Here is a 144,179-nt window from a genome sequence, read left to right on the forward strand (position 1 = left end):
TTGTGTGTAGATGGCTACCTCAACACAGCTGCTTGAATCTGATTTTGCTAATTGATAACACTCCATCCTTGTGCTTGGAGTTTTCCAGTTGTTAAAAAGACTGTTTACCTGTCATATGAGAAGTGTTCATTCTAGGTCCGGCGTGGGACAGGGTGCCGCACCGTACAAAGGGCACTCTCACGTGCGGCAGAGAAGGGAGCTTGGCAATAAGAAAAGGGTGTGTCTCATCTCTTGGGGGCATGCCCAGCATTTGCAGACATGCTGGGTTGCCCCCAAGCTCTTATCACACTGAATAGAATCTATGCACCGCAATTTTCCAACCCTGTGGGCCACGGATGGGGGCGGCACCCGGCAGGTTGGTTTAGCGGGGCAATGACATGGCACCACTATAAGGGCAGGGTGTATTCTGCCCATTTGAAATCGGGCAGGTGTGGTGCCCCGCTAAAACAGTCTAGCGGATCACTATATGAGCACTTTCACGGTTTGCCTAAAGTCTGGAATATAGAAATATTAGCGTCCGTGTAACGTTCATGATAAAAAGATATTATCCATAATACGTTTCAGTATTTACTGAAACTAGCTTTACATAAATTAAAATGGTGCGTTTAATAACCATATGGCATTTGACATTAATAGAGCATCGGTTACTTTTGCGCACAAAAAATATCCATAGCATTATGTGAAAAATACTTGCATTGCTTTATTTTTTCTACATTTTTATATTTGCATTCAAAAAGCAAATGTCCTATTTACAAGAAACTTGTACGGTTTATTCTACAACTATAATACAATAATTCAGAAATGACATTAATTTTAGTGAAAGTATCTTAAAATAAAAAGACACTAATATACAAGATTTGAAAAAATGAAAAATGTTGATTTACATGAAGATTTTTAATATACTGCTGACAATCTGTGCAATGTTCACTGCAAAAGTCCAATTATAAAATGACAAATTTAAATAGTAAAAAAAAATACAGGATTGTGGAAGCAATACAATTTAACCATGGTTAGTACCACCATATACAGGTTGTGGAAAATGATTGCATTGACAAATGAATGAACAGTAACATTTATGTACATGAGGTAAAATACCTTGGGCTTTTTAACCAGAGTCTTTAAAACGGGTCCCACGTTACAAGTGTTTTGAAAATCAATGACTTTGAGAGGTTATATTAATTTAAAACATGTGATATGGTACAAAAGGAAGTAATTTCAAAATGTATTAAAAGGAATGCTTTTAATGGCATCGCACATACAGTACTTGTATATTTTTTTCAGCACGGTATTTCTTTGTAGTATTAAAGTTGCCAGTGTGCATACAATCAGTTTTGTTTTTGCCAACCTGAATAGTTTATGTAACAGAAGATATTTTTATAAAAGCTGGGTTTAAAAATGATTTTCTATATTGTTGAATGTAGAATGTATTATGAAGATTTTAAAAGGGTAAAAGCCATAGATAAAAAGTTATAAAATATAAATTTTCTAGCTATTAAAATACTGATGCAAAAATAATATTGTTAAGGGGTATTTAAGTACTGTAAACCTTAAAATGTGGCTGTGAATTGGTCCTTGAGAAACAGCAAGTAGGTAAGTCAGTAGAATAATGCTGGTTCCTTATAGGTATACAATACGCAAACTGTCTATGGGACTAAAAAAAATTATTACTTCCTATGTAGAAGGGTTTTCAAATAGCCTGGAAACATAAAAACCTATAAAACATTTAAAAGTGTACACAACATGCAGCATTGTTAGCTATCAAACATTACTACATGATGTTTGCCATTCACTATAATATATCACAGTGTCCAAAATGAAGTGTTTACAAGTAAACTGCACATTGCCAAATGCATTAATGACTACTACCATAGATGGAAAGGAAGCTTTGCAAGCTCCAGAGAACATTAGGAATCACAGATTTTAAAATACAGGAATTTTTTTTTTTTTTTTTTAATTTTGCATGTGCAAATGTAGGGGGTATAGTAAAAAAAAAAAATACACAAAACAGAATAAAAAAAAATAAAAATAAAAAAACAAATTGATCCTATAACATTTACATCATAACAAAATGACATTCTTTAAAAATGTTAGTTATCAGAAATGCATAATATTATTCAAAATCATTTTGAGTTAAAAACAATATTTTTTTTTTTTTTTAAATAGACTGAACGATCAATCCATGTTATAAAGTAATACTGTTTAGGCAAAATAATGGAGGAACAATTATACTACTTTTAACTAATATAAAATGAATGTTAAAGAAATTAAAATTACAATTATGAATGACTGGACATTAAATAAACAGATGAAATGCTGCAAAACTAAAAAGAAAACAAAGGCAGTTGCTAGCGAGCTATAAAATAACTCCACACAAAAATTGCATTTTATATACACAATACAAAACAATTTGGCTCTCTAGATATTTTAGGATATCAAATATTGAAACAGATTTACATTTTTTCAATTACTTCAACATTTTAAGTTTCTGTATATACCAATTTGAAAGAATTTTGTTTGCATATCTGCTTTTTTTGGTCTTTCGGGTTAGAACATGCATTAACAATATCAATATGTACTTTTACAAGTGTAGCAAAACAATGAAATCAAACATATCCAAATTGTAATAACATTTTGATATATAAAACACATGGTTTGCATAATTTAAAGACCATTTTAAAAGTTTCATATGCCCTACATACAAATTCCTCTGTGAACAACAATTTCTGGATCTAGATAGGAAAAGGCTCTTTACAAATCACTGTGCACTAAAAGAGTATTAAAGGTAAGTATGTGCGAGTGTGTACATCACATTCCTATAAGAAAATACCCAGTGACATGCTCATTAACATCTATATTGCCATAGTGTGTTTTATTATGCCAAAGAGTGGGCACCAGTTTGCAACCTCTATAATCAGTATGCCGCTGCTAATTAAGTAAAGAACAAATAATTTTACATACTAGCAAATATAAAGCCTGAAGCTTTCTTTTTGCTGGCATGTTTGGTTACACAGCTCTTACATGGAGACTAAAGGAGAAACATTAAATTGCCTGTTTATAGGTGGGTGAACAGCATCTTTCAAAATTTGGACCATACCATTCCTCAAACTATCAAAACGTAACAGAAGGCAATATTACATTATTCATAACACAAAAAAGCTCTAGATTAAACAGATGTATGTCTAAGCATCAGTCATGCTTCACATCTCTTGGATGCGGGGTGGTCCTGGTCGGCTGCCTGAACAGTGATTGCCAGTTAGTCAAAAGCTACAGACACATCGGGCTGAATTTACGAAGCAGCGGCTTCAGTAAGATGCTGCTTCCCAGCGGGTTGCAGGTACATATTTAAAACCCAGATTTTTACATATTTTACACTGACCCAGATTGACTCAATGCAATGGAAATGGCAAAAAAGTTTCGCCTATGAATAGATGTCGAATAAAAGTGCAGAATTTGGGGTGCAAACATCCGGAAACCACCCAGCACCCTTGGGACAGTCCCCGAAAGGTAAACTGTGCCAAAAAAAAGTTTACAAAATATTTTAGATCACCCCATTCAGGGGCAGAAAGTACAAAGTTGGGGGACAAACTTAAACTAGTGATACAGAGTCCAGGGGGGTCCCCAAGTATGCCCCAGGTGTTTAAGTTTGCAGGTGCTTGCGGCAGGTGGAAGTTTTTTGAAAACTTCACCTTAGCAACTTTACAATATGCAAGCACCCAATTTCGTGTACCCAAAATTTGCTGGGACTACTTATTTTCTGCAAAAAACCCCCTGCTAAATGCTATTCTTCATCACTTCTGCAAAGACGCTAATTAGCAGCTATTGAGAGCATTTAAGTACCCCAAATACCTTCTGCAGGCCTATTCGGGGGGGGGGGATTCTATAGTGATCCCCAATGTCAGTGGCTCTTTTGGTGGGTGTCTGGCTGATTTACCCAAATCTGACAGGACTTTTCGCCAAGTCCGATTTTGCCGGGTCCCGTTTTCGCCGATTTCCAATTGATACGGGGATAAACGGGGACGCGCATGATACTTTTCACATGGAAAACCAGCGATGTCGGCGAAAAGTATAGGACTTTTGGCATCTAATTGAATATGGCTCTTAGTGTGAATCCCAAGAAAATGTACTAAAACCTCCCCCCAACCCCCTTCCCCTTTTCTTTTATACAACAAACCATTTTGTTTTAGTAACCAATATAAATTTATGTGCATATAATAGAAATTGTTGCATAAAATATTAAGTACTGTTAAAACGAAATTGTATACACATATACATACACTGTGCGTGGCACTTACCGGTAAAATAATTACTTTGAAGGCATGTAGTGTAGTACTGTATAAAATGGATTTGCATAAGTAATATCTCCAAAACAGCATCAGGTATTTTTAAGTAATATTCAAAGGCTGTCTGATAAACGGAGTAAAATAAAAAAAATTGTAAAATGTACATAGGAGAGTAAAAACACAGATGTTTTTAAACGTTCAGCAGTTTGTGTGGTGGATATAGGGGCAAGCTGGGAGACTAATTTAAAACAAGGAAAAACCAGCATATGTTCATTTGTACCATTCTTTGACACATTTAAATTGTCCTGGAAAGATGACCACAACATACAGTTTAAATAGAGAGTTTTCCCACTGTATGTATGTCATGGGCCTCAAGTCCATCCTATGACGTTTCAGAAAGGCAGCAATGCAAGACCATTCCCTCAACGAGGTAGAGTAAGTTTTCTTCCAACCAGGCAAACCAGTAAAGAAACAAAAGGATATGTTTCAGTTCAGGACAAGTTACATTTTTATTCCTTCTTGTTGGCTAAGTTGCGAAAGTGTTTTCTTGATGCGCAAAGCAGTGAGCCGTGCTGCCCCATTTGCATACCAACATTCCCGCATTATTTTGGCCATCACACGCAATGCCTGGTAAGGAACACAAAAATTGCACTTAAACCAGAACTCAAATAATATCAAATATAACATTTAAACAAAAATTAATGCTCATAGCCAAAAAAAACCCCCAGAAAATTCAGTGTATTATGTGCAATAATTAGAGAATACAAATAGCCTAAAATTAGGATACTGACATAGTAGTTTCCACACTGACAGTATAGCAAAATAAAAAACAGTGGCAATTATCTACAAATGTAACACAAGAACTAAAAAGCATATGCTAGAAAGGAAAAAAAATATAATGGTCTACTGAATTATATATACTTAGTTCACTCATTGCTACATTTTACTTTGGACTTCTAATTAGTAGTCTTCTAAACAGGTATTTAAAAATAGATAAATGTACTGAAAAAGGCATTAAAATATTTAATTATTTTAAAATGGCCATATATGAAAAACTTTACTACAACGGTTACAATATGTACTTGTGCCCAAGAACCAGCTACTGAGCTAAGGTTGCTTGATAAGCTGAAGTGGTTGGGATATCCAAACTAGAGATTAGTGAAAAAGTATGAGTTGTCTGGCTCACAGCTCAGCTATCTGCAGGCAGCAGCCGCCTAGCGTCTAATAACGCAGCGCAACATTACCAGTCACAGATATTGTGTCAGCCGCCTAGCGTCTAATAACGCAGCGCAACATTACCAGTCACAGATATTGTGTCAGCCGCCTAGCGTCTAATAACGCAGCACAACATTACCAGTCACAGATATTGTGTCAAGGCTGAGAGGAACAGCCACTTCAAAACTTCACAGTGAAGTGGTGCCTGCTTACCATGCCACATGAAAACACATAAGAGTGGACAGATAGCTCACTGCATACCAAGTTCTTTAAAAAAAACAAAACCTATTTATATATATATCCAGGTAAATGAACTGGCACTTGTGGTCCAAATTCTATGGTAATGTGCCCGGATGCCCTCCTAATGACTGGGCATGTGTAGCTTGTAGTCACTCAGTAAAATGACTCAGGCGGCATTAGGAGGGAAATTATTGACTTTATGCTCAGGGGTGTGAAGCAAACTCCTTGGGACTGAGTGATACTGAAACATCAACATACACCATGGGACTTTATTACCCATCTACATTTCTTTGTTAAGTCTGTAATTGGCTGCTGTCCTCCTTGTATTCCCATGAGAAGAGGCTGCACTGGTTTGCTTTATCCACCCCCAAAAAAGAATAAAAAGGTTCTAATAATTATAATTATGAGCCATAACATTTGTTTAACTCCTTTCTCAAGGAGAGGGGTGGCCCAGGATCAAAGTTAGTCAGTGGCCCAATATTCTTAAGGGTGGCCCTGACAATAACTCACTTGGAAAATCATTGCTGTAAAAGAGGATAGAGCCAGAGGTATAAAAATAAATGGTGGGAGTTGGCACTTATCGAGAGAGCACCTTATATAGTGTGTGAATTTCATGAATTTTTGCATGACTGCGTGACACTCATCTCCCCCTGTAGAGAGAGAGACACACACACAGACACACACACAGTTAAGTCTAATTTCATCTGGTTCTAATTTATACAGCCCACTCTTTCTAGGACATCTCTGTGTCAGACTGGACTTAGAGGCTGCGTGGCTGCCTGATGTGTCAATGTTTCAGATGTTTGCGTTGCTATACCAATTATATACAGTATGTGATGTTACAAAGCATTGTACAGTATAAACTATTTTCTGCATAATACATGAGAAAAGTAAAGTTTTAGTGTTATTAGCCAATTTGTATACTCCGAAAAAGTATAAAAATATGTTCAGACTAAAATGTCACAGAAAAATATTAAATTGTTCTTCAGATGCCACTGCTAAAGTCAGTTAAGGCTTTTCAAATTAACACTTACTTCACAACTTTGCCATCTGTTGGGAATGTTTGGTCTTAGTTTCTGCTCACAAACCACTTTCCTCATCTCCTCTACTGATGGGTCAGAGGGTACAAGGTCATAATAAGGTAACTGATAATCTTCATGAATTCCTGTTCAAACATAGCAAATATAAAATGGTGAAAAAAAAACCCACACATTTTTAGGCATACAGTTTGTTAACGGTCCTGCTGTTACATGATCCTCTTTCAAAATGGATCACAACTATGTTTAGTTATTGCTCTTTCATGTTCAATAAATGAATCAGTTTAAGCTCTCAAATAATAATAATAATAATAAATTACAGTTGGCTGCTCATTTTCACAGTATTCAATTAATTGTTTTTAATAGTAGCAATTCTGAGTTGAATGAAAATAATCTCCTATTGGCCAGGCAAACAGGAAGCAGTTAAACAGTTGTATTAAGTAGTTATGGAGAGTAGGGCTATCGACTAACCACATTTAAACTAGTGCTATTGACAGAATTCTATTTTGGATGTTTTATGTTCCCTCATAGAACCACTGGTAAGCCATGTCTTGTGGAACCTTTAGTCAGTAACATGATATGCAACAGAGGCAATCTTTGAATTTTATTTCAGAAGAAAATTATATGCAGTATGCTTTACTCTAGGACCCTATCATATGGTCAAGGACCAGCTGGGATAAATGGATAAGATGCTAATCAGCTATTAGCTCAGCCAGTAATAGCCCCCTACTAGTGTGATAAGTGGAAATGATGAGAATAGCCAATAAGCAGGGGTCTGATACATGTGAGTTTTTCAGATAGACAACGGGTAAAATGTAGAGGGTAGTCAACCAAGCCAGTGTTGGCACATTGGGAGGCAAAGGATAAGCCATGAAGATTTTGCACAAAAAAGAATCAAACATAGCCAAGGCCATGATGTCAGGAAATCATTTTAGCCACAGAATAATGAAGAAGAATAGGTCAAGAAACAAGCCAGGTCACACATAGTGAGTCCAATAATCATGACTCCTATCTAGCTCCAATATTCTCTGGTGACTTCGTGTAGCCAGAGTGGAGTATAAATAAGCAGCATGAGATAAATAGCCCAAACCCTCTGTGACAGCAAAACTCAGGAAGGCCTGCACCCCCTTTCGGAGTGCAAAGGAAATGGTAACAGAAATCAGAACCAGCATGAGGCACTCTTCAATTGAGGATGACTACCTCAATTGAGGATTTGGTAAGCAACAAGGCCTAGAATGGTGTTTTGAGACATTAAACACACCTTTAAAAAGGTGTCCACTCTATGTCTGTGGATGATAAGCAGAGGAAAATTTCAGTTTAACGTTAAATGACAAAATATTGAAACAAACTCTACTCAACAGTCAGATATAATCTCCTGTGAGCAGCCATGCAGACAAAAGATTTGATGAGCAAGTTTTGGAGCAGACCTTTCAGCAGTACAAAGTGAGCATTTTTCAAAAATTAATCTACCACCCAAATGGTGATATAGTCGTTACGTGGTGACAGATCAGAATAAAATATATGCTGGAGAGGAAAAAGAGGACCAAGAGCTGCTTAATGAGATTTCGGCTTAGCATATACTGCACAAGAGGAGATCTTGACATCTTTTCGTAGAGTTGACCACCAGCAGTGAAGAGATAACAGTTCCTCAGAGGAACTATTGAACACTGTGGAGAAGGAAGAATCTTGCCAATAGTGGCAAGTACAACCATTTATTCAAAAGATCAAGACCGTGTGTTAAAAAAATATATATTTTTTTTTACTTACCGGACAATAGAGAAGATTGAATCACACGAAGAACAGAGACCATCTGAGTGGTTTTGGATTTAGGCACTTAACTTTTAGAATATAAAAAATGTTCTTGTGACCTATGTAGACCATTATGGGTGTTTGGCTACTTTCAGTAAGTATCTCCACTCCATTAATTCTTTGTCTCAAACGGCACACATTTTTTTCTGCATAATGGCTGTGTTCTTAGGCAAAACAGTACAGCATCCTGAGACCATTCACGTGTGGAGTTGAACAGAGCCATGAATACAGAATGGTACGAAAACATCCTCCAAGAGCAACTTCTCCCAACCATCCAAGAACAGTATGGTGATGAAAAATGCCTTTTCCAGCATGATGGGGCGGTATACAATCGGGAAACCGGCTGCCGGAATCCCGGCAGCCGGCTTCCCGACTGCATTATCCCGCCGTGGGATAAATGACCGGCGTCTATATCTAGACACCGCTCATTTCCCCGACGCCGGTAGACCGGCATCCCGATCGAGCGGATGCCGGGCGTCATGAACGGACAGCCACGGCGGGGGTGGGGGTTTAGGTGTAAGGCACCTGGGGGGCGGGGGGACTTAGGGGTAGGCACCGCCCCGGGAGGGTTAGGCTAGGGGGAGGGAGGGTTGGCAACCTCGGGGGGGAGGTTAGGGTTAGGCACCCCTAAGGAGGGTTAGGGGGGTTAGGTTAGTAGATACTTACCTTACCACGATCGGGATTTCCAGAGCTGTCGGGCTCTGCTGTTTTGTCGGGCTGCCGCTGCCGGGATTCGAACTCCCGGCCATGCGGCAGCCGGGATATCATACCGATTCCGATGGAGCACCTTGCCATAAGGCAAAAGTGATAACTAAGTGGCTCGGGGAACAAAACAGAAATTTTGAGTCCATGGCCAGGAAACTCCCCAGACCTTAATCCCATTGAGTATTGGTGGTCAATCCTCAAGAGGCTGGTGGATAACCAAAAACCCACAAATTCTGACAAACTCCAAGCATTGATTAGGCAAGAATGGGCAGCCATCAGTCAGTAAGTGGCCCAGACTTTGATTGACAACATGCCATGGCAAATTGCAGAGGTCTTGAAAAGGAACAGTCAACACTGCAAATATTGGACTATTTGCATACACTTAATGTAATTGTCAATAAAAGCCTTTGACACTTATGAAATGCTTGTAATTTTAGTTCAGTATACCATAGTAACATCTAACAAAAAGGTCTAAAAACAATAATGCAGCAAACTTTGTGAAAACCAATACTTGTATCCTTCTCAAAACCAGGGCCGTAGCTAGGGTGGTGCGGCCGGTGCGCAGATGCTCCGGGGGCGGAACCGGCCGCCTCCACAATGTCTATTTGCCGGATGGCCGCCGGTTCTTTCACATGTGACTGGCCGGCTGGACTGTGGGCCGAATTATTGTATGTGGCCCCGCCCCCAGTCGCATGTCATTCACTGCACCATTAGTGTATTACAAGTACTGGCAGCCCACCAGCCCAGCGCTTGTCAGTAGTGCCCAGCGTGGAGGTCTGTTCAGCTCTGAGCTCCTGAACTGATGCGAGAACAGTCTCCTCATGCGAGTTCAGGAGCTCAGAACTGACAACCACGCTGCAGGCCACTAGTGCTGACACAGTTCCTCACCACACCGCTGCGCAGTGCTCCCAGTCTCAGATGGCCGTCTCTACTCTGTTCTCCTCCTACTGAACGCACAGCCGCGCAGAGACTGTTAGCTCACTCACAGCAGAATACCGGCAACAGTAAGTAACCCCCCTCTCTCCTGGTCTCCAGTCTTTTAGAGAAGCAGGAGGTAGAGGAGGAGCGGAAAAGGGGCGGGGGGGGGGGATAATTGTGACATTTAGGAATGAATAGTTATAAACAAATGCCCCCCTGTGGTTCCTTCCAGCCCTGGAATATGAACCTTTTACCTCTGCACCCTGTAAGTACACCATCTGTGAAGTGTAACTGACCCCCCCTGCAACTGAAACCCCCACACCCTGCAATTATCCCTACTGCACACTGTATCCACACACCTGCAACTGCCACCTCTGCATTCTGTAATTACCCTCATGCAAGTGACACCCCTGCAACCTGTAAATTCACCCCACTACACGCTGTACCTCCCACACTTACACTGTGTAACTGTCACCTATGCAAGTAACACCACTGCACACCCATGCAACTGTACCCTTGCATGTTATAAGTGCACCCGGCTGCAACTGCACCCCCACATCCTGTAACTGCCCTCCCTGCACCATGTAATGGCATTACTGTGTGGCTTAATGTGTAAGGGGTACTGTGCGGCATAATGTGTAAGGAGCATTACTATGTGGCGTAATTTGTTAGGGGGACTCCTGGTTGGTGTAATGTGAATTGGGGGTACTATTGTGTGGTCACAACACTTGCCTGTGAGACCACTCCCCTTTTTTTGTCTCTCCCTATTTAAAGTAGGGGGGGGGGGGGGGCACCAATGTGCTTACTGGCTCAGGGCACCAAAATGTCTAGCTACGGCTCTGCTCAAAACTTTTGGCCATGGCTGTAGTATACGGTAAATGTGAGAGATACTATCAGCTAGTAACAATGGATGCAGAGTCAAGTGGAGTTGGTACACTGGGAGGTAATGGATGAGCCACAAGGATAACCCACAAATAGGTATCAAAAAGTCAAGGTTAAGCTGTCAGGTGATCAGTTCAGTGACAGAATAATGCAGAAAAATAGGTCAGAAGGATAGAAAACAAGCCAGGTAGTATGCAGGAGTCACAATAATGCAAGAGCTAGGTAGCCCAATACTCTGGCAAATTCCTGTAGCCAATGTGAAGTTTAAATGAACAGCCCACCCCTTGACAGCAGCGATCAGATGACTATAGACAAATTCCAAAAGTGCTGACCCTTTCCTTCCTATTACAGAGGTAAGGTGACGTAACTCAAATCGGTGTGGGTAATGCTTCGAGGAAAGGACTGTCTTATGCAGAATTGGCAGGCATGAGGATTGCTCAGAGTATGCAGTTTCATGATACATACACTTAGAAGGGGCTGTACATGTTCATAGTAATGCATACAAAGTCATTCCGAGTCATTGTCTTCATCCTTTGGTTAAGCCCTTTTACCTTGATGATTGTAGAATGTTCCAAAATAACAATGTCCCCAGTGGCAGGGCAGACAAGAAAATGATGTAACCAATATGGACATGAACAATACTGTATTCTTACAGTAACCAAACTAAACACTAAAGTGATATTTCAAAAGCAGCAACATAGGCAGTATATTAGATCATCAACTGATGGAAATGTTTGTGGAAGAGTAGTGCTACATCCCGCCAACGGAGGTCCATGTCATGAGCTCAAGCAAAATGTATTGCCCAACACACCTACTAAGTAAGCATGATGTATCTTTCATCTGATGCACTAAGTTTCCTTTGCTGACCGCTGCGTCTACAGTCTTCAACATTGCCTGTTTCTTGGTGTCCTCAATGCTGAGAAATACAGGCAAGTACTTATCCATCATGCAATACCATCAGGGAGGTGTCCGATTGGCTCCAAATTTATTCTGCAGCAAGACAACGACGCCAAATATACATCTACTGTCATTCAGAACCATCTTCAGCGTAAAGAAGAACAAGGAGTCCTGGTAGTGATGATATGGCTCCCACAGAGCCCTGATCTCAACATAGAGTCTGTCTGGGATTACATGAAGAGAAAGAAGGAGTTGAACAAGCCTACATCCATAGTGGATCTGAGGTTAGTTCTCCAAGATGTTTGAAACAACCTCCCTGCAGAGTTTCTTCAAAAACTGTGTGCAAGTGTACCTAGAAGAATTGATGCTGTTTTGAAGGCAAAGGGTGGCCACAAAAAAAATATTGATTTGATTTAGATTTTTCCTCTGTTCATTCACTTTGCATTTATGTTAATTGATGAAAATAAACTAATAAACACTTCTATTTTCGAAAGCATTATAGTTTAGAGACTGGCCAGAGGAGAAGACTTTGACAGTTGTTTAACATATGATTGCAATATTTCGGAAAACAAATCTTTACTGAATTTAAGTGAAATACAGTTTGGAGTGCAATTAGGCAAGTGCAGCGCATGTACTAATCACATGATCACTGGTCATAGAAACAGTCTACAGGAAGCAGGAGTGGTCTCATTCATCACTTTGAATAAAAAGTTCCCTGCATGCTTTAAATGTGTGCCCCTGCACTAAGGGTCCAGAGATGGAACTTAAATATTTGTTCTAGTTTATGGATTTATCCAGTATTGACTAAAGCAAAGTACATAGTCACAAAAGCGAAAACACCCACCTGAAAAATAAATGGTAAAATAATAATAAAAAAAAAACACAAGCATAACTGCTAAAACTTGAACAATCATGCATATGGAACTTGCATGACTACGAAACGTAGAAATTGCGGAAACCCCCCCCAAAAAAACTACAATTCAAACATATAGTCATTCCATATCTAAACTTTTAATGTAATTATGTGGACTGAAAATTGGTGCACGTTGGTGCTTTTGTGTACTTTGTTCTAGTTTATGGATTTATCCAGTATTGACCAAAGCAAATATTTAAAGTTCCATCTCTGGACCCTTAGTGCATGGGCACTCATTTAAAGCATGCAGGGAACTTTTTATTCTAGCAATCTAAATTGTAAACATGAGACAAAAAAAACAAAAACCCAGATGAACATTGCTGGTAAGAAAATCATGTGTAATCAATCAGGTTCTACCTGTGGGCTTTATTCAGAGTTGAACTTAAAAGGAAATTGCAAAATACATCTGATCTATTCAGGATAGGATGCAAGTTACCCACTGAAATTCCCCCCTCTTCAGATATCTGTGCTAGAAGCGCCAAAGTAAGACTGAAGGTATGGCTTCAGTGAGAGTACCCAATGCATACAAATTATATAAAATGCCCGTATAGTGCAGGTAAGAATATATCCAAGTGCCTGTACTATCTGAAGTAATAAGCAAACACGCAAATAATTTTTAAACACCACCACTCAGAAGTATATGGACTATCTTCACCTTCCCCAAGAGAATTGAAGCAGTTTGTGTAAAATTAATATTTATTGCATTGTAAATCGACATTTAAAACACAGTTGCTGTAGTTTCTTTGCATATGCAGTGTGTTTTAGTCACTTCTATCCAATCAGATGCAACTCTGTCATCATCAGCTTGTCACTTGCACCTGGGTTTCAGTGTCAGCAAGTCTGGTCCCGCCGGGCAGATGTGAACACATCTTTTTGGAACACATTTTAGGGCCGTATTCAATTAGTTTTGCACCCACAATACTTTTTCGCATGCCGGACTTTTCGCCCACATCGCGTGTTTTGCATGCGGAAAAGTATCGGGCACGCTCCAGCTATTCGTCGTATTCAATTAGAAAGGACGCGTAAACGGCACCAGGCCAAACTGAAACAGGCGAAAAGTCCTGTGAAAAATGGGGAACTCAGCCTGAAACCGCCCAAAAGAAGCACTAACATTGGGGACCACTATAGATGCCCCCCGATTAGCCCTAATGAAGTTATTTGGGCTACTTAAGTTGTGACAATTGCTGCCAATTAGCGCATTTACACAAGTGGTGAATAATATCATTTAGCAGTTTTTTTTGCAGAAAATAAGTAGTGCCAGCAAATTTGGGGTACATGAAAATGGGTGCTAGCATATATTTTAAAGTTGCTACAGTGAAGTTTTAAAAAAACATAAAAAAATCCACCTGCCACAAGCACCTGCAAACTTAAAAACACCTGGGGCATCCTTGGTCTATTTCAGTAGTTTTTACGTTTGTCCCCCAACTTTGGTATTTTTCACCCCCAAAATGGGGTGTTCAGTATTTTTTAAACTTTTTTTTTAACACAGTTTACCTTTGGGAGACTGTCCCAAGGGTACTGGGTGGTTTCCGGACGTTTACACTTTTTTTCGACACCTATTCATAGGCAAAACTTTTTCGCAGGGTCCAGTGCATTGACTTTTCGCACCGGCGAAAAAAGTCTTTGGAATTGAATACATGGAAAAGTTTTCGCATGGCGAAATTATGTCACCGGCGATACTTTTCCGCAGAAACTGACTTTTCGCACCTAACTGAATATGGCACTTAGTCATAATTTGTGTCATCCGCACACAGCATGCTCTTATTGTCTTTTCACCAAACGTGTGTCCTCACTTGTCTTTGCTGCAGTCACTCCAAAATTGAGTGTTGGAAAAAATGCGCAATCAGCTAAAAAACCAATGCGACTAAAATAATAATAAAAAAATGGAGGTGCAAGTAGCGGGAAAAAAAGCCACAACTTTATTTTGTGTTCAACTCTGAATAAGGCCCTGTATTCATAGTATAAGGAATTGGCTCAACTACAACTCAAAGACTGAGATGCCATAGTACTTTCCTCTTCAGACATTAATAAGAGCATCATATTTAAAAGGTTTCACTACAAAATACAAGACCTTTTACCTCAGTAGTATTAATGAACTGCAGAGAACAAATTGACAAAAATGCTTTCACTGCTGCTACACATTGTAACATTTACAGCAAATACATATTTTGTTATGTCCTTCCCCAATTTAACATCTGATATTCAACACATGCGCTTTTAAAGGCACCCATACAACTACAGCCGGTTCATGCGATGAGATCGGAAATGCCAACCTACCGGTCGAAAATGCCGATCAGCGGCCATCGATGTTCCGCGATCAGTCTGTGGATTGGTGAAAAAATACCTTAAGTTTCGATTAGCAAATCGCAATCATATTTTGATCGTGATCAGCAAATCAGTGAAATCCAACATGTTCGATTTCACCAATCCTGAGATGACGGGTTGCATGATCAAAACATTGCACTGATTTGTCGCTGGTGTATGGACCTATTAGATTGAGATGGTAAGAATACATCTGCATTTCAAAAATTAGATGAATAACTTCGAGGTAAGAGGGGACATTTAGTTTTGGAGTGAATAGTGTAAATGGGTCTCTCTGGTGTTCTGGCACAACAGGGGTCTTTGCAATGACAAATATAAAACAGCATTCTAGTATTTTCTAAAGATAAGTCTAAGGTTATATAAAGCTAACTTGGTCAGAATTTTAAAAAAGAAACAAAAATAATGTTGTTGCACTTTCATCAACTTAAAGTAACTTAATATTTGAGCATAGAAAAAAAAAAATCTGTCCTCTGGATTTTCACAGAAAGAAATCAACTTGTGTATTATTTCTAAGTAACTTCTGAGAAGAGGAATGAGTTAACTTTAGATCAATTCTGGCTATGCAGGAAAGTTTCCAAATGCCTGTTAAAGAGTCACTAATTGGCGCACTATGGAGATACCGGTGAATCCGGAAAGTATTCACAACTCTTAACTTTTTCTAAAATTTTGAGAACAAAAATTAATTTATTCCATTTTGGAATAAGGCTGTAACATAAAATGTGGAAAAACTGAAGAGTTGTGAATACTTTCCAGATGCACTGTATGCTCATACTCCATTATCTAAGAGAGGATAAGGTGTTTTTTTTGTTTTTTTTTAAACAATTACCTTATTTGTGATTATTACATCAACTACCAATTATTTTAAAGCAGTTTCCGGTAACAAAGCAAACTTCTGATTGGTGTTACTTTTCTGCTATTTTGAACTGTTTTATGGGACATTCTTTAGCTCTGCACCAGACTAAAACGTAAAGTGATACATAATATATTTACATGAATCAGTATACATATAAATAAAAATAAATGGGCCAAGGGAGATAAGGAGGAAATAAATCCCTGAAATTGTTATAGAGTTGATGGTGCTGCCATAGTCTCTTGTGTTGGGCGCTTTTAAATATAGATATGATAAATGTTTTTGGTTTTAAAACACAAAGCATATTCTTTAGTATGCAAACATTCGTTGTAAAATATATTGATTTTTTTTTGTGAAATTAGCTTCTGAAAAAATTGTCTAAGAAAAATTAAATAAAATAAAATCAAAATTCTTAAACTTACCACCAATTGAACAACGTCGCGCTATTTCCCAAAAGACTAATCCCATTGCATAGATATCTGCTCGCTTAAAAGACTCAAAATGCTTCATATTTATGGAATCATCAAGGACCTCTGGAGCCATGTATCTATAATGCAAAATACAATACGTTGACAAAATCCAAAAAGATAAGTGTAAAAATAGACAATCAAAAATCACCGTAATACTCACCGTAAAAATTTTTCTTTGGAGTCTATCTGGGGGATGGCTTACTGTACATCTGGGTTATGCATAGTGAAGGGTAGAGTCGGACACTAGTTGAAAACTGGTTCCCACGCCCTATATAACCCCTCCCCTTCCACCGTATGCTCAGTCTAATGTTTAATAAAAGCTGGAGGAGTCCCACGGAAAGAACAGGGGAAAAAAAAAAAAAAAAAAAAGAGACCACGGGTATCTAGTATGAAAACTAAATAATGGAGGTTCCTTGGCATCCCACAGACTGACTCCAAGGAATAGGTTTTACGGTGAGTAAAATCGTATTTCCTTTTTCATCCATCTGGGGGATGCCTTACATCTGGGATATACCAAAGCAAGCCAATTAAGGAAAGGGGGGTGGGGGGGGGGGTGAGCGTGAAGACAGTTTCCACCCAACACTGGCATCCCTTGCGCCAAATGTGTGGAAGCAGTAAAGTTTTGTGAAAGTGTGTACTGATGAAAAAGGTAGCCGCTTTGCAGAGCTGCTCAACCGAGGCACAATGCCGTAAAGCCAAAGTGGCTCCGACAGCACGAGTCGAGTATGCCCGAATTGAGTCCGGAACTGTCACATTCGAGGACAAATATGCCTGCCTAATGGCAGAAGTAACCCATCTAGCGGTGGACCCTTTTGAGGCATGCCAGCCTCTTTTTGGTGCATCAATAAACACCAACAGGGAATCAGTACGCCTCAAAGACGCGGTCCAGGTGAACGAGTAACGCTCGTACAACATCCAACAGTGCTAAGGAAGAAGCTTCACTAGTCACTGAATTCTGTCAAAAAGCCGTAATGGATAATGTGGAAAGCAGATCCACCTTTGGCAGAAAGGAAGGTTTAGTGTGTAACACTACCCTATCCTCATGAAAAATAATAAGCGGAGATTTACAGGACAGAACCACTAATTCAGATACCCTTCTGGCCTGTGCCGCGGCCAGAAGGGTAACAACCTTCAGATTGAGATCATCACAATTCTACAGATTCCAAAGGCTCGAATGGCACCCTTTGGAGTGCCTCCAAAACTAAATTCAAGTCCCAAGGAAGAACCGGTGGGACAAAAAGGAGGCTGTATGCGAAGAACCCCCTGCAATAAGGTCTGAACTTCTGGAATGGTGGCCATTTTCCTTTGAACAGGGTCAATAAGGCCGAAATTTACAAGAGACAAGTCGCTCGGAACCTTTCAGGTTTGGACTTGTGTTGTTCACACCAGGAAATCTATATCTTGCATATCTGATGATAAATCTGGGAGGCAAATGGTTTACGAGCCTGTATCATTGTTTTCACCACAGATTCTGAAAACCCTTTGGCTCTCAAAACATTGGATTCAAGAACCATGCCGCCAAAGCCAAGCGAGGCAAATTGGGGTGACAGCATGTACCCTGAAGCAACAGATCTGGACGTAGAGGCAGATATGGAACGTCTGCCACCATGGTCCAAAGAGTTGCGTACCAATGATGGCACGGCCTGCCTGGAGCCACCAGAATGACTGCCTGTGCCACCAGTCGAATCCGCTGAATTAGCCTTGGTAAGATTACCAGAGGAGGAAAGATGTAACCCAGCTGGAACACCCAAGGTGCTATCATGGCATCCACCAGAGATGGTAGTATCAAATAATAGGGTATCATAATATTCTTGAAAGTGATGTACTTCGCCATAGACCTGGGCCCAATCAGGTATCACCGACTGTTCAGCCGAACAACCCTGTAATGAATCCCCGTGAGTAAACCAGCACAGAGTGAACCTGGGTCCGTCCGTACCTTTTGGTAATTTTTTCTCACATTTTGTTCAAGTATAAACAGTTACTGATACCTGTTTTTTGGAACCCTTGTCTGGCTTATCCATACTAAAAAAGAAAGAAAATACTACTCAAAACTGATAGCCACCTAAATATCCATAGAAAAAAAGTGTAGCACTCAATGAATAGAAAGAAGAGCGGTTCAATCAAGACTCTTATTCACCCATATGTTAATATCTGACTCCACCCACCACTATACATAACCGAGATGTAATGCATCCCCCAGATGGATACAACCAGGGTCTTAGGTGCTGATCAATAAAAAGATGCACATATGTGTATTAAAATTAAATTCTCATTAAAGTATACAGCAACAAAAAAAAAAAAAAAAAAAATTATATTTGTGTATAATAAATATATATACATACATATATACACATATATATTTACACATACATACACACACACACACACACACACACACACACACGTGTACCCACATAAAAATAGCTACAGAACAAACCAAAAACGTATAGAGGAAATTTTGTGGTAATTATCTCAACAGTCTGATATGTGAACTCACCACAAAAAACAAGTTTCTATTACAAAAAAAATGAAATTATAATATACACACACACTTTTTATTTTTAAACGTATGCAAACATAAAAATACATGCACACTGCAGCCGATTGAGGTTTAGATCTATATATTGAAAAAAACACTTCTGTTAAAAAGTACTAGCTTTTATTAGCTGAAAAGTCGCAAAGTGATCATTTCTGAATCCCAGGATAATTTCAATCAGATAATTCACTTGTCCCCGAGACAATTACCAATATAATTACAAACAAGAAATATAGTAAGAACTTACCTTTGTTATCTCTGTTTCTACGAAGTCCATAGGGTGGACGTTGGGGTATAGGTTTGGAACCAAATCCGGGCACCACGCAGTTAAAGCTTTCAGTTCCCAGGATGCACTGGGTCCACTCTCCCTATAACCCTGCTGCCAAGCCAGAAGCACCTCAGTTTGTAAGTAGCCAAAGGACGGAGGAGGAAAGATAGAAAGAGAGAAGACTGGAACACTCAAGAACCATATTCACAGAGGAGACGGGAAACCGGTGACCAGTAACACAGCCCATATGAAGCCAGGAGTGTCAGGGCGGGCACCCTGTGGATCATATGGACTTCGTAGAAACAGAGATAACAAAGGTAAGTTCTTACTATATCTCTTGTTTTCTACTTCAGGGTCCACAGGGTTGACCTTGGGACTGTCCCAAAGCAGTCCTTATAAGGGTGGGGACGCTCCTGTGCTGAGAGGAGAATCCGTCGCCCAAAGGAAGCATCCTGAGAGGCAAAGGAAACCAATGCATAGAACCTTAGAAAGGTCTGGACAGAAGACCACGTGGCCACCTTGCAAGGCAGAACAGCCGAGGAGCCACAGCGAGCCGCCCACAGCCTGAGTAGCTTAAGCATCAACAGAAAGGCCGTCCTATGTGTAGGCCCCTGAGATAGGCATATGAAGCCATCCAGCCAATATCAGTTTAATGGATGGCCGTCCTTTCCTGTGAAATCTAGAAATCCATAGACCACAAATAAGGAGTTTGATTTCCTTTAGGAACTTGAACGGACCACTTAAATCCTGAGAGGCCGGACCACAGTCAGTCAATGAGGCCACCCCAGCCGATAGGACTGGAGACTGAAATGTCGGTACAATGAGTTCCTGAATAATATGGACCTGAAAAACCACTTTAGGAAGAAACATCCAGAAGAGGGAGCCCCATGAGAACGCTCCTAATTCCGACACTCTCCTGGCAGATGCAAATGCCATAAGAAAGAGAGTCTAAGCCATAAACCACGTAAGGGCTATCAAAACTAGTGGTTCACATGAAGGCCCCAGGAGGGCACATAGAACCACTGCTAAATCCCAAGGAGCCCCTAGGGGGGATAAAGGGAGATAGAATCCAGAAAACACTCTTAAAGGAGGAACTGGATACCAGAGAGTGGAGCAATTCCACATCCGAACCATCCCGACAGTGCAGAGACCCGCACTTTCAGGGAGGCCAGGCGGAGGGCTAGACCCAAGCCAGCTGGATGGAATGCCAGAATGTCTGGAAATCCTACACATCTGAGGATCATAGCTACAGGTACGATACCAAAAGAATTATGTATGCCACATTCTAAGGTAAATACCAGCAAAAGCTGGCCTACACGCTCTAAACATCCCGATGATGACAGAGCAAGAGAAGCCTTAGAACCACGAGACAACCGGTCCGGATATTGAGGCAGCAGGAACGGAGTGTCGATGGAGAGACTCCGAAAATTTAAGTACCAGTGACGTCTGGGTCAATCTGGAGCTACCAGCAGGACAGTACTTCTGTCTTGATTGAACTTACGAAGAACTTGAGGAAGAAGGGAGACCGTAGGAAACAGAGTCCAGTGAAGTGGTCCTTCAAATTTGTGTACCTAACACCGGCAGTGTGTGATAGAGTCAGGAGGCCATGAGGACCACCTCTGGGATGCCCCATCTGCTCACTAGGAGTTGAAACATCTCTTGGAGAAAAGACCAGTCCCCGGGATGCACGTCGAGACGACTGAGGAGGTCCGCTTCCCAATGAAGAACTCTCGGAATGAACACTGCAGAGATGGCCGGGAGGAGACCCTTGGTCTGTGTTAGAATGTGTGACACTTCCATCATTGCTGCCCAACTACGAGTGTCTCCTAGATGTAAGCCACTGTCGGACTGAACCTTTACAGGTTTACCGTGAAGCATGTGTTAGGTCAGAGCGAGGGCCCAAGACAACTTGAAGTTCCAATAAGTTGAATCGACAGGTGTCCAACTGCCCCGAAAGGAGTGCGGACCGGTCACTGCGCCCCAGAGACTGGCGTCCGTAGTAAGGATTACCCTACATGAGATGGCCATAGCCACCCAGATAGAGACAGACGCACCTCCGGAGAGAGCATCATCGTCTGAACAGTGATCTTATAGAGAAACCCATTCCATCTGGAGAGGATCAGTTCTTGCAAAGGCCTGGAATGGAACTGAGCATATTCCACCCTTCCGGAGGTAGACACGCTGGATTCCAGAACCCGCATTACAGAGAGTGTAATGACACTTGTCGATTGTGCAGAGATCCGCGCACTCGTAGTTGAAGAGTGGAGATCTTGTCTGACGTCAGAAGGATTCTCCGGTCTGAGAATCCAGCAGAGCACCAAGATGAATCATACCCTGTGAGGGATTCAGGGAGGACTTTTTCCCAGTTGATTAACTATTCATGCTTGTGAAGGAAAGCAATGGTTAACTGGAAATGTCCTTAAAGTATCTTGGTGATCCTGCTAAGAGCAGGAGGTCGTCCGGATACAGGAGCAGTCAGATACCCTGAACAGGTGGGCTGTCACAAAAGCCATAAATCTGGTAAACCCTGGTGGGGCTGTGGACAGTCCAAAGGGCAGAGCCCGAAAATCGGAAGTGTTGCTGTGGCACAGCAAACCTGAGCGAATGCTGATGAGAGGGCTCTATAGGTACCTATAAGTACGCATCCTGAATATTCAGCGATACCATAAAGACCCCAGGTTCCATAGCTCGGATGATGGAGCGTAGTAGGGGTTCCCTCCTGAACCTAGGCACCTTTAGGAATTGGTTCAGGGATTAGAGATAGAGGCAAGGCCATTGATGACCATTCGGCCTCTGCCCCAGAAAGAAAGTAGAATAACCATTCCCTCGCTGAGGTAGCCGGGCTTGCATAATTATCCCTGCTTATCGAAAGGACTGTATAGCTTTCTGGATTTGTAAGGCCTTGTTTGGGTCTGAAGAAGGGCCTGCATAGTAAAACATGTGGGAAGGCCATCTGAGCAATGATAGGGCATACCCATGAGAGACTTCAACTCTTACCCAAGCATCCGTGGTGACTTGACAACAGCACTGGGGGAACTGAAAAAGTTGGTATCTCACTCTGGGATCCCCCAGATGAAGACCTGTCCCGTCAGGCTGAAGGTTTATCCTTAGGTTTAGAAGCAGGACGTCTGGATGTCCAGGTCTGCACGGAACTGGGTATGAAGGCCCTCGTGGAGGCCGACAGCCTAGAAAAGGACTAACCTTTAGGCTGTCCCTGAGGACAAAAAGACTTAACAGATTTAGTCCGAGGCCTTGTAGTGGGAGTTGCTGAAGGCGGAAATTTAGCAGTTAGTGATACTTCCAACGTTGCTACAATCTTATCAAGGTCAGAACCAAACAAGATCTCCCAAATATAGGGAATGGCGGTGGATACAGTCGCAGCTGAAACCCTGAAGGTTATGAGACTGGCATCCAATGTAGTTACTCCAACATATGAAACTGCATTTTTTATGTGAGCAACAAAAAGACATCTGATCCCCAGAAGTTTCTGAGGGAAACAGCTCTACAAATGCATCAGTCCAGGACTCCATAACATTAGCCAACCATGCGAAAGCCATGGTTGGACGGGCAACAGCCCCTGAAAGCGAGTCTATTGATTTCAGGCAAAGTTACCACCTACAGATCCGCAGAATCCGTCCGGGCAGGAACGGGAGGCGTAGTAGCGCTCAAAATCAGACGAGTAACATGAAAATCCACCCCAGGAGGTGATTCCTATTACTTGTAATGACCCTCCTCATGGAATGGGAAACATGAGGCCAAACGCTTTTGTGACGCCTTTTCTGGTGATAGCCAGACTCCCGCCACGTGATCCACCCGCTGGTCAGAGAAGGGGAATACAGCCGAAGACAACTTAATGCCGAAACTGAGGGTGATTTGATTTAGGTGCAGGTTCGACATCCTCTATAACTTGGATGGACTTGACCGCCAGCACCAAAGCAGGGATAATACTACTTGATTTAGGAGTCCGATACATCATCCAGTTCACCCTTGGTGGACGATCTATGTTAGACAGCAGTGCAGACTGGGAAGTAACCACAGGGCGTTTATTACACCATTTTGTGATTCGTAGAAACGACATCCACCCAGGGTGGCTGTTGTGATAATCCCTACAAGGGAAATGACAGACTGTAGTGGTACCTGAGGGAATTGCCTGTACTGTGAAAAACCCTAGTAGGGAGCGAATGTAAAGGGGTAAACCGCAAGAAACTACGAGATATCCTGAGATGAAAGGGCAGCATATTGAAGTAACCCCAAGTAAGTTACAACAATGTGGGCCACCAGGTGATCCACAATGGAGGCCAGGATCTTGAGAAACAAACCGCCCAAGGGGGTCCTGTAAGGCGCCCAGCACCTGACGGCACCGTATACATAACCCTTTCTCAGTCAAATCCCCCGTACACATACCTGCAGTCCATAGCAAAAATGGGTGTAGTGTCGTGCTCTATTTTCTGGTCAGAGCTATCTGACTAACCATCCTTGTGGAAATATCAAGCAGTGTTATACTGGTCCTGACTGATGCTAGGATTAGCTGCAGGGACCCATTATCAGCGGAAGCAACACACAGTTCCATCTAAAATATGGCATGGCAACGTGCAGCATGCAACAGTATGTGACAAACCTCACAAATATTGACAAGTATATATATGTGAGATCTCAGAACCACCCTAAGTACACCTGTATTAGGGCAGATTGTAAAGAAAAGGGATATATACACACTGACAGGTGAGAGAAAAAGCAGTCAGCACTAGCATAAGTCACACACAATGCAAAAATATATATAAATAAACATTACATATAATATACTGCAAATGGCACTACATTCAACTGCCTTGATTCAGTGTCTGGGAAGGCTATAGCGCTGTGTACACATACCCAAACCGTGAGGTACGCAGGGGGACTGGACCAACTGCTGTCTTCTGTGCTGCACCACAGAAATAAAATGGCCGCCTGGAGACCTCAGAGGAAGCGCGGCCCACGGAGGAGGCAGCTCAGGGACGCCAGACTATAGAACTGAAAGGCGCGCTGAGCTGAGGGAAGGAGCCGCTGAACACAGAAGGCTGCCTCCCCTGGCCGGCTATTAACCCCCAGGACGCCGGCTCCCGCTGCCGATCATTAAGTCCATGGTGGTCTAGTGGACACGCAGGGTATGGAGGGGGGGCCCGCCGCCACTGCCAGCACCTCCGGTCTGTCCACAGACCGGAGGCATTGGACAGCAAGCGGTGATCCGCGAACTTACCTGTTCCCCATCGATCCGGCAGCAGTCCTGGGCGCCCGCAGAGTTCAGCTAGTACAGACTCTGGGGTCCCGCCGAGATCCCCAGACCTGTACTGGCGTCTCGGCGTCGGTGGGGTGGAGGAGCGGCAGCTTGGACGTCCTATGGACAGTCCGACGCTGAAGCTCTGAAGAGTTCAAAATGAGATTAAAAAATCTTCAACTCATAAAATAAAACTTAGTGGCCCGATGAAGTCACTAGCAGGCCCGCGGTGACTTGGAACACCACAAGCCCCTCTCTCCTTAAAGGCAGCAGCATGTTGCTGCTCTGAAACCCCTCCAGTGGCCCAGAAGAAACCACTGGGGACTGAAAGCATGGTGGTGTTATGCAACCGGTGGAGGTGTGAGACAATCCAGCTCTCAGTACACTGGGCTGTGAGTAATAACAAGGCCTGCCAATCAGCTCAAAAGCAGTGTGCCGGGAAGCAGTAACGAAAATAAGGCCTTTAAAGTTTGTAACAAGTTTTACCTTCTATTTTGCCTGTTGCCCTCTCAGATGTGTGTCTGGCATGGAGAGACACACAGGGACTCTCTCAGGGGCAGTCTTTAGAGTGGGATACAGGTTCACACAGACCTCTAATCTAACTCCCACTCTGTTAGTGCTGGTCGCCTGTCTCTAGGAACTAAGCACCCAAATAAAAACCTCAAAATAAAGAAAGAAAACCTAACTAAAAGCTAGGACCTAGCCAGTGTCTTACTCTAAAAGGCACTAACAAAAAAGTTTACGGTGGAAGAGGAGGGGTTATATAGGGGGTGAGAGCCAGTTTTCATCTAGATAGTGTACGACTCCACCCTTCACTATGCATAACACAGATGTAAGACATCCCCGAGATGGATGGAAAAGGAAAGGTGTCAAACTTTCATAATCTAGAATTGTAGCATTCTGAAGCTCCTTATCATCAACCCATACATCTATATCAGGGTTGGGGAACCTTTTTTCTGTCGAGGGACATTTTAATATAGAGAACATTTGTAGGCCTGGTGCAGGTCACGCCCTCTCCATGTGATACCACACGGGGCAGGGCAACAATCGCCGATGATTATAGCAATGCCCAGAGCATCCTCAGGATGCTCCGGAAAGCTGTAAAGGCAGCTGTGTGACGGTCTGAAGCATCCTAAGGACGCTTATTCCGTGCTCAAGTCTGCCTGAGGGGGGGGAGGAGGAAAGAGTGAGATAGAGAGACTCTCTTGCAATTTAAATAAAATAAAAATATGGTAGATAAGAAGTGCAAAAGTAAAAACAAAAAATGGCCTCAGCACAGGAGATAGCCTTCAACAGCGAAGCGGTTAAAGCAGTGCACTAGCCATACGTATACTATGCTTTAGTGAAAGTGAATGCTATTTGTTAAGATTTTTTCCCCCAATGTCTAATAAGTCAACTGAAATATTCACTGAAAATAATTTTTATTTGAACAATTGTTCAATTAGGACATTTTTTTTATTATTAACCCATTTTAAGAATTACCTTTTTGTCCCGACTCTGTGATTTGGTGCAATATCAATTGTATCTGTAGCTGAATCATGTCTTACAGCTAGACCCAGGTCAGCAATGCAGCAAGTTCCATTTTTCTTGACCAGTATATTTTTTGATTTAAGGTCTCTATGTGCAATGGCTGGTTTCCCTGTTAGAAAACAAACATACTATGATCAGTAAAAGCAGTTCTATTACTGAAGATACTAACTTTCAAAAATGTGGGCATTTCTTCACTCAAGTATTTGCATAAAAGTAGCAAGTTATATCATCGTTACTTATATACCAGTTTTTAAAATTACAACCTTAAGCAATTCTAAAAATATTTTTTGTTATTCTAGGATTCATACAGTGACTGTGATAGCTCTCCCCATACAGCAGATTTGGTGCTACCTGGCCCCAATAGCAGGTCCAGGTAAAACTAGATCAAGTACTTTTAGAGGAAGGAGAGAGCCAACTTAGGCCTCCATTACACTCCTATTGGAGACTCACTATACAGAAACCATTATATGAAGTTACAAGGTTCGCAACCGTAAATAAGGTGTGTCCGGTTTAGAGTTCCCAATCACAATGTCCATAGGTCCCCCATTAGAAAATAGCTCCCCAAACACTCGCTTAGTAGTATAAAAAAAGTTTTATAAACAACCCAATTTTTGCCCCCCCCTCCTCCTACCCAATGACCATTGTAATATTTCCTTAAATAATTATTTTACCCCCTCCAGCCTCCGATTTTCTTTATATTACACCTCCCCCACCCCCAATGATGATAGAGCCCTCACTGCTTCTAAACAATGTGAGCCTGATCCAGACTTTGCCTTCTTTAGCAACTGTTTAAGCATTGGAGCCTGCATATGCAACTCTGATCAACTTTGGGCGATTTGGAGTCAGCAGAATAGTGTCTGTAACTGGTCAACATAGGATAAGCATGCAGTATGTATGTAAATTGAATTGGGAGTTATTCAGAGGTAAATGTATGCAGAGATCAGTCTGCAGAAAGAATAGGGCTTGCCTGCACGGACAGTGATGACTGCTACTTTCAACATATGAAGAGGGGGGGGGGGGGGTCAGTGCGGATGCATATGTGCAGCCAACTCTGAGTGCAGACAGATATTCATCTTTATTTTAGGCACGCAATATGGCCGCAGATGAGGCTGAAATGCCAGCAACTCTAAATTAGACTTTCTTATTCAGGAAAATGCAGTATACAAAGACTGTGTTGATCCGAAAATCAATCTTACTTTTAGAAAAAAAAAAACCTGGGGAAGGCTTTGGGTTCCTAAAGGATTCATAGAAATACATCTACTGATGAAAAGGAAAGGAAATATTTAGTAGACTGTACTATCAGCACATCTATATCTACACTTTGTGGGGGGGGAGGATTTAACAAAATTTGCAAAAATCTCAAAAAAAAAAAAACCTTTCTACACGGTGTCATTGTGTGTACAATGTTGAGAACAAAAATTAATTTATTCCATTTTGGAATAAGGCTGTAACATAACAAAATGTGGAATAAGTGAAGCGTTGTGAATTCTTTCCGGATGCACTGTATCTCTGGTACACAATACATGGGCACACAGCGTGTACCCCACATTAGCAATATACTTTTTAAACTTGCAAAAACATACCTTGTGTCCCAACTATTTCCATGTGGAGATGAGCCAGGCCACTTGCTGTAGATAGTGATAGCTTCAGCATTCCCTCCACAGTCACTGTATATCTATTTAGGTAATCAAATAGTGAACCATGCTCATGATAATCTGACACCAACCAAAGTTGAGTCCATGTGCCATTATCTGTAAAAAAAAATGTTTTTTTAAAAGTATACACTAAAACATAGATGAAAAAAGTTAATCTAAAAGTAAAACCCTCCATAAATGTATAAAGGAAAAAAGTTTAAAAACAGATGAGAACAAAAACATCCTCTCACATTTATCCAAATAACTTTATAATTAAATAATTTTGCAAATTTGCACTCAAAAGAAAGCAATTATTTGGTTAACCTACTAGTAATTGAAGAGGTGAGTGTAGTAATTGAAGAGGTGAGTGAATGAAGACGTTATGTAATAATTCTCTAATCCTTTAAAACATTTTTTTTTTTTTTTTTTTAATGTGTTATGACCTAGGGCAGGAGTAGCCATCCCTGGTCCTCGAGAGCTACCAACAGTGCTTGTTTTCCAGGTCTCCTCACAATCACAAGTGAAATAATTAGCCACACCTGTGGATCTTTTCAAATATGTTAGTGAGTAATGGATACACCTGTGCACCAGCTAGGTGGTCTGGAAAACGTGAACTGTTAGTAGCTCTGGAGGACCGAACTTGGCTACACCTGACCTAGGGATTATAGTAAATGTTATTTTAATGTTAACATATTTACGGATAGATTGTGTGGGTAAAAGTGCTATGTCAAATGTATCTAACTGTAAATAATAATATATATGGTAAGAACTTACCTTTGTTATCTCTATTTGGGTCACCGCTAGCTGTGACCCCAGATACCTACCAGAATCCCCGGATCGGTACCGGCGGGGTGTAGGAGAGACAGCATGGACGTCAGTACTGACAGTCCAAGCTGTACACTCAGATGTGCAGCCACAGCTACATTTAGAAAACTTCAGGGGCCATAAAAGCCCCCCTCTGTAGAAGGTGCTCCGACTCCGAGCCAGCCACCAATGAAACTGATTTGCCTTGGCTCGGGGGCAGGGTATAGGAGGGGGACCACAGTGCATCCTGGAAGGCTGGAAAACGTTAACTCTGTGGTGCCTGTGACTGACGTCATCACCTATACCCCAAGGTATCCTGTGGATACCCTATGGAACCTGCAGTAGAGATCTCAGTTTCTTCTAAAAAATAACACCACCTTTCAAGTGTTCTACTTGAACAGAAATTGTTGCACTCAAGTAGACGTGAAAGATTTCCAATATTAGGAAATACTGCTTTTTGTTATACTTTGTAATGCAGGACGTATCAGCTCCAACATTTCTACACCTGGAATCCACAAGGTAGTAGATCTTGGCTCAGTCTATAAATAAATAGACCTGGAAATGCAGGCAATGTGTATGAGGTCAATGTTGTTACACCTTAGATATTTAGATGGATTAATATCCACAGGATAACAGATCCGCACACATTGTGCTAACCTTATAGCTCGAGTAAGTTTAAATGTGCTCATGGCCTGTCGAGAAATACTGCCTGCTTTTGCCGGCTTTTTTCATAAAATATATATTATATATAAACACAATATATATATATTTTTTTTAAGCCAATCTCCGCCATTGGTCCGACTTCTATTGTGTCCAGACAAACACAGATCAGGTGCGAGTTAAACTATGCAGCACCAATGTTCCAAACGCATTACAGGTATTATCATAATTAGTCTGGGGTTTTAGAACACTAGCGCTGCAGTGAGCCCACTTAAATCTCGGGAGCTGCTGGGCACACGAGTTGTCCAGACTCGTATGGAAAATCATATATAAACAAATGGGGTTTTGTGTCCAGCGCTAACCAATACTAAAGGTGTTTGTTAGTATTGTAAATGAAGTGATGAATACAGGTGTTAAATCTCAATCAATTGTTGTTTATTGGTAACGGCAAATATGTAGATAAAATGTTCTTGAATTATCATTTACAACTGTAGTGGGCAGCAACTTTGCAACCACGTGCTCTACAGCAGCAATGGAATACTTAAGCTCATTATATCACAAGCCGGCTACATCTGGTGACTGTTATAGCTTGAAACAGCACCCACTGGCTATTTCTATCATCACCCGCTTTATAGCAGTAACAGAATTCCAGGAGCCTAGACATAATATAAGCTTCCATTTGTCCCATTTATGAACACAGCTTGATTATTCCTATTTGGAGTCAATTTACGAGGCTGGTTTGCTATACTGATTGGTCACTTATACGACTGACTTGTTAGAAGTTGAGTGACATTGATAATTAAACTTAGGTTTTTTATTTTTAGCTAATGTACACCATAGAAACTTGTAGTTATCCGATACATATTATATTGCACTTCTATATGTACAGTTACATGAGTGACTTATGGTGCGTACACACGGTACGATTAAAATGGACGAAATGAACGATAACTATATAGATCATATTATTAATATCGTCCATTTTTCGGTGGCCAACGACCTGCGATGAGCGGGCACGCATGGATGATAGCTATATCGACCATCGCCCGTGCATGCAGGCCAACCTGGTTGATATCGACCAGGTACTATAGGGACCCTTGGCCATCGTTGGTGGGTACATGGTGTGCTGGATGATCGATATCGATCATCCAGCACACCCTGGAGATCGCACGTTATTGTTGTCGATCGTCCAGTGTTTCCGCACCTTTAGATAGAGTTTTCTAGCTAATTAGCTATTTGTTACCATTTTTATCATATTTGTGCAGCCATAACAGTGGGTTAGTACTCCAGCTCCCTATTGACAGACAGAAAGTTTTTTCTACAGGGACTTCCCACTTGGTGTATATAAGCTAGCTCCTCCTGTTCCCGTGTCTTGAGTGTCTCTTCATCACCTTCTCTGTAGAAAAAACACAATCACGGGAGGGCGATCTAAAGGCTGCCATGGATCCTTCGAAGGGTATGCAGTCGGGAAACCGGCTGCCTTAATACCGACAGCCGACTTCCCGGCTGCTTTATCCCGGAGTGGGATAAATGACCGGCGTCTATATCTAGACGCCTGTTATTTACCCGACGCCGGGAGACCGGCGCCCAGCATCCAGATTGAAGGGATGCTGGGCGCCGTGAGCGGACAGCCGCGTGGGGAGGGTTAGGGCACCTGGGGGGACTTGGGGTTAGGCACCCCCCCGGGAGGGTTAGGCACTTGGCGGGGAGGTTAGGGTTAGGGTGTTAGGTTAGTCTATACTTACCTTAGGGACGATCGGGATTTCCAGCGCTGTCGGGCTTCCGCTGCTGGGCTCGGCTGATCTGTCGGGCTGCCACTGCCGGGAATCGAACTGCCGGCCATGCGGCAGCCAAGATTCCATACAGATTCCCTTCGAAGGAACAGAATTATCGGTAAGTTATAATTCGGAGTTTTCTTCTTCAGTGTCCATGGCAGCCATAACAGTGGGATGTACCCAAGCTTATATATATAGGGTGGGCCAGATACATAAACATATATAAAAATATAGTCAAGACTCCAATCTGATGCAAATCTATTTATTCAAGGCCCCTTGAAGTACTTGACCTCCAAAGTGAGGGTCCGCAATTTGTACAGCATAATGTCTTGAAAATGTAAGTATAGAGGACCAAGTTGCTGCTTTGCAAATGTCCACTGCTGATGCCTGAGCCTTTTCTGCCCATGACATCGCCCTAGTAGTGTGTGCCTTTATGATTTCTGGAACTCTGCTCCCTTCCTTTTTATATATGACAATCACTTCGCTGATCCCTCTGGAAATAGTTTGCTCGGTTTCGCACTCAGGGCCTGAATCAGAGCCGCTCGCAAAAAGCAAGCGCTCGATCTGAATCAGGGCGTGTGCTGTTTTTTTTTTTTTTGCGCCCTCTTGGTCGCTCGCCCACAGCTTATGCGAGCGGCCATGATGATGGTCGCGATGGTCAAGACCATCGCGACCATCGGGCTCGCGACGAGACCCTTGCGGTAGGGTCTCGTTGCCGCAAGCCCCAGTGGACTTCCTGCACTATTAGAGCAAGAAGTCCACCTACTGACATCGCTAGTGAAGTCAGTAGGGCGCCCACAAACGGCAGGCGTTCGCATGGGAACGCCTCCGTTTATGAAGCCACCCCCCCGCCACGCCTACAAAATGGGACGAGCTGTCGAACAACATCGACAGCCGCCCCTTTTGTAGTGAGTCCCGGAGCGAGTGCTTTTTGCGCTCGCTCCAGGGCGCTCGCGTGCGCACTGGGCCACCATTGACGCGCTTGCGAGCAGGTCTGAATCAGGCCCTCAGCCTCTCCTGACTCCAAAAGGAATAACCAAAAGATGCTTAGGGTTCGATCCATTTAGGTGCGAATTGCAAGTAGCGAGTTTGTTTCTTTAAACTTGCACAATTCGCCGCGAAGTGCGCTCCCGAGAAGTCTACAATGCAATTAAAAATGCCCATTTGCATTACTCGCAGCGGAGGCGTGTGAATTGACTGCCAAATGAGATTTGGAGAAATGCATGAAAATGTCGGGAGACCATCCTGGACCCCCAAAATGGATTAATTTCGTTAGCAGGACTGTATAGACGGCTGTTTGTGGTCATTAGGGAGTTACTGCAGGTTTTGAAATGTCAAATGGCTGATTTGTGGGTTTTTTTTTTTTAAATGCAAGAAAAGTTATATAAAACAAACTTTTTTCATTTAATCTCAAACGAATTACCGTATATACTCGAGTATAAGTCGACCCGAATATAAGCCGAGGTACCTGATTTTACCACAAAAAACTGGGAAAACTTATTGACTCGAGTATAAGCCTAGGGTGGGAAATGCAGCAGCTACTGGTAGTAATCCCCCCTCTGGTACTGTCCCCAGTAGTAATCCCCCTGGTAGTGCCCCCAGTAGTAATACCCCCCCTGGTAGTGCCCCCAGTAGCAATATCCCCCCCTGGTAGTGCCCCCAGTATTAATCCCCCTCCTGGTAGTGCCCCCAGTATTAATCCCCCTCCTGGTAGTGCCCCCAGTATTAATCCCCCCCCTGGTAGTGCCCCCAGTATTAATCCCCCCTGGTAGTGCCCCCAATATTAATCCCCCCCCTGGTAGCGCCCCCAGTAGTAATATCCCCCCCTGGTAGTGCCCCCAGTAGCAACATCCCCCCTGGTAGTGCCCCCAGTATTCCCCCCCTCCCTGGTAGTGCCCCCAGTAGCAACATCCCCCCCCTGGTAGTTCCCCCATTATTAATCCCCCCCGTCTGGTAGTGCCCCTAGTAGCGATATCCCCCCATGGTAGTACCCCCCGGTAGTAGCCCCCCCAGTAGAAAGAAATGTAAAAAAAAAAAACACTTACCTGTAACCCCGCTCCTGGTCCCGACGCTGCTACAGGCTCCTCCGCCGCTTTGCATAATGGGAGAGACGTCGTCATGACGACGTCTCTCCCATTACCCACTGCGGGAGCCGGAAGATGGCTCCCGCAGTGGGAGCAGCAGTAGCCGCTGAGAGTCTGACAGACTCTCAGCGGCTGCTGATTACACCAAACACATAGCTGCCGGCTCCGGCGGCTGTGTGTTTAGCAGTGTGTAGTGCTGACCGAACTCCGTCCGGTCAGCGCTACACACGCGGCGCAGACTGTGTCACAGTGACACAGTCTGCACCGCGGCCCGCATGGTACGCTACTCAGCAGCGTACCATGCGGGCATGACTCGAGTATAAGCCGAGGAGGTGCTTTTTCAGCACAAAAAATGTGCTGAAAAACTCGGCTTATACTCGAGTATATACGGTAAATGAAAAATGCAAAAAAAAAAAACAAGGAAAAAGGGTGATTTTGGGGTACTTTGAGGGCACCTTGAAAAATAAAAAATAAACAAATGATTAAAAGCATTATTTTTCAACTAAAAAATTACTAATTAAATTTGGGTTGCCTAAACTAAAGGCAAAGTTGATTTTGGGGTAATTTGAGGAATTTTTTTTTTTACCCTAAAAAAATGCAGTTATTGGCCTAAATTAGCCAAATAGGAACTTCCAATTGCCTAATTAGTCATTAGGGGGGGGGGGGGGTAGTGTCCAAGGGGTTCAGCACAGTGTCCCCACATTATAACCTTAAATTAAGGATTTTCCTCTCCATCGCTCACCCTCAGGGAGGTGCGAGTGGAAAGTTGCGAATTCAGTCAGTGCGAGTTGCTGATTGGATTACAAAATGAATTCGCTGTGCGAATTCAAAGTGAAGATTGCAACTTGCACCTAATAGGATTGACCCCTTAGTTTTCCTAATATCCTTCACTCTTTTCAAGTATACAGTAAGAGCTCTCACTAAATCCAATTTATGAAGGTTCCCTTCTTCCTCGTTTTCTGGAAGAGGAAAAAAAGATTTAGGTAAAACAATTTCCTGTTTCAAATGAAAGCGGAAACCACTTTAGGAAGACATGCAGGATTAGTTCTCAACACCACTCTTTCAGGAAAAATGTTAAGAAAATGTTCTTCTACCCATAAGGTCTGTAGTTCAACAACTCTTCTAGCAGATGTAATTGCAATTAGAAAAAACAAATTTTCCATGTCACATATTTCAAAGCCACCTCTTCTTATGGTTCAAACGGAGCCGCCATCATGGCGTTTAGTAGAAGATTTAAATCCCAAGGTGCTACCAAAGATCTTATCTGTGGTCGAATCTTCTTTATGGCTTGACAAAACCTCTTAATTAAGGTTTCCCGTGACAATTTTCTGTCCATTAGTACACTTAGAGCAGAAAGCTGCACTTTAATATTTGCCACTTCCAGACTTTTCATAAAACAGTCACACAAGAATTGTAAGACCTGTGGAATCTCTACGTTCAAAGGGTCAGTTATTGCCCCTCTCCAGACCAAAAAATGTCTTCCATATTTTATAATATACTTCTGAGGAAACTTTTTCCCTGCTTGTAAAAGAATTTTAATAACTTGATCTGAAAATCCCTTCTGTTTTAATAATGACCACTCAATCTCCATGCCGTTAATTGAGCTCTGTTATTTCTAGATGAAAACAGATCCCTGACTTAGAATATCCTTTCTGACTGAAATTATCCACAGCTCCTATACTGACATCCTCATGGCTGTTGGAAACCGGACTCTTCTAGGCCAATATTATAATACTGCTACTATCTCCACTTGCTCTTATTTTCTTCAGAACTCGAGGTATCAAGAAAAAAAATATGGAAAAAATATATCCTAGGTGAAAGTTCCACTTTATCGATAGTGCGTCTGCTGCTTGAGTCCCCTTCATCTGATATCTGGAGAAAAACCGAGTAAGTTTTGCATTGAGATTTGTTGCCATTAAGTCTATTATTTTGGGCACCCCAAATCTCTTCATTATTTCTTGAAAGGTTTCCATATTCAACTCCTACTCTCCTGCTATAATCTCATTGCGACTCGGAAAATCAGCTGTCACATTTTCCACCCCTGGGACATGGATTGCTGAAAGAACTGAAGATACCTCTGTGTCTTCCATAAGACTTTTGCTTTTGGTACCACCCTGCTGATTCGAGTAAACTACTACTGTCATATTGTCTGACAGAACATTCAAATTAGATCCTCTGATCTTTGAAAAATAATCGCATTGCAAACTGCCTTCATTTCTCTTAGATTTGATGATAGTAGCCTCTCCTGTGGAGACCACTGTCCCTGTGCAATAGATGTAGTAGATGTGCTCCCCAGCTTGTTGAGCTTGCATCTGTAGTTAGTCTTTGGTACTGTGGCTGTGCTAACTATGTTGATCTTTCCTCTCTCTCCAAAGACCTCCACCACATTAGGGACTTCCTTGTGTGCTGTTCCAGCGTTACGTAATAATTTAGAAGTAATCCTCTGCGGGTAGACTTTGGTATATTCCTCAGAATCTCTCTCATTCGCCATCTTGCTCATGGTACGATTCCTATGGTGGAAGACATTCCTAGAAGAGAGACCGCTGTACGTAATTGTATTCTTCTGCATTTTAGTACAAACGCAAACAGTCTTTAAATCTTTTCATATCTGTCTTCTGAGAGTCTAACCTCGTATCGAGCAGTATTTATCTGTACCCCTAGGAACTGTAGTTGCTGAACTGGTACCGATTTGCTCCTCTTCCAATTCACTACTCGGCCACTTAATTACATGGTTTTCAAAATTTTTGTCTTGACTGTCCGTTATTTCCGGTATTGTTCTTCCTGAAATCAGGTGGTCATCGAAATATGGCCAAATTGACAGGCCCTGTCTTCGTAGATAGGCTATTAGTACTGATAAAATCTTTGTGAAAGTTCTTGGGGATGATGCCAGACCGAATGATAGACGTGAATTGGAAATGCCTGTTTAGGATACAAAATCTTAAATAGCTCTGATGCTACTGCCAGATTGGAATGTGGAAGTAAGCGTCTCTCAGGTCTAAAAAAATTAGAAAATCTACTATTTGTCCCAACAGTATTGTTTTTAAAGTCTCCATCCGAAATCTTTTAAAGAAACTTGTTTCAATCTCTTAAATCTAATATCGTCCTGAACTATCACGATGGTTTCTTTACTAGAAACATTTGAGAATAAAAGCCCTTCCCTCTTTCCATCAGAGGTACTGGTTTTATGGCCTGTAAACTGATTAACTTCTTAATACTTTCTTTTAGGATCTTTAGTTCCGAGGTTGGATTTCTTGAGATCAGAAATCTGTCCCGTCTGGGAAATTCCTGGAATTCTATCATCTAACCCTTGGAGACTATTTGTAAAAGCTATTTGTCCAGGGTAATCTTTTTTCATATTTCTGCAAATTTTAACAGTCTGCCTCCTACTGGTAATCTGGGAAGGGACTGTGTATAGTCCTGGTCTTCATCCATAAAGGTCTACCCTGGTTTTGACGAAATGAGTGTCTTGTCACGCCTGTAGAATACCTTCTATTTTACAGTCTCCCTGGTCTGTAACTTTGCACCTCCCTAAACTGGTGCTATTCGGATGTTGGGAGGGGGAAGGCTCATGTTCCATATCTGCGCTTACAGCAACTGCTTGGCAGTAACACACGCACAAACACACACTCAAGATGCTTCTCTGGTGTACGGCGCCATCTTACTAGCCCTCTGACCTCAGTAATGGGCGGGCGCATGCGCGGTCAGAGCCGCAATGCCTCTTGGATGATCATGTCATCAGCCTCCGCCGCGTAACACGAGGCTGCTGGAGACTCACAAAGCATTTTGTTTTATCGAGACCCAGCACCTCAGCCACCTGTCCCACATCCCGGAGGCGCCACCCCGCCACAGACTGCGACCACCGGCGCATAGCTGGGCATTAAAAAAAAAAAGTAAGTCCTCTGAAGATAATTAAACTTACCTACTCTGTCTTAGGACAGGAATAAAAGACACAGGGGAACAGGAGGAGCTAGCTTATATACACCAAGTAGAAGGTCCCTGTAGAAAAAACTTCCTGTCTGTCAATAGGGAGCTGGAGGACTAACCCACTGTTATGGCTGCCATGGAGACTGAAGAAGAAATATTAAATTACCTTAATGTGGGGAGGTCAGAAGTGCATTTAAGGGGCCTGTGAGGAGGCTAAAATGTTTGGTTACACTACGGTTTTTACAATTATTTCTCTCGAAATTGATACACTGAAGCAGTACCCCAGTTGTTTTTTTTTTCCTTTTAAATGATGGGTCTCTGGGACCTACATAATTTTGATCTCCGTGTGATCACCGCTTTATCATCATTAAAGAAGGCTCCAACATATTATGCAGTGCTGTATATTGAGGAGAACATGATAATTATATTTTAAGTGATTATAAATCAAAAGGTAAAAAAGTATTTGCGCAAATTAGATTAAAATCTAAAAAGGAACATTAACGTTATAGGGGGAAGGGAGATTAACGTATGGTTAGCATAAGGCAGGAGCATTACCAGCTACCAATATAATAGCATTTCTGTGCACCTATCGAAGGTGTAGTGTGTTTAGAATGAGAATACAGTGGAAAGTGGAGACAAGAAAGATCAAGCAATCACTTAAGAAATATCAAGACAGCCAGCTGTTAGCAAACATGACTGTCACAATTATTTTCAATCTCCTCCTGCTTCTTGTTCTGGAAAAGGAGACTTATGTCTTTTACCTGTTAAGTCTCTTTCTTCAACTCCACAGGGGGCACAGGGACAACTTTGGGTATAGCCTGGAGAGGAGATACTGGGCACCAAACAGTTAATGAAATTTACCCACAAGCCCACTCTCCTCTCCACCCCCAGACACTGGGACCTCAGTTTAGTTTGAGCCGCAGTGAGTACAGAATGCCCGAAGGCGGCTTCCGAGGACGCAAAAGTGTAAAATCTCATAAAAATATGAGCAGCAGACCATGGTCAGGCTTACGAAACCTCTCAGTCAGTTTGACATACAGAGAGCCCTCACCGCAACGAAGCCACAGGGTGAGATGGATACGTAAACTGAAATGCAGGAACCGCAAATTCCTAATTAAAATGAAACCGGGACAATACCTTGTGAAGGTAGCCTAGGCGAGTCCTTAAGAAAGCCCTGACAGAATTTAACACAAGAAATGCAGAGCTGGACGAGAGATCGCTCAATCTGAGACCCTCTGAGCAGACGCGATGGCCAAGAGAAAGATTTCCATATAAGCCAACGCAAAACGACCGTCTGCAATGGTTCAAAGGGAGACGACTGGAGAGCCCTGAGAACAAAGGAACTATCCCAGGGAGCCACTGGATAAACAAACGGTGGCTGCACAGAAAGCACTCCATGGAAAAAAGTTCTCACTTAAGGAAGCAGAGCTATTTGTCTGTGAAAAAGGATAGACAAAGCCGAAAACCTGGACCTTTAAGGACGAAAGCCAAAGGCCCACGTCCAAACCGGTCTGTAGAAAGAAAAGGATCTGGGAAAGACGAAAAGACCTGGGATTAAAACCTCTGGTCAAACACCATGTACACCAAATCCTGTTATAAACATGTGCAGAAGGCGGGCTTTCTGGCCTGCAGCATGATCCGAACAACTCATCTAGATAATCTTTTGGCTCTTAGGATGGATGCCTCAAGAGCTACCCCCTCAAAGGGAGCCTGGCCAGGTCCAGATGTAGACATTGGCTCTGGGACAGCAGACCCGGCCACAGCGGAAGCAGTAGAGGAGCATCTACAGACAGGCTCGGGAGATCTGCATACCAGACGCGACAAGACCAATCCGGAGCACCAGGATCAGAGTGCCTTCTTCCAGCTTGAATTTGCGAAGGACCCGAGGAATCATGGAGCTGGAAGGGAAGACCTAAATCAGTGGAAAAGAAACTGCCAGTGCATCTACCAGAAAAGCTCCCGGATCCCTGGCGCTAGAGTAATATCTCATAAGCTGGTGACTGTAGTGAGATGCCATCATTTCGATGTCTGGTAGGCCCCAGCGACTAACAGCTGAAAGACGTCCGGTGCAACGTCCACTCTACGGCATACGTCCTGATGACTTAGAAAGTCTGCTTCCCAATATAGAATTCCCGGGGTGAAGACAGCGGACAGTGCTGGAAGACGTTGCTCCGCCCAGAGAAGAATTGTGCCTACCCCTAACCGCCCTGGTGATTTATGTAGGCCACCGCAGTTACATTGTCTGACTATCTTCCCCGAAGGAGGTGCTGTGCTTGATATAGATCCCTGTACACAGCCCGAAGCTCCAGAATGTTTATGGAAAGCTGGCTTTCCTAATACGTCCAACGGCCCTGAAAGCTGGGCTGACAAGTTACAGCCCCCACCTCCTGAAGGCCTGCATCGATGGTGAGAAGGACCCAGTCCTCGATCCAGAAGGGGCGGCCCTTGTCCAGATGAGAACACTGAAGCCACCTCAGTAGGGACTGATGAACTTCCTGGGGGAGAATTAAAGTCTGAGCCTTGAGATTCGGACGAGACTTGATCCAACGCCTTAGAATGAGCCCCCTGGAGAGGCTGGGAGTTAAACTGTCCATACTCCACCATGTCGAAAGTCGAAACTAACGGCTTCAAAATTTGCATGCATAAGTGAATGGACACTCTTCGCAGACTGAGAAAGTTGCGAATTGTGGTTTGTAATGACAAGATCCTGTCTGGAGGAAGGTAGACTCTGAGTTCTGGAATCCAACAAAGCTCCCAGGTGGCGCATCTCCTGGGATGGAGATAGCATCGACTTCTTCCAGCTGATTATCCACCCGTGTGAAATAAGAAGCTGTATCGTCAGATGGATATGATCCCTAAGCACCTCTGGAAATAGCGTTAATAGAAGCAAGTCGTTAAGGTATGGTAAAATCCTGACGCATGAAGGGCCGTAGACAGACCAAAGGGTAGTTGGTTTGTACCACAAACCTGAGTGGTAACGTTGGTTATTGGCTTGTATAGGGATATGCAAATAAGCATCCTGTAAATCCAAAGACGCCATAAAGTCCCCCGGTTCGAAAGCGAAGATGGACTGAAGGGACTCCATGGAGAAATTAGGAATGCGGAGAAACTTGTTTAGATGTTTCAAATTGAGAATGGGCCAAAAGGAGCTGTCCGGCTTCTGAACCAGAAAGTTGGTGTAAAAGCCTAACTCTCTCTGGGACGGGGGAACAGGAATTAAGACCCCTGAGGCCATGAGAGAGCGCGAAATGACACATCTAGAGCTTCTGTCTTTTCTAGTTCAGCAGTAAGACTGGTGGAAAAAAACCTGGAAGGTGGACGTTCTCAAAAAGTAAGGGCGTAGCCTCGAGACACGGCGTCCTTGACCCAAGCATCTATTGTGGTCAACATCCATACTACCTCCCCATCATGCTGCAGGCTTGTCCGCTGGACCAGACCTGCTTACCTCTGGGCTAGGACGTTTTGGAGACAGAACCCTGTGTTCTTGAAAACAGCTGACCTCTGCGGATGAAAGGAACAAGATACTGAGGTCCTGTGTCTCCTGGAGGCTGCCAACGTAGTCACAATTTTGTCCAGTACTGGACCAAATAGGATGTCACCCGAATAAGGAAGAGCTTCCAGAGCCTTCTTAGATTCTGTATCCGCTTTCCAAGTGCACAGCCTTCTAGCAGCAACTGTAGAAGCAGAAACCTTAGAGGTTAAAAGTCCTGAATCTACAGCTGCTTCAGATAGGAAACTGCTTCCCTGACGTGTGCAACCATAACCACCTATGCGGGCCCGAGGTAAGATAGTCCTCTAAGGAGTCTGCCCAGCAGCTTACAGCTTTAGCTATCTAAGCAGATGCCAGGGCTGGACGAGCCGTGGATCCTACATTCATATAAATGGTCTTCCAGAAATTCTCCAACTTCCTATTGGTAGTATCTTTAAGAAATGCTGTATTTGGTATAGGTAGGAGGAATTACCTAATAAAGCGGGTAATATGGGCACCCATCGGGGGGAGGAGACTCCCATTTAGCCCTATCAGCTGCAGGGAGAGGGTAAAAGGTAGCAATTCGCTTGGAAACTTGAAAGTGTCTAGTAGGGTGTGTCCATGCTTCCACCAGGAGATCTTCTAGCTGCACAGAAGACGGAAATTCCGTTACTGACTTTCTTTGTCTTTTAAAAACAGGTGCCTTAGATCAATGAGGTTGTTCCTGTTCCTCCACTAACATAAAAGATTTAACTGCTCTAATAAGAGCTTCTACATCTACAGGTGACAGTTTTCTCTGTCACACCGGAAGTCTCCACGTTCGAAGCGCTAGCCTCACCATCCGAGGAATTTCTGAATCCGAACTGTCAAGTAATGGAGTGGGACTTGCATGTGGAGCAGGCCTACGCCTAGGAGCCCTATCTTTATCAAGCATCTGCTGAAAAGAGGTGGACACCTGAGCTAACCCTTGGACAGACTGAGCAAAAGTTTGCTCTGCCGTGGGAAGCTGTACAGCGACAGGTGGCATAGGTACTGACATATGGTCTACAAATTGTGCCATTACCTGCGTCATACGAGACGCCCAAGCTGGTTCTCGTCTAGAAGCCATAGGCGAAGTCACCTGCTGCAGGCCCCCAAAGCAATTGACACACAGGCCATCATACTCCGGATCCTGAGGAGAAATGACAGACACGGTTTACACGTGCACATTGCTGTAGCACCCGCCTCCTTAGTAGCTTTATTTCTGGACATTATGTAGTCGCAGAAGAAAAAAAAAATCTGAGGACCACCTAAATTTGCCCAGCTCCTGCTGGCACCAACTCAAACTGAGGTCCCAGTGGCTGGGGGTGGGCTATAGAGGAGAGGAGAGTGGGCTTGTGGGTTAATTTCATTAACTGTTTGGTGCCAAGTCTCTCTTCTCCAGGTTATATCCAGAGTTGTCCCTGTGCCCCATAGTGGAGGAATAAGTAACAGAATTTGCTCTTCTGCTACTTACATACTACTTGCTTGGGGTATATGTTTCCAGTACTGTTCTTGGGCATCAAGCTCACTGCTGAACACTTCGCCAGGATACCATATTCCTTGAAATTGCAATGACAGCTGCTGTCACCATGGAAAATACCATATGAACAGAGGCGGCAACAGTAATGATAGCTGAACTTTTTGGACGGAATTGAATTCTGAGCGATGTGCCATCGGACATCACCTCGATGCCTAGTTGTGCACAGAACTTTTAATACTAGGAAATCTTCACTAATTGTCCTGTGTGCCTAAATCGGGTGTGGAAAAAAAAATTAAGAGGTTGTGGTCATGGGCTGCCTTCGTCCAACCACTGCAGCAACTCATATCACACCTCACTTCGAATTGAATATCCACCTTTGTGACCAGTAGTTTAAAGGAGATATGAATAGATTTCAAACAATGTCTTTAGAGTGACGACAATCCTCGTACCACCTTGTAAATTTCCCAACGTTGTCAAAAACTTACAATAGTTTTATATTTGTATGCATAGGATTATGTGGGAGACTGGGAACAGGGTGATGAAAAATGCAGCCAATTCGTATATTACCTCCTTTTTGCCTAGACTTGTAAGAGTTATAAATATTGCTGGTTTCCAATGATCTCTGCCAGCTTCCACTTTTTTACTCAAAATATTAAAAAAAAAACAACTTTAAACTACATCATAGGTCTCAACATTTTACACATGCAAAATAGGGGCACATTAAGTTCCGTCCCTGCATCGTCACCTTCTCCTTCGTGCAAAACCCTACCCCTTTGAAGATGATGAACCAGGACAATTGTGAGTTTATATATGTACGGCAAGTCGCTCGACAGTCAGTCGAGACTATACACTTTGGGGAAATTACTGAGAGATGTTGTGGACCATGTGGTATGCGTGCAAAGCCCCAGAAGCCAGCCTTATTTAGCATGGCTATATAAGGGTGGTCTCAAACACTTTCGCTATTCCCCTAAGGAAGTCAGGCTTAGAAGCAACAGAGGAAACGCATTGGGGTATTTCTCTGGCCCCACATCCTTCTCTGGATAGTTCAATAAATGGGACCAGTTTTTCAGATAAGCTGTATAACAAAAAAAAAAAATGTATGGGCGCCACACTTGTGTATGTGTTGTATATAAAACACTACGAGATAAGCTTTGTCTCTCTCCAATATAAAATGTATGGAGTAAATAATAAAGAATTTGTCTCTCTGTCCCCTGCTGTCTCTCACCTTCGTTTCACTTTCTCTCCCCACCCCATTTACACCTCCACCACATCCACCTCCCACTGGAACCACTGGCTATCAGCGCTCTCAGTCAGGTCCAGGCTGCATAAGGAACGTAGGCAGGTTGTGTGTTCCCTCTGGTCATCTTCCCACTCCAGGGCAATAAAGGACACCTCGACAGCGATACGGCTCCGCCACGACAGCAAGCACCAGGACCTGGCATGGTCTATGTGGCTTATATCAGACTTTTTATAATTAGTAAAGGCTCTCAGAAGGGGTGCGCACAATGCATACCTCCAATCCAAATGTCACTGTGCATGGTACAGAAAACAGTTCATTCGATTATTTTCTCTAAACAAGCACGCTCACAGGTCTTTAGTCAAAAGTGATGTTTAATGCTCAAGAGTGGTAAGCTGTGTCTACCAATAATTTAAATCAATAAGTGACCTCCTTCAATGCATACGTGAATGTGCTCTGCTAAGAGCAAGGAAAAAGGGTGCCAAAACAAGATTTCAAAAATCTATAGTCTACAAGGTACCTTTTAATGCGTTGCAGCTTTAAATCTACAGGCTAAAAATTGCTGGAATTGTGCAGGTTTCCTACACCTTACAGGCTATTACATTTGGGCTTGGTTTAAATTGATAAATTCATATGCGAGCACTAACACAACCTGAACACACACAAAACAAAATAGGAGCATACGGCTGTTAAACATTTACAAACCTTTATTGTCTGCAGCAATAAAGCCAAGGATGTTTTCATGGCGCAGCATCACAGTTTGGTAGATTTCTGCCTCACGGAACCATGAACGTTCTTCTCTTGAAGAGAAAATCTTCACTGCCACTTCTTCCCCTCTCCACTTCCCACGCCACACTTCACCAAAGCGACCTTTGCCAATGCTTTCTTGCAAAACTATAGTCCTAGCAATCGTTCTTTGCACAAGTAAAGGTAGACCTTGGATGGAGAAGGAGAATGAAAAATAAAATAATCAATGACTAAATAACGATTTCTCAATCGTCTTCCTAAGGAATCGCTTTTGTAATAAGACTTATTGGTGCTGGACTTTTAAAAATGAATCACATAGGCAACTTGTCCACCCAAAGTTTAAATTATCACTTTGTGAATCTTATTTGATTTCATGTTAACAAAGATATCTGAAGTACTTGTAGCCCCATAGTTTTGCCTTTTACTCTGTATGTTTATTTATTTAAGTTATTTACCCGCTCTTTCATTTATTTATCCCCTGTGCCATGCTTGTACTTTTTGTCAAACACTTAGCAGATAAAGCCCATGTGCTTCCTATTGTGATAGTGATTGCATAGCTCAGTTATAAACTGAATAAATACATTTCATAAAATTGCTAAATATTAAGCAGCCTCTCACCTTCACACAGTAAAGACAGTCATACTGTGGACTAAACCAATAATCAAAATGCAATTATCAAAATTAATTTGGGTCCAGTGACATCACTGAGGCATGAAGCACAAGGTAACAGATTTCTAATGAATAGACTACAATCTCATGTATAACAGGTGAGATAGCATGAAGGATGCCTCCATTGTGCTCCACTTTATTCTAAAAAAAACATTGGCATATATGAAAACAAGCACAAGGTTAATAGCAGAAAAGAGTTCCCAATATGAATTATTATGTATTTGCAAAGTAATTTGACATCAAAGCCTGAAAACTAGACAACCTGAAAAAAATCAGTCATTTTTTCCCCTTTGTGGTCAGGGTACTGGGGAAGAAGTGTGGGGAGGCATGAACCACCTAATCTCTACCCGAGCTCTGATCTCCACAAAAATGACCAACTAGACGGGTTTGAGAAAGAAGATTTACGGTACCATTAACTTAGAGCTGGGGGACAATTGTGAAAACAATTGTGGTGTTGGCAATAGTACCCCAACATTAAGTCATTTTTCAGGTGGAGCTAACCTGTAGAAAAGTTGATATATGGCCCCAAATGGCTAAATATGATTATGTTCTTTTCACTTGATAATAATGAACTTAAAGAAAATAGTAAGTCAAAAGACACAAATAATCCCCATTTTGCTAGAGTATGTAGTAGAGCGTAGAGATGGATTACCTGAGCCAGATCCTGAGGTGGTCATATCGTATATTAAATCTTTCAGGGTTGTTCCCTCTGATATAAAGGGTCGATCCAATGAAGGATCTTCCTCATTAGGAACACGATGATGAATAACTGTGCGGTTGTGACATATGTACATAATTAGCATCAGTAGGATACAGATAAAACAAACAGGGCCAGCAATAATTGCTGCCAATTCCACTGGGGTAAAAATGGCAACAGGCTTTGGCGATGGAACTGTATGAAAGAATAGGAAAAAAAAAACATTTTAAAATGCATAACAGTCTGTAACATTGGATATTTCAATCAACAAAAACTTGCATGTGCATTTTAGTATTCAAGACAAGCTTATACAAAACTTCTTACATGTTTGATAACCACCTAAGCTTAACACACTACAGTTTACGCCCATATTCCTATATGTTCCAGTTATTACTAAATTGATTTTATTGATCTTACCGAGAGCAGGCAGACTATGTTTATTGCAGAAATCCACATCACAGCAGTGAGGTATATGCAAACCATTATTAGAGGGAGTACACATGAATGGTCTGTCTGCAGGGATAAGATCTTTTTTTTCAGCGCACATGCGGTTATAGACTTCTTTAACACCATTGTATTGTAAGGTTACCAAGCACAACCCATCAGTAACACAAGTCTGGTTGTCTTGTACACACAGGTCGCAGAAACATTTTAATGCTGGAAGTAAACAGAAGAGAACATAAGTACACAATAAATTAGAATACCACATTAACAGAAGAGAAAAAGAAAAAAAAAAAAAAAACCACATTCAGGCAATAGGTCTATTGTACCCATGAGAAAAGATAAAATAAATGACACATGGAGAAATAATAATGGTGTAGACCAGGGCTCGACAAATTTTTGTAAAATCTAGGAGCCATTTTCAAAGTTTAGGAGTCAGACCATCGTCCATTACCAAAATTATGAAAGCTTGTATAGACCACAACACATGCCCTTTCAGTGCCCTTCAACCTAGTATTAAGCCCCCTGTAATAGTGCCCCCAGTAGTAAGCTCCTTGTAACAGTGCCCCCAGCAGTAAGCTCCTTGTAAAAGTGCCCCCAGTAGTAAGCTCCCTGTAATAGTGCCCCCAGCAGTAAGCCCCCTCTAATAGTGCCCCCAGTAGTAAGCCCCCTGTAATAGTGCCCTCAGTAGTAAGCCCCTTGAAATAATGCCCTCAGTAGTAAGCCCCTTGAAATAATGCCCTCAGTAGTAAGCCCCTTGAAATAATGCCCCCAGTAGTAAGCACCCTGCAATAGTGCCCCCTGTAGTAAGCCCCCTGTATTAGTGCCCCTCAGTAGTAAGCTCCTTGTAATAGTGCCCACAGTACTAAGCCCCCCTCTAATAGTACCCCCAGTAGTAAGCCCCCTGCAATAGTACCCCCAGTACTAAGCCCAGTCCAATAGTGCCCCCAGTACTAAGCCCCCTCTTAAGTGTGCCGCGCGCGCACAAAAAAAACAAAAACAAAACAAAAAAAAAAAACACACAGAATACTTACCTTAGGCCAGGATCCTGCGTCTGCTGCTGTCTGCCGCTCTTCGGAACTATGGGAGAGACGTCATGACGTCTCTCCCATAGTGTCCGTGGTGGGAGCCAGACGCTAGAGCTCAGGAGTGAGTTCTGGCTCCCGCCGCTCCTCGTTACTATGGGAGAGACATCATGACGTCTCTCCCATAGTGCCCATGGGGAAGCCCGACGCCGGAGCTCAGGAGTGAGCTCCGGCTGCAGCTGTGGGGAGTCGGGTGCCCGCTGGTAAAATTTCAGCGGGAACCCGACAAAAGGAGCTTCTCTGCGGTGGCGGCTTGGAAATCCCGGGCTCCAGGACTAAAATCTTAGTCGCCATGGCGACCGGGATTTGTCGAGCCCTGGTGTAGACAGCTCTATTACATTTAGAAGATTTAAATGTCTTAGTAGGGGTGCTACGGCAGACCCTGCTAAATGCATGCACAGCTCAAAAAGGAAGGAAGGTAGGAGAAAGTAAAGTCCTCTGCTGCATTGCACTAACTACTATAACAATTTAAAACATAAACTTGTATTAGTGTATTAGTGTATTTAAAACAACTATGAAACCCAAATAAAAAATATGCAAGTTTAAAAGCTAGAATGTGTGCATATCATTCAGTGTAGGCACTACAGGGGATGAGGAATGACTGTACGATTACAATGTTGTATTCGTACTGACGTTCCTCTATCACCTTACGCGGCATTAGATTGAAACAGCCATTTCTGCATTACAGAACCCTCAACAAGTTATCGGTGTCTGTCAGTAATTATTGTTCTGCCATGTTCATTAATAATTCTCAACTCATTTACTCTCCCCAAGGGGGCTGGGTAAATATCTAATATGACCCCTTTTTTGCAGGATGTAGTTATAAGACCGACGGCCGCCGGTCTCAATCCCGACACAGGAATCCCGGCAAGGGATTTAACATAGGTGTTGAAATACCGACGCCAATGTTAATCCCGATGCCGGAACACCAAGAGGACACCGGACCGATCGTCCTCAGCCGGGGGGTAAGCATACACTTAGCCAGGGATTGAGGTTAGGGACCCCCTCCGGGAGTGTTAGGTTTAGGCACCCCTGGGGGGGAAGTTAGGGTTAGGCATACTATACTTACCTGTGCTATCGGGACTTTGAACCATCGGGCTGCCGGCGTTGGGATTTGAACCGCAGGGCTGTAGTCTGGCGGTCATTCATACAGATTCCTTTTTTTGCTTTGAGGTATCTATTCGGCAAAGGGGATTCCGGCGCTGATATTGTAAGACCTATGGAGATGCTCACTGGCACAAATTCTTAATCTTGCACATTTTCTAGTTTTTGCACTCGCATAATTTTTATTTGGAGTTTCGTAGATGTTTTAAATACACTAATAAAGTTATGTTTTAAATTGTTATAGCAGTTGTTAAGTAGCGGGGTTGAGGGGAGGGTTAGGTTTAGGCACTAGGGGAGGGAGGGTTAGGACAAGGGTTATGCCTGCTGACAGGTGTCTGTATCCTAATCCTGCCGGAATGCCAGCATTGGGATTTTGACCACCAGGATCCCAAACGCCAGCATCCCGTAACCAACCCATCTATTCAATGGTAAATCCCATGCTAGATGGAAATATTTGATAAGAGCCAAATATAAATCCATAAATGGGGCTGTTTGAACCTGTGAAACACAATATATACAAAGTACAGGCAGTGATGTCTGCTGCAAGTCTGAGCCCACATGCTTATAATGATCGGGTTTTGAATTACAGTGTTTAATACTTATTTGTGAAATGATTCCTGTATTATCTCCTTTTACTCATGTGCCAGATCGTAGAACTCACATATAATAATGTGGCTGTACAAACAGAACTCCTTCTGGCTAGACAAACTCACCAGCTGTATATCAAAGAGGAATACGACCAAGCAATTCTTCAGCTCTATCCATATTCCCATCACATGCATAGATAGAGACAGCTAACGGCACCACACCACTTACAGATGTGCTCTTATTGATTACAATGGGTGATGCAAAAAAAGTGTTATATGACAAAGAAATGTTCATGAAAACTCAGCTGTTTTCACCAGACATCTTATGAATTTGCCTTCTGCAAAATATTTAGATATTTTGCCAATAGCTCTGACAAGTGAATGGTATTGAAATACTGGCGGCTGTTTAGCCACCGATTCAAATACAGACAGCGGATGCCAGACAGGATGAAGGCCCCGACTGGGGCAGGCAAGTACCCTAACGCCTAACCATAACTTCCCCCCAGTGGTGCCTAACCCTAACTGCCTCTTACCGCTCCCTAAACCTAACCCTCCCGGCCTTGCAGCCGCCAGTCTCATAACTACATCCCCTGAGAAGACAGTCAGTTTATAGAACTGCTTCATTTTCTTTATGTACCTAGCTAGACACACTTCTCTGCAAATCAAGCGCTAAGTTAATGTTTGCTTATTTTACCTTTGTAATGATCATATTTGGGGCAGCAGAATTCTTAGTGGCATCCTTTATTATAGTCTTTTAGACACTAATAGTATGGCCACAAATTCAACAAATAAAATTACTTCCTAAGTCCCACTTGTCTTGGAAACCTTCTTCGATGGACCTTTTTTAATTTATACCGAGGACTTAGAAAGTGACATGGTGCTGAAATAAATTAATTCTTTCACACCAAACATTTTGTAAAAAGCTCAAAGTGACAATGACAGTGAATAATCTGCAAAGTGCAAACGAGACTGAAGAGAGCATTGATTTGACTGCACTTCGGCAACTCCTAGGAGTCTTTTCACGAAGTAGACAAAAGCCCTATTTTACTGAAAACAGTGCTTTTCGCTGCTTTGACTTATTGATGAAGCAGGTTACCGTGGAGAAGTTCATAACTTCTCCAGCGGCAGCCCTGCTCCGTGACTGGATCAATAGTATGGGGAGAGCGATTCACAGAAAGCGGTTTTCCGTTTTGCTTCGCATAATCCATTCGCCATCTCAGGATGGCGAATGGATACTTGTTAGGGGAGAAGAGCAGTGAAGACGCTGTCTCTATGCCTTCTCCCATGTCTCTCCACCCCCTTCACGGACAGCAGACAATCAGAGGAGGCCAGGGCAAATTCATATGCCGGGTCTCTTCCGAATTATGACTGCCTACTGCCCGATCTGTCCCCGCTATAGCCCAGCCGCCGCCACTATATTATATAGTAAAGTCACCAGGTGACATCCTCCTAACTGCCCAGCGCTCCAGTACAACAATAGTTAGGTGACCATGCCGGGTCACCTCCATCGTGACTGTCTGCTGCTCCTGCCTCCCCCCCTACACCTGCCATCGCTAAGGTGACCCGGCATATACCAGGTTACCTCCTACTTATTGCCCAAGTGCCCCTGCGCTCTGTCCCTAACCCCCCGCCGATGCCACAGATATTACCTCCCTGCTCACTCAGATTCACGTGTTTGTGGGATAACACCTGATCCTCTTTCACTGTGTTGTAAATCATGGTGAGTCAAGTGTCATAATATATTGAGATCCTGAGTCGCACAAATCTCTCTTCACGATCACAAACAAACAAGTTATTGCATATAGCACATACAGAGAAGTGACTTTATGCATTTTTACGCATGGCCATTCTATTCTGAGACAGAGGCAACTTGAAACAAAGTAAGGAAAAGGGAATATCCTAAGCACTAGTCCAGAACACAAAAAATATGAAAAGAAGATAGGCGTAAACCAAATCGTATAAGAATACAAGAATTAGTTATGACAGAAAATCTCTCTTTTTGGGTGCGCCCTTGAGAGTAGTATGAAATGTGAAATCAAGAAGAGAAGAACTACTCTCTTTTTGGGGCACTCAACCTACCTATATAGTTTAAAAACTTAGCGTTTATTGTTATGCTAGTAAAAGGTAATTATAATCCAAAACAAATATAAAAACAAAAACAACATGCAGGATAAAGACACACCTTTAATATTGCCAAGAAAATTCAGTTAATTGGCAAAGTGGTATCTGACTCCAGTAACCCACGTTGGAATGTATCCAAACAGTGGTTTCAAAATGATAGTAGATCAAGATATGGTAGTCATGATGCTACTGGTCAGATAAATGGCGAAAGTTTGATATATATAGGTAAATTCCTTAAATAGACAGTACAGTTCGGCAGCCGATTAATTGAAAATAATGATTAAAGAGAATAGTTTATATAATACAACTCCAAAGTATCACAGGTATTATTCTACACATATATATCAGCATTAATATTGGAAAAGTCCACCTTAATTCAGCAACTGTTATTTTGTTGCATCTGACACTCAATAATAAAGCAAAGGAATAATAAAAATCCCAAAATGTCACAGGTATTATTTCAAGCGTATATGTCAGAAATGCAGTGTTGGAACGGCCACATTAGTCCAGCAGTTGTTATTTGGTTGCATCTGACACTGTGTAAACAGTAATATGGTAAATTTGAGTTTCCATAGATAATTCCAAGAAAACAGTCTCTCTACTATCGTATGGCAGGAATGGCTGCTGCAGGGTGTCTTACTAATGCATTGAACGTCCGGTGAGCGGATCCCCCCCTATACATAGAGACAGCATTGACAGGTCATAGGCATCTGCTGTTTATACAGAGACTAGGTAGACTGAATCTGGTGATGCATCAGTGCAGACCCACTCACCTGTGCCTGAAAAATGAGAGTGCCTTAGCAGATATAGATAGACTGTATAGTATAAGATTAGTGTGTAAGGAGGGTAATCTCCAGGGTGCTGCTTCTCACAGTGTGTGTGATGTCACAGTGGACTGTGAGTGAGCGGTCCTGGCAGTTCCCCGCTACACAGAATAAGTGTAGTAGAAGGGAATCCGTGTGGAGAGCCGTCCTCACTGTGCCCTGATGACTAAGCAGCACAGGGACAGAGGGAGGGAGTGCAGCACACTCTTCCCTGAATACCTGTATTGGAGCTGTGGTGCTGCTTAGGTGGTCCGCCAAGTGGGATTCCCCTCGTGCCCTAGGGATTTCCCTGAGGTGCCCAGACGCGCGTTTCGCCAGGAGGCTTCTTCTGCATGTTGTGGCTGCTGGTGTAAAGTCAATGGGTGGCACTGGATTCCGCTTGCACACACACAAACCCCTACAGTAGTTAACACATACTCACATTAGGTTAACGTAGCAAAACAGGCTTCTGTGGCCGCCTACACCTACAGCCACTTTGTGTGCAACTCAGAACCAGCCTCCCTATAATTAGCCAGTAAACACAGGGTCTGTAATAGTAACATTAGGTCCACATGGTGCATGGCATAAAACAAAATCCTTTTAGATCTTTAAAACATTTATTAGTGCTAAAAAAGGTGAGGCTGTACATGGTGTCATGAGCCGCATTTTAGCATGACTGCTCAATTATTTTCTCCACAAGTCTGAAGTGTTGATCCAGATGTCACAAAATAAGGAAACAAAGCAAATTTGATATTTAGGCAAAGTTGGACATGACATAAAAAAAATATTTAATAAAGCAAATCAATTATATTGCTTACAATCTTGTGACTTATGATTGTCTGAGCGGCATGTGTGTTGGGGGGAGTGGGGGAGAGAATAAGGCTTCCCCTTTTTTTTTGGAGAAGTCTGTCTGGTTCTGGATTATAAAATAACTTTAAAGAGGAAATCATCAAGAAGAGAAAAAGGCATATATTTTCAAAGAGTGCCATAGATAAACATAAGCTGCAACTACACCAATTTACACACATATATGTGTGGGGGGCGAAGGCTAGCTCGACTGGTCTGATACGTGACAGAAGACTACTGTAACATAAATTGCTGGTCATGATAGAAAGGTGTCAGAACACACAAAACATCCTTCCTGTCCACTGGCAAAAACGCCTACAATGATTGGTTGCAGACCAAGTAGACATGGCAATGGTATTCCCTGATATAATGTGCCTTGCCACACTGCAAAAATAGTTCAGGAAAGGTTTGAGGAGTATGACAAAAAGGAGTTCAAAGGTGTTGACTTGACCTTCAAATTCCCCAGATCTCATTCCGATGAAGTATCTGTGGGATGTGCTGTAAAAACAAATTTGAGTCATGGAGGTCTTATCTCTCAAATTACAGGACTAAAAGGATCTTCTGCTAACGTCTTGGTGCCAGATACCACTGGACACCTTCAGAAGTCTTGTGGATTCCATGCCTCGACGGGTCAGAGCTGCTTTGGCGACATGAGGGTGACAGCTGGTTTCAATGTTATGGCTGATGGGTGTATACGCTTTTCTGCAGCAGTTAAAGTTAAAATTGTGCTGCGTGTGGCGAGGTTAGCCATTTCTGAGTAAGGTCTGACCTGTTGTAATTGTGCGCGAGGAGCCGATGTTACTTGATGTTCCCGATGTATACGCAGGACTGCAAGGTATTAAGGATGTGAGATAGCAGTAGTGGGTGGTTATATGCAGCAGACCTGCGTGCGTAATCGCAGCTGCAATCACTATAATGATCCGTAATGAGTCAGGCCCTTGGTTCTCACTGTGCTGAAACTGGTTTGGAAGCTTCCCTGCAGCATGCTGAATGCGTGAAAAAAATATTGTAAAGCTTAGGCTGGGTACACACTGGTGCGATGTCGGGCCGATATGCCATTACGTGACGACATATTGCCCACATCGCTCAGTGTGTACGCATCTTAGTGTGCACAAACCTAGTGATACCGCTAGCAACCAGTGCATCTGTACCCGGCAATATCAAGGGTTATTTTTGCAATGTGAAAGGGGTATGATTGAAAGAGAAGCCAATTAATGGGAAGTCCCATGGTAGATAGGGACCAATGGTCCAAGAATAGCAAGATATTCCCAGAGGCAGAATTCCTTAATAGGGTCTTTAACATATCAATTTAATATAAAACATTCTGAAGAAGAGCTGAAAAGAAAAATCCCCCTCAACAGCTTTTCAACAGTTCATATTCAGGATGGTGGTACAGCAAAACAACAAAATACTGATAACTTAACTGGCTCCTCCCACAATTAATGTGTGGATTCACAACTGATTGTTGTTTGTTTGTATGCCCCAATAAAGTCTGTTGATCAGGGTGATCTGTAAATTTCAAACCCCTCAGAGCTTTCGAAAATAACAAATAATGCACACAAAAATCTAACCTATACAACAGGCTTGGGAAACCTGTGGTCCAACATTCATCTTCCTCTAACTTTAAGCTGGGTACACACTGCACGATCTGGTGTACGACTGCCCGATATGTCTTACCCCGCCACATCCAGAACCATGGTGTCGGCGTCAGATCTTCAGTTATGTCTGCACTGCAGGCAGATATAAAGATGCGACGAACGACGTGCAGGAGTGCGTAATCATCCTATCTGCTGTGCTTAACAGCAGATGGGACGATTCAATGAACAGATCAGAGTAGTTACAAGTAGCATGCAATGATACATCGAGCAATCATATGCCGCATCATGCAGTGTGTACGGCACGCGCATTGTATCGTTACAGCGCTCGCAGCATTGCAGGGTCGCATCGACGTGAGGTGTGTACCCAAGATTTAATTTCCACCCTGGTGTGCTGATGTGGAGCCAACTCATTGTTCCTGTCTTCTGCTTGCTGGACCTGGATTCACTGCTCTATGCAGTTCCACTCTTTTGGCTGTACGCTCGTGCCTGATGACATGTGGATAGTATGGTGCACAACAACTTCATTAAAAATGGTATTGCTTTTTGCTATTACTTTTTCCTTTAATATATTACTGGTTTGTATACCAGTAATACCGGAATATAAAAATGGGCTGGGAATAGGAAGTCCTTCAGTCCCTCTGAATGAAATAAGAGTGTGTATGTTCTCAGCAGTTTCTTATAGTGCATTACCAGCTCTTAAGTATATTAATTATGCATTTTGCATTAAACGGCTTTAACAATTTGGATGGGTTATGTAACTAGTGCCAACAGCTCCCTGCATACAGACATGTACTGGAAACAGTAGATAGTTATTTTTATTTAGTCCTATCAATATTACTGTAACCACAACAATGCAGGCACAATTTACTTCTGTAGATCACCATAGGCAGGAGGAGGACAGAAAAGCATGAATTGGAGAGCAAACAATTAAAATTATATCTGTATGAAATCTGTGTTTATCCACATAACTATTTTACTGTGAGCGTCAAAATTAATGAACTCGCATTACAACAGGATATAGCACTACAAACTAGACCAAATCAACCGCTAAAACTAGGGGGGGTATTCAATTAACCGCAAGATTCCCCCTGCGACTAATTACTGACAAATCTCCGCAGCCCGGGGAAAGGCGATTCAATGAAATAGCCTTTCCCGCACCGAAATATCGGTATTCAGGCGCAGAAACCCACTGATTTCACGTAAACTGCGGAATCAATGGGTTTCTTTCTCCGCACGCTAACCCAATTTTCTGTGTTTTCCACTGACTTTTCCTCGCACTTCCATGAGCTGCAAGGTTTAGTCCAACTGCAGTGTAATCCCTGGTAATTGAATTGCTCCGGCACGGGAATTAGCCAATACCCTCCTAGGAGAGTGGGGTTCAAAATTATTTCTTATAATAAAGAAATATTTCCAATAATTGTGTTATGCACTCCTACAAATAAATTTTACTCAGTGCAGGAAAACATTTATCTCTTCTATTCTCAGCCAGTATAGATTAAAGGGACATCTGCCACAGCATGCATACACAACACTAATAGAAAGACAAAACACAAAGGAATAGCTGGAAGGCAAATTCCTGGAAAGGTAAGCCTGCCTATTAACATGCAGGATCACCCAGCTAAGCATTAAAGATGCATTAACAGGTGGGGAGAAACGATCACACTACACCTTACAGGACAGCCTTTTTCTTTTGGCATATTTTTTTCTGTGACATATGTGGACGCATGAGAAGCTGGCACACAGTTTCCCCTGCACTCACTATATATTAAAATGTCAAGCAAAATAGATTTCTGGATTGAAGGAGCCACAGTTACCAGAATTCCACCAAGAATCAGAAAGCCAATGAAAATAAATTAATAAGTGGAAATGCTGTTGTAACCAGTATGAAAGTAAAAAAAAAATTACATAGAAACTAGGGATGTGCAGGCTCGGATAGGTTCGAGTTTGCACGTGGAGTTCGGATTTTTCCCTCCAAAAAAAACGGAACTCAGAAAGAGGCAAAACGTCATCTTACATGGACGATCATCATCATTCCTGGACAAAAGTCCAGGAATGATGATGTTCGTCCATGTAAGATGACGTTTTGCCTCTTTCTGAGTTCCGTTTTTTTGTAGGGAAAAATCCGAACTCCACGTACAAACTCGAACCTATCCGAGCCTGCACATCCCTAATAGAAACCCATCTGTATATCAAGCATCACTCTTTAACCTGCAGTAATTTGTGCACTACTTAATCCCACAACACACATGCAAATCTGTGTCCAGTCCTCTCCGACATTTAATTTGGTGCCAATAGCATTCTGGTGGTCAATTCCAGGCAAAGTTGGGGTTCAGAAGGAAATGTCCCGATTTATGCAGAGCTCCAAAAGAATGTATACAGCATTTACAGATCCTACTATTTAGCAAAATCAAATCATACTCTGTTTTGTGTTGTATTGGTGGAAGAGTGCTATATAGAGACATTATTGAGCTTGACAACAGTAATGTAAAATGAGAGTTATGGTAAGAACTTACCTTTGTTAACTCTCTTTCTTCGAAGTCCATAGGGTCCACCGGGAGACCTTGGGGAGTAGGTGATGGAACTGAACCCGAGCACCACGCAGTTAAAAGCTTTCAGCTCCCAGGATGCACTGGTCCACTCTCCCTATACCCCGTCCCCGAGCCAGTGGCACCTCAGTTGGTAATAAGACAAAGGCCGGAGGAGGAAAAGAGAGAAGGAAGACTGATACACTCAAGAATCAGACTCACAGAGAAGGAGACAGGAAACCAGTGACCAGCAAGATAGCCTATCTGAAGCCAGTTGCGTCAGGGCGGATGCCCTGTGGACTTCGAAGAAAGTTAACAAAAGGTAAGTTCTTACCATAATTCTCATTTGCTTCTTCAGGGTCCACAGGGAGACCTTGGGGATGTCCCAAAGCAGTCCTTATGGGTGGGGATGCTCCTGCGCTGAGAGGAGAATTCGGCACCCAAAGGAAGCATCCTGAGAGGTGAAGGAATCAAAGACATAGAACCTTAGAAAGGTCTGAACAGAAGACCACGTGGCCGCCTTACAAAGCTGAACAGCCGAGGTGCCACAGCGAGTTGCCCACAAGGGACAAACAGATCGAGTAGAATGAGTATTAACAGAAGCCAGAACAGGCAGGCCAGCCTGTGTGTAAGCCTCCGAGTCATACAAAGCCATCTAGCCAATGCTTGCTTATTGGCTGACCAACCTTTCTTGTGAAATTCAGAGCGCACAAATAAGGAGTCTGATTTCCAAAGGGAACGGGTACGGTCTACATAAATCCTGTGAGCGCGGACCACATCCAAGGAGGCCTCACCTGCCGAGAGGTCTGGTGATTGAAAGGCCAGTACTATAATTTCTTCAATTTCCTAGAAACAACTTTAGGAAGGAACTCAGGGCAAGTGCGAAGCACAGCCCTGTCCTGGTGAAATATATCAGGAAGGGGGGCTCGGAGCGACAGGAGAGCGCCCACAATTCTGACACTCTCCTGGCAGATGCAATCTGCTGTTAACCACTTAAGTTATATCAAAACTAGTGGTTAAAATGGAGGACCCAAAAACTACTGCCAAACCCCAAGTAGCCACTGGGGGGGGACGGGACAAAGGGAGGTTGAATCCAGAGGAAGGTGTGGATATCCGGAAGTGGAGCAATTCTACGTTGGAACCATATGGATAGTGCAGAGGTATGCACCTTCAGCAAGACCAGGTGGAGTCAGAGGTCCAATCCAGCTGAAGGAATGCCAGGACTCTGGAGATCCGAAACACCTGGGGTGGTCATAATTCTTGGGACACCACTGGAAATATGTATGTCACACACTGTGGTAGATCCTAGCAGAAGCTGGCTTATGCACTCTAAGCATCGTGTTGATGACAGAGCTAGAGAATCCTTTGGACCTTATGAGGGATGTCTCAAGAGTCACGCCGTCAAAGACAGACGATCCAGGTCCGGGTAAAAGACAAGGACACGAGACAACAGGTCCAGACGTTGAGGTAGCAGGACTGGAGTGCCGATGGAGAGACTCCAAAGATCTGAGTACCAATGACGTCTGGGCCAAGCTGGAGCCACCAGGACAGTACCTCAATCTTGTTTGAACTTCCGAAGAACTCGAGGAAGAAGGGAGACTAGAGGAAACAGGTACGCAAACTGGAAGGCCCACTTCACTGGACACAGCTTCCACCAAGGTTGCCTCGGGATCTCTTGTTCTGGACCCGTACACTGGCAATTTGTGATTGTGTCGGGAGGTCATGGAGGTCCACTTTTGGGAGGCTTCATTTGTCCACTAGGAGTTGAAACACCTCTAGGTGAAGAGACCATTCCCCTGGATGCACGTCGTGACGGCTGAGGAAGTCCGCTTCCCAATTGAGAACTCCCGAAATGAACACTGCCGAAATGGCCAGGAGGTGACACTGCCCGACTTAGATTAGCTCCTTGATGGTTGATGAACCTGCATGGGTTTTCCGTGAAGTACTGTAGGTGTTTGGCCAGCTTGAGGGCCCTGTACACAGCCCGAAGTTCCAATATGTTGATCGGAAGGGTTGCTTTGACTGCTGTCCCTGAAAAGAGTGCGGACCGAGCACTGTGCCCCTGTCCCGAAGACTGGCGTCCATCGTTAGGAGTACCCAGGCGACCCTTGGTTAGAAGAGATGTCAGTAGCCACCAAGACAGAGACAGACGCACCTCCAGAGAGAGCACTATTGTCTGAGCTTTGATACGGTGGGGCAATCCATTCCATCTGGAGAGGACCAGCCCCTGCAGAGGACTGGAATGAAATTGGGTATAATCCACCATGTCGAAGGTGGACACCATGGATCCCAGAACCTGCATCGCCGAGTGTATTGACACCCGGCGACTGTGGAGGCATCTGCGTACTCGTAGTTGTAATGTGGAGATATTGTCTGAAGTCAGAAAGATTCTCTGCTGATAAGAATCCAGTAGGGCCCCTAGATGAATCATCCTCTGTAAGGGATTCAGGGAGGACTTTTCCAATTGATTAACCACCCATGCGCCTGTAGAAAGGCAATTGTTAGTTGAAGGAGGTGGTGGTGAAGCACTTCTGGAAAACCCACCAACAGGAAGAGGTCGTCTAGGTATGGTATCCCCTGATTCCACAGATGTGTCACCATGATAGCCATAACTTTTGTAAACACCCTTGGGGCTGTGGACAGGCCAAAGGGTAGCGCCCGGAACTGGAAGTGTTGCTGTAGTATAGCAAACCGGAGAGAACGCTGGTGAGAAGGCGTTATAGGGACATGTAGGTATGCGTTCTGAATATCCAGTAATACCATAAAATCCCCAGGTTCCATAGCCAGTATGATGGAGTGTAGGGTTTCCATCCTGAACCTGGGCACCCTGAGGAATTTGTTCAGGGATTTGAGGTTGAGGATAGGCCGGTGAGACCCATTCGGCTTCTGCACCAGAAAGAGTTTAACAACAACTAGTCCCTCGCTGGGACAGTGGGACTAGCACAATTGCCCCTGCTTGCAGCAAGGACTGTATGGCTTTCTGGATCTGTAAAACCTTGTTCTTGCCCAAAGAAGGGCCTGTGCAGAAAAACTGGTGAGGTAGTCTTCGAAGGAATTGGAGGGCGTACCCATGAGAGGCCACTTCTCTTACCCAAGCGTCCTTGGTGGTTTGACACCAGCATTGGGTGAACGGAAGAAGTCGGCCTCCCACTATGGGATCCCCAAGAGGGAGGCCCGCCCAGTCAGGCTGAGGGTTTATCCACTGGTTCGGAAGCAGGGAGTCTTGTAGTCCAGGCCTGTTTATTAGGCTTGGCAGTCTTCTTTGCGGCTGACTGTCTAGGAAAGGACTGCCCTTTGGGTTTTCCTTGAGGACAAAAGGACCGAAGGCAGAAACGCAGATATTGATGCTGCCAATGTGTCAACAATCTTGTCCAGGTCTGGACCAAACAAGATCTCCCCATTGTATGGTAAGGTTTCAAGGACTTTCTTAGAATCAGCATCCGCCCTCCAAGAGCGCAGCCACAGGGAACGGCGAGCAAACACTGACGTGGCCGAGAACCTGGAAGTCAGTAGACTGGCATCCAGAGCAGCCTCAAAAATACATGCAGCCGCATCCCTAATGTGGCCAACCAATGACACCTGATTCTCAGGAGCTTCCGTGGGGAAGGAGTCCTCAAGCGTATCGGCCCAGCTCTCAATAGCTTTAGCTACCCATAAGATAGCCATGGATGGGCAGGCAATAACTCCTGAAAGGGAGTATAAACGATTTCAGTCAAGTTTCCACCTTCCTATCTGTAGGATCCTTTAAAGAAGAAATGGAAGGCATAGGTAGTGTAGCACTTTTTATCAAACGTGCAACATGAGAATCCACTGCAGGGGGCGATTCCCATTTTTTACATTGAGCCTCAGGAAATGGATAACATGAGGCTAAACGCTTTTGAGGCTGATACCTCTTACCAGGCGAGTGCCAGGCAGCAGCCAGGTGTTCTACCAGCTGGTCTGATAGAGGGAATACTGCCGAAGTCACCTTTACCCGTTTAAACTGGTGTTTGGATTGAAGGTCAGGCTTGTCATCCTCTGTTACCAATACGAATCTGACCGCACGCACCAAGGCAGGAATATTAATATTTGACCTAGGCTCTGTATCATGTAGAGTGGAATCAGGGTTAGATGCATCTGCAATCTCCCTGTCATCAGATGACATCTCAGACTATGAGAGTTGTGTGGACTGGGATGACAGCACAGGCCGCTTAGCGGGCTTCATGGGTTTCTCATCCTGCAACATGGTCTAAAGGGCAGTAGAGGAAGCTGCCAGGCTCTGCACTGAAGTAGAGAAAACATCTACCCATGGTGGGTGCATTGGTAGTTCCTGTAAGGGAATGAGCCTGCTGTAGTATAGTAGGAGCCTGCATAAACTGTGGTAGTCCCTGTAAGGAATGATGGTCTGCTGAGGTAACCCCATATGGGGAAAACCAGCTGGTACCACTAGGCGGCCCGTAATGGAGGCCAGGACCTGAGAAAAGGCCTGTACCGTTGTAAGGGGGTTTGAAGTGCAGGGAGGATTATAACACCTCACACAACCCTTCCCGAACCAAATCCTCCTCACTTAAACTTGCAGCACATAACCTGCAAGATAGCAGAATGGGTGCAGCATTGTGCCCGTTACCCTTGTTAGACATGTCTGACACACAAAACACTTTCCTGTGTCTTTTTTTATTCATTTATAATTTCTTAAATATAGCGTCACGTCACTTCCGGTAAATGGAGGACACACTGCATACAGTAATCGGTGCCCTCATTGCCCTATTTCCTTTATGGTATTAGTGTCACGTAATTTCCGGTAATCGGAATACGTGTCACAGTGGGTTCACAGCGCATTCTTCATTGGTGCCCTCACTGCCCTACTTCCTTTATGGCATTAGCGTCACGTCACTTCCGGTAATCGGAAGACGTGTCAGTGTTTTTATAGCGCACTCCTTTATTGGCGCACTTTTGTTGCCACACATCCGGTAATCGGGAGACATGTTTTCATAGCGCACTCTTTTATCGGCGCACATTTGTTGCCACACATCCGGGTGGATAAAATATGCCTGTCCGGGGTTGTCCCTCATTGAGACGGATATTCCCAGTAATGCGTCACTTCCGGCAAGCCGGATGACACACGATATTTTTGATTGGTAGTAGTGATCCACATAATGTTATTGGTTGGCACCTTCATATGTGTTGGCAGCCATTTATCGGTTGATTATGGCTTATTACAGCTTAATTTATTCACCAGCTGTACTTTAGTTTATGGCGATTCTGTTCATGGTTGTATGCTTGGTGGCCATTTTTGGTGAGCCTGATTTTTTTGTCAATAAATGAATTTCAATGGGTTTAAGTAATTTAAATGTATATATTTAAATTGGATTGTGTTTTTATAATAATATCAAATGTTATCAATTTTATTTACAAAGAAATGGATTGTGCAAATGTACATTAATGTATAATTATAATGTGTAAATTCAGCCATTTTCTTGAAGTCACAGAGATATATGTGACCATAAATGGAGTCTTTCTTATTGTGAGAAAATGTAATACATTGGACTGCTCTAGTGAACTCTTAGCCCTATTTAAAGCATCACAAATGGATCAGGAACCTATCCCTGAGGAAGTTTGTCTGCAAACAAAACGCGTTGGCGGTTCCTGGTTACATTCATTCAAGCCCACACCTTGGAGGCAGCATCACGGAGATCATCTGAATTTGGTACCATTCAGTGGGATCGCGTTGGACTCCTGGCTTTGGGTGAACCATGCTTGATTGATATGTTATAAACCAAGTTTTTATCTTTTACGTGTCAATAATTATATGTCGTGAATTATAAAGTTTTGATATACTACCCTATGATCTTCTTCTGGTTTTTGTTTTTGATGCTGGGCAAAGTTCTGGATATCCTATGAAAACTGTGTCCTGACTCATCATTTCATTGATTGGATTAGTGATAAGCGTAAATATACAAAATTAAATGTACGCACATTATTTACTGTTGAAAATATTCAGTGTTTAAACATACTACACTATTAGCGCCCTCTCGTTTTGTGTGTGTGTGTGATTATATATATATATATACACACACATACATACACACACATATATTCCATAGACAAAAAACCTTACGGTTTCACATGTCCCATTAAGGCTGCTTAGAAATGATCTGAAAATTCACAAACTGCTTAGACCTCAGTTGCATAGACTGCATGTGTGTATTCCAATGAGCACACAATTCTGTGAATTAGCAGCTCCACCATTTTGTGAGTGACAGCAATCTCATTCTGTGAGTGCGCTGAATCTGCAGTTAACCACAGGGTGTGATGGCATACCATATCTGTATTGCGCAAGGAACACGTCCATTAAGCAGTCAGCCTTAATCATCTTAATTTCATTGCTTATTGAAGTTTGAGTGGCAAAAAATCAATAGGTTTTGTGAATTTTCAGATAATTTCTAAGCAGCCTTAATGGCTTTTTTGTCTATGGAATTTCATAGCTTTTTTTTAAAATGTATTAACTGTCAGGGTTTGGATGAGCACACAGGGCCACCTGCAGGGGAGAAGGGCAACAAAAAACGCAGGTGGAAGAGCGGACAGCACACAGGAGATTGGTTTGGGAGGTGCAGAGTGCGAGACGGCTGTAGGTTTGTGGGGTAGTGGCAGCAGCGGTGGTGCAGAGCAGTGGCAGCGGTGCAGTGCAAAGGGGGCATCAGTGGGAGACATAGGGCTCACTGGTAGTGCGTATGCACCTGAGAAAATCAAATCAATAAGTCACAGATGCACGAATGCATCAGTGAGATCCATCTACGCATCTGTTAAAAATTTAATGAGTAAAAAAAAAAAAAAAAAAAAAAGCGTAGCCCCGCCCCCTAGAGGACAACCAACAACAGGCTTTGGAGCCCCAGAACTGGTTGTGCTAAATACAGGGTACAAACGACCAGCACCAGGCTTTTCAGAACCAGTCCTGGTTGCCAAAACACGGGGGACAATGATGTAGGGGTCCCCCGTATTCAGTGCAACCAGCACAGGGCTCTGAGCCGGTCCTGGTTCTGGAAATACAGGGGGAAAAAATGCATAGGGCCCCCCTGTATTTCCCAGAACCAGCACCGGACTCCTAGCTGGGGGGTGATGCCACAGCCAGGGGAGCCCTTTCACCGGGCCCCCCAGCCGCAGCATCACACCTGACCGCTAGTCAGCCCACGCCGGGGATCCCTGGGGAGTTGGGGACCCCCTCAATAAAGGGGTCCCCCTCCTCAGGACACCCCAGGCTGATAGCCCAGGGCTATCCACAGCACCCCAGGGCGGTGGGTGCTGGGTTGATTATGTAAAGTGTGGTGCATTTGAAAATATAAATATTGGCTTTTGCTGTGAAACTACAGTTCCCAGCAAGCCTCCCCCGCATGCTGGTACTTGGAGAACCACAAGTAGCAGCAAGCGGGCAATTATGGGCGTGCTGGTAGCTGTAGTTCCACAATAAAAGCAATATTAAAAAGACACACAACACACCGTAGAAAAGTAAATTTTATTAAAACATACATGCACACACACATGTACTCACACATGCATACACTATCTCACATACTCACCTATGTATCCCTTAAGCCAATCTGTCCTCTTCTCCAGTAGATAATCCAAAAGGTGTACCTGTAATAACAATTCCATACTCACCTCCTCCTATGCGTAGATCTGTCCTCTTCGTTCCAAAGTAGGCAAATCCTGGGTCTTGGCAAAAAATAAAAAATTAATTACCCGGTCCCACGTACATTAGTAGTCACCTCTAAGGACACTACTACCCGAATGACAGCTCCGCTGCGGGATTTTTTTTTTACACTCAGGGGTATGGGGATACAGGGTGTCACACACACACACACACACACAGGGGTAGGGGGGTACAGGGCGTCACACACACACACACACACACACACACACACACAGGGGTCGGGGGGTACAGGGCGTCACACACACACACACACACACACACAGGGGTCGGGGGGTACAGGGCGTCACACAGGGGTAGGGGGGTACAGGGCGTCACACAGGGGTAGGGGGGTACAGGGTGTCACACAGGGGTAGGGGGGTACAGGGTGTCACACAGGGGTAGGGGGGTACAGGGTGTCACACAGGGGTAGGGGGGTACAGGGTGTCACACAGGGGTAGGGGGGTACAGGGTGTCACACAGGGGTAGGGGGGTACAGGGTGTCACACAGGGGTAGGGGGGTACAGGGTGTCACACAGGGGTAGGGGGGTACAGGGTGTCACACAGGGGTAGGGGGGTACAGGGTGTCACACAGGGGTAGGGGGGTACAGGGTGTCACACAGGGGTAGGGGGGTACAGGGTGTCACACAGGGGTAGGGGGGTACAGGGTGTCACACAGGGGTAGGGGGGTACAGGGTGTCACACAGGGGTAGGGGGGTACAGGGTGTCACACAGGGGTAGGGGGGTACAGGGTGTCACACAGGGGTAGGGGGGTACAGGGTGTCACACAGGGGTAGGGGGGTACAGGGTGTCACACAGGGGTAGGGGGGTACAGGGTGTCACACAGGGGTAGGGGGGTACAGGGTGTCACACAGGGGTAGGGGGGTACAGGGTGTCACACAGGGGTAGGGGGGTACAGGGTGTCACACAGGGGTAGGGGGGTACAGGGTGTCACACAGGGGTAGGGGGGTACAGGGTGTCACACAGGGGTAGGGGGGTACAGGGTGTCACACACGGGTAGGGGGGTACAGGGTGTCACACACACACAGGGGTAGGGGGGTACAGGGTGTCACACACACACAGGGGTAGGGGGGTACAGGGTGTCACACACACACAGGGGTAGGGGGGTACAGGGTGTCACACACACACAGGGGTAGGGGGGTACAGGGTGTCACACACACACAGGGGTAGGGGGGTACAGGGTGTCACACACACACAGGGGTAGGGGGGTACAGGGTGTCACACACACACAGGGGTAGGGGGGTACAGGGTGTCACACACACACAGGGGTAGGGGGGTACAGGGTGTCACACACACACACAGGGGTAGGGGGGTACAGGGTGTCACACACACACAGGGGTAGGGGGGTACAGGGTGTCACACACACACAGGGGTAGGGGGGTACAGGGTGTCACACACACACAGGGGTAGGGGGGTACAGGGTGTCACACACACACAGGGGTAGGGGGGTACAGGGTGTCACACACACACAGGGGTAGGGGGGTACAGGGTGTCACACACACACAGGGGTAGGGGGGTACAGGGTGTCACACACACACAGGGGTAGGGGGGTACAGGGTGTCACACACACACAGGGGTAGGGGGGTACAGGGTGTCACACACACACAGGGGTAGGGGGGTACAGGGTGTCACACACACAGGGGTAGGGGGGTACAGGGTGTCACACACACACAGGGGTAGGGGGGTACAGGGTGTCACACACACACAGGGGTAGGGGGGTACAGGGTGTCACACACACACAGGGGTAGGGGGGTACAGGGTGTCACACACACACAGGGGTAGGGGGGTACAGGTTGTCACACACACACAGGGGTAGGGGGGTACAGGGTGTCACACACACACAGGGGTAGGGGGGTACAGGGTGTCACACACACACAGGGGTAGGGGGGTACAGGGTGTCACACACACACAGGGGTAGGGGGGTACAGGGTGTCACACACACACAGGGGTAGGGGGGTACAGGGTGTCACACACACACAGGGGTAGGGGGGTACAGGGTGTCACACACACACAGGGGTAGGGGGGTACAGGGTGTCACACACACACAGGGGTAGGGGGGTACAGGGTGCCACACACACACACAGGGGTAGGGGGGTACAGGGTGCCACACACACACACAGGGGTAGGGGGGTACAGGGCTTCCTGAGCACTCACCACTCTGTACTCCGATCCACCTTGGGGTTTGCTGCAGGGTGTCGGTGAGCCAGGTAGAGGCCAAAGGGGAGGCCGGCTGCATGGGGCATCCAGGCCGGACATACTGTGTATTTATACATATATACTGTGTGTGTGTATACACACACACTAACACTTGCATACATCATACACACCCTAGCACAAACATACTGTACACAGTATACATAGATTCACACACTCACTTTCTGATGTAGCTGATGCTGCAGATTGCTGATGGGGGCGGGCACCTCGCACAGTTAGGCCCCGCCCCCTCGCAGATTTTTGCCGTGATTTGCGGGGATCTGAGAGGAGGCAGGACTGTTCACAGTTGCCCCATCTGCTCCAGCCAGGGGTATATCAGGCCGCAGGGGGTTTACTGTTACTGAGAGGGCTCCTGCTTGCAGGCTGCTTCATCTTCCCTTTGCCGGGGAACTTAGCGCTCTATGACTCCGCCCACAATGGGCGGTTCAAAACATGAAACATAGCCAGTGAAGCTGCATGACGCTGACTGACAGCCAGGACCAGCCTTTCTATGTTCTAAACACAATAGGAGTGACCGCAAACCACTGTGTGACTGGTCCCCCACCGCTGGGTGTTGTGCATACATCCATGTGCCAGCCGCGCTGTGCCCCCCCCGCCCCCCTCTAACAGCCCCCTCCTTCCAGCCAGCCCTGCTTCAGGAGTTGGACCTGGCTCATCTGTATACTGTGTGCATGGCTCCTCCCACCGCTGATGTCAAAGATAACTGAAATTGCTGCTGCACACTGCCCTGCCACCTACTGAGCATGCGCAACAAGTTGAAAAGTCCTATCTGTATAATGGGGCATTCTTGAGGTAATAATTTAAATACTGTAACTTTCTAATTTACCTGAATCCCAAAAGCACCTACCCTGGCACAATAGCTACCTAATAAAACAAACCCCAAGTCTAAATCCCACCCCTACCCTGAGTTTTGCCTTCCCACAAATTCCCCATAGGCTACAGCAGAATTGGGTTCCTAATTCACAATGTCAGAAAAAAGTGAGACAGTTGGAGCTATATGGTGCATACACACGGTCAGATTTTTCCTTCAGATATGAACGATAATGATTTAAAAATCGATCAGTCGTTCATATCTGAAGGAAAATCTGACATATCTGACATACCTGAACGATGGACGATCAACGATGCGCGTTCCCGTTTGTCAGATAACGATATCTGACATCTGATGTGTTTGCAGTCAGACTTGGATGATTCCATTCATTTTAATGCAGTCAAAAATCGTTCAATCGTTCATCTGACAAATCTGACCGTGTGTATGCTCCATTAGATTATTCCCTCATTTTTTATGTTTTTGCCCGGAAATTTGGCACTGCACCCAGTGACAGTTCTACCCGGCCATGCCAAATTTCAGATCCGTACCTCCTATAGCTTTTGAGGTGTAGCCCCTTGAACACCCTGCCCCCCCCCCCCCCTCCGGAATTCTCTATGGAGAAATCCGTTTTTTTTAGATGCAGGCTTAATATAAGGGCACGACTGTGCCTTTATAATGTGTATATAACACAACACTGGTCCTGCCTGATGCTTGAATAAGCTGCAGCAGACCACTGTCTGAGTATGCAGCACCCTGGTTCCTGTCCGACACTTGGGTGAGCTACTATGTCTAAATATGCACAGTGCAGCGCAGAACAGTATGCGACAGACCTCACAAATATTACCTTTTATATATGTGAGGTAAAAGAACCACCCTAACAACACCTGTATTAGGGCAGAATTAGAGGAAAGGTATAGGTATATTGTGACAGTTAGGAAAAAAGACACAGACAGGCAGAGCTAGCACAAGTCACAAACAATGCAGAATTCACACTGCAAATTGGCACTACAATCAATTACACAGACTCAATGTCTGGTAGGCTATAGTGCTACCCAAGGGAGAGGTATGTAGGGGGTAGAGGGTATGTAGGGGGACCGGGCCACGCGCTGTCCTGAGAGAGCTGCGACTGCACCACTGAAGAAAATGGCCGTCCGACACCTCAGAGGGAGTGTGGTTGGAGGAGGAGAGCAGCTCAGAGAAGCCAGACCTCAGTGGAAAGGCGCCCAGAGCTATGGGGAGGATCCGCTAAAACGGGGTAGTTGCCTCCCCTGGCTGGTTGTTAACCCCCGGGACACTGGTTCCCGCACCTATTGTCCCTGGTGGTCTAGTGGATCGCGGTGGCTAGAGCCTGCGTCCACACCCAGCGACCTCTGGTCTGTTCCCTGAGACCGGAGGTATTGATTGCCCTAACGCGCGGGTCACTGCAAGCGGTGACCCGCTCTACCTGTCCCCTTATGTCCGGCTGCAGTCTGCGTCCTCCGCTGGGGCCTTGGCTAGCGCTGACCCCTGGAATGCCCACCGAGAACCCCAGCTCAGTACTGCAGTCGCGTGACGGAGCAGCAGCACAAGACAGGCTGCTGCTGCGCACTCTTAGTTGAAGAAAAATGACTAAAAGAAATCATAAAAATAAAAAGCTTAAGGGCTGCCTAAGCAATCCCTGCGTAATGGTGACCCGACTCCAGCCGGGCACCAACGAAACTGAGGTGCCTCTGACTCGGGGGCATAGGGGTATAGGGAGAGTGGACCAGTGCGTCCTACAAGCTGAAAGCTTTTAACTGCATGGTCCCCGGATTCAATCCATCATCTACACCCCAAGGTCTCCCTGTGGAGCCTATGGACACTGAAGAAAGTGTTTTTGCACTACTCTGTTCAAAGCTAATGACAATCAAGATGGGAGTCAGTCACAGACAAAGGATTCAGTTTGGCCAGTATACTGATTACTGAAGAGAACAGGAGAGGTATATGCTTTAACCAATTTACCAAAGACTATTATGTAGGGGATGGTTTCCAAAAGAAATGCAAATCTGTTGCATAAACATCTACTCTTTACAGTTTAACCATTAGAACAAAATGTCCCTATATTTTAGATGCAAAATCCTTACCTATACATATTTTACTGCTCGGTCTCCATGGCTTTAAATTTTCACTGTCCTCAAAAAGCTAGCTATAAAAAAAAATAGCTGATATGCTGTGAGAACAGGTATCAACTATTCATCATAGTATAGACATAGGGTAGTGGTTCCAGTTTCAGAAACATATTCAAATATACTGTATATTAATTGAAGATAATTTTTATTTAGCGCTTTGGACACTGGTCCAAAATTCTGCAGTCAGAAATTCAAACACTAATGGTGGGTACACACTGGGCGATATTACTGAGCAACTGCACGATTACGACATCATAATCGTGCAATCGCTCAGTAATCATGCACTTTTATGTCGGAAACGACCAGCGATGCGCACTCCCGCTGGTCGTTTCCGACATTGTCCATCGCCTGAACATGCAGCACAATCTGACAATAACGACAGATTGGCATGTTCAGGAATGATGGACAGTGCCTGCACTGAACAACTGATCGTTCAGTGCAGACACTACAGGGGATCAGGAACGATGGTACGATTACGATGTAACCGTACTGTCTTTCCTGATCACCTAGGGTGTACGCACCTTAATAAAGCGGTTAAAGTGGCTGTGACAGTCTATTAGTATTGCTTCTATTTCAACTTTGATTGATCAGACACTGTACTTTTAAAATAAAAAGCACTCGTGACACCAGACATAACATAAGCACATGCATTTTATAACTTTGATTTGTTATTTTAATGACAACAACAACAGATCACTCTACACCTTACAGAACCACTAACCTTTTTCTCTCCTGAACAAGCCACTTCCCTATACAATACCACCCTTCTGCTCGAAAAAGGTGTGCAAAGTCAATAGTTTGGGTGCCTAAACTAGGACTTTAGATGCCTAAACCAAACGTTTAGCCGGATTTAGCCATTTTGAGCATCTAAACCTGGAGCTCCTGGGTGCGTTAAACACTAATGGGCGTCTGTCGGAGAAACAATTGAATTGCTCCGATAGACACCCATTAGTTAAGACGCTGAAAAAAAACAATTGAATTCCCCCTTTGAGTGTCATAGGGCACGATTCTATTCTATGCGATGTGAATAGCGCCGGGAGATAGCTCCCTGAGCTATTCAATTGTGCGCGGGGATTAGTCGGAGAATGCCCGTTCTCGCGACTAAACACCATGTTTAAGGCGCGATAACGGGCATTCCCTGACCTAACTTCCCAGCGCGATGCTGTTTTCCCGGCGCTAAGGGCAGAAAACAGCCTCGCGCCGGCACTTTTGTCGGATTTCTGCTCTCATCCCCGGGGGGATGCGAGAAGAAATCCTAGTCGGACTTGGCAGCGCGGTGTATTGAATAGCTCTGGGAGCTCATTCCCGACACTATTCACATCGCATAGAATAGAATCGTGCCCATAATCGCTAATAGACCATATATTTGTCCTGCATTGTATTGTACTGTGTTTTTTTTTAAAACACAATACTGCAGTTTTTTGTCTAAACATGTTTAACGGTCCAATTTGAAAACCCTGAGCAGAGAGAAATGAGAAATTCAAGAAACTGGTAATTTGACACAAAAGAAAGCAGACAGATTATCAGAAAAGCACTGTAGTGTCAGTTAGATATTCATTCTGGATGAGATGCATGAAGTACGGTCAGAAAGATTCTCTCTAGCATACACCTTAGGCAGCGTTAAAGCAACTTTAGTGGAAATACAACATAATATTGTTAATGCTTTTCAGGCTAAATGAAGCCTAATTAATAGTTGATTAGGTCATTCACTGAACTTTTTCTGAAGTGACACTGGAAACTCAAGTGCAGTATGAAAAACTATAGCAGCTACACACACAATTCTTTTTAAATTGACATGCAATACAATGATGTGCTACAAGAATCTAATATAGAGGATGCATCCGAAACAAAAGTTAACCATGGGACCAAAAGAGTAAATGTACAAGACAAGATCTAGGGGTCAATCCTATTAGGTGAGAATTGCTATTTTCAGTCCGAATTCGCATAGCAAATTCATTTTTCAACTCGCACTGAATCTGTCAAGACTGAAATTGGCAACTCTCCATTTACACCCCCGAGGGTAAGAGATAGAAAGGAAAATCTTTATTTTAAAAGGTTAAAATGTCAGGACACTGTGCTGAACCCCTTGCCCCCCCCCCCCCCTCCTAATGACTAGGCATTTGGAAGTTTCCAATTAGCTGAATTAGTCCAATAATTATATGGTTTTTTCTCGTTCGTTTAGGCACCCCAAATTTAATTACAATAATTTTTTAGTTGAAAAATAATTCTTTATAATTTTTATAGAAAATTTCAAGGTGCCCTCAAAGTACCCCCAAATCACCCTTGTTCCTACTTTGCATTTTTCATTTAATTCGTTTGAGATTAAAAGAAAAAAAAAAAAAAGTTTATCATTATCTTGCATTTATAAAAATAAACAAAAACACAAATCGGCCATTTGACACCATTTAAAAGCCTACAGTACCTTCCTAATGTCCACAAACAGCCTTCTACAGGTGGAGTCTCCCATATGCAAAATGCTTGGGACCAAGGGTATTTTGGATATCGGAATATTCCGTATTTTGGAATATGTGCATACCATAATGAAATATTTTGGGAATGGGACCCAGATATAACACAGAATGCATTTATGTTTCATATACACCTTATACACACAGCCTGAATGTAATCTTATACAATATTTTAAATAATTTTGTGCATCAAAAAAAGTGTGTGTACATTGAACCATCAGAAAGCAAAGGTTTCACTATCTCAGTCATGCTAAAAATATTCCGTATTTCGGAATATTTGGATATGGGAGACTCAACCTGTATACGGTCCTGCTAATGAAATTATCAATTTTTGGGGGTCCAGGATGAGCTCCCCACATGCATTTCTCACAAATCTCATTTGGCAGTCAATTCGCACCCCTCCGCTGCGAGTAGTGCGAATAGGCATTTTTAATTGGAATGGAGAATTCTCGGGAGCGTGCTTTGCTGCAAAATGTGCGAGTTTCAAGAAACAAACTCGCTACTCGCACCTAACTGGACTGAGCCCCTAGTTTCCAAGTAGGCAAAATCATTATCCACTGGTGTTAAAAGAATAAAAGCCAGTGCAAGAGTTTCCAACTGGAGGCAAAAGCAATAGTGGGTAAAGGCAATAGACTCAGTCCATTGCCATACCAGTTCATATGATTTCACCAGCGTAATACATACCCTAGCAAGCATTAATGATATATATGTAGATAGCCTCCGAGGGATGCCTTCTCTGGAGGCTTGTACACGAGTAAAATAATCAATACTGTATTGATTACTTGTCTACAGGTCCCTGAGGCTGCCTTCCCTGGAGCTTCATTATGGTTTGAATACTGAGAACAGCTGGCCAAGTACTTTTATATCTACAGAATGGTGTTATACATAATATTAAGTCAGGCTGTAATTTAGAATAGGTTAACGTTGCAGAGAGTTATTTAACTAATGCATGCTGCTGCTTATTATATAAAATTCTCATAAAAGTGTTTTTAACCTTCAATTACAACATACATTTTTTTTAGCAATTGCAGAGTGGCTTGCACAACCACAAGAGAAAGCTGTACATATATTTTAATGGAATAAAATATATTAAGCCACATGTAGGGGGTATTAAAATTGTGTTACAGTAAACCAACAGAAAAATCTTACTAACAGAATGTTCACTAATTTACTGTATACTAGGAAAATAAGTAATTCAGTTAACAAGGATCAAAATCAAAGTTTTCAGAGATACCCAGATAATCACTCCAAACCAAGGGATCAATATAACCGGTACAATTTGGAATATAACCAAAATGTGGTGTTCCTAATTCTTGGGTTCATTTTATATTCTGGTACGGTCAATGAATCCCAGTTTCTAGACCCCACAATGGTGAAAAGTATGAGAAGGTGCTGCTTATTTCCCTGGCAGTCTGGCTGTGCCAGTACAACTATGTTATAGGTGAAATACCCAAATACAGACGCCTGAAGACTAAACATCCCGACTGGGGCTGGTAAGTATGCAAACCCTCTCCTGTCCCCCTACCTAACCCTCCCTTGGTGGTGCCAAGCCCCCCGTCCCCATAGCTAGGCGATTTTTGACACAATCCGCCAGATTCCGATGCATCGGAACGAGAGATCGTGTACTATATGTTCTAATCATGAGTGTCTACTAACGATGCGCGTACCTGCTAGTCATACATCGCATCTTCAGATCTTGCCTGATGCAGGCAAGATCTGACTCTCTTAGTCATGATTCACTAGAATAGTAGGGAGGCACGATAGATCGTTTGTCACATTGGACAGTTTTTAACACCAAATTGTGCCCACGACTGCTGGGGAGCTGCTGGGGAGAGTTCAAGGGGAAATTGGACACGATATCACATCGTGACCACACATCCTAGTGTGTAGGCACCTTAACCCTAGCTCTCCCAGGGGTGGGCCTAACCCTAACCTCCCCCCAGTGGTGCCTAACCCTAACACTCTGCCTAACGCTAACCTCCCCCCGGGGGTGCCTAACACCTCCATCCCAGGGGAACCTAGTATACTTACCTGAAAGTGGACAGTCAGGATTCCAGTGGTTCGGTGTGCCGACGCTGGTATGCTGATTTCCTTCGGGATATCGGCGTCGACATTATGCCTGGTGGCGGGATGCTGGCGTCGGTATATCGGCAGCCAGCATCCCATCTGTCGGCAATATAACTACATCCCGTTATGGGAACCTGACAACTGTCCACCAAATGTTACCAGCCAGCAGTTTGAACTCTTCAGTTTGTTCAGACGTCAGGTAACAGGCATACACTAACTGCTCATAACAATCATACAGACGCTACACTAAGAAGACAAAGCCAGGAAAAAATAAGATTTTATTGCAATTGAACTGATTACTTTACAGTATAACCTCCAATATGGGCATGCGGGTCACACTGAGGGCTCATTTCCATCTGGCCGATGACTGACAACTATAAGCCGTATTACACAATAGGATGGTAGAAGATCCGACACTTTCAACCGCACAAGGCACCACGGAGACATCCAGATCCGGGTCACACACACACAATTCATGTTCCCTGATCCCCCAATAAGACTCCTATACAGCGTTCCCAGCAGCCCTGCAAGTTGTCCTGCTCTGCCATAGGGACCACGCCATGCATGTGCCATAAATCAGAGCAAGAAGCTACATATACACCACCGCCCTGCTCCGTACACAGCGCACCCGGGTCGTGCCCCAGCCCTCTCTGCCCCCCGGCCATGCTCCCCTCTCACTCACCCGCGTTCTCTGGGAGCAGCACCAGGAGGAGGATGAGTCCGGGCAGCCCGGAGGCAGCGACCGCAGACATGACCCGTACACAGGCAGTGACCATTACATCACCCCTCGGTGTCTCCGCTGCTGCTTCTCAGCCTCTCGTGACTTCTCCGCTGTCCGAGGCACCCTCCCCGGTCGCTGCGTGCTCTACTGGACTAGGGGGGCCAGGGCTGAGAGTCGCCCGTCCTCGGCTAGTTCCAAAACACTACCTGTGACGTCAGCCCCGGGGTCTATGCTCCGCCTCCCCTGTCCCGGCCCTACACACGTTCCCTGTTCCTGACACCACACCCACTGGGAGGCGGCGTTACTACGCAGCTCAACCCCAATGACGCGCTGCAGTTATGGGGGTGGGGAGGAACTCGGAAGGAAGGAAGAAGGAAAACAAAAGAGCTCTACAGCTTTCTCCTGAAGCTGTGTAACGGGGTAGTGCGGAGATGAGGATCGGATGACATGTTACAGTCTGGGTATAGAGGGTAATGTGCCACTAGTACTGAGCTACCCTGTCGGACCCGGGCTCCATGTATCTGTAACATGCATTCAGCAAAATCTGCTATGAAATTTCACGCCCGTGGTTTTTATCTCTTATATGTAAAACGGTCCATCTAAGGATTCAGCATTCTGTTTATAAAGCAATGAAAATACCTTTTCCTATAATTTTCGACAGAAGAATGCGTTGCCACCGCTTTACACAATTTATACTCGGAATTGTACAGAAATCGCTTATTTGGGAGAAAAGACGCATTGTTGTGGCACTCCTATTTTGGGGTTGATTCAATTAGGTGCGTATTAGTCGCAGACGCAAGTAAGGCAGGGTACACACCTAAACGACCGGCAATCGTGCCGATGTTCAGGACGATTTGCCTTCACTCTGGACATCGCATGATTGCCGGTACACACTTGAAAGATTTAATAAAAGACAGAACAATCACTGTTACGTCCTTTATTAACTTGTACAGGCTCACATGCGATATCGTATGATTGACTGCAGCACAGCCAATCGCACAATATCGCATACGACCTCGGGTACGCGCAAATTGGGCAAACACACTGCACGATATGCCCGATTTGTCGTTCCAATTTGGCTAAATCAGCCAAATCGGGCCGGTATCGTACAGGTGTGTATGCACCCTAAGTGCAACTATATTCCCCACTTATGGTACTGGGGAGTGGGGACCTGCAGATTCTTGTCCAGAGCTTGATTGGGCAGGGGGGAGTTTGAGTTGCTGGGCTGTTAGCATTGTTTCCACGCTGGTACAACGGAAGCTCTCCCCCTCACGACTACTTGAATTGACCCTTTTGTGCAATGGATTAGTGAATCTAGATAAAAACAAATTTCATTCATAGCGGTCAATCCAATTGATTGCAAAGGGTGTGAGTTGCCATTGCCACTGCATTAAAACAACGGCACGGCATCTCGCACCCCTTGCGACCCGCTCCAACCCCGAATTCGTATAATTTTGCTCGGAGCCCCATGGGGCTGCAACGAGTGTATCTGTAATGGGTGCAGGGTGTTCGGGGCACATGGGTCCAGGGAGCTCACCCTGCAGCGATAACATACTTACCTCTCCGGAGTGGCACGGGGGTCCGGTGCTGTAAAAATATCTGGAAAATGGCCACAGTGGGCATTTTACCGTCATTTGTGCATGCACAGTACAGAGAAAATGGCTGCCGCAGCCATTTTCCCGGTGACCTGTGCATGCGCTATAGACTCTGGGCACACTTTAGTGCCCAGAGTCTATAACTCCGGCGCGGGCCGCGCACAGCTCAGAGTGCTGCCGGCTGCCAAACGAAGAGGAGGGGGCCCGTGACGGACACTGCACACGGGCCCCCTCCTCACCAGAAACGCCCCTGGGCTGCAAGCACTTTTATGCGAATTAGGGCTGCCATCAAGTGCGGCCGTTGTTGCGATGTCTCGCACCTAGAAGTACATCATGTTTAAATGGATTGAACCCATAGTACTAGATACATATTTTTCCCAATAAAAATATATACAATATCCTTGTTATTTGTTCATAATGATCTGAACAATGTCTTCACAACCAACAAAATAGAACAATTCTGATGAAAACATTAGACCAATGTCATTTATCAGTAATGAGGTGAAATTATTGAAAGGTCTCAGGACCTTTAAGGCACTACATAGGGATTTCAACACTTTGTGTCCCATTAAGATACATTTCCTATTAAAATGAGAGCTCTTGTATAATTACATTCAAAACACAAGTGGTGGAGGTTATCATTAATCCTCTAAAGAATGCAACCAAGTCTTACTGTATTCCACTTCTCCAATGTATGCAATTATGCCCGAGTTAGAGCAGATAATCTAACCTTCAGTACCAAGAATTAATTGCTGACGAATATAAATAAACAGATGAACAGTGGAAGCTCTTCCTAAACTGTAAACATCAATAGCAGATTTTACCTAGGGGCTGCATGGCTGCAACTTCCCCAGTAAAATCCACCATCCCCAGTGCAGCAAACCAGTAATATACAGGTGGGGTACGTTGTGCTCCTGCTTATCGGATATCTGGAAAATTGTGTATAAAGTTTAGGGTGCTATCTAGGATAATGGAAGGTCTTTTCTACCTACCCATTCTATGGAAAAATACGAGGGTGGTTCAATAAATAAGGTAACAAGACCTCTCATTGCGTAAATGTATTCAACTCGTACGTATATGTATAAGCAATAGTATGACCCTGGTAGTGGCGTCAAGGGGGGTGCGGTGGGTGCGGGCCGCACCGAATGTCACCCTCCAAGGGGGTGACACCAAAATCCGACTCATCCCCGCCCCCCGCTCAGCAGGTCCTGCACTGCAGGGAGACGCCAGGCTGGAGAGGCGCTCTCCCTGCAGCAGCTGCTTAGACAGTTTTAACTTCTGCCGGCTGCCGCTGCGCCTGTCACTCTGAGACAGCCAGCGGCAGCCTACTATACAGTAAGTGGCAAGTGCGGCTGTGCTCTTCATACAGTCCCCTCCATGCGCTAGAGGCACGGGGCTGATTACCTACTGTAAACAGTGTAAAGACGATCAGCCTGACTGAAGCCGCCGGGGTGGATGGCAGCTGAGCTCCTGCTCCTCCTCTCTTCAGTGAATCAGCTCCCTCCCTGCCTGACAGATCGTCACGCTGGGAGCAGGCAGGGACAGTCTACAAAACATTTGCCAGTTTACCAGTGTATTCAAATACTGTTGATTACACTTGAATACTGACAAGTAGTTTGTACACTGTCCCTGCTTCTTCCCAGCGTGACCCTCTGACCTCCCAGTCAGAGAGGATGAGAAGGGACTGGAAGACAGCAGTGCAGCAGCAGCACAGTGACTATGGTCTAATGTATACAGAGGTGTAATGGGAAGTAACTAATTCAGTGAGGAGAGAGTGTCTATGCTGGGGATGGTGTATTAATGTATGTGCGTGGGTATACTCATTGTGTTTCTGTGTGTATAAGGGGTTTATTCATGTTATGTGTTATATCTGGGTCAATGATGGTCTCTGCATTATCTGGCGGTTACTACGACGCTCTGTATTATCTGGCGGTTACTACGATGCTCTGCATTATCTGGCGGTTACTACGATGCTCTCTGCATTATCTGGCGGTTACTACAATGCTCTCTGCATTATCTGGCGGTTACTACAATGCTCTCTGCATTATCTGGCGGTTACTACAATGCTCTCTGCCATTATCTGGCGGTTACTACAATGCTCTCTGCATTATCTGGCGGTTACTACAATGCTCTCTGCATTATCTGGCGGTTACTACAATGCTCTCTGCATTATCTGGCGGTTACCATGACGCTCTCTGCATTATCTGGCAGTTACTACGATGCTCTCTGCATTATCTGGCGGTTACTACAATGCTCTCTGAATTATCTGGCGGTTACCATGACGCTCTCTGCATTATCTGGCGGTTACTACGATGCTCTCTGCATTATCTGTCGGTTACTACGATGCTCTCTGCATTATCTGGCAGTCACTGTTACACTCTATGCAATACAATAGGGGGCATTACTTCTGGGGGTAATATTATAGGGGGCATTACCACTGCCATTGTGGGCACTATTAGGGGGCATTACTAATGGGGGCACTACAACAGAGAGCATTACTTTTGATGGCACTACTACAGGGGGCATTACTACTGAAGGCATTACTACTAGGGGCACTACTAATGGGGGCATTACTACTAGGGGCATTTCTACTGAGGGCATTAATACTGGGGTCACTACTATAGGGGGCACTAATACTATAGAGGGCACTACTATAAGGGGCATTACCACTACCGCTGGGGGCACTATTAGGGGGCATTACCACTGGGGACATTGCATAGGGGCACTGCATAAGGGGCACCACTACTGTGGGCACTACATACGGGGCACCACTACTGGGGGCATTGTGTAAATGTATCTGCTGGACTGGTATTTGGGGAGAGTTTGCGGAGCTGCGCATCAATTTATTTATTTTTTTTGGTGGGGGGGGTGTCACCATGAGTTATAGCACCGGGTGACATCAACACTAGTGACGCCTCTGCCTTGGTACAGATTATTTTTCCACATAGTCCCCATACTTTTCTATGCATTTGTTCCAATGTTACACCAAGGCTCTTTCCCAACAGATAAAATCAGTGTTAAGCGCCTTAAGCCAGGACATGACGTTTGCTAAACTTCACTGTTAGTTGCGAACCCAGGTGCTTCAATAGTCCAAAGAGATGAAAATAACTTGGTGCCAGGGCAGGGCTGTAGGGAGGATGGTCCAGTACCTCCCAGTGGTAGCACCGTAAGAACTCACGCATGCAGTTGGCTGAGTATGGCCTGATGTTATCGTGCACCAATATGCCCGTTCACAGTAACCCAGGTCATCTTCCACGTATTGCCCTCCGCAACCGGCGAGAATTGTTACAATAGCAGACAGCATTCACAGTATCTCACTTGGGGGCTTTTTACTAAGCCTTGGATGGAGATAAAGTTGACTGAGATAAGGTGTCAACCAACCAGCTCCTAACTGTCATTTTTTAAACACATGCTATTGCTGGGGAAGGGTATATTAAATCCGCACAGGAAAAAAATGTTTGTTACAGTTTTTAATGTAAGATCAACCTCTAGGTCAACCAGGATCAACCAGGAGGTTTTGGTCAGAACGTTCAGAAAGTCGTCTAATAGATAGCCGGCAAGGACAGCAATGCGCGTGCATGCTGGGTCCTTGCCGACCCCGACTATCTGTGGAACATGCTCGTCAACCTGACGACGATCGTCAGGTTCCACATGTTCATGATAGGAGGTCGGTCTCCTGCACTGAATGATGTTCAGTGAACACCGTTCTGTGTGGGCACCGCACCCGGGGACCTGAAGGATTGAACGCTAGACTTCAGTTTTTCAGGTTGCCTAATGGATAGGCCCCTTTAGTCTTATTAATAAAGATATTTTTTTTAAACAAATAAACCCAATCTATGGATTGTTGGTAGTGCACCACAGGAAAGTACAGTATACTTGTAAGGTGGGTGTTGAATCATCTAACAAGTGATTCAACAAGAAAAAAGGGACTTTCCTTGTGTGGTGCACTCTTCTTTATACAACATACAGGGGTATTCAATATGGGTGTTTTTTGCGTTAATATCGCATTTGTATCGTTTTTGCGTTAATATCACTGGTTTTAGTTTTACACCGTATTCAATTTCAAAGACTTATCGCATTTTTGAAAAGTCTTTGATAAAAAACGGGGATAAGTTTTCACCATTGAATAGGTGTCGAAAAAAAGTGCAGAATTGGGGTTTAGGGGTGCAGACTTAAAAAAAATAGCCTGCACCCCTTGAGATTGACATTTAAAAAAGATCTGTGTCAAAAAAAGTTTAAAAAAAAAATAGGGACACCCCAAAAAATTACTTTAAAAAATGGGGTGCAAAAAAAAAAAATGGGAAAAAATTGTTAAACAATAGGCAAATAGGTTCAGGGCTATTCTGCATGTATGCGGCAGATGTTTTCTAGAATAGAATTATAGCGGCAGGTGCACAAATGCTGAATTTTTTAAAAATTACTTTAGGGACATCAAAATATGCTAGTACCCATTTTCATGTACCCCAAATTTGATGGGACCACTAAAAAAAACGAAAAAAATAACCTAAGTGCTCTTCTGCATCACTTCTTCAATGTCGGGAAAAAAACACCTGCTGCGGCTATTTAAATACCCGACTTTCATTTAAAGGCTAAAACGGGGGTACCCATAGTGTTCCCCCATGTTTTTACAACTTTAGGGGGGTCTTACAATTATTTTAAGGAAAAATTCGTAACTTTAAGCAAATCCAACTTCGGAGTTTGCCGTTTTCGTTAATTTTATATTGAATACGGGGATAAGCGGGAGCGCGCACCATACTTTAACACAAAAAAAATCTCCGATGTGCTCCGTTAACTGCAGCCTTCAAAACTTCGAAGTTAACGCATTTATATTGAATACCCCTCATAGTCTAAAACTTAGCTTTTAATTACACATGCACATAAAACTATTGTGATATAGGACATTTATACAGACAATTATCAAATATTTTGCTGCAGTAATTCTATTTTCTATTTGTCTCCTTTCTCTACTTTGAGGAAAAGTTATTCAGGATAACACCTGAAAATTCTTAGTTTCTAATATTGGCTCAGAGAGTGTAAAACAATTCAAAAAGATTATTTAAAAAATTATCCTGTTCATATAGCAACGAATATACCTTTCAACCGTTGCTGTATTACTTATAAAAGCAGGATATCATGAAGCAATAAGTGAAATAACTTATTTCTACCAATATTTCAATTACAAATTGTGTCATTAATTTGTACTATATATGGATCAAACAGATACCAGATTATTACATTCATAAAACCTCCGATTCTCTATAAGGTCAAACAATTAATGTAGAAGGTAGATTATTCTCAACAGTCAACACATCTCAATAATTTCCCCACGTATAATTATAGTCGGTATGAGCTCTCCAATTACTTGTATAATATAATCCATAGGTCTAAGCCTTAATAGAATTCCTTGCTATAGCAGTACTGTGAAAAAATATTTCTACTTCAGGGTCCATAGGGGGTCCACAGGGTTGACCTTGGGGTATAGGTTGGGAACCAAATCCGGGCACCACGCGGTTAAAGCTTTTAGCTCCCAGGATGCACTTGGGTCCACTCTCCCTATAACCCCGCCCCACAGCCAGAGGCACCTCAGTTTAAGTTGGTGCCCGGCCGGAGTAGGGTCACCGTTACTGCAGGGGGGCTGCTTAGCAGCCCCTAAGCTTAAAATTTATTTTTAAAGAGTTTTATTTTATTATTTTTTACTACTCTTCAGAGCGGCAGCATCAGACTGTCCAATGGACGTCTAAGCTGCCGCTCCTACACCCTGCCGGCGCTGCGACGCCAGTACAGATCTGGGGATCGCAGCGGGACCCCAGAGTCTGTACTAGCCGGACTCTGGAGGAATCCCTGGGCTGCTGCCGGATCGACGGGGACAGGTAAGTAGCGTGGTCAACGCTTGCGGTGACCCGCTTGTACATGCAGGCTTATGCCTCCGGTCTCTGGGGACAGACCGGAGGCACTAGCGGTGGCGGCGGGCTCCTCCTCCATGGAGGCATACCCCGCGTGTCCACTAGCCCACCAGGGATTATAGCGGCAGCGGGAGCCGGCATCCCGGGGGGTTACTTGCTAGCCAGGGGAGGAAGCCTTCCCTGTCTAGCGGTTCCTCCCATCAGCTCAGCGCGCCTTTCAATACTACAGTCTGGCGTCGCTGAGCTGCTTCCTCCGCGGGCCACGCTTCTTCTGAGGTCTCCAGCAGGCAATTATCTCTCGGTGGTGCTGCAGAACTCCTAGGATGACAATGAGCCCAGTCCCCCTGCGTACCTGGCCATTTTGGGTGAGTGTACACAGCGCTATAGCCTTCCCAGACACTGAATCTGGGCAGTTGAATGTAGCGACATTGTGCAGTATATTATATGTCATGCAAATGTATGTATATGTATATATCTGCATTGTATGTGACTTATGCTAGTGCTGACTGTTGCTTTTTCTCTCACCTGTCAGTGTATATCTATCCCTTTTCTTTATCTGCCCTAATACAGGTGTACCTGGGGTGGTTCTGAGACCTCACATATATATACTTATTAATATTTGTGAGGTTTGTCACATACTGTTGCGTGCTGCACGTTGCCATATTTTAGATGGAACTGTGAGTTGCATACACTGATAATGGGTCCCTGCAGCTAATCTTAGCGTCAGTCAGGACCAGTATGGCGCTGCTTAATATTTCCGTCAAGATAGTCAAATATATCTGACCAGGAGATTGCACACGATACTGCACCCATTATTGCTATCCTGCAAGTCATAGCCTGCAGGTAGTAGTGTGGAGGATTTTAACTCAGAAAGGTTTATGTATGCGGCACCATCTGGTGCCGGGCCCATTGCACGACCCTCTTAAAAGGCGATTTATTTCTCAGGATCCTCTCCTTTGAGGATCGCCGGGCGGGCCCCATTGTCGTCACTCGCTTGGAGTTACTTCACCATACTGCCCTTTTCAACTCGGGGTATCTCGCAATTTCTTGCAATTTACCCCTGTGTCACAGACTATCGCTCCCTGCCGGGGTTTTTCACAGTACATGAATTACCTCCGATACCACATCGGTCTGTCATTGCCCTTGCAGGGATTACCACAACGGCCACCCTGGTGGATGTCGTTTTCTCCGAAATACTAAATGGCGTGATATACGCCCTGTGGTTACTTCCCAGTGACTCTGCCGTGAACTGGATTGTGTATTCGGCTCTTTCCCTCTCACATGGGGGGAGCCGATTTCAAGTATTATTATCCCTGCTTTGGGGCTGGTAGCCAGGTTCATTCTGGATATAGAGAATGTCGATCCTGCACCTGTATCATACATTTCCCGTTTCTGCCCAGCGGGTGGATCTCATGGCGGGAGTCTGGCTGTCGCCAGATAAGAGGAGTCACAAAGGCCTCCTGTTTCCCTCACAAGTAATAGAAATCTCCTTCTGGGGTGGATTTGTATGTTAATCGTCAGGTTACAGGCATTAATACGCCTCCCATCCCGGCCTGGACGGATTTTACGGATCCGTAGGTGGTAGCTTTGCCTGAAATCAGTGTACTCGTTTTCAGGGCCTGTTGCCCGTCCTACCATGGCCATCGCATGGTGATGCTTTTGTAACGTTTCCCCTCCCCCAACACGTCTGGGGTTCAAATATCTTTTGCCGCTCACATAAAATATGCAGTGGTCATATGTGGGATTACCTACATTGGATGTCAGTCTTCTAACTTTCAGGGTTTCGGCTGCGACTGTATCCGCCGCAATACCCTATGGCTGCGTTATGGGAAAGCAGAGGTGCAGACTCCTTCCATGGGGAAGATCTTGTTTGGTCCTGACCTTGACAAGATTGTTGCATCATTGGCAGTATCACTAATGGAGAGATACCGTCTTTAGCTACTCCCACTACATTCGGACTAACTCTGTTAAGTCTTTTTGTCCTCAGGGTCAGCCTAAAGGCCTGTTTTTTCCTAGGCTGTCGGCCTCCACGGGGGCCACCATATCCAGTACCGAGCAGTCCTGGACTTCCGGACGACCCTGCTTCTACGCCTGAGGATAAACCTTCAGCCTGACGGGACAGGTCTACATCTGGGGAATTCCAGAGTGAGGTACTGATTATTAACGGCCTCTCATTGCTCAGGCGGCCTCCTCACAGGCGTTGTTACACGGGCCCTTCTTCAGACCCGATCAGGGCCTTACAATCCCAGAAAGCTATACAGTCTTTGCGGTAAGCAGAGCTATTTCGGCCAGCCTCACTATCTCAGCGAGGGACTGGTTGTTCTACTTTCTTTCTGGGGCGGTGACCGACTGGTCCTCATTTGCCTATACTCTGTCTCAAATCCCTGAATCAGATTCCAAGGGTGCCTGGACTCAGGTGGAATCCTCCATGCTCCATCATCCGACGTTTGGAACCTGGGGATTTTATGGTATATCTGAGTATTCAGGATGCGTACCTACGGGTACATACAGAGCCCTCTCATCAGCATGGGTTCAGGTTTGCTGTGCCACAGCAACACTTGTAAGTTTCGGGCTCTGCCTTTTGGGACTGTCCTCAACTCCACCGGGGTTTACCAGCTTTATGGATTTTCTGACAGTTCACCTGTTCAGTGTATCCGAATGCTCCTTTCTCTGGATGGCCTCCTGCTTTTAGCAGGATAACCAAGGAACTTTACCGCCAGGTCAGGATAACCGTGGCTTCTTCTCGGCACAGATAATTAGTCAACGGAGACAAAGTCCTCCCTGCATCCCTCACAGGGTTTTCTTCATCTGGGAGCACTGCTGGATTCTCAGAATCTGAGATTTTTTCTGGCGTAAGACAAGATCTCTACTCTTCAACTTGGAGTGTGCGGATGTCTACGCAGTTGACATATGTCATTACTCTTTGTGATGCGCAGTCTACCAGAGTGTCTACCTTTTGGTAGGGTCGAATGTGCTCAGTTCCATTCCAGGCCTTGCCATAATTGATTCCTCTCCAGATGGATCGAGTTTTTTCCATCGGATCGCTGTTCGAATGATGATGCTTTCTCCAGAGGCGAGTCGGTCTCTGTCCGGGTGGCTATGGCCATCTCGTCCAGGGTATTTTTTGCTACATACAGTGTCTGGTCCGCATTCGTTTCGGGGCAGTTGGATGTCTGTCGCTTCCGCCCTGCCACTTAACTTGTTGGTACTTTAGGCTGTCTTGGGCCTTCACTCTGGCCTAACCCATATGTCACGGTAAACCTGAATAGGTTTAGTCCGACAGTGTCACAACAGTGGCTTTCCTCTAGGCAACACTGGTAGTTGGGTGGCAGTGACAGGAATGTCATACATTCTGACATAGTCCAAGGTCTTCTCCTGGCCAACTCTGCAGTGTTCATTCCCGGAGCTCTCCATTGGGAAGCGGGCTTCCTCAGCCGTCACGACGTGCATCCCGGGGACTAGTCTCTTCTCCAACTGAGGTTTCAACTCCTGGTGAGCAGAGGGGACTTCCCTGAGGTGATTGATCCTCATGGCCTTCTGACTCTATCACACTTTACCGGTGTTACAGTCCAGCTCTAGGAGTACAGAAGCTACCTTCAGTGACTCTTTGTCAGTGAAGTGGTCCTTCCACTTTGTGTACCTTTTGCCTCCGATCTCCCTTCTTCCTCGAGGTCTTCGGAAGTTTAATTCTAGACGGAGGGGCTTTCCTTCTGGGGGCTCCAGTTCATCCCAGACATCACTGGTACTAAGATTTTCGGTGTCTCTTCATCGATGCTCCGTTCCTACTGCTTCACTATCAGGGTCCTTGTTTTTCCCTGGACCTGGATCGTCTGTCTTTGACTGCGCCCCTACTGTGGTCCTAGGGCTTCCCTGGCTCTGTCTTCATTGAAATGCTTAGAGCAGATAGGCCAGACTTTGCTGGGATCTGCCACGGACTGTGGCATACATAATTCTTATGGTATAGTACCTGTCGATACGATCCTCCGGTGTCCAGGTTTTCCAGATATTCTGGCATTCCTTCCGGTTGGCTTGGGTTTCACCCTCGGCCTGGCCTTCCTGACAGTGCGGATCTCTACACTGTCGGTATGGTTAAGATATGGAATTGCTCCACTCTGGTATCCAGTTCATCCTTTGGAGTGTTTTCTGGATTATGCCTCCATTTGTCCTCCCTAGGGACTCCTTGGGAGTTAGTAGTGGTTCTTTGTTCACTCCGGGGACAGTCACTGGAACCGCTGGTCGTGATAGCCATTACATGGTCTATTGTTTAAGCTCTCTCTCTCTCAGGGTGTTTATATCAACCAGGAGAGTGTCTGAATTGGGAGCGTTCTCATGTGGCTCCCTCTTCTGGAGGGCATCATGTCAGGGTGTGAGTTGCTCTCGCCCTGTGTTTCTTCTTAGAGTGGTTTTTCGGTTCCATATTATTCTGGAACTTATAGTACGGCCATTCAGTCCCCAGTCCTCTCGGCTGGTGTGGCCTCATTGACTGTGGTCCGGCCTCTTTGGCTTTATGTGATCCGTTCAAGTTCCTTATGGAAATCGGACTCCTTATTGGTGGTCTGCGGTTTCTGGTTTTCACAGGAAAGGATGGCCGGCCTATAATGAAATGTTGGCTGGATGGCCTCGTATGTCTTCCTCAGGGGCCTTTCTGTCGTTGAGGCTTGTTTTTTCTCGGACCATGTAACCCTCGTGGGCGGCTCGTTGTGGCGCCTCAGCTGTTTTGCCTTACTAGGTGTCCACGTGGTCTTCTGTCCACACCTCTTTAAGGTTCTAGGCATTGGTTTCGTTTGCCTCTCAGGATGCTTCCTTTTTGGCGATGGTTTCTCCTCTCAGCACAGGAGCGTCCCCACCCTTGGTTGAACTGCTTTGGGACATCCCCAAGGTCAACCCTGTGGACCCCCTATGGACCCTGAAGTACAAAACAAGAGATATGGTAAGAACTTACCTTTGTTATCTCTGTTTCTACGAAGTCCATAGGATCCACAGGGCACCCGCCTTGACGCACCTGGCTTCATATGGGCTGTGTTACTGGTCACCGGTTTCCCGTCTCCTTTTCTGTGAGTATGGTTCTTGAGTGTTCCAGTTTTCTCTCTCTTTTTTTCTCCTCCTCCGGCCTTTGGCTACTTACAAACTGAGGTGCCTCTGGCTGGGGGGCGGGGTTATAGGGAGAGTGGACCCAAGTGCATCCTGGGAGCTAAAAGCTTTAACTGCGTGGTGCCCGGATTTGGTTCCCAACCTATACCCCAAGGTCAACCCTGTGGACCCTATGGACTTCGTAGAAACAGAGATAACAAAGGTAAGTTCTTACCATATCTCTTGTTAGTGTCTCCCAATTTCAGTCACTAATATCATGTATTATGTCTAAAATAACTTAATGCACCTAGAGTATGCTGTAAATCGTGTGCCATACATTGATAATACCAGCAATAAATAATATCTGCATAATCATTCTACTTTCAATCATCTAAGGCTTAGTAAATATTGGTCAGGAAATCTACAAGAAGCACTCCCTTCTGGTCTCAAAACACGGTCGCCATGATGCGGATGGAGTCGTTTTGAATTTCTTTGAAAGTGGAGGGTGATGTATGTTTCCATGTCATGGATGCTTGTTTTGTCTCCAATGTCACATAATGCACCCACGTTTCATCACCTGTAACAATATGTTACAGGAACTTCACTCCCTCCTCATGGTGACGCACCAAGTGCACCAGAGACAAACCCATCCTATTGGTTTTATGAACTTCTGTGAATTGCTTCGGTACCCAGCGTGAACACTTTTTTCTGTACCCCAGGTGCTCATGACCAGTGGGCCTGATTCAGACCCGTTCGCAAGCGGCCGCTCGCTCGTTCCTGGCCGATGTTCTGAAATTGCGCACGCGTCTGCACCATTATGTGCATGCGCGACTGAATCTTTGTGAACAGATAGTCGTTCGCTCGTGTGGACTGCAAGCAGGAAGTGACTTCCAATAGTTGATTGACAGAAATGATAAAGTCTTATTTGACCATACCGAATTCGCTAAACTACCGGACGAATCTAATACAGATTTATATCATAAATTATTAAGACTTAAGAAAAGAGAAGTGGATTTGACTCTACATGATCAATTCCTCTCTGATTATTATCGTAATAAAAGAATCCCTAGAGGGTACAGAGTAAATAACACCCCCACCATTGGGCGCAATAATCTGGCAATTTGCACCAAATGGTGTGGGGTGTTAAATGCTCATTGGATTTAATCTAACTGGTCATTGAGGAGGTGGAGACAGAATTGTCCAAATTGAGAGACGAAATTAGACTTTTTAATACTAGTCACCTGAAGTTTCTGACACACGACACAACTGAGTGTTAGTTGGGTAAAATACAGGATCAGATTAACAGTTACGGTGGCTAAAGGGTGCGAACTTTCCCAGATGTAACGTGAGGTTCACAAGTTTTAGGTCTCCTGTCCAATTTGAGACATCTTCCTCCCAATCCAACTCAGAATGAGTCCAATAGCCAAAGGCCACCAAGTGGCTCCTCTTTTTTTAGGCAGGGGCTGGGTCTATGGCACGCTCCAGATATCCAAGCAGGCGCGGTGGTAAAACCAAAAAAGCGGGGAAGGGGACGAACCAAGAGTTAGAACCCATTTATAATCTATCAAGCAGGCCTTTATCTAAAGCTGAGTCTGAGGTTCTCTCACTAGGCCTTTCATTTGTCCCCACGGTGCAACATAACAAATTCAATTGGTCCGTTGACCACTATAGATTCGGACGCAAACTGCGTCTCTCAAGCATTTTTCCAATTCAAAAGAAATGATGTTTAGTAAATTCAAAAATCCCAGCTCATTTGACCCACAGTCAAATAATGCCAACATCAAAACCTATTTACGGTTAGTAGAAAATGAGATGTCATCTTAGAAAGTCACCAAAAGATACGATAATTTGACTGGATTACGGAGACAAGCCCTACATGGACTTGTGCATGATGAGACAGTGGTGATACGACAGGCCAATAAAGGTGGAGCTGTCGTGGTGCAGGACTGGCATACGTATGACCACGAGGTACGACGCCAACTAGTCGATGTACAGACCTATGCCAAGTTGCCCAACAATCCGATGCTTAAGATTAAAAACAGTCGATCTTGTAGTGAATAAGATGGTACAATATATGTGGATTGATGAAGGGGTGGCAGCTTACCTCAAGGTGCCTCATCCGGTGTGCCCTATTATTTACTCATTACCTAGTCTTTGGTTGACCTGCCCGGGTGACCATGTTACAACCTCTATCGGTTTTCATTGATGAGTTTCTCCAACCACATGTGACGGTTATGGAGAGTTTTCTACATGACACCAATGATTTCCTTGATAAGGTCTTGGTATTAAATGATCTTTCTGATAAATGGCTGGCCACTATGGACGTGTCATCTCTCTATACCACGATACAGTACCTCATCAGGCGGGCATAGAAGTGAGAACCATTCTCAATATTGGTACTCATGTTGGGCCTCCGAATGAGTTTCTATGTGAACTGATTGAACTGGTGCTTGGTTCTGCTATTGTGGCGACTACTATGTCCAGCTGTCTGGCACGGCGATGGGGTCCAATTTGGCCCCATCGTATGCCAATCTTTACATGCAGCTTTATGAACAAAAACACATTTTGGGCCAATTTGGTGCCAAGATAGTTTGCTATAAGAGATACATTGACGACCTGTTCCCAATTTGGAAAGGGACGGACGTTGAGTTGTTTTATATGGTTTCAGTCCTCAATGCTCTAGATAGCCCAATACGATTCACTGCTAGTTTAGATAAACAGTCCATCAATTTTTTAGATGTGACTATTTCACGCCAAGGTACCAGACTAAGTTCTACCCTATTTCGTAAAAACAGATCGGAACACTACTCCATGCATCTAGCCACCATGTCAGTAGTTTGAAGGAATCATTACCAATATCACAATTTGTTCGGGTTTTGCACAATAACACCTCTCAAGATGTTGCTGAATTACAGTTGTTGGAGATGCGTGACAGATTTCTAACAAGAGGGTATTCACCGCTAGTAGTTGATAGGTGCCTTGCGAAAGCACGACAATGACATCACATCACCACCAAGAAGCATGTGGATCCATCCAGAATGATATATCCAGCTACCTATGATCTAGCGGCTATTGCAACTAGTAAAGCTATTAAACATCATTGGTCGATTATCACCACAGACCCATCCCTCAAGGGCATTAGCAAACAACCAACTATGATGGCATATCACCATGGTCCCAATCTGCGCCAATTGTTGATGCACCCGACTAAGCAACCCAGAGAGTCACAGACACATTGGCTTCCAGGCCGTCGACTTGGCTGTTACAAATGTACAGATTGTACCACCTGTCGTTCGATGTTGACAGGGACCCATTTTCCCCATCCGCACAGTGGAAAGAAAATAGCGATCTGCCATCGATTACACTGCACTCTCGACCATAGTGTATATATTTTGACGTGTCCATGCGGTCTCTACTATGTTGGTATGACGACAAGATCATTCAGGGACCGCATGGCCAACCACCACTCGCAACGAGCAACGTTACAAACTAAGAGTTCAGACAAGCCAGTGGCCAAACATTTTGCATCCTTGGGCCACTCTGCGGTTGCATTGAGATGCATGTTGATAGACCATATTCCACAACCGGCCCGAGGTGGTGACAGAGAGCTTCTCCTAAGAAAAGGCCAGGTGGATATTCAGACTTGACACTGTGGCCCCAAAAGGCCTGAATGAGTATCACCCGTATAATATCTTTTTGCGGTGATACATTTTTTTGCCCTTAAAAATTATATATATTTTTCTTTGTGGTGATCATATACTAAGAATTTTTTTTTGTGACAACGTTAATGACCTAAGGCGTATAATAGATTTTTCCCTTGCGGTGAACTCAGCAATGTTGCCACATATTTAAACATCAGTATTATACATAAGCACTAGTGCTTGGCTCTAGTACTCAATGATTAGTAACCTCAGTGGAGTCTGAAAATTATATTTCATAATGTATTAGTCTTATTGTTTGTTTATGGAATAACCGATCTGATTAATCAGTTATGTTTTGATTATAGTTTTCATCTTAGTTTATTTATTGTATGTAATACTTAGTGGTGTGTAATATAACTATTCAAGCACAGAGGGTGTGTTTGTCTATTCCTTGTATTGATTGAGCTAGCCATTAGTGATTATTGCCCTATACAAATTTTTTCTCCACATGTGACAGCGCTGGCTGATTTGTTCCCAGCGTCGTCTTGGTTACAGCCCATGGGTCCCGCTGCGTAATTTCCGACGGCGATGCATTCCACACCGTGGAACGCATGACATTTCCGGGTTGTTGTGCTGCGCTACTTAGTTTACAAGTACGTACTTGGTGGGCTGTTTGTTGTTATTTTTACTAGTACGCACCCCTATATGTTATGCCCGTGTTATTTACTTGGGACTACAAGTGTGGCTTTTTATACTATATGGTGTTTGGCCCCCGATTCCCCACTTCCGGGTTGGCGTAGTGGGTGTGGTTTGACTAATTGTTAGGGCTATTTCAGTCGGTGACAGGGCTGTGTGGGTTATGGGTCTCCTTGGTGGTAGCTTTGTGTTGGTTCATCTGTCTTGACAAAGGTCCGAATGTGACCGAAATGTCGACTATGTCTATGTGACTTGTGTGTAATTAAAAGCCTTTTGTACTGACTGGTGAGTGCCCATTACATTTCAATTTATATATATAAGGTGGAGTATCCATGGAGGAGCCTGTGGGGGGAGCAGTAGTTGAGAAGGGCTACATATATATATATATATATATATATTATACATATAAGTATATACTATATATTGTGATAGGGACACTGGTAAAGTGGTCAGTGGTAGATACATTTGTCCTAGGTTTTTGACCTATGTGTTCTAAAAAACCCCAGGAGAAAGGCTGCAGTGAAGCAGATTTGAGTGTCGGCTTTTTGAAAAGCCGGTTTGGGACCTGGGGGTGTGGATGTGAGGAGAGGCAGGGCTCCATCTACCCCAGGAGAGGGACCCCTAATCCGGTCGTCTTACAATTGGTGGAGAATGCAGACACGCACACACCGAAAAGTGCAGCAAGGAAAAGTTGTCGTTTAAAATGTAAAGGGGCAGACACGTGATTATTGAATCCCTGAAGGTGGCGTCAGCCAATGCTCAGAGAGGCAAGGTTCAGCTTCCAACCAGCACCTGGAGCTAAAATGGAGGACGTTGTAAAAGCCCTGCTTCAGGTTATGGCAGCTCAGCAGAAGACTAATAAATACAGCAGGAAGCTATCCGGGCTCAGTAGGAAGCTACCAATGTACAACTGATGTCCTTGGAGGCAGCTCAGAGGCAGCAACAAGTCACCCTCGAGGAAACCTGCAAGGCTATTAAGGAGGTGGTACAGCACCTGGTTGCCCGGCCTGGAGATGCTTCTACTGGTCCTCCCACCACCACTCACTCCATACGAGCCAGTCACTTCCTACAAAAGATGACTCCGGGCGATGATGTGGAGGCATATCTCACCGAATTTGAGAGAACAATATATATATATAGAGAGAGAAATAGATGAAGACGGCACTCCATAATAAATTGTACCACTTGCCAGGGTGCCTTACGCGGTAAAAGAATACCTCACATATGTAGTAAAATAACAGCGGCACTCACGGGTCTTGCAATGAAGAATCACGCAAAAACTTTGTGTAAGCTTTTTCATTGTTTCAGTCGTGAATACTTTTATCAAGAACACAGAAACAAGAAAACATATATACCTTTATAGTGTACAGTTTCCACTGAGGTGTTTAGATCCAACTCTCCGTCTGACTCTGGACGGATGATGTCATCAGCGTGCGGCCGGCATGTGCATGTGTGTGTCATAGCGTCACCGGCACATGGCGCCGCCGAGTGACATCCCCGCCGGGTGCCAGACACTGGGCTAAATGTGGCAATGTTTAAGTATGACTTAGGTAAACAAATGTCTCAAAGCCGAGACCAGGGGAACATGAAAAGACAACAATAGGTAAAGGATAATAAATCAAAAAGTGAACAGAAAATTGGGCACCACAATAAAAGGTGAGTATAAAAAATATAAACAAATGAACACCACATTTTTTTATATATCAATAAATATGTGAAATAAAAAATATAAATATATACCTTCGGTTCATGGTATACTGTATATACAAAAATTAATCATATTACTTGCTCAAGTCATGAAGAATTAAGGGATGAAGAAATGCGGCTATGACATTCACAATCATCCAATAATGGCACTCTTTGGATTTATTGTAAAAAGTGTGTAAGTGTATACTAAGTACATCAGAAAATACCATCTGATGTTGTACATGGATATTGCTGCAACTGCCAAACTCCTTAGAACGGGCCTTATATGAGATAGCAATAAATCTATATGTTAAAAAAATGTACAAAAAATAGTGTGTGGTAAAAATACTATAATGTCTGGTATTTAAATTGTACAATTGTCCAGGGCCAGCTGTAGGGGTGTTCGACCAGTGCGGTCGCACAGGGGCGCCACCCCTCCCCAGCATCCCGATATCAGAGGGACTGTACTGTTCTGCTGTTCCACCCGCGGGCCGAAGTGGCCCGCGGGTGGTCAAATCGGGAGGTTGGGGTCACCCGGAATGTGAATGGATACCGATTGAATGCGCGCGGCATCCATTCACTGACGGGAGAGGGCTGGGGGAAGCCCAGCCAGTGACTGAGTGCTGGGCTTTACCCCCAGCCTGACGTTATTTGGAGGCGTGCCATGCAGGCACGCCTATAAATAACGTCACATAGGGGGCGTGGCCTATGGTAAATAGGCCACGCATGAGCGACGTAAGGGCGCATTATTGAGGGCCGGCACAGGGTGCTCCAACCCCTGGAGCCAGCCCTGCAATTGTCAATGTTTGCGGTAGCATAAATAGGTTAATAGCTCGGACAATATGGCAGACCAAAATTTTTACTTACACCACCTGGTATTCTTAAGCTGGGTACACACTGACAGATATATTGACCAATCAATTGATTGGCCGATAAATCTGCTGCCCGTCGGCCAGTGTGTACCCGCGATATGTCTGTGAACGACATCGTTCACAGACATATCGAATTTGCAGACATATCTGTCCAACGGCAAGTGTGTACGGGTGGTCATCAGACCACCCGTACACATGCAGCAGCAGCCACGGGGAGGAGGGTGGACATGACCCTGCCACGTCCCTGGCCAGCGGAAACTGCCACCTCCTAAACACTGAACATAGATGATAGTTGTTCAGTGTGTACGAACAACCATCAACTGCAGATATATCTGTTTAGTGTGTACCCAGCATTAGGTGGTCCCCCTTCCTAGTACCAACCATGCCAGACACTGTTTAACATCCAAGATCGGATAAGATCAGGCACACCCAGTGCTGTATGATTGTAAGTAGCTTAGCGGCTGATTCACTACGCTACGCAATATTGCGCACGCGCACAGTTCAACTGCAATAGTATGCTAATCCATTGGTTTCGCAAGGCACACATCCGTAATACTTAGGAGAATGGCGAAACCATCGGTACAATCGTAGCCTCACGCACACTTACACAAGCTCTGACCTTACTCAGAAATTGCAAACAACCACGTATGCTATGAGACCTCAGACTGCGTATGGCATCGCAGTGGCTAATTTATGCACGCCACTGCAATGGCGTGCGAACGCACTGCCACGCCTGTGTTCGGCCGACCACCCCTCCATTACCACCCACAAATGGCACTTCCTATCAACCACTCTGCGATGGTTCTGCATCGCCTCTGCGATTAGTCACTAGGTAAACTGTTGAATTAACCTCCTTCCCATTATAAAACACATGTACACAGGGCTGTGATCTCCGGTGTGATCAACAGAAGTCACATCACCCCCTGGATAGAATAGTATCACAGGATCCATGGATACAACAGTTTACCTAATGACTAAAGGAGATTGTTATTGCTTATACTAATGATGGGCCGGGGTAATTAATTGCAATTTAGTATTTATATGACCGTAGGAAACTCCCCATACCTTGAGAAAGATTCATTTGCAATCGAAACGCATTGGCAGAGGGGACACAGGACTCTTGTGGGTGATTATATGTTGGACTTTACTATCCTTGTGTTAAGGAACCTAAGCCGAGTGTGAAAGTCCAGACTTTTTTCCACACTGCAGGCTTTGAAGAACTGGTTTTCTTATTTCACCCAGTCTTGCATGATACATGTGTTCACCTATAAGCTGTGTTTTTATATGCTTAGTTCAATAAACATCGTTTTTCAACTATACTGTGTTGAAGATGTTTTGGATCATATATTGAAGAGTCGTCAATGGAGGAATTATAGTAAAGATACCATGATGTGAATATCTCAGTCCTGACACACGTGAGTTTGGGTACGCCCATCTTTGTTGCTTTATTTGGGAGATAGTTGAAATACGGGGCCTTATAGATTTCAGAATCCAGGGCCAAAAGAAACCTTTACAAGTGGATTATTCCCCCACTTTATTGTGAGTGGGGTATGCCATCTCAAATACTTTGGTTTAAAATACCATTTGCAATCTATATTGTTATATGGAAATGTTTTTGTGATACAGTCTTTTTGTTTCTCTTTATCTTTCCCATTGGATGATTTCATCTGGGAGAAAATTATTATAAATTCATCTAAACAAAATTGAAGGATTATTTCTACATGTGAATGTAATAAGTATCATTCATTGTTATTTTTATTTTCCAGCGCCATCTCACATTTCTAAATGTTTTCCATTCATTTGTATTTGTTTGAGTGTTGTGTTACTCTTTATTGTTTGGAATAGTGAGCAGGCAGCAGGTTTCAAGCGCACTGACGGAATACCTTTTTTTTATGTACCCTATGAATTACCTTATAGATAGAAGGCAGAGTTGAAGATTTCCATAGTTGTGCTATTACCGTTTTGACAGCTATTAGGATGTGACCCAATATATAGCAGTGCCTGCTGAACAGGTTTGAAGGATAAACATGGAGTAGTGCCACAGAAGGGGATGGTTGCAAACTAACATTCAAAACCTTGGAAGCCAAATTAAACACCTCTTGCCACAGAGTCTGGAGATGAGAGCAACTCCAAAAAATGTGAAATATGTCACCAACATTCGCGCAGCTCCTCCAGTAATACTGAGCGGGCCACATTATGTGTAATTTAGCTGGGGTGAGGTATAATCTATGGAGTATTTTATACTGTAGCTCCAATTGGTTATAACATTTGGATAGTTTGTGGGCAGTTATATAAATAGGTGAAGTAAAATTACGTCTGGTTAAGTGCGCACAGTGCTCCCAAACCACGATGAGAATAAATAAATAAGTATATCAATACTTCCCCACATCTTCAATCAGGATTCAGTATATGATTTTCAGACCGTAATGATGGAGTTTCCATATACATGAAAAATATAAAATCGGCCAGACATAGTGTAATACCATAAAAACTGCAATTTATTACACTCAATAAAAAATAATAATGAAGATTATAAAAAAATATGGATATAGACACAGGGCATATGGTCGTCAATGCCTCTCACAATAATTTCACAAATGCTATATACTGTGTAATAGCCTTCTACATGAGGATAGATCCTCCTCCATACAATAAAATTGGAGAATTACCAGAAGTCCCCCTTTTAAGGGCCCGTAGTTATTAAAGATGGAGGCTTCCGGATTAACCTCTATCTCAGGGTCCTTATCCAAGGGGTGATCTTATATGGTTCCTCCTCTCTAGATGATCCTGTCACCATGTACCTGTACCAACGCGTTTCAGGAGTCAGCTGCTCCCTTCCTCAAGGTAAAGTGACGTGCAGAAATGATCATTTTTTATATACCCTTTTCCTAGTTCACTTCCGGGTCAAAGGTCAGGGGCTGTAATTTTACTTTATTTCCCCTTATAAATAAATTTGGATGATGTATAGTCATTATCTAGCTAAATCGCAATGCTTTAAATTCATTTAACATACCAAAGAACTTTTAATCATTTTTAATAAACTCTATACTTCATTTATCACCGGACCGGAAGTGCGTCATCCTCACTTCCGGTTTCGGCGTGCACTCGCAAAGAGCTCCATGTAGTCCACATGGAATAAGTACTTCATCTTTTCCTAAGTATCTGTCGAGTCGCGACTACACAGTCTGTCCGCGTCTCATCTTGCTGTGTGTAGAACGCACCTATTCTCCGTTCTACTTCCGGTTTCGGCGGCCATTTTCTTGTAGCTCAAAGTACCCTGTGTAGTCTTATTATCATGTGGTTATCATTGGAAAGTTGGCAGTTCATGTATATCATTTAGTCACAGTAGCCATCTTGTGTTTGGCATTTTTCTTGATCGAACCGCTATTACTTCCATCTTATGTTTGGCATTTTTCTTGATCGAACCGCTATTACTTCCAACCAGGCGCCATCTTAACTAAGGATAATTTTCACGTGTGATCCTTTAACCCTAACATATGGGCAAAAATAATAATAAAAATTGATAAGCAATTGTAATAAAGTGACTCCGTGCAGTATGAGGGAAAAGAAGGTGCAAAAAGAGGAATGGGTGAATAGGTGTATAATATTGTAACAATAAATTAAATTAAATACAGAAGGACCACATGTGTATAAAACAAGGACTATGGCCCTCATTCAGAGCCGCTCGTTAGCGGCAGTACGCTCGTTCCGAGCGATGTTTGCACATCTGCGCATGCGTACGGTTTTTAGTACGCATGCGCGAACCAGTCAGTGCGGCCGAAAATCGTTTGTACGCTATATAGCGAGTGCCTGCTATTTTGAGTGACAGAATGAGGCGTATGTGGGTGGTAACAGGGGAAGGTGCTTGAAAACGGGGAGTGGAGATCCGAACGCAGGCGTGCTTAAAGGTCAAAACGGGCGTTTTATGGGTGTGTATATTTAAAACAGCAGCGTCAGTGACCACGTCACTTGGTTATTTTAGAGCCAGAACTGCTCGCAAATTTGTGGTAGCAAACACCAACCACAAGAATAGCGAGCAGTTCATACGCTGGTCGATGTACTCGATTAATCTAATAAATAGCGGACATGACGTATGGTGCGAGCGGCCAGGGGGCGTTTTTAACAAATAAACGAGCGTATGTTTTGCTCGCTCGTTCAGACTTAGAGGTGTGAACAGACTGCAATGTGCGTACGGATCATTTGAATAGCCACCCCTTGTTTTTAAACGAACGACCGCAAATAGCGAACGGCTCTGAATCAGGCCCAATGTGTATAAAACGAGGACTACGTATATAAAGAGGGGGCGCAGTGGGAAGGCTCATGCACTTCTATATAAAACATATGGAATCTCTAATAATAAAATATAATGTGTTAAAAATGTTGTATAAAAATATTTTGTATAAAAATATTTTATAAAAATGTTTTATAAAAACCATTTTAACTCAAAATTGGAGTTCAGTCCTCTTGGTATCATAGTCTTTAGTTTAAAAAGAACTGCATTTCACTTTTAGCTAGTTTTTTTTCCTTCGTTTCTTTCTCTCCACGTATTCTTAATGTTTTCAATAGCCAAAAAACGCTTTATTTCTTTTGTAGAGCAGTTATGCACTAATTTAAAATGGTTTGATAAGGAGTGTGTCGTCAATCCATTCCTGATGTTTCGGAGATGTTCTCCTAGTTTTGTTTTTAAGGCTCGACTAGTTCTTCCTCTATATATCAGGTGACAACTGCATTCAATAAGATATACTACATTTGTCATATTGCATGTGATGAATTGGTTCAAGTTATATGTATTGCCTATAACGGTAAAATTAACATATTTCTACTTCAGGATCCATAGGGTATCCACAGGATACCTTGGGGTATAGGTGTGACGTCAGTCGCTGGGCACCATAGAGTTAAGCTTTTCAGCCTCCCAGGATGCACTAGGGTCCCCCTCCTATACCCCGCCCCCGAGCCAAGGCACCCCAGTTTAGTTTGGTGCCCGGCCGGCGTCGGGTGCACCTGTCGGAGTGGGGGCTAGAAGAGCCCCTGAAGCTTTCTTCAGTGCAGCTGTGGCTGCACATCTGGATGTACAGCATGGACAGTCAGTCCTGACGTCCATGCTGTCTTCCCTACACCCCCGCTGGTACCAGAACGCCGGTACCGATCCGGGGATGCTGGTGAGCATCTGGGGTCACAGCTAGCGGTGACCCCAGATGTTCCGGACCATGGCCGGATCCAAGGGGGACAAAGGTAAGCAGCGGGGTCCCGCGGTGGGTCCCCGCTGGTCACATGGTCCTAAGTCCCCAGGCAGGGGGCTCCCTGGGGACTGGCTGCAGCGTGGAGCCAGGCGACCAACCTGCGCTTTCCACTACCCCCTGGGACAGCGGACCGCAGCAGAGCGGTAGCGCTGCGGCGTCCCAGGGGTTAAATGCATGCCAGGGGAGCGCGCCTTCCCTGTCTCACAGCCGGCGCCTCCCCCGCTGCACACAGCCCTCTCTGCATGCTGCCGACTGGTCCTGTGGCAGCGCTCCTCCCCCAGGCCAGCCTCCTCTCTGCTCCTCGGCGGCCATCTTCTCAGAACGCATGGTGAACGCTGCTGGAAGCGCTGGACGGAAGCATCGTGGTCTGGGTCCCCCCGCATACCTCTCCTCCACTGTGGCTCAGGTCTGTGTATGCAGCGCTGTGTCCTACCAGGCCCTGTGTCTGTGTAGTTGAGTGATCAGCGCTGTTAGTGCAGGAATTGTTATTTCTCTGCATTGTATGTGACTGTGCTAGCGCTGCCTGTAACTTTTCTTCTCTAAACTGTCAGCTTTATTACTGTCCCTGTTCTTTCTGCTAAAGCCCTTGCGGTGCGGTGCTGCAGGGTGGTCTCTCGCCTATTTAATACTTAATTGGTGAGAGAGGTCACATACGTGGTGCCATCATGTCTGAAAGTGATTTTCCCCTCCGGCTACAGTGTACCACGTGCAAAGTACCGTTAGCGGAGGGGGAGGGTAGCGCGGAGGGCCTTTGCCGGCAGTGTTTGTCCATGGCGCGGCCTATTACGGTTACAGCACCGGTACAGGAGCCGCCCTGGGCTTGTTTCGCTCAGGCGTTAACAGCTTTAGTGGGTCAGTTAGCTCCGCAGCCCACGTTTACTCCGATGGGTTTGTCCCAGCAGTCTGTGGTGTCGTCACCCATGCAGGGGTTCCCACGACAATTGGTGGTACCCCACAGTCTCCCTATTTCCCCGCTCCCGGGTTCTCAGGAGCCAGCGTGGGTTAACTCCCTGACGAGTTCTGTACAGCACTTGTCGGATGTGTTGCAAGGGGAGTCTGTGATGCGGCCTCATAAAAGGCCGGTGGCGTCTCTGTCCGCTCCTTATGAGGATGACGAAGGGACGTCTGATGATGGGGAGGTTCTGGATCCTTACGATCAGGAACCTCTCCATACTAAGGACGCTGATGCTAAGTCCAAAGTATATATTCCTGGACTTATTCGGGCGGTCCGCACAGCCTTGGTGATTGAGGACGAAGTTCCCCCAGCGGCTAAATCTAAGTATGCCTTTTTCAAAGATGTGAAGGGCGATGCCACAGTCTTTCCTCTTTCGGGTCAGTTGGTGGACCATTTAGAGGAGGCGTGGAAACAACCTGGCAAAAGATACCAGCCGCAGAGACGCCTGGCGGTGGCTTATCCGTTCGCGGATAATTATTTTGCTAAGTGGGAATCTCCTCCACAGGTGGATTCTCACGTGACCCGTCTTGTCCGTAGTGCCACATTGCCGATGCCATCCATGTCCTCCCTTAAGGATGCTACGGACCGCAAGGTAGAAATCTGCCTGAAGTCGGCTTATTCCCTTGCAGGGGGGGCAGCACGGCCGGCTATGGCCATTTGCTGGGTTGCCAGAGCGATGGAGCGCTGGGCGGATTCATCAGAGGCTTCTTTTGAATCCGACTGTCCGGCCGAACAGGCGGAGTTGATTGTCAATCTCCGTGATTCGGCCACCTACATCAACGAGGCGGCTTTAGACATTAGTACTCTGGTGTCTAGAATTTCTTCAGCAGCGGTAGCTGCTCGTCGCACCTTGTGGCTGCGATCCTGGAAGGTGGACGCAGATTCCAAGAAAGGTCTGGAAGCGTTGCCGTTTACCGGAGAAGTTCTCTTCGGTCCGGATCTGGATAAGATTGTGGCCACGCTGGCGGCAGCCAAATCTGCTTGTCTCCCGTCGGCCGCTGCTCCTTCTGGTTCTGGACCATCGTCCTTTCGGTCATCTAGGGCCCAGGGCAGGCCCAAACCACAGTCGTTTCCTCGACAGGCTGGCCCTAAGAAATCGGTCAAGCCCCGGAAGCAGGCATGGAGTACCAGACGTCCGGCCCCCAAGCCAGATGACAAGCCTGCGGCCTGATGGTCCGGGCCTCCCTTTGGGGGATCCCAGGGTGGGAGGCCGCCTGCTACAGTTCGCCCAGTGTTGGTCGACCACTACGACAGACACTTGGGTTCTGGAGGTGGTTTCCCACGGATACGCCCTCTCCTTCCGGCACAGACCCCCGGCTCGATTCTTCACCACGGGTCTACCATCAGACCGGAACAAGGCTACGGAGCTGCGGAAGGTATTGCACACTATGCTCCAGGCTGGAGTTATAGTGCCTGTTCCATTCTCCCAGAGGGGCCAGGGTTTCTATTCAAATCTATTTTTGGTACAGAAACCCAATGGGTCATATCGTCCGATTCTCAACCTCAAAGCACTCAACAAGTCTTTGCGGGTCCCGAAGTTTCGGATGGAGACCCTACGGTCCATCATTCTAGCGCTGGAACCTGGGGACTACATGGTGTCATTGGACATACAGGACGCTTACCTGCATGTCCCTATTCTTTTGCGCCATCAACAGTTCCTCAGGTTTGCAATCCGCAGCGACCACTTCCAGTTTCGGGCGTTACCTTTTGGCCTGGCAACAGCACCACGTGTTTTCACCAAGGTGATGGCGGTCATGGCGGCTTCTCTGCGGCTGCAGGGAGTCCGCATGTTGCCGTATTTGGACGACCTGTTATTGGTGGCAGGATCTCCAGAGCTCCTGTTACGCCACTTGGACCTGACCATTGCACTGCTGCAAAGGCACGGCTGGCTAATCAACTGGCAGAAGTCCACTCTAATCCCGTCTCGGAGGATTCTGCATCTTGGAGCCTTATTGGACTCGGGACAGCAAAGGATCTTCGTGACGGAGGACAAGATCTCTGCTTTACAGTCAAGGGTGCGCAGTTGTCTGCACAGCCGCCGGGTGTCCTTACACTCGGCGATGAGGTTACTGGGCTCCATGGTGTCGGTGTTCGACATGGTGGAATACGCCCAGTTTCACTCCAGACCTCTGCAGCACCTGATCCTGTCCAAGTGGAACGGGCTGCCTCAGTCTCTGAAGTTCCGGACGATTGTGCTCACCCCGGAGGTTCGCCTGTCCCTTGCGTGGTGGTTACAGACGACCCACCTCAACAAGGGACGTCCGTTCTGGGTTCCAAATTGGGTCCTGTTGACAACGGACGCCAGTCTTCGGGGCTGGGGAGCAGTTTCGGGTCCACACTTGTTCCAGGGCAGGTGGACGCCGACAGAAGCGGAGCTTCCAATAAATATCTTGGAACTCCGTGCGGTCTTCAATGCTCTCCAGCAGGCACAGCGGTTTCTCCAGGGTCGCCCGGTGCAGGTCCAGTCGGACAACGCTACCACCGTGGCCTACATAAACAGGCAAGGAGGAACTCGCAGTCGGGCGGCTCTCGTAGAGGTCTCTCGGATCCTGGTTTGGGCGGAGCGCAATCTTCCGGCCATATCAGCGGTCTTCATCCCGGGAGTGCTAAATTGGGAGGCGGACTTTCTAAGTCGCCAGGACGTTCATCCGGGGGAATGGTCCCTGCACCCGGACGTTTTTCAACTACTGGTGGACAGGTGGGGTCTTCCAGAAATCGACCTCATGGCGTCCCGGCACAACAACAAGTTGCCGGTGTACGGGTCTCGCACAAGAGACGAAGGGGCGTCTCTAGTGGATGCTCTGTCCGTCCGGTGGACGTTCCGGTTCGCATACCTGTTCCCTCCGGTCTCCCTTCTTCCACGGGTAATCCGGAAATTCAAACAGGAAGGAGGGACGCTCCTGTTGATAGCTCCCGCGTGGCCCAGACGGCACTGGTTCTCAGACCTTCAGGGTCTGTCCGTGGACAGTCCTCTGCGGTTGCCGCTACGACCGGACCTTCTGTCTCAGGGTCCTTGCCTTCACCCGGACCTGACTCGGCTGTCTTTGACGGCGTGGCTGTTGAGACGGCCATGCTGAGGTCCCGGGGGTTTTCCAGCTCTGTGGTGCGTACCATGTTACGAGCTCGGAAACCGTCTTCCGCGAGGATATACCATCGCGTGTGGCATACGTTCTTCCAGTGGTGTCGACCGAGAGGTTATGCACCGCGGGAGTTTCGTCTGTCTCGGATTCTCGCCTTCCTGCAAGCGGGACTAGATCATGGGCTTCGCCTTGCTTCTTTGAAGGTACAGGTTTCGGCCCTATCTGTCTGGTTTCACCGTAGGATTGCTACAATCCCGGATGTGCGCACCTTTATGCAGGGTGTTCTCCGCATTCAGCCGCCCTTTGTTCCACCTGTGGCGCCTTGGGATTTGGCTGTGGTCCTGAGGGCTCTCCAAGGACCGCCGTTTGAACCACTGGGCTCAGTGGATCTTAAATGGCTAACAGCTAAGACTGTTTTCCTTCTGGCCATTGCTTCGGCCAGACGTGTTTCTGAGTTAGGGGCTCTTTCTTGTAGACCCCCTTTCTTGGTTTTTCATGGGAACAGGGCAGTGCTCCGCACTCGGCCCGAGTTTCTTCCCAAAGTTGTTTCCCAGTTTCATGTTAAAGAGGAAATAGTTGTTCCGGCCTTTAACTCACCGGGTCTTTCCGTGGGTGAGGCCTCTTTGGATGTTGTGCGGGCCTTAAGGACTTATGTGGACCGCACTTCTTCGTTTAGGAAGTCGGACGCTTTGTTTGTCGTCTATGGCTTCCGTAAAAAGGGTTGGCCTGCTTCAAAGCAAACTTTGGCAGCCTGGATCCGTATGGCTATTTCTGAAGCTTATCTTCATGAAGGCCTACCGGTCCCTCCTTCTCTGAAGGCTCATTCCACTAGGTCTGTGGGTCCTTCGTGGGCAGCTCGACGTGGTGCCTCTGCAGTTCAGATCTGCAAGGCTGCTACGTGGTCCTCTGTCCATACCTTCGTGAGGTATTACAGGTTTGACACCTTCGCCTCTCAGGATGCTTCCTTCGGGCGGCGGATTCTCCTTTCTGCACAGGAGCGTCCCCACCCTTAAAGGATACTGCTTTGGGACATCCCCAAGGTATCCTGTGGATACCCTATGGACCCTGAAGTAGAAAATATGAGATATGGTAAGAACTTACCCTTGTTATCTCTATTTCTACGAAGTCCATAGGGTTCCACAGGACTCCCGCCCTGTCGCACCTGTGCTGCAGATGGGCTTTGCTCTGGTCACCGGTTTTCCGTCTCCCTCTGGTGAGAATGTGATTCTTGTATGTGTCCAGATCTTTTTTCTCTCTCTTCCTTCTCCTCCTCCGGCCTATGGCTTGATAACTAACTGAGGTGCCTTGGCTTGGGGGCGGGGTATAGGAGGGGGACCCTAGTGCATCCTGGGAGGCTGAAAAGCTTAACTCTATGGTGCCCAGCGACTGACGTCACACCTATACCCCAAGGTATCCTGTGGAACCCTATGGACTTCGTAGAAATAGAGATAACAAGGGTAAGTTCTTACCATATCTCATATTTTTGTTTCTTCAACTTTAATTTCTCTACACGCAATACAATTACCACAGCGGAAAAATCCTTTACTTCGTATGGGATGCAAATTTTCCATATTAAGTGCACTCCTTGTCAATTTGTTCTTCAGATTAGGTCCTCGTCTATAAATAAAAACTGGTTTCAAGGGTAATGTCTTTTTTAATACTGGATCCTTCAACAATAAATGTCAGTGTCTTTTCACAATACCTTCTACTTTTTTGTACTGTCCTGTCTATTCAGTAATGAATGCATGTTTTGAAAATTTCCCTTCCTTTCTGACTTTTACTTTTACTCTGTAGAAGGATCTTTCTGTCATTGTCCATCACTTCCTTCTTAAATTTATTTAATACTTCATCCTCATAACCCTTTTCTTTAAACCTTTCTTCCATAATGGTCATTTGTTCTTCACATACTTCTTTCTTACTGCAGTTACGCCTTAACCTTAGGAACTGACTTTTCGGCACACTCCTAAGCCAATTTTCGTGATGTTCACTGAAGTATGATATAAAATTATTTGCGTCCGTCGGTTTACTATAACATTTTGTTTCTAATTTTCCATCCTCCACATACAGTGTGAGGTCCTTGGATGAAAATTTAAGAATTTGGTATCGTTACATAGATGATGTAATTTTCATCTGAGAAAAGACGAAAGAAGAATTGGAATCCTTTTTTAGAGTTCTTAACGACAATGATTTTAACATAAGTTTTAGTTTCCATTGCAGCCAACAGGAGATCAGTTTTTTGGACCTCACACTGTATGTATATGGAAACTCCATCATTACGGTCTGAAAATCATATACTGAATCCTGATTGAAGTTGTGGGGAAGTATTGATATACTTATTTATTCTCATCGTGGTTTGGAAGCACTGTGCGCACTTAACCAGACGTAATTTTACTTCACATATTGATTTTGGTACTGAAGGGTGGTACTAGTCACGACTAGTTATCTGCAGCAATCTAGGTGCTGGGTGCCTGTATAACACCATTCACTGTATATCTCCGTCAGTTATATAAATAGATTTCCATTGCTGGGGAGTATATGACTCCTGAAGATCTAACTCCCACTGAACTTGGGATTTGGACTTAACTGGTGGACCAACCCCAAGACAAAGGGCATACCAAAAACGACAAAGAAACTAAAGTGTAGGACCGCGCTATAGTTATCTGGTAATAAACACTTGCATATCATTTGTGTGAATAAAAGACTTCAAGGCTTCTCAAAAGCGAATAATTATACAGATTTATTCATAACCCATGATATACATAATTAAAAACACATAAAAACAAAAAACACATATTCAATATGTTTAAAAATGGCACTAGTAGCTTGTTCTTTTAAACTGCTTGTGACTTGCTTGTTTAAGTCACCATAGACACCTCTGTAACCACATATAATATTCAAATGATAAAAGGAGATGGTGTCCTAGTGTAAGAAAAAGACTTTGGCTGTATAAGTTCTCAATCGTCCACAGATGGCAAAGTGGAGATATAACCTTTGCATATGCTTATACCAAAAACTAATAAACACTTTTGAATTGTCTCTCGTCATTTTAGCCAAAATATCTGCTGAGGGTAACTCCAAAGAGCCGCTCACTTTAACTAGCCATCCAAATCTGGATACGGAAATAGGTAAATAGTTCACCAGGTGGTAGGTGGAATTGGGATTGTATTTGAGAAAACGGAATGACTGAGTTAGTGCCCGAAAATGTCTGCAATGGTCTCGGTCCCTCGGGAACGCCAGGCCACTACAGGTAGATCTGGTATTAGACGAGAGAGTGCTACCAAGGGTAAAGTTTTAGCTGGCAATTTAATACATTTAGATTTAAATAACATATCATCCCACATCTTGAGGGAATCTTGAACTGCCCTAGGAGTTGCCAGGACCCGGACTGTCAGACTATGGCTGAGGTCCCGGGCAACTGTGCTCCATGTGTCCAGATTCAGGTGCCCTTTCTGGCATGCCCACTCTCCCCACAGCCATGCGCGTCGTCGGCCACATGAAGTCATCTAAACACTGCCTAAGTATTTAAACGTCCACTCCTGCTACCCAGTGGTTCTCACTCACCAGCATGGCGATGTTCCATGGTGTCCACGAGAAATGAAGCCATTTCCATTATGCGTGGTTGCTGTGCAGGTTGTTGGTCTTGACAAAGGTCCCTGCGAGGATCGAAACGTTGACCATTCATGACTGTTTGATGCAGGAATAAAAACGCTGAGTAAACTTTTCACTATTTGAAAAAAAGCCTGGTGAAAGCGCTCTTTTTTCTCAAATTTTAATGCGAGCTGCCCGCATCACCAGTGAACCAGCTCAGGTAAATGAAGCACTTAATCAGGTGGTAACAAAATTTGCGACCGAGGATATAGTCTCCGGGATTTGACCAAATGCAAACAAGAAATAGCAGAAATCCCTAGGGAAAAACTGTTGGAACAGCAACAAAAGAACACCATCGGGAATAAAATTCCGTTTGTTACGGAATATTCAGCAGCTAGCATGGTGGTACCAAGAGCAACTAAAGCTCTATGGCCATTGGTCACGGGAAACCGGGACTTACCAGGATTGCATAACAAGACTCTAATGCCTAGTTATAAAAGAGGTAAAAATTTAAAAGACTTCCTGGTAAAAACTGACATATCGGGACTGCAAACGGTCAATCATAGCACCATCCAAATTAAAAAACCTGGATGCTACAAGTGCCCATCCTGCGTGACCTGTGGCTTCATGGAAGCGGGACATTACTTTAAACACCCACATACAGGTCATAAATATAAGATCCAGCATGTTTTAACCTGTACAACCCAATTTGTGATCTATGTCATTATCTGTCCATGCGGATTGTATTACGTGGGGCAGACCACAAGATCTTTCTGGGAACTTATGGCCTTACACAGGTCAGCAATTAGGTCAGCACTACTAGGTAAAAACATCGAGCAACCAGTAGCCCGACACTTTAAAGCAGCAAATCGTACGTTATCCAGTTTAAAATACAAAATTATACACCACATTCCACCATCATTACGAGGAGGAGATCGTCAGAAAAAATGATCACAACGTGAATCTAAATGGATACATCTATTGGATACTTTGACACCACGTGGTCTAAATGAAACTATTACATGGAACGTTTTCTTATAGCAAAGTGTTTTATATACAATGATTGATTCGCTGGGTTACAGCACTGTGACATTCCATAATCTCTCTATAATGTAATTCGGATAACTCAAATAGCATGTTGTAATTGAGAATATGGATGTAGAGAATACAATTATGCTGAGAGTGGCATCAGTTTTTTGCCATTTGGTACAATCATTTAATACCTGCTGGTATTCGTATCATAAATACGATTTCTGTTTTTTCAATATTATATTGCTTTATTTTTGTCAGAGATCCCGTTTTGGATATGAGTATAATTTATTTATTTATATATTATTATGTAATTAATACTTTAACAAGCATGCTGCTATACAGCAACATTTTTACAGTATTTTTAAAAGTTAGCACTTGCACTTTTTTTTTATCACCGCTACATTGTCACCTTAGTAACATTGTTTTTGTTTTTCTCCCCCGCTAGACTGGGCGTCGTTAGGGACCTGGGTTGCTTAGGTACGGATGACGTCATCACGCGCCGACCGCCCGGAGCTTCCCTGATTCCCGGCGACGTCCAGCTGCGGGGTGAGTCCAGCGTGTATGCACATGCGCCATCAACACTCACCTTATTTAAGGTAAGACACTTGTTTTTGTCACTTTTTACACACACGTCCTGAGGAAAAGGTCCTGAGTTGGCCTTGAAACGTCGACCACTGTCTGTGTTATTATGTTGTGGATTTAATATAAACCATGGAATTTCTATATTGGAGTGCCGCCTATATTTCTTCCTTCGGGACTTTTACAGCATCGAGGGGGATATTTTGTCTATATATATATATGCTAGAGTGTTTAATATTTAACTGACCAAAAATCTTCTATATTTTTTTCCTGATGATCACACAGGGGCCCTGATTCAGAGCCGGACGCTCTGACAGAGCGCTCGCTCTAAATCAGGGCCGTCCTTCTCTTTTTTTAGAGCGGCCTCCTCACCACCCATAGCTATAGCGAGCGACCAAAAAGATAGTCGCGATGGTCATGATGTCTCTCCCATTACCCACTGCTGGAGCAGGAAGATGGAGCGGCTCCTGCAGTGGGCGCAGGAGCAGTCAGTGAGAGTCTGACAGACACTCATTGGCTGCCACTCAAAATAAAACACAGCTGCCAGAGCTGGCGGCTGTGTGTCAATCACTGTGTAGCGCTGACCGAACTCCGTCCGGTCAGTGCTACACGCGCAGTGCAGCTGTGTCACAGAGACACAGACTGCCCGCGGCCCGCATGGCACTGCGGCCCGGGGGGCACATGGCACCCTGGCCCCCGGCCTAGCCCATCACTGTCAGACACACTTAAGGGTAATTACTTGATATATGATTAAACTACTATTTTGAAGTATGATGAATAAACTGAATGTGATTTAATATTTCGCCTTTAATAGGAGAAAAAGTATACCTCCATATTCGATGGACAAGTGTGTTCAGTCTTATCACTGGGTGACAACATAAGTCTTGACCATAATAAGAAATAATTTGTCACATTGATTGACACAACCATAATTAATTTTGATATTGATGTTTTTTATGCTAACTAAATTGTACGTATCTTTTATTGTATCGTCTGGTTTGATATAATTGTGGTCAGTCAAAACCATTTAGTGACAACTGGACATTTATTATTCTAATAGAATACAAGTTGTTACAGTGGTTGATACAAGCTATTGTCAATTATTTGATGATTTATGTTCTACATGTTTAACAATTCTATGTGTAATGAAAGATTATGTCTGATATCATGGGGGCATTATTTTATATCAAGAAATATTAAAATATATATATATAAAATAAAAATTACACTAATTACAAATCAAGAGTGCTCATCAAACAGAGTTTTTCCCTTTTTTCTTCTTTGTTATTATCCAGAGAGAGACATCATTCTTTAATCGGACGTTCACATAATTGTGCCTGGGCACAGCAGATATGAGATTTCCTACTTCCAGCCATAACACTCACCAGGCAGCAGGTGTGAGGGGTGCTGGGCTTGAGACTACCACAATAAATGCTTGCAGGGAAACATGAACTGCAGCTATGACTCACAGGGGATCAGCATTGAGAAGTGCTTCCTAGACTCCCTTTGTCAAAATGGCGGCCGATTCGCGGGTCCAGCGCATGGAGAGTGTCTCCTGATCACTAGGGCAGTTGCAGCCCACAAGCAGGCTGGGAGTAGGGCCACCAATAACCGCTCCCCGGCATTCACCGTTGTGCAGGAGTGCAGCCGCTTCCCAACAACTATGACAATTGTCAGCCGGAAATCGAGACTGCAGCTTGGCACTGGAGTTAGGCCCGGGCACTGGGACACCTCTGGATCGTGCACAAGACCTCCCAGAGTGACCCACAGAGTGCCCGGAGGTAGCCAGATGCTGGGAGAGGCAGAGTGCGGGCGACAGAGCCCCTCGGTATGTCCCTGGAACAGCCGCACTGCTGGAGCCACACCAATGTCCGTCTACCCTGTGCAGACCACGCCCCATCAAAGATCCTTTTAAAAGAACGAGTTAACTCCTCATAATTGGAGACCAAAGCGTCCGCACGTTCCCACAAAGGAGAGACCCATTCCAGAGCAGATCCGGAGAGTAAAGAAATAACATAGAATACTTTTGCTCTTGATGTGTGAAAATACTGAGGCAGAAATTCAAATTTAATCTCACACTGGTTAATGAAACCACAGCAGAGTCTAGGATTCCCGTCAAAACGATTAGGGGCAGGCAATTGAAGACGAGACTTTGGAGGAGACGACACCGGAGGAGAATTCACTGGTACAGTTACGGAAGAAGTTGGAACCACTGAAGCTAGGGTGGACTGAATAGTATTTAATTGAGTAGAAAGTTTCCTAATATAGTGTGCCACCTGTTACCTCTTGTATAGAGAATCAAGAAGCAGCTAAGCAAGGTTCTGTATTGCCCCAGCACTTGGAGACCTTCTGCATCAATTTGGCCTGAACCTGGCCCTTCAGGGTCATGACCTGGCCTTTGAGGTTTCCAGTCAAAGGACTGGGAGTTGGGGTGACTATTTGGGGAGCCAGCAGTAGACAAGAAGGAAGTACATATGACTTCCTCATCAGCTGATTCCGGGTGTTGACGAGACCTGACCAAAGGCGCGGAGTCTAACGCATTGGTGGTTTTCGCCAGTGACCCCTCCAATTGGGATATGGGTTTAGCAGCACCCAATCCGCAGCTCCCTGATCATGGACCCAGGAATTAGCTATTGACAGGGAGATAAGAAAGACAACTGAGAGGCTGGAGATTATCAATGGTGAATATCGGAAATCACTGATGTAGAACAATACTGAAGAATATCGGTAGTGACCGATGTTGGAAATCACTGGAGAGTCTTGGTAGTGAGTGATTGTTGAATATTTCAGTGAGTGATGTTGAAAATCACTGAACAATATTGGTAGTGACCGATGCTGAAAATCACTGGAGAATATCACAGAGACTGGTGAAGCACACTGAGGATACAACAGCATGGAGCCTGGAACAGCAATCCGAAGCTAGCAGCTACTGGAGAAGATAAGTTGTTCAGGCGACTTCCTGTTTCCGGGAGTCCTGCTTTATACCCTTAGGTAGCTGTCCATTGGAGGAAAGTGTCAGCTGAGAGCTGACAAGACTACCATTGGTGGAGGGTTCGGTCAGGTGAGAAAGACAACATGGCTGCGCCCATGATTGCCGCTGCGGGAATTCTGATATGGAGGTTTGCATGGAAGTCAGCAGGGCCCCGGGGATAATACTCAGCATGTCACCCGCTGCCGCACCTGACGTCTGACCGTGGACCTAGTCAGGAGAAGCTGGCACCGCAGTGAGGAATGGCTGATCCCAGGCTGAATCCTGACAGTTACTTCCTTGCTCACAAAACTGATCTGCACCTCGCTTCTCTCTAACCCAGCTTCTCACAACACTATCAAAGATGTGGTTCTTTTAATGCTTGTGAAATCAAAACTGCATATCATATCAGTGAGGCAATAGGAAACCGTCAAGAAATAACTGCAAATAGTAAACCACCTCACAGGGAAGCAATCGGGAAGCTGACTGCCTAAATACCGGCAGCCGGCTTCCCGACTGTCATATCCTGGCAAGGGTGAAATGCCGGGCGTCTAGATGTAGACGCCCGCATCTCCCCGACGCCGGGAGCCCGGCGCCCGGCATCCTGATCGTAGTGATGCCGGGCACCGCGAGCGGACAGCCGCGGGGTGGGAGGGTTAGGTTTAGGGCTCCTGGGGGGACTTAGGGTTAGGCCCCCCCCCGGGAGGGTTAGGGTTAGACTAGGGGGAGGGAGGGTTAGGCACCCCCGGGGGGGACTTAGGGTTAGGCACCCCCCTGGGGGACTTAGGTTTAGGCAGCGGGGAAGGGGGTGGTTAGGGTTAGGCACTTAGAGGGGGGATTAGGGTTAGGCACTTGGGGGGGAAGTTAGGGTTAGGCACCCCTAAGGAGGGTTAGGGGGGTTAGGTTAGGTTAGTAGATACTTACCTATCCACGATCGGGATTTCCAGCGCTGTCGGGCTTCCGCTTCTTCTAACTCTGCTCTTGTCGGGCTGCCGCTGACGGCCATGCGGCCGGCGGTATTTCATACCCATTCCACCTCACATATCTGTCAGTTTTTTAAGTTATCCTCCAAATCACTATAAGATGTAATTTTTTGTATATTTAGCCCCAGGTCACAATTTACATACATCTGTTACACATTGTTTTTCTCTTGAAACTTGCTAGATACCAAAAAACATAAGACATACCAATTATAAAATTATGCATCAGCAATGGAATGCACAGAAATCACCAAAAGATGGCATTGCAGCACAAGTTTGATTTAATTGCCTTTATTTTTTTAAAACTTTTTATTACATTTTCAATGTAATATAACACAGGAATAATAAAAATGAGAATTAAATCTATTGACCAAAAACAAAAAGTATACCGTATATACTCGAGTATAAGCCGAGTTTTTCTGCACATTTTTTGTGCTGAAAAAGCACCCCCTCGACTTATACTCGAGTGAAGTGTGTAGCGCTGACCGGACGGAGTTCGGTCAGCGCTACGCAGCACAAATACACAGCCGCCAGAGTCGGCAGCTGTGTGTTTGTTGTAATTAGCAGCCGATGAGAGTCTGTCAGACTCTCATCGGCTGCTGTTGCTCCCACTGCGGGAGCCATCTTCCGGCTCCCGCAGTGGGTAATGGGAGAGACGTCATGAGTAATGACGTCTCTCCCATGCAAAGCGGCCGGAGGAGCTGTTAGCGGCGGGACCAGGAGCGGGGGTTTCAGGTAAGTGATTTATTTTTTATTTTTATTACATTTTTTTCTACTGGGGGGGGGACTACTGGGGGCACTATCAGGGGGGGATTACTACAGGGGCCACTACCAGGGGGGAATTACTACAGGGGGCACTAAAAGGGGGGATTACCACTGGGTGTACTACCAGGGGGGGATTACTACTGGGGGCACTAAAAGGGGGGGATTACCACTGGGGGCACTACCAGGGGGTGATTACTACTGGGGGCACAACCAGGGGGAATTACTACTGGGGGCACTACCAGCTGCTGCATTTCCCACCCTAGGCTTATACTCGAGTCAATAAGTTTCCCCAGTTTTTTGTGGTAAAAGTAGGTACCTCGGCTTATATTCGGGTCGACTTATATTCGAGTATATACGGTAATACAATAAAAAAAATTAATTTAAAGCAGGAACAAAAATAAACATTGAAAATATGAAAAATGCTAACTAAAAAAATATATTCATATTTTGAAAGATATCAAAATTGTTAAATAACTTATTAATTTAAAAGAAGGGGAAGGAAGAAGTGGAAGAGGAACTTGCCTGGGATTTAAAAAAAAAAAATAGATATAGATAGATAGATAGATAGATAGATAGATAGATAGATAGATAGATAGATAGATAGATAGATAGATGAAATTAATACAAAAGATCTCCAATATTCTTCGACATATTGCTGCAAGTGCAGGACTGATATAAGGCAAACCAAGGACTCCATTCTTGGATAAATCTAAGCAAATTATTAAGAAGATATGCTGTTATTTTTTCCATTATTTTTTCTATATGCCAAATCTTGTTTGTAAACCGCCTGAAGGGGGGGATGTTTCCAGTAAGAAGCTGTAAGGCAACAGGCTGCATTAAGAATCTGAGAGGCCTATTCATCAACAATAAAATAACGTTTTTAAGGACATTTTCCTTAATTACTGTTATTTTAGTATTCATGAAGATACTTAACACAGGAGATATCACTGATATCTCCTGGTTAAGTCCACCTGCGTTAATTTCCACACTCCTATTCATCAAATTCTGAAAATTATGTATTTTCGGAATTTGATGTTGTGTTACAATACGCCACTGTCAGGTGGTTTACAGCGGGTTAACACTTACCTGCTGTCAGCTGGGCAGGACCTCCGCCGTCTCCCTCCGTCACTCTGGCTGCTTCTCGGGCTCCGGCTGCTTCTCTGACACTGTGTTCTCCTGGCAGAACACAGTAAAGTTTAGAAAAAAACATTTTTTTTTTTTCCTAAACTTTACTGTGTTCTGCCGGGAGAACACAGTGTCAGAGCAGCAGCCAGAGCTGGAGGTGGCTGCTGCGGCCAGGTAAGTGGGGGACAGGGAGGTGAGCAGAGGGGGAGTTGGAGGGACACACAATTATCTCAGCTGTAAGTAGTGCTGCGCATGCGCTGCTTTTACGGATGTAATGGCGCAAGTGCAGCACTGATTACAGCTGCGGTAAGTTAGAGCAGGTAGGGGAAAGTATCTATTTCCCGAAAAGCTGTCATCACAAAAATGGCAGCTTTTCGGAATAGATACTTATGGAGATGAGGAATGATGAATTCCTCTGGTAATTAGGTAGAACTCCATGCGACTTCTAAACCTAATTACCGCCAGAGAATTTTTAGTAATGATAAATAGGTCCCTGAGATACTAATTTATCTATTAGTTTATCCAAACATGCTATAGGTAATCACAGAAGGAGGGTCCAAGGTTCTCTAGTAATTGTAGAATTAGTTAATTTACTTATTAGGGCCACCACTGTATCCCAAAAAAACACTATCTCTGGGCTTGTTCACCATATATGGATAAAGGTTCCTGTATCTCCACAACCCCTCCTTTAGTTTATCAAAAGTTTTATAGCAACACTATATGTAAAATTCAGAGCACTTCAGAGCAATTCTAAAACTAGTACTGTTCTTTTCTATGTTTTGTGACTTTTGATACCCAGGAGGATTGAGTATTATTTAGTATTTACATTTGTTAAATTTACATTTCTTGATGTTTTCCAAAAGTGTTGGTGATGCTAATAAATTAGTTTTGCATAAGAATTCAGCTAAAGTTAGCATATCAAGCTAATGATTCTGTAGCTGCTGATTGAAGATGGTATATCCAAAGCGTTATTATCCATACTCTATGTTTATAGGCCAAGTGACAGTGGAGGAAATCACGCACTAAGGCAGGCTTCCTCCATTTCAAATGTATGCTTTCATCTTACAGTGCTGCCCTTTCCCTTTCCAAACAATCATATTTCAAGAACCTTAACTCCTCCCAGTCCTTAAACCCCCGGTGTCTCTTTGCCACTTTCAACTCCCTCCTCTGCCCTCCCCCTCCTCGTCACCCCTCCTCGCTCTCTGCCCTTTTACATCTAAAATTTACTCCATACATCAGGACATCATTTCCCACCAGAACCTCAGCACTCCACCCCCTCCTTTCCCAGATCACCCCTTCTCATCCATCTTATCAACCCTGACAAAGGAAAGGAAGTTAGGGCCCTCATTCGGTTCTCCCCCTTCCACCTCCCCCTTGACCCTATCCATTCCTGCCTCCTCCGCTACCTCTCTCTTTCTGCCTGTTTTCATCTTGCCCACCTCCTCAATCTCTCCATCTCACTTGGCACTGTTCCTTCTGCATTCAAACATGCCCTTGTCTCTCCCATTCTCAAAAAACCTACCCTTGATCCTAACAGTCTCTCTAGCTAGCGACCCATCTCTCTCTTCTCTTTTGTCTCCAAACTCCTTGAGCATATTGTTTACAACTGCCTTACGATCTTTCTTTCCTCTATCATCCATCTGGGGAACACTGCAGTTAGCCATTACATGTTGGGTTAGAGGATAGGTATAGGAGCTTGGCACTAAACTAGTTAATAAAAAACAGAAACTGAAATCCTGCCCCCTCTAACCTCTCCTCCTTGCACATAACCTCAGAGTAAGGCGCATGTTTATTTGTCTCTGACTTTTTAGTTAGGTTTTATTTAAAATCATTTTCTCTGTAAGTGCTTCAGTCCCTGCTAGCAGGAGACACTGTGTTTTAGGGAGTGGGCATTAGTTAGTTTAGCCCACTCCCACCTTTGCCTCTGTGGGTCACTGATCTGGTCTATGGGCTTTACGGTTTCTGGCTGCTGTCCGAGGAGGGAAAAGCTGCATAAGTGCTGTCACTTTACGAGTAGTCCGCGACGCTGAGTAGAGCCGTCATAACAGTAAATGCAGCTCAGGAGGTGGCTGTGCTGTGGAGGCGGGACTTAATTTTACAGTACGGCGAGGCAGCTCCGCCCTTAAATACATCAGTTACCTCAACTAGAGCCACGGAAATCTCCATCTTAGAGAGCACAGTGCTGTGGACCTGCACTGACTTCAGCTGGTGGTTTTGTGAGGCAGTTAAGTTAGTTACAGAGAGTCTCTCCTGAGCTAACCAACGGCAGCTAGTAAGGACTGAGACTAATTGCCCAGAGCGCCATTACAGCCAGTGCACTAAAGCTTATACATTCACTATTATTCCCTGCTCTCTACCTATTTTTTTCTTAGGGTATTAGGCAAGGGATATACATTTACTATGTATTCCCTGCACTTCCCCTCTTAGTTAAGATATTAGGCAAGGGAAAGTTATTTTGAAGTGAATAACAAGTCAGCTCAGCTATATATATTGCTTGTTTTAATTGTGGTAAGAAATTACCTAAGGTATGCATGGAGCAGGGGGCTCTCTGCGCAGCGTGCGATACCAGGACTGTGGACTCAGCTCCAAGGTGTTCAAAGGAAGCACCCATGATGCCGGAGTGGGTTAGATCTATGGTGGATACAATTGCACTCCACCAATCCCAGGTAAGTGACCCGGTTTCTAGCTCACAAAAGGTCCTCCATCTGGTTCAGGTCCATCAGAGGACCTGAATGGCCTCGTAATATGGTAAAATGCCTTTCTGAGATGGTTACATCTCTTACTAAAATAGTCACTACTAAGAAGCGACTGTTGCCATCTACTATTGCTTTTCCTGGCGATTCTGACATGGTTGACTTACCTCCTGAGGAGGGGGAATTAGATCTTGATTGGGAGGATTCCTCTGGCTGGGAGGAAGATTCCCTAGCTTCTTCAGGTGTTAGACATGTAGTTGAAGTGGTATGTAAGACTCTTTATATACAGGACACTGATAATACAGAGCCTGCTTTTACTTCTTGCTTCAAGCATAAGAAGTCAGTGACTGTTTTTCCTCCTATTTCACACTTTTGAGAGACTTTAAAGGAGGCTTAAGCCTGACACAAAGTTTCAGGCCCCTAGAAAGTTCATATTTTTGTACTCATTTGCTGATGATGATACTAAGCCTTGGATGTTTCCCCCTCGGGTGGATGCCCCAGTAACTTGATTGGCTAAAGCCACAGTTATCCCTACCATTCAATTGGTGATGTTAAAGAATCACACTGATAGAAACACTGATGCTTCTAAAATCCATCTTTACCCTTACAGGTTGAGTCCTGGGTAACCCAGATGTTGTCTGGATTCCCATCTGATGATGCAAATTCTGAATAAGGTACTCTAATGGAACAAGTACAAGAAGCTCTTATTTATGTAGGTGATACTTTGCTGAACATAATTTCCATGGAGTCCAGAGTTTCTGCATTAGTGATTTCAGCCTGGAGGTCAATCTGGCTTCGCTCTTGAAATGTGGATCCTGAATCTAAGACAGGGGTGGGGAACCTATTTTTTGGCGAGGGCCACTTTGATATATATAATATTATTCATGGGCCAGGTGCAGGCCACGCCCCTATGTGTGATGTCACACAGGGACAGAGCCACAATCGGCAGTGATAACAACAATGCTCGGAGCATTATGAGGATGTGCCGGGGAGCTGCAAGAGCAGCGGTGTGACCTTCTGAAGCATCCTAAGGACATTCCAGGTGTCACTGCTGCATAGATTCTGACTGCAGGGTGCTATTCTAGGCACCCTGCTAGCCAGATAAGGCTAGCAGAAAAAAGCTCAGAGGGCCAGACCAAATGATTCCGGGGGCCTTATACGGCCCCCATGCCTGAGGTTCACCATCCCTGATCTAAGAGGACCTTAGACGCGGTGCCTTTTGAGGGTGAGTTTCTATTTGGCTCTGAGCTTATGAAGATCATCTCACAGGCTCCTGGGGAGCAAGAGTCCGTCTCTTCCAGTTTCTGCTTGTAAGATTAGAGGCCCTCGTTTTCATGTCTTCCGACCACAAGGAAGAGCATCTTTTCAGTCCATTCGAGGTATATCCAACTATGTAGGGGAGCCTTTGAGCACGAAATACCACCGATACCCGTTGACCTGCCACCAAACCAACAGATAAGCCTTCTGCATAACAGTCAGGTCGTGGTGGCCTCCTCCAGTTCCGAGATGTTTGGCTTCAATCAAATCCATATCCGTGGATACAAGGCATCATAATCAGAGGGTACATTCTCGATTTGGACAATTCCTTACCACAGCATTTTTCTAAATTCCCTTTACCACAAGACCCAGACAGACGTCATGCTTTGCTGCAATAAATTCATTCTCTTTCAGATTCGGCAGTTATCACTCTGGTTCCCATTCAACAACATGGAGAAGGTTTATATTTCAACCTTTCTCTAGTGGACTAACCAGATGGGACTTTTTGTCCTATCATGAACCTAAAATTTTTAAATCCATACCTTTTTCTGGCAAAATTCAAGATGGAGTTTTTGCGCTCAGTCATTGCAGCTATGGAAGCATGCCAGTTCTTAGCATCAATAGACATCAAGGATGCTTACCTCCACATCTCCATTTGGAGAGGGCATCAACACCTTCTCCGGTTTGCGGTGAGGGATCAGCATTTCAAATTTCAGACCCTACCTTTCAGTCTTTCTACAGCTCCAAGAGTGTTCACGAAAGTTATGGCACATATGGTCTCTTTATTAAGAATTGCTGGAATACCCAAGCACTGCTTCTAAGGTCCGCTTAGATTCAGGATCCACATTTCAAGAGCAAAGCCAGATTGACCTCCGGGCCAAAATCGCTAATGCAGAAACTCTGGAAATTAGGTTCAACAAAGCATCACCCACATAAATAAGAGCTTCTTGTTCTTGTTCCGTAAGAGTACCTTATTCAGAATTTGCATCACCAGATGGGAATCCAGACGACATCTGGGTTACCCAGGCCTCAACCTGTAAGGGTAAAGATGGATTTTAGAACAGCATGTTTCTATCAGTGTGATCCTTTAACGTCACCAATGGGGTAAACATAGTTCCATATCTGGACAATCCCTTACTAATAGCTCCATTGGAGGATCTTCTACTTCAACATCTACAAATCACGATCTCTACCTTGCAAACTCACGGCTGGATCGTCAATTAAAAAAAAAAATTGAGCCCGTTGCCGGCTCATCGGGAGATGTTTCTAAGTCTTTCTCTGAGAATTTTACTTCCATCACAAAAGATACAAGATCTCCAATCTGGAGTACGATCTCTTCTTCAGCAGCATTGAGTCTCAGTTCTCTGGTGCATGCAGCTTCTGGGAAGAATGGTAGCAGCCTTTGAAGTGGTTCCATTCTCCAGGTTCCATGCCAGAACACTTCTACACCACTTCTCAGTTTGTTCAAGAGAAGCCATCGAATAGACAGACAGTTCCTCAGTCTGTCTCCGCAGACTCATCACTCTTTACAGTGGTTACTTTACACTCCAAATCTGATAAAGGGCCCCTCCTTTCAGATTTGGAATTGGGTGATCATCACAACAGATGCCAGTCTAACAGTTTGGGTGCAGTGCTTCTGGATCAACATTTTCAGGGGTGTTGGTCTCTTCAGGAGTCTGTTCTTCCCATCAATATTTTCGAATTATGAGCAATACGCTTTGCTCTGCAACGAGCTCAGACATTCTTACAAGGCCATCCGATTCGGATTCAGTCGGACAATGTCACAGCGGTGGCTTATGTAAACAAACAAGGTGTTTGGCAAAATTTTGTGTTCCCGCCATCTCGGCAGTACATATTCCTGGTGTGGACAACTGGAAGCAAACTTTCTCAGTCGCCACACCATTCATCCCGGAGGGTGGGAGCTACACCAAGAGGTGTTTCAGACTAGTGCAGACGTGGGGGGGGGACTCCAGACATAGATCTCATGGCCTCTTTCCTGAACAAGCAACTACCTCTGTATGGCAAAAGATCGAGAGACCCTGAGGCAGCCTTAGTGGATGCAATGTCAGCTCCCTGATCCTTCAATCTAGGTTATATCTTTCCGCCTCTATCCATGCAAACCTGAGTACTGCAAAGAATCCAGAGGGATGGTCTCCCAGTCATTCTCATTACCCCAGACTGGCCTTGTCGCCAGTGGTTCTCTCTCCTTTGCAGTATGTTGGCTGCAGATCCATTCCATCTTCCTCTAAGGGTAGACCTTCTTCAACAAGGATCTAAAGAGCTTGAGGGTTTTCTTAGCCAGTAATTCGGACTATGATTCAAGCTCGTAAACCTATTACTTCCAGAATTTACCATGGGGTCTGTAAGCATTCTATTTCTTGGTGTAAAGGAAGAGGTCTTTCAGCCACTAGTTTTCACTGTGTTTAATCCTTTCTTCAGGATGGATTGTCTAAAAGACTTCGATTGTCTTCTGTGAAAAGGCAAGTGTTGGCTCTTTCTATCCTATTTAAGTGTCGTCTGGCTAATATTGTAGAGGTTCAGACCGTTTTACAAGGGGTTCTTCATGTTCAACCCCCATATGTACCCCCTGTTTCCCCCTGGTATTTGTACTTGGTATTGGAGGCTCTTTAAAAGGCTCCTTTTGAACCTCTTCAATCAGTAGAACACTGTTACCTTACTTTTCTTTCTAAAGTGGTGTCTAAAAATGTCACCTTAATCAGGATATAGTTTTTCTGGCTTTTCCTAAGGATTCGTCTTCTACAGCTTCTTCCTCACTACAATTGTTGGATATGGTCCGTGCTCTCTGTATTTAATTGGATCGAACTGCTGCAATGAGGCATACAGACTCTCTCTTGGTATTATTTGATGGACCAAAGAGGGGTTGGCCTGCGTCCCAAGCCTCTCTTGCTAGGTGGGTCACTTCTGCCATTCATCAGGCTTGCATATCTTCTGATGTTCTGGATTCTCTCAGGGCCCATTCTACCCAGGCAGTCATGGGGCCTTGGTGGAGCAGCTGTGCAGAGCAGCAACCTGGTCCACTGTGCATAACTTCACTAAGTTTTACTGATTCCATACATTTGGTATGGGGGATGCCAGTTTTCGGTGTAAGGTTCTTTGTGCGACCCTGATATATGGGCAATCGAAAAAAGCACAGCGCTCAAAATTCATACATAAGAATTATCTAATTGAACATAATTTAATGACAATATCATTCATAAATACAAATTAAAATACATACAAATATGGAAATGAGCTATATCAATGGTATGATAAGCAGATTCAGAATGAAAAAGTATGTTTCAGATCAAAAATCACCCAATCCACAGCGACGAAAATAATGTCCAGATAGTAATGATGGTTCAGGAAACATGTATCCAGAGAAAGTTTTTTGTTGTAAAGAAATTTGAGGTGCTTAATTTGAAAGTGTCCAGCAGAAAATTATATTTACAATAAACAGTATTGTGGGGTCCATTAGCAGTGCCAGCACAGCTTTTGCAGTGGGATTCATCCCCTATGGCACAGGTCCGGTCCACTAGTACTTGAGACAGCTGTCTAAAGCACCTATAGTAAAGTGGAGTATGTTCCTGACAAATATTGTGCAGTATATTGTGAAGTAGCCAGTCCCTTACGCATTTCACTGTGTCAAGGTACAGCTTTATCAAAGGCTCATGGGCAGGAGGCTGGAAAGACAGGAGGCTGGTGTGATAGTTCAGGAGGCTGTCCCCTATAGGAAGCTGGAAAGACAGGGGGCAGGATGCTGTAAAGATAGGAGGATGGAGAGATACATGGAGCAGTAGGCTGAAGGGGATACAGGGAGCATGTCTGCTTGAACCTCTGTTGTATGATGATGACATTGGTTATATTCCTACGCAAGCAGGCATCTTCTGGACCATGTGATCTGATATATGGATAGTGAATACTGACAGAAGACCCTGTCTGCCCAGGGAGGATCAGTTTCTTCAGAGGTTCCCAGTTGCAGAGCAACCGCCATATAGGTAAGGTGTATTTGGAATGGAATGGAGAGGAATGCTCCCAAAGTGATGAGAAATGGGTGACATTTTATGCTGACACACCCTCATTTCAAAGGACCATGCCCCTCGCTCGTTATGCGTGGCCACGCCCATTTTTTTGGCACATACAGTATCACTAAGAATTTTTTTCTACTTGCACCACTGTGTTTCTCTGACACCTATGCCAACCAAGTGGTTCTCTCTTGGGGATTACCAACACTATGACACAAAAGGTTAGCATATCAGTTTTACACTGAGATTTATATTGTCTTTATTGGCCATATCCAGGGTCTGGCTCTGCTTCCTGCGGGAACTTCCTGTGGTTACCCTTCCTGCAGGAACTTCCTATGGTTACCCCACTGCTGTTGCCCATGTGGAGCCGACACAATCAGCTGTCAGGTAACAAGTTGCTGCTGCGCTGTGTTACACACAGTCACCTGTATCCTTGGGTGCCGGTGTGAGCAGCATAATGTGGGGACACCGGGCTGTACTATGTCTGATGTTACTTCCACGCCAGTATTACTGCTGATGTGCATGGGGTATTCAGTGTGTGCACTAACTAGCTACACAACTTACTGTAAACTCTCTGTTCCCATACACACTAGTACTGTCTCGTTTCAGATAGGGATGAGCGGGTTCGGTTCCCTGAGAACCAAACCCACCCGAACTTCGGGGATCTGAGGCAGATCCGAGTCGGCTCGGGTTTTCCTGCCTGACTCGGATCTGAAAACGAGGCAAAACTTCATCATCCCGCTGTGGGATTCTCGCGGGTTTTGGATTCTATAGAGGTTCCGCGATCGCCGCCATGTTTCATTCCAGCTGTGGAGAGTGAAGAGGGAGGGAGCTGGGACCTGTGCTGTATTCAGTGCCGGCCCTAGCCAATTTGGTGCCCTAGCCAAGATTTTGGCTCGTGCCCCCTAGAAGATAATCCACCACCAATCTTAAAGTGGGTACACAGCTAACGGATATATCTGCAGATCGACTAATCTGCAGATTATGGTTTTTCATACACACTGAACAACCATCATCTGTGTCCCCACTAGCCGGGGCTACACATAGCAACCCCCTCCCTGCCAGCCACTGCAGCAAGTGTAAGGGTGATCGGCTGAACGCCCGTACACACAGCAAGAGCTGTACTGCACAGCTGACCCAATATGCCTGTGAACAACGTTGTTCACGGACATATTGTGTGTACGGGATATTTTTGGCATCTCAGCATTTGAGACACCGAGATTATATATATATATATATATATATATATATATATACATATATATACAGTGCCAGTCAAAACACCTTCTCACTCAATGGTTTTCGTTTATTTAAATTATATTAATACTGAAGACATCAAAACTATGATAGAACACATATGGAATTATGTTGTAAACAAAAAAAATGTTAAACAAATCAAAATATGTTTTATATTTTAGATTCCTCAAAGTAGCCCCCTTTTGCTTGGATGACAGCTTTACACACTCTTGGCATTCTCTCAATCAGTTTAATGAGGTAGTCTCCTGGAATTGTTTTACAACAGTCTTGAAGGAGTTCCCAGAGGTGCTGAGCACTTGTTGGCTGCTTTTCCTTCACACTGCAGTCCAACTCATCCCAAACCAGCTCAACTGGGTTTAGGTCAGGTGATTGTGGAGGCCAGGTCATCTGATGGAGCACTCCATCACTTTCCTTCTTGGTCAAGTAGCCCTTACATAGCCTGGAGGTGTGTTTGGGGTCATTGTCTTGTTGAAAAACAAATGATGGTCCCAGTAAGCGCAAACCAGATGGGATGGCATGGCCCTGCAGAATGCTGTGGTAGCCATGCTGGTTAAGTGTGCCTTGAATTTTGACTAAATCACCAACAGTGTCACCAGTAAAGCACCCCCACACCATCACACCTCCTCCTGCATGCTTCACAGTGGGAACCACACATGCAGAAACCATCCGCTCACCTTCTCTGCGTCTCACAAAGACACGGCGGTTGGAACCAAAAATCTCAAATTTCGACTCTTCAGACCAAAGTACAGATTTCCACTGGTCTAATGTCCATTCCTTGTGTTTCTTGGCTCAAACATTTCTCTTCTTCTTGTTGTTCATCCTCAGCAGTGGCTTCTTCACAGCAATACGACCATGAAGGCCTGATTCACGCAGTCTCCTCTGAACAGTTGATGTAGAGATTTGTCTGCTACTTGAACTCTGTGAAGACTTTGGACCTCATTCAGACCCGCTCGCAAGCGCTGAGGGTTCGGAAATGGGTCGATGCTTAGGCCCTGCACACGCGCCGCGGCCGCACTGCGCGTGCGCAAACCCCAGAGCGAGACAGAAATTCTCTTGCTCTGGGGCTCGCTATCAACGGGGCGGCTGTCGATGTTGATCGACAACTCGCCCCGTTTAGTAGGCGGTGAGGGGGGGTGGTTTCACAAACGGAGGAGTTAAGGAACGCATGCCGTTTTGTGGGCGGCCGCAATGACATCAGCAGTGATGTCAGTGGGGAGCTTCCTGCTCGATTAGAGCAGGAAGCTCCCTGGGGCTTGCGGTTGCTGAGACCCAACCTCAAGGGTCTCGTCGCAAGCCCCGATGGTCGCGATGGTCTTGACCATCGCGACCATCAACCTGGTCGGTCGCTAAAGCTGTGGGAGGTAACCCACAGCTTAGCTAGCGACCAGGAGGCCGCACTTCAAAATACAAGCGGCCGCCCACATTCAGAGCGAGCGCTCCTATTTTGTGAGCGCCTCTGAATGAGGGCCTTTATGTGGTCTCTAATCTGAGGTGCTGTTAAGTAGTGGTTTCTGAGGCTGGTAACTCTAATGAATTTATCCTCTGCAGCAAAGGTAACTCTTGGTTTTCCTTTACTGGGGCTGTCCTCATGAGAGCCAGTTTCATCATAGCGTTTTATGGTTTTTGCAACTGCACTTAAGGATACATTCAAAGTTCTTGATATTTTCCGTATCGACTGACCTTCATGTCTTAAAGTTATGATGGATGCCATTTCTCTTTACTAAGTTGAGTGGTTGGTGCCATAATATGGATTACAACAGTAGTCAAATAGTGGTATCCACTGTGTACTAACCCTACCTCTGCACAACACAACTGATGGTCTCAAACACATTAAGAAGGCAAGTAATTCCACAGATTGACTCTTGACAAGGCACACCTGTTAATTAAAAACCATTCCAGGAGACTACCTCATGAAGCTGATTGAGAGAATGCCAAGAGTGTGCAAAGCTGTCATCCAAGCAAAAGGGGGTTAATATATTTTGATTTGTTGAACACTTTTTTGTTTACAACATAATTCCATATGTGTTCTTTGATAGTTTTGATGTCTTCAGTATTAATATGCTATGTTGAAAATAAATAAACAAAAACCATTGAATGAGAATGTGTGTCCATATACATATATATATATATATATATATATATACATAGATACACACACACATATATACACACATAAATAAACACTTATATATATATATATATATATATATATATACACAGTCACACACACATATATATATATATATATATATATATACACACACACACATATATATATATACTGTGACACAGTTGGGATAGGGGTCCCTCTCCTGGGGTAGATGGACTTCCTCTTGGGCCTCTGGGCCACCTCCAAGGCCAACAGTTGCACCTGGGTGGATTCCTGCTGAGCTCTGGTAGCTTCCTGCTGAGCCGCCGTAGCTAGGAGCAAGGCTTTTACAACGTCCTCCATGCTGCTTTTAGGTGTGGTCTGGAAGCAAAATCTGGCTTATCTAAGCATGTGCGGGTGCCACCTCCATGGACTTCAATGTTATATCCACCATAAAAAATGGGTGTCTGTCACTTTAAATTTTAAATGTAGAATTTATTTTTTTCCGGCTGCAACTTCAGTGTGTATGACCGCATTCTCCCCCAAATGTGACACAGTTGGGATAGGGGTCCCTCTCCGGGGGTAGATGGACTCCCTCTTTACACACAGCAGCCATAGAAGCAGAAGACAAGTCTGGGAATCTCATACAAACTGGTCAGCACAAGTCTTTATTGTGCCACACATAAAAGTATAAACAAAAGCATGAACATAAATCCTAGCCCGGCTGGGCACTAACTACACAGCAGATTCCCTTGCTATAACAATGGTAGGGCCTATTGCCCTCACCATCAACAAAACACATGCACAGTACTTACAGGGTTTTAACCAAGTGTCTCTGAACAGGCTAGACTGCCAGCTCCCCCAGGTATAAGACACTCAGCCACAAACAAACCCAGCTTAAATCAGCCAGTTCCAGGTGGAAGCCCTAATGAGGCTGCTACCAAGCTGAAAGGCCCAAGACCTACAGTGGCCTGTGGATGGAGCCCTCCCTCTCTTCACATCCACACCCCCAGGACCCATTTTGGCTTTTCACAGAAGCCTACATTACTAGTCTGCTTAACTAACAGAATTCTCCTGGGGTTTTTAAAAGACATAAGACAGGAATCTGGGACAAATATAGAAGCCATTTCACACTTCTCCAATGCTTCTATCACATATCCCCCCCCTTTGTTTCGACCTGTGGGCCGGAACAACTGCAGCCCCCAAACAGTGAGCGCGTGACAAAGCATCTGCATTGGTCAGCTGGCTTTCTGGCCTATGTTCTACCGTGAACTTAAAGGTCTGTAATGCCAAGAACCACCTCGTTATTCTCGCTTTACTGTCTTTGTTCTCTGACATCCATTTCAAAGGGGCATGGTCAGTGATCAATCTTCCCACCAAATAGTACCTGAGAGTTTCTAAGGCCCATTTTATGGCCAATGCTTCCTTCTCAACTGTAGCATAGTTTCTCTCATGTACATTTAATTTCCTGCTTCGGTAAAAGATAGGGTGTTCCTCACTGTCCTTGCTCTGCGACAGGACCACTCCTATACCTACTTCTGTTGCATCAGGTTGTACCACAAACTCCCTGTCAAAATCAGGAGTCACCAGAACGGGTTGGGTACACAACGCTGCTTTTAAGGCCTGAAAAGCATTCTCTGCATAAGAACTCCATTCCACCATGACTTTCTGTTTGTCCTTGGTAAGGTCAGTCAGTGGGACTGCAATGGTGGCCAGTTTTGTATTGCTTCAATTTTATTAAGCTGTGGCTTTATCAAACCTCTGCCTATGGTGTACCCAAGATACTTTACTTCTTCCATTCCTAGACAACACTTTTTTGGGTTGGCTGTCAAACCTGCCCTATAAATGGAGTCCAACACTGCTTGTACTCTAGGCAAGTGAGCCTGCCAATCAGGGCTATGAATGACTACATCATCCAGATAAGCAGCAGAATATTGTCTATGGGGCCTTAGAATCCTATCCATCATTCTTTGAAAGGTCGCAGGTGCCCCATGTAACCCAAAGGGAAACATCTTGTATTGAAACAACCCTTCTGGTACTGAAAAAGCTGTCTTTTCTTTGGCATTCTCAGTTAATGGGACTTGCCAATACCCTTTGGTTAAGTCAAGTGTGGCTAAATATCTGGCTGTTCCTAGCCTTTGAATTAATTCATCCACCCTAGGCATTACTTAGGCTTCGAATTTTGACACACTGGCCCTGATTCAGAGCCGGACGCTCTGACAGAGTGCTCGCTCTGAATCAGGGCCGGCCTTCTTGTTTTTTAGAGCGGCCTCCTGGCCGCTCGCATAGCTGTGGGTGACCACCCACAGCTATAGCGAGCGGCCAGGAAGATGGTCGCAATGGTCAAGACCATCGCGACCATCAGGCTTGCGACGAGACCCTTGTGGTAGGGTCTCGTTGCCGCAAGCCCCAGAGTGCTTTTGGCTCTAACAGAGCCGAAAGCACTCCCACTGACATCACTTGTGATGTCAGTGGGGCTGGCCCCAGACGGTAGGCGTTCCCATGGGAATGCCTCCGTCTGGGCAGCCACGCCCCCGGCCCGCCCAGCAAAGGGGGCATGCTGTCACTCAACATCGACAGCACACCCCCTTTGGTACGAGAACTGGAGCGACGGATTGCCCGTCGCTATCCGGGTCTCGCGCATGCGCACGACGGTGCTGGCTCTGTCATGCACATGCGCACTGGGCCACCATCGACCTGCTTACGAGCGCATAGTGCTTGTGAGCAGGTCTGAATCAGGCCCACTGTTCAATTTCCGGAAGTCATTGCAGAAACGCACACTCCCATCGGGCTTTGGAATAAGTACAATGGGGCTTGACCACTCACTATGCGATTCTTCAATGACACCCAATTCTAACATTTTTTTAATTTCTTTAGACACTGACTCCGTTTGGGCTTCTGGTAACCTATAGGGCTTTAGGTTAACCTTAACCACTTGGTCAGTGATTATATCATGTTTAATGACCGTGGTTTTCCCTGGTATGTCTGAAAACAAGACCCTATTTCTGATAAGAAATTCTTTAACTTCCTGCTGTTGAATGGCTGACAGGGTTTTTGCTACTGTCACTTCGGTACCCAAGGGCCCTGGATTTACTGGAGGGGCACGGATGGCTGACAGAGCTGCTCTATCCTTCCAGGGTTTTATAATATTTACATGGTATATCTCTTCTTGCTTTCTTTTCCCAGGCTGGTAAACTTTGTAATTAACTTACCCCACTTTTTCTAGAATTTCAAAGGGTCCTTGCCACTTAGCTAAAAGTTTACTTTCTACTGTGGGAACCAATACCAACACTCTGTCCCCAGGAGTAAAGTTGCGTAAGTGAGCATTGCGGTTGTACACCCTCTGCTGTGCCTGTTGGGCCTGTTCCAAGTGCTCTCTTACTATCGGCACCACAGCAGCAATTCTTTCTTGTATTTGGGAAACATGCTCAATAACTGTTTTATACGGACTGGACTGCCTTCCCATGTCTCTTTGGCAATGTCCAGTAACCCCCTTGGATGTCTCCTGTACAACAAATCAAAAGAGGAAAACCCTGTTGAGGATTGGGGAACCTCTCTTATGGCCAACAGCAAATAAGGCAACAGGTAATCCTAATCTCTACCATCTTTGTCCACTACTTTTCTTAGCATGTGCTTTAAAGTTTTATTAAACCTCTCCACTAACCCATCGGTCTGGGGATGGTACACAGAGGTTCTTAATTGATCAGTTTTAAACAGGCGGCACAGCTCTTTTATGATTTTTTACATTAATGGGGTCCCTTGGTCAGTCAGGATTTCCTTAGGTATTCCCAACCTGCTAAAGACATGGACTAATTCCCTAGCAATGGTCTTTGTTGACGTATTGCGCAATGGTATAGCTTGTGGGTGCCGGGTAGCGTAATCCATTATCACTAGAATATATTGATGGCCCCGGGCAGACTTCATTAATGGTCCAACCAAGTCCATAGCTATTCTTTCAAAGGAAACCTCAATGATAGGCAACGGGACAAGTGGACTTTTAAAATGTAGCCTCGGAGCATGATATTGACATTCAGGACAGGACGCACAATAGTCAGACACCTCTTTATGGACCCCGGGCCAGAAAAACCTCTGCAAGATCTGCTCAGTGGTTTTTTCTACCCCTAGATGACCTGCCGTTATATGACTATGAGCCAGGTCTAACACTGTTCTTCCGTATGCCTTGGGAACTATTAATTGTTCCACAATGTCTTCCCCTTTTTTAGTCACTTGATACAAAAAATCCTGGCACACTGCCATGTGAGGATACGACAACGGACTATCAGCGTCTATGGGTTTGCCATCAATTACTTTTACATTCTCCCTGGCTTTTACTAGAGTAGGGTCATTCAACTGCTCCATGGCAAAGACCTCTCTCCTGACCTCAAGATCAGGCAGGCAATCCACGGGCTCAACAACACTCCCCACCTCAGTGGGAGGCACCGCCTGGTGAGCCACCATCACTCTCAGGTTCACCAACCATGCTAGAAAAAGGGAACATCACAGACTCTGAAGAAACTCCCCCTTCTACTGCATCAGTAACCCTCTCAAATGGGTCGGGGTTGTGAACAAATCGGCTTTCCCACAACTTCCAGAAGTGGGCAAAGTCTCCCCCCAATATCGCATCATACATTAAGCCATGTACCAAACCCACAGAGACTATCGCGGAACCACATGGTGTCTCGATGTTCACTTCTGCAGTAACATAATACCTAGTATCCCCATGTATGCTGGTCACACCAACAGTTTTCCCCTTACGCTTCAAGGGGTTCACCAGTTCAGCTTTCATAAGTGTAACCAGGCTACCAGAATCTAACAGAGCCTCTACTCGGTTGCCCTCTACAGTGAGTACACACATGTGCTTATCTGTCTCAGCCTGCCAGACAGCAGTAAAGGATGGCTGTGCAACAAAGACATCCTGCGGTTAATATGAGCAGTATCACATTGCATAGGTTCAGAGGTAAGTGAACAATTAGCTGCAATATGGCCGAAACCACCACATCGGAAACACTGAATCACATAACCTAGTCTTTTACGGGGTAGGAACCTTCCTGGCCTGGCTGGTCTGTCTCCAGGTTCCTTTCCCTCAGTCTTAGGTACATTCCATTGCCCAGCACCCTTCTCCCCTGGAACAGTCTTACCAGTCTCGATGGGAGTACGCTGATGCGTCATCGGGGCTCGGTGGGGCAGACTCAAGAGCTCCTCAGCCGCCACATACTTCACCAGTTCGACTAACTGGTCTGCGGATTTAGGGTCTGCATGGCTCACCCACTAGCGCAGAGATGCAGGTAGCGATCGTAGATACTGGTCCATCACAACTCTTTCCACAATCTGTGGTCCTGTTAGCATCTCGGGCTGTAGCCATTTTGTGGTAAGATGGACGAGGTCATGCATCTGTGAGCGTGGAGGCTTTTCCATTTGGAACTCCCAGCGGTGGACTTGTTGGGCGCGAACGAATAGGGTGACTCCTAAACGAGTTAGGATCTCTCATTTCAATTTCTCATAGTCTTTGGCATCAGCTAGGCACAAGTCGTAGTAGGCCTTTTGTGGCTCTCCAGCCAGGAAAGGTGCCACCAGACTTGCCCATTGTTCCTTGGGCCAACTCTCCCTCTCTGCTGTTCTCTCAAATGCGGTGAGATACGCTTCCACATCATCGCCCAAAGTCATCTTTTGTAGGAAGTGACTGATGCATATGGAGCGAGCGGTGGTGGGAGGACCAGTGGTAGCATCACCAGAGTGGGCTACTAGGTGTTGTACCATCTCCTTTAAGGCCTGGCTGTTTTCCGCTAAGGCCTGGTGGGTTTCCTCAATGGTAACCTGTTGCCGCCTCAAAGGCCAACAGTTGCACCTGGGTGGATTCCTGCTGAGCTTTGGTAGCTTCCTGCTGAGCCGCCGTAGCTAGGAGCAAGGCTTTTACAACGTCCTCCATGCTGCTTTTAGGTGTGGGCTGGAAGCAAAATCTGGCTTATCTAAGCATCTGCGGGTGCCACCTCCATGGACTTCAACGTTATAGCCACCATAAAAAATGGGTGTCTGTCACTTTAAATTTTAAACGTAGAATTTTTTTTTCCTGGCTGCAACTTCAGTGTGTATGCCCGCATTCTCCACCAAATGTGACACAGTTGGGATAGGTGTCCCTCTCCAGGAGTAGATGGACTCCCTCTTTACACACAGCAGCCGTAGAAACAGGAAACAAGTCTGGGAATCTCATACAAACTGGTTGTCGCCAGTCTTTATTGTGCCACACACAAAAGTATAAACAAAAGCATAAACATAAATACTAGCCTGGCTGGGCACTAACTACACAGCAGATTCCCTTGCTATAACAATGGTAGGGCCTATTGCCCTCACCATCAACAAAACACGTGCACAGTACTTACAGGGTTTTAACCAAGTGTCTCTGAACAGGCTAGACTGCCATCTCCCCTAGGTATGAGACACTCAGCCACAAACAAACCCAGCTTAAATCAGCCAGTTCCAGGTGGAAGCCCTAATGAGGCTGCTACCAAGCTGAAAGGCCCAACACCTGGAGTGGCCTGTAGATGGAACCCTCCCTCTCCTCACATCCACACCCCCAGGACCCATTTCGGCTTTTCACAGAAGCCGACATTACTAGTCTGCTTTCCTAAAAGACTTCTCTTGGGGGTTTTAAGACATAAGACAGGAATCTGGGACATTCCACACTTCTCCAGTGCTTCTATCACAATAGATATACACACACATTTTATATATATATATATGAAAGAGGTAGTACACGGCGCTGAGTCCTAGAAAGTCAATATACTCCTAAAGCGATTTCAGTAACTGTTCATCAAAAGACGCACTCACCAGGTATATAGAGTGGCTGCTCCTACTCCCATGTAGTGCTGCCCAGACAGCATAAAATTCTGTAAAACAAAAGGTGGAGAAAGGGCACCTCCTAGTGCATTAAATTAATATATGATGTCACCATCACCAAAGGTAATCACCCTCTGTGCAGATGGGGGTGTACCTTGTATAGTGGAATTCACCACTTGATTAACAGCAAGAACAATAGCAGTAATCCTTATTTGTCCACTTTCTGGAAACCATCAGACTTTTCCCTCCATGCAGACCCTAATGAATCAACCTCAGTCTCCGCTCTCCCCGCTGGAAGCAGCGGGGAGAGCGGAGACTGAGGTTGATTCATTAATATACACAGAGTCAGAGTGAGAAAGCACTCAGACTGCCTGCTTTTTTTTTTTTATTATGCTGGCGCTGTGCCGCAGCACAGCTAAATTTAATAATGCTGTCTTACCTGCGGCCTGCATTCTTCACAATGGCTGGCTGGGCCTGGGCGTCTAAGCTGGAGGCAGGACCAGGACAGAGTGATAACACAAAGTGCACAGGAACAAGATAGAGGTGACAGGAACAGGATAGAAGTGACAGGGCCAGAACAGCATTGACAGGACCAAGACAGATGTGACAGGGAAATTATAAAGGGGTAGGGGCAAAACAGAGGTGACAGGGCCAGGACAGAGGGGCCAGGATAGAGGTGACAGGGCCAGGAAAAAGGGGATAGGGCCAGGGCAGAGGTGACAGGACAGAGGGGTCAGGATAGAGGTGACAGGGCGAGGAAAGAGGGGATAGGGCCAGGGCAGAGGTGACAGGACAGTTGGGACAGGACAGATGTGACAGAGCCAGGAAAAGGGATATGGCCAGGGCAGCAGTGTCAGGGCAAGAAAGAGGGGACAGGACAAAGAGGGCAGGGTAGGACAGAGGTGAGAGGGCCAGGACAGAGGAGACAAAACCTGGGACAGGGGTTTTAAGGCCTAGAGGTGATAGGACCAAGACAGAGGGAACAGTGCCACCCCCATCTTGGTCTCACTTGGTACCACCCTCCCTTCCCTTTCTGGGCACACTTATTAATCCTCCCCCTTTTACTGGGCACACATAGCAACCACTCTTTAAGTGGCTATATTTAGCACCCCCCTTCCATTACTGGGCACACTTAGAACCCCTCTCCCCTTTCCAGGCAGACTTACCCCCATTCTTTCTTATCTGGTGCACTGTAGAGCCACCAGGTGCTGGCCGCATCTGGGAGTCCCACTTCCTGGCTGCCACCACCATCCATACAGCACGGAATCTCTGAGGTACCTCTGCAGTCATCACCGGCACTCCGACTCCCGTGTCCCGCTGATGTCCTGAGTCCTGTCGATATGTCAGTGCTCTGCTCTTACAGGCTTCCCCTGCAAGTTCCAGTGAAGGAGTGGTCAGGTACAGTGCAGCGAAGGAGCGGAAAGGAGAGGGGAGCAAGGAGGGGAAACAGTAGGTAGCGGGACTTTGTGAAGAGTCTCCCTCCTGGTTCAGCCCACAGTGCAGTGTGTGCACTTCTGTGCAGCAGGCTACCACTGCATTACAGGTGCAGTGGCAGCATAGCAGCATCAATGGACCCAGTAGCAGCTGCCAAGGAGGGGAAGAGATAGATCCCCTTCCGTAGATGACGTTCTCCCAGCAGTGCAGGATCTGCTCAGTAAGTTACACCAGCCCTGGCCGCAGCCCCTCAGGGCCCCTCTGAAGCTCGGGACCCGGGACGGGGGTATCCTTTGTACCCCCCTGTCACCAGGACTGGGTAGGGGGGAGCAGTGGCTAGCGGCGGAGGGGGGGGCAGACAGGCAGAGCCCTAGAATACCCCTAGCATTCTGAGTCACCCTTAGGCATTTGCTTATAATGCTTTTGCCTAGGGCCAACTCTGGCTGTGCTGTTGTTGTTGCACACTGATGCTGTGCATATGAGCTGGCTACTGTTGTCCATATAGGGGCTGGCTGTTGTCCTGTCCATAAGGGCTGGCTGTTGTCTATAGAGGGGCTGGCTGGCTGTTGTCCTGTCCATAGAGGCTGGCTGTTGTCCTGTCCATAGGGGTTGGCGGGCTGTAGTACTGTGTTGTCCAGGGGGTGCTCTGTTCCTCAGGGGTGCTCTTCACCAACCCCCAGGGTTCACCCCCAGTGTTCAAATAATAATTATTTTTTTTTGGGTGTGGTTGTGTGCGTAATGGGTATGGAGGACAGTCACATGACCGGAGAGCAGGATCCACATACCAGTCTTGTAGCTGCCGGCAGCAGTCATGATGATGATGATGCAAGGCTGTCAACGTCATGTATGAAGGCCGATGTACCAGGGCTTAAGTCAGACCAAAAAGTTAGGCTAAAAAATCCACTTTTATCCTGTTAAAGCAAAAAAAATTTAAAGCTGTCAGCTTTAGAGAAACATAAAATTGGCAATATGCCATTCACTACACCAAGTGGCAAGGAAAGGATAAGGCATTGGCCTGTATTTATGATGAAGGATGATTCTAATGATAATTTAAGCCGCTCTGCTTGTAGGAGAGGTACAAAAAAAAAAAAATTGTTAAAATTAATAAGACACCAGAACCAACTGTGTGCTCGGAAAAATCAAAAATCCCTGAAGAGAGTCCAAGTGTGTCTGTGGTTGCCATGTGTGAGCCTGACCTTTCTAATACTGTATTTGAAGAGGATCTTCCTTCCACCATTTGTGTGCCTTGTGATGTAGAAATCAAGGATGCTTATGTGGAATTGCACGAGGAGGATGAGGAGGATATTTATGTAGTTGGCGATAACAACAAGGATGATGAGGATGTTTATGATGATGAGAATGTTTGTGTAAAAACTATAAATCAGGCAACAGTTGTTGCCCATGGTGGAAAAAATCCCATTGTTGCCATGCCTGGGCACAGGACCAAAAAATCCACTTCTCATGTGTGGAATTATTTCCACCCAAATCCAGACAACCTTTGCCAAGCCATTTGTAACCATTGCCAAGTAACAGTGAGTAAAGGTAAGGACCTTAACCATCTTGGAACCTCCTCCCTGTTACGTCACGTGCAGCGCATTCATCAAATTGGAAAGGGTATTTCAAATTCTAAAACTTTGGGGACTAAAACCGAACAACAATCAGTCCAGTGTCACCTAGATGCTCCCATCTATCTGGATCCAAGCACCTGCAATCTCCACCACCAACATCTGCATCATCATCAACATCCTCATTCGTGATTAGAAGTAGTCCTGCATCCAATTTCATAAGCATGACTGATTCCTCTTCTATCCATGATTCCTCAGAAGGATCCTTGAGTACTACACCTGTTTCTGCTACTGGGGGTGGATCTTTATCCCAGAAAGGGACCAAGCTGACTAATACTAGTCATTTAAAAAAAACAATTGACTATTAAACAATCCTTTGATAGAGGAAGTAAGTATAACAGCTGTCACCCAGTATCACAGCGGATCATTGACGCCATGATGGCTGTGCTAGTATTAGATGGTGAAATAATAAAAAGAGGATGATAGTGTGGGGGAAGTGCAAAAGGAGGATGCGGGGGAAATTTGTGTCCTATCTGACGCTAATGTGGATGTTGATGATGAGGATGTGGTTTGCGTAAATTAGCCACCAGTGGCAGCAGTTCTTGCTCATGATAAAATGAAAGCCAGAAAAGCCACGTCTTGGGTGTGGAATTATTTTAATCTTAATTCTGACACCAGTTGTGAAGGTATCTGTACCATTTGTAAAGCCAAAGTTAGCAGAGGAAGGGACATTAACCGTCTAGGCACCTCACTGTTACGTCATTTGCAGTGAGTTCATGCAATTTGTTTAACAAAATTATAATAATTTGTAAATTAGTAACAAGCAGTCCAGTATCAGCTACCAGCAGATTGGACCAGCACATGCAATCTCCACCACTAATTGAAGGTAGTCCTTCCAAAAAATGTTTTGTGGGGGCCCAAACAAACCAAGGAGTTCAGCCACGAAAGTGTCAGTCCTAGTGACTAAAGTGCTTGGTTTGTTAAACTGTGCATGTCCTTTTTAATATCCCACATAAGGGTGGGTGGGAGGGACAATTCCATCTTGCACCTCTTTTCTTTACATTTTGCACAATTTGGGGCATTGCCAACTGACATTATTATAGTTTATTAACCTGCCATCCTGTCTGCCACTGCTCTGTGGCAATGTTTCATAGATGTCCTGCGTTTGTGCAGCTGCTCTGTTGCTTACTTTAGCCAGCCAGCTCGCTGCAGCCTTTGACCTATATTGGTGAAAAATAGTGAAATCAATATTGTGAGTTGTGAGATGGTTAAAAATGACTGAAAATCATTGTTATTAAGGTTAATAATACTGTAGGAACAAAAATTATGTGGTTTTAGCTGTTTATATCATTTTTTGGAAAAAACGAAAAACAAAACACCAAGGAAAAATATACAAAACCAGATCCAGATTCAAAACCAGGGAAGATCCAGATCCAAAACATGGAGGTCGGCGCACATCTCTAGTTTCAGATAGATGTGCTAAATTCCCCGAAGCTCTTATATACAGCAGTGTTTTTTCATATATGCATAATGTGCTGTAAAACCAATGAGTTCTGGTGTTAACACTTTAGTGTTAATGAGGAAAACTTATACTTCATAAGGAATACTGACTTGGGGAGACAGGGGCATATATCTACCGGCCCCTGTGCCATTTTTTCACAGTGTCCCCCCAAAAAATATGTAGGGACAGTATTTGGGAGCCTGCAAGTGGGGCCAGTATCTGTGGAGCTGTAGAAAAAAATATATTCTGTGTAGCCTGCAAGTGGGGCCAGTATCTGAGGCTTGTATTAATAATAGTTTCTTTGGTGCCAGCAAGTGGGGCCTCTAAGAAGAGGAGAATTAATATATAAATTGTTATTTCAAGTTTAAATCATTATAAGGTCAGGATTTAAAACATTTTATTATTGCCCCCACCCAGCTACTTCTTGATGCAACCTGGCTGGAATTTTTTTTGGGGGAGAACACTGCATATCCATGTGTGTAAATCCAGCAATATGTGCAAATCATCTGTGTTAATTACAAAACTACAAGGCATATAAGGCTAATAAATCTGCATTGCTCCAATGTAAGTAAGAATGAGATGTTCCATCCTTGTAAGCAATGTTTAAAATATGGAAACTATTAAAAAGGATAGGACATAGAGCTATGCAGACTTAATTATGACATTTAAGACGGATATCCACTATCCAACAGTGAAATGACTGAACGATATCGTTATCGTTCAGTTCACTACACTGCACAGTGCCCACACTGAACGATATATCGTTCAGTGTAGGCACCCTCCCTCATCCCCAAACATGGTCAACCTAACAATATCGTCAGCATGTTCGAGCGATGACGGCGACCAGCTGGTCTTTGCTGACATTTTGCAGCCCGATTTGTGCCCGATTAACGAGCTTTTGAAAGATAATGTCATTATCGTTCAATCGCTCTGTGTAATCGAGTAGTGGATAGGCACCTTCACTTGCAACAAACTGTGTTATGATTATTATTATTACATTTTATTTATAGGGTGCCACAAGTGGTCCGCAGCGCCGTAAATATAGTAAAGGGTACACAGAAACTTACCTTACAATACAGTAACCAAAATATAAACAAAGCACAAGTAACAATTAGCAACACAATTCTCCATACACAATAAAGCTGGGAAGGTGGACCCTGCTGCTAGGAGCTTACAATCTAGGGGTGTTATTGTGATAGGTCAAATTTATCAACCAGTGAACCTCATGCAGTATCACCCCAATCAAAATCTTATCCAGTGTGGTATAGATGGAAAATAGTTAAATAATGACCTCAAGAGCTGTTTATTTGTAGTTATTGTTAGATCCAGAAGTCCAGCAGCATATGCATACTGTACATGACAAACTGTTTGTACAACTGGGAAAGTTAATATATGGCCAAATTTGGCCGATCGCAAAATATCTGGCAATCATGTGGAACCATTCAATATATTTGTGGCTATAAATTATTATAAATTAATTCAGGGACTGGAGTGACCAGTCTGCCATAGGGAGTTGGACAAATGCCATAGGACATAATATTAAATTGCTGAACAAAAAAATAACACAAATCCATTCTAATAGTTCCCTGCAGCTTTAGAATCTTCACATTGGATAACTATATGCTTCACGACCCTGTTTTTAATTAGGAAATGGCTGCATATTTTTACAACCAGTTTGCTTACTATTCTCCATTGTTCACATATTGAGGGGTAAATTTACTAAGAATAGAGGGCCTGATTCAGACCTGGTCGCAAGCGCTGAGCATTCGCAACCAGGTCAATGTTTGCTCACTGGGCATGCGCACGACGGAGCCGGCTCCGTCGTGGGCATGCGCACGACGGAGCCGGCTCCGTCGTGTGCATGCGTGAGATCCGGCTAGCGACGGGTGCTCCGTCGCTCCGGGTCTCGCACCAAAGGGGGCGACCTGTCGATGGTGATTGACAGCTCGCCCCGTTTGGTAGGCGTGGCCGGGGGGTGGCTTCACAAACGGAGGTGTTCCCAAGCGAATGTCAGTAATGTCAGTGGGAGAGCTTCCGGCTCTGTTAGAGCCAGAAGCTCTCTGGGGCTTGCGGCCACGAGACCCTACCACAAGGGTCTTGTCGCAAGCCCGATGGTCGTGATGGGTCTTGACCATCGCGACCATCAACCTGGCTGCTCGCTGTAGCTGTGGGTGGCCACCCTCAGCTATGCGTGCAGCCAGGAGCCGCTCCAAAAAAAAACGCCCTGATTCAGAGCGAGCGCTCTTTCAGAGCGTCCGTCTATGAATCAGGCCTAAAGTTCGGACAAGATTAAACTCGAACAGACACACTTTGCAAATTTACCAAGAAACGAGTTTTCTAAAATCGTGTTTTTCGATGGTGAAAGGTATCGAGTTTGGTCATGCCACTATTGTCCAAAACTCGCCCGAGCAAATGTCCATGTTTTTTAAAAAATTTACCTAATAACATGCCCATGTGGGCTTGCCTATGTGGGTTTAACCACACGAAGCTTTTGGGAACATATGGAAAACCACAGGAGCTCTATACGAGCAGCTCTAGGTATAGGTACATCAGAAAAAACAGTGGCTAAACATTAGGTACAAGCGGGCCACCAGATGTCCGCATTAAGATGTAGGTTGATAGATTGGGTCCCACCGCCCATTAGAGGAGGGGATCGTGAACTATCACTACATAGGCTGGAGGCCCGATGGATCTGTAGGTTGGACACAATCTCACCTAGAGGATTAAATGAATATAACTCACTGCGGGTATTTTTGTGAGCCGATAATGCAGCTATAGAAGAGATCTAGCTTGTACCACATATCGTATTACAGTATGGTACATTATTTTCTATACAAGAAACAACAAAAAGTAATCCCCCAGCACACTGAAAGAAATCAGCAATAAGATTTGAAAAACTACATGGTGGTAGATAATTCAGAGACTCAGTTGCATATATTTACAAAGATATGGCTAAGCCTGCGGGCCGCGTAACGGCGTCTCTGATACCGGAGATCCCTATAACTTGGTCAGAATCTGGGGTGCAGGACCCCAAAAAAGCCGGCGATGGCCAGCCACCCCAGTGAAGTACACCAGTGAGAGACTAAAGTGTTAGTATTTAAGATTAAAGCAAAAACTATGTGTTAATAAGTGAAAGGTGTAATTAAAATGCTAAGAAAAATAAATATATATACACAATATAATAGAAAAAAATATAATTTGAAGGTGTGAAAGTGCTAAATAAAGTGTTAATGTGTGCCACACCAACCCCGAGGGGCACCGCACCCCAAACTCATCCCCAAAAATGATAACTATATCCAATTTGGGCCATAATTGCCCAATATAAGGCCACATGATAATGGCACATACAAACATACCTGAATTGAGAGCCAGCTTACCTTGGAGTAACCCCTAAGTCCTAAGAACTTTTTGTTGTTTCTTGTATAGACTAAAGGCCCCCATACATCAGAGATTGATTGCAGCAATCGTGCAATTTGCAAGCGATTGTGTATAAAAATCTTTCCCTTTTTCAATCGATTGTGGCAATTCTGAAATCTGCGATCGATTGAAAAAGGGAAAGATTTCTATACACAATCGATTGCATATTGCACGATTGCTGCAATCAATCTCTGATGAATGGGGGCCTTTACCCCTCCCTTACATGCACCTGAGTGATATTACTGAAGTGAATGAGCAGCTACCAACATGTATTTCTGTACTGAGAGGCATAGACGGGACCAGCGTTTGGAGGGCATGCTGGTTCTTGTTTAGCCATATCTTTGCAAATATATGCAACTGAGATCTCTGAATTATCTACCACCATGTAGTTTTTCATATCTTATTGCTACTTTCATTCAGTGTGCTGGGGGATTACTTTTTGTTGTTTCTTGTATAGACTAACCCCTCCCTTACATGCACCTGAGTGATATTACTGAAGTGATTGAGCAGCTACCAACATGTATTTACATTATTTTCTATACCAGATTTTCTACCTCCGTATGCTCTAAATTTTTGTCTAATTTTTTTCTTTTTCATTTTTTGTACTATTTTTTTTATAAACTATTTGAAAAGATAATTAAAAAAATATACATAAATAAAAATTACAAAAAATGTATAGTTATATGCACTAATTATATATGATAGTGTTTACAATAAGATTGAATATAATGTGATTTCCCCATTAAATTTAAGTATTACACGTCTCCCTATTATGGCATGGCTGTGATTATACCCTTTATGCCGAATTGCATAGCAAGGTAAGGGTTTGCATTTGCTGGGTGACTTTGTTTACATTTGCGCTCCACGTGTTGGAACGCAAGGAGCCCTGGTGAGGGGCAGACGCGACTACCAGGAAGTGATGTCACTTCTGGTGGTTGTGCTCCATGGGCTGGCCCGCACGCCGGAGCAGGAAGTGATGTCACTTCCGGTCATTGCGCTCCACTGGCTGGACTGCACGCCGGAGCAGAACATGCGCTACTGTAATCTGTGCTGGTACTTAAGGGCTTCCGCTGGTGAGGAAAGTCAGTTCTCAGGGCTGAGATTGTACTTGTTGTACTTTGAAAGGTTGATGTGACAGGCTGTTGGCTTGACAAAGGTCTGATGTGCCCGAAACATCGCTGTCATTACTGCTATGCTGTTATAACCTACTGCCGAGATGCTGTTATAAGTATGGAGTAAACTAACTGAACTGTTATGTTTTCCTAGTGAGTGTCTTTATTCTGGAACTCTATATTATTGCCTACCACATGTGGAAAGTGATTGGATTGGCTGGAGTGCACCCCAATGTTGGATGTATAAGGATGTGTGTGTGGACGGATTGGACATACATACATATATATATATATATATATATATATATATGAGAAGGGGTACCTTTGGTGTGCTACAACTTTGAGTATTAATTGAATAGAAGAAATTTCCACCACTTAGGGGGATTTATTGCAATATTAGCTGTTGGTCAAACACAACCTTCTAGTTAGTCTTCAAATCACCATAAGTTTATGTTTTGGATATTATTCATAAAATAAAAGCCCTATGGTAGCCCATAATTCTTATACCTGAATATTTTATTCTTGGTATATCAACAGAGTTATTAATATAAACAATTTACAATACAAATCAATACATAAATAGCATAAAACAACTTTTAGTAAACCTGCCCCAGTACAGAAGGATAGATGTTATCTGCCACCTACATCTTTACAGGTGTAAGCTCTTAGGTGGACCTCTTATGTGGTAGGTGCAGGTTTTACAAAGTGATGACCCTATGCGTTTCGTCCACCTACAGGACTTCATCAGGGGTAAACACAAAAATGGAACTGGTCTGAATAAACACTTGATGATATGGAACTTGATGATATCGCCGTGTTTTAATACACTCGTATGTAGAATTTCATGATCTTGGCTTGTAAACTGTGGATTTGTATAGAAAGACAGAAGGACAGAATGACAGAACGACACATTTTCACTTTTATATAGTAGATATATATATATGTCCAAATTGTCATTCAGATTTGGCCACATCAGGCTTATATCGTGCAGATGTGCACCCAGAGTAATAATGAATACTTTTGTCCCAGCTGCTGGGAGCTATACCATGTTCCTGTGAGTGGGTGCTTCACACATGCTAGATGCGCCCCCAAAGACGTGCAGCAATGACCCCAACATCCTGTGGCAGCGGAACAAAACGGGTTGGGAGTTCCTGTGATCACCTCAGATAATCTTATTGTTTTTTTATTTCATTAAACGGGTCTTTATTGTGTGTTTATTATAATTCCACACAATTGGAGGCTGTTTCTTTTTATCTCCCTACATATTCATTTACCTCTGGAACAAGGAAATCTTCTAAGGGAGTCGCAGCAATGTACCCGATCATGATCCAACTAATGTTAGTACGAGCACTATAATTTTTTACAAATTCACTTCTGGTGCGGGTCACCTAATAGGCACATGCTGGGTGCTACATTACACTCACGGTGTTGTACAAAAAGATCTTTTTCTTTAAAATGTATATTTTTATATTATATATATATACACACACACTACAAGAGTTTGGGGTCACTTAGAAATTTCCTTATTTTTGAAAAAAAGCACTTTTTTTCAATAAAGGTAACTTTAATTTACTCAGAAATACACTCTATACATAGTTAATGTAGTAAATGACTATACTAGCTGCAAACATCTGGTTTTTAAAGAAATATCTACATAGGTGTATAGAGGCCCATTTCCAGCAACCATCACTCCAGTGTTCTAATGGTACATTGTGATTGCTAAGCACGTTAGAAAACTAATGGATGATTAGAAAACCCTTGAAAATCCTTGTGCAATTATGTTAGCACAGCTGAAAACGGGTTTGCTCGTTAGAGAAGCTATAAAACTGGCCTTCCTTTGAGCTAGTTGAGTATCTGGAGCATCACATTTGTGGGTTCGATTATACTCTCAAAATGGCCAGAAAAAGAGAACTTGAGAACTTTCATGTGAAACTCAACAGTCTATTCTTGTTCTTAGAAATGAAGGCTATTCCATGCAATAAATTGCCAAGAAATGAAACATTTCCTACAATGGTGTGTACTACTCCCTTCAGAGAACAGCACAAACAGGCTCTAACCAGAGTAGAAAGAGAGGTGGGAGGCTCCGGTGCACAACTGTGCAAGAAGACAAGTACATTAGAGTCTCTAGTTTGAGAAATAGACGCCTCACAAGTCCTCAACTGGCAGCTTCATTAAATGGTACCCGAAAAACGCCAGTGTCAACATCTACAGTGAAGAGGCGACTATGGAATGCTGGCCTTCTAGGCAGAGTGGCCAAGAAAAAGCCATATCTGAGACTGGCAAATAAAAGAAAAAGATTAATATGGGCAAAAGAACACAGACATTGGACAGAGGAAGATTGGAAAAAAGTGTTATGGACGACGAATCGAAGTTTGAGATATTTGGATCACACAGAAGAACATTTGTGAGATGCAGAACAAGTGAAAAGATGCTGGAAGAGTGCCTGACACCATCTGTCAAGCATGGTGGAGGTAATGTAATGGTCTGGGGCTGCTTTGGTGCTGGTAAACTGGGAGATTTGTACAAGGTAAAAGGGATTTTGAATAAGGAAGGCTATCACTCCATTTTGCAACACCATGCCATACTGTGGACAGCGCTTGATTGGAGCCAATTTCCTCCTCCAACAGGACAATGACCCAAAGCACACCTCCAAATTATGCAAGAACTATTTAGG

At 44.7% G+C, this 144,179-nt stretch overlaps 1 protein-coding gene across 1 annotated transcript; it reads right to left on the reverse strand.

Moving 5' to 3' along the window:
* Window positions 1-733: 733 nt before the first annotated feature.
* TGFBR1 (transforming growth factor beta receptor 1) lies at window positions 734-74,796 on the reverse strand. Its single transcript, XM_088442335.1, has 9 exons — window positions 74,511-74,796; window positions 45,745-45,984; window positions 45,283-45,522; window positions 43,920-44,150; window positions 27,710-27,877; window positions 26,079-26,235; window positions 16,491-16,615; window positions 6,770-6,900; window positions 734-4,907 (listed from the first exon to the last, which is right to left on the reverse strand). Exons 1-9 carry the CDS (start codon window positions 74,602-74,604, stop codon window positions 4,782-4,784), a joined length of 1,512 nt encoding a protein of 503 aa, XP_088298461.1. The 5' UTR covers window positions 74,605-74,796; the 3' UTR covers window positions 734-4,781.
* Window positions 74,797-144,179: the final 69,383 nt, after the last annotated feature.

This window comes from Taudactylus pleione, unplaced genomic scaffold (genome assembly GCF_031769625.1).
Source record: "Taudactylus pleione unplaced genomic scaffold, aTauple2 ptg000309l, whole genome shotgun sequence".
Classification (NCBI taxonomy): domain Eukaryota; kingdom Metazoa; phylum Chordata; class Amphibia; order Anura; family Myobatrachidae; genus Taudactylus; species Taudactylus pleione.

What these genes read in the sequence shown, in the direction of transcription:
- TGFBR1 (XM_088442335.1), bottom strand. Translation starts at nt 74,604, where the DNA reads ATGGTCACTGCCTGTGTACGGGTCATGTCTGCGGTCGCTGCCTCCGGG. An exon ending in CACCTCAGGATCTGGCTCAG is followed by an intron (nt 44,151 to 45,282) that starts GTAATCCATCTC and finishes TCTCCATCCAAG; the next exon opens with GTCTACCTTTACTTGTGCAA. An exon ending in GGAAATAGTTGGGACACAAG is followed by an intron (nt 26,236 to 27,709) that starts GTATGTTTTTGC and finishes GTTTTCTAACAG; the next exon opens with GGAAACCAGCCATTGCACAT.